Here is a 144,179-nt window from a genome sequence, read left to right as displayed (position 1 = left end):
GAGTCCTAACATCATCACTGGGCTTTTGGCAGCCTGAGTGAAACCTAGGAAGACAGCACTGAGACCCATTTGGCAAAAACTGGCTTCCAACGAAAATATTTTCTTCACGTGCAAACTGTATCACAAGTGGTTGTGGCAAGGCAAAGAAAATGCCATACACTTATCTGGAAGAAACAACAGTGCCCAGGAACGGTCTGAGCCCTAACAGCATCATTGTGCTTTTGGTAGCATGAGTGAAACCCTAGGAACACAGCATTGAGTCACATTTGACAAAAATCCGCTTCCAACGAAAGATCCTTTCTGTATGTGCAAACCCTATCAAAAGTGGTTGCAACAAGGTAAAGAAAATGCCACACACTTATCTGTAAGAAACAACAGTACCCAGGAATGGTCTAAGCCCTAACATCATCACTGTTCTTTTGGTAGCATGAGTGATACCCGAGGAACACAGCACTGAGACCCATTTGGCAAAAACCGGCTTCCAACGAAAATATTTTCTTCACCTGCAAACCCTATCACAAGTGGTTGTGGCAAGGTACAGAAAATGCCATACACTCATCTGTAAGAAACAACAGTGCCCAGGAACTTTCTGAGCCCTTACATCATCTCAGCGGTTTTGGTAGCATGAGTTAAACCCGAGGAACACAGATTTGAGTCACATTTAACAAAAGCCTGCTTACAACGAAAGATCTTTTCTGTATGTGGAAAATCTATCAAAAGTGGTTGCAACAAGGTAAAGAAAATGCCACACACTTATCTGTAAGAAGCAACAGTACCCAGGAATGGTCTAAGCCCTCACATCATCACTGTGCTTTTGGTAGCATGAGTGAAACCCGAGGAAAACAGCACTGAGACACATTAGGTAAAAAGTGGCTTCCAATGAAAAAATTTTTCTTAAGGTGCAAACCCTATCACAAGTGGTTGTGGCAAGTTAAAGTAAATGCTGTACACTTATCTGTAAGAAACAACAGTGCCCAGGAACGGTCTGAGCCCTAACATCATCACTGTGCTTCTGGTAGCATGAGTGAAACCCGTGGAACACAACTCTGAGACACATTAGGCAAAAAGTGGCTTCCAATGAAAATATTTTTCGTAAGGTGCAAACCCTATCACAAGTGGTTGTGGCAAGGTAAAGGAAATGCCATACACTTATCTGTAATAAACAACAGTGCCCAGGAACGGTCTGAGCCCTAACATCATCACTGTGCTTTTGGTAGCATGAGTTAAACCCGAGGAACACAGCACTCAGGCACATTTGGGAAAAACCTGGTTCCAACGAAAAATATTCTCTTCTTCTGCAAACCCTATCCTAAGTGGTTGTGACAAGGTTAAGAAAATGCCATACACATATCTGTAAGAAACAACAGTGTCAGGGAAGGTCTGAGCCCTAATCATCACTGGGCTTTTGGCAGCATGAGTGAAACCCGAGCAACACAGCGCTGAGACACATTTGGCAAAAAACGGCTTCAAACGAAAATATTTTCTTCACGTGCAAAGCCTATCACAAGTGGTTGTGGCAAGGTAAAGAAAATGCCATACATTCATCTGTAAGAAACGACAGTGCCCAGGAGCTTTCTGAGCCCTTACATCATCCCGGCCGTTTTGGTAGCATGACTTAAACCCGAGGAACACAGCCCTGAGACACTTTTGGCAAATACGGTTTCCAACGAGAAATATTTTCTTGATGTGGAAACCCTATCGTAAGTTATTGTGGCAAGGTAAAGAAAATGCCATACACTTGTCTGGAGGAAACAACAGTGCCCAGGAACGGTCTGAGCCCTAACATCATCATTGTGCTTTTGATAGCATGAGTGATACCCGAAGAACACAGCATTGAGACACATTTGACAAAAACCCGCCTCAAACGAAAGATATTTTCTGTATGTGCAATCCGTATCAAAAGTGGTTGCAGTAAGGAAAAGAAAATGCCACACACTTATCTGTAAGAAACCACAGTACCCAGGAATGGTCTAAGCCCTAACATCATCACTGCACTTTTGGTAGCATGAGTGAAACCTGAGAAACACAGCACTCAGGCACATTTGGGAAAAACCAGGTTCCAATGAAAAATATTCTCTTCTTGAGCAAACTCTATCTTAATTGGTTCTGGCAAGGTAAAGAAAATTCTATACGCATATCTGTAAGAAACAATAGTGCCCAGGAACGGCCTGAGCCCTAACATCATCACTGGGCTTTTGGCAGCATGAGTGAAACCCGAGGAAGACAGCACTGAGACACATTTGGCAAAAACCAGCTTCCAACGAAAATAATTTTTTCATGGGCATACCCTATCACAAGTGGATGTGGCAAGGAAAAGAAATTGCCATACACATATCTATAAGAAACAACAGTGCCCAGGAACAGTCTGAGGCCTTACATCATCCCGGAGGTTTTGGTAGCATGAGTTAAACCCAAGGAACACAGCACTGAGATTCTTTGGCAAAAACGATTTTCAAGGAGAAAAATTTTTTGATGTTGAAACCCTATCATAAGTGGTTTTGGCAAGGTAAGGAAAATGCCATACACTTATCGGGAAGAAACAAGAGTGCCCAGCAACGGTCTGAGCCCTAACATCATCATTGTGCTTTTGGTAGCATGAGTGAAACCCGAGGAACACAGCCTTGAGACACATTTGACAAAAACCCGCTTCAACAAAAGATATTTTCTGTATGTGCAAACCCTATTAAACGTAGTTGCAGCAAGGTAAAGAAAATGCCACACACTTATCTGTAAGAAACAACAGTACCCAGGAATGGTCTAAGCCCTAACATCATCACCAGCGGTTTTGGTAGAATGAGTTAAACCTCAGGAACACAGCACTGAGACACTTTTGGTAATAACGGGTTCCGACGAGAAATATTTTCTTGATTTGGAAACCCTATCATAAGTGGTTGTGGCAGGTAAAGAAAATGCCATACACATATCTGTAAGAAACAACAATGCCCAGGAATGGTCTGAGCCCTAACATCATCATTGTGCTTTTTTGGTAGCATGATTGAAACCCGAGGCACACAGCACTGAGACATATTTGACAAAAACCTGCTTCCAAAGAAAGATATTTTCTGTATATGCAAACCCTATCAATAGTGGTTGCAGGAAGGTAAAGAAAATGCAACAGACATTATCTGTAAGAAACAAGAGTACCAAGGAATGCTCTAAGCCCTAACATCATCACTGTGCTTTTGGTAGCATGAGTGAAACCCGAGGAACACACAGTGAGACACATTTGGCAAAAACCGGCTTCCAACGAAAATATTTTCTTCACGTGGAAACCCTATCACAAATGGTTGTGGCAAGGTAAAGAAAATGCCATACTCTCATCTGTAAGAAACATCAGTGCCCAGGAATAGCCTGAGCCCTTACATCATCACGGCAGTTTTCGTAGCATGAGTTAAACCCGAGGAACACAGCACTTAGACACTTTTGGCAAAAACGGGTTCCAACGAGAAATATTTTCTTGATGTGGAAACCCTATCACAAGTGGCTGCGGCAAGGTAAAGATAATCCCCTAAATTCATCAGTAAGAAACAACAGTGCCCAAGAACAGTCTGAGCCCTTACATCATCCGGGCAGTTTTGGTAGCGTGAGTTAAATCCGAGGAACATAGCACAAAGACACTTTTGGCAAAAATGGATTTCAAGGAGAAATATTTTTTGATGTTGAAACCCTATCATAAGTGGTTGTCGCAAGGTAAAGAAAATGCCATACACTTATCTGGAAGAATCAAGAGTGCCCAGGAATGGTCTGAGCCCTAACATCATCATCGTGCTTTTGGTAGCATGAGTGAAACCCGAGGACAACAGTATTGAGACACATTTGAGAAAAACCCGCTTCCAACGAAAGATATTTTCTGGATGTGCAAACCCTATTAAAAGTAGTTGCAGCAAGGTAAGGAAAATGCAACACACTTATCTGTAAGAAACATCAGTACCCAGATATGCTCTAAGTTGTAACATCATCATCGGCGGTTTTGGTAGCATGAGTTAAACCTGAGGAACACAGCACTGAGACACATTTGGCAAAAACGGGTTCCAACGAGAAATATTTTCTTGATGTGGAAACCCTATCATAAGTGGTTGTGGCAAGGGAAAGAAAATGCCATACACTTATCTGGAAGAAACAACAGTGCCCAGGAATGGTCTGAGCCCTAACATCATCATAGTGTTTTTGGTAGCATGAGTGAAATCCGAGGAATACAGCATTGAGACACATTTGACAAAAAACCGCTTCCAACGAAAGATATTTTCTGTATGTGCAAACCCTATGAAAAGTGGTTGAAGCAAGGTAAAGAAAATGCCTAACACTTATCTGTAAGAAACAACAGTATCCTGGAATGGTCTAAGCCCTAACATCATCACTGTGCTTTTGGTAGCATGAGTGAAACCCGAGGAACACAGCACTGAGACACATTTGGCAAAAACTGGCTTCCAACGAAAAAATTTTTCTTAAGGTGCAAACCCTATCACAAGTGGTTGGGGCAAGGTAACGAAATTGTCATCCACATATCTGTAAGAAGCAACAGTGCTGAGGAACAGTGTGAGCCCTTACATCATTCCGGCGGTTTTGGTAGCATGAGTTAAACCCAAGGAACACAGCACTGAGACACTTTTGGCAAAAACGGGTTCCAACGAGAAATATTATCTTGATGTGGAAACCCTATCATGTGGTTGTGGCAAGGTAAAGAAAATGCCATACACTTACCTGGAAGAAACAACAGTGCCCAGGAACGGTCTGAGCCCTAACATATTGTGTTTTTGGTAGCATAAGTAAAACCCGAGGAATACAGCATTGAGACACATTTGACAAAAACCCGCATCCAACGAAAGATATTTTCTGTATGTGCAAACCCTATCGCAAGTGGTTGTGGCAAGGTAAAGTAAATGCCATACACATATCTGTAAGAAACAACAGTGCCCAGAAATGGTCTGAGCCCTAACATCATCAATGGGCTTTTGGCAGTATGAGTGAAACCCGAGGAACACAGCACTGAGACACATTTGGCAAAAACCGGCTTCTAACGAATGTATTTTCTTCACGTGCAAACCCCATCACAAGCGGCTGTGGCAAGGTAAGGAAAATGCCATACACTCATCTCTAAGAAACAACAGTGCCCAGTAACAGTTTGAGCCCTTACATCATGCCGTCAGTTTTGGTAGCATGAGTTAAACCCGAGGAACACAGCACTGAGACACTTTTGGCAAAAACGGGTTCGAACGAGAAATATTTTCTTGATGTGGAAACCCTATCATAAGTGGTTGTATCAAGGTCAAGAAAATGCCATACACTTATCTGGAAGAAAGAAGAGTGCCCAGGAACGGTCTGAGCCCTAATATATCATTGTGTTTTTGGTAGCATGAGTAAAACCCGAGGAATACAGCATTGGGACACATTTGACAAAAACCCGCTTCCAACGAAAGATATTTTCTGTATGTGCAAACCCTTTCAAAAGTGGTTGTGGCAAGGTAAAGTAAATGCCGTACTCTTATCTGTAAGAAACAACAGTGCCCAGGAACGGTCTGAGTCCTAACATCATCACTGTGCTTTTGGTAGCATGAGTTAAACTCGAAGAACACAGCACTCAGGCACATTTGGGAAAAAAACGGTTCCAATGAAAAATATTCTCTTCTTGTTCAAACCCTATCCTAAGTGGTTGTGGTAAGGTAAAGAAAATGCCATACACATATCTGTAAGAAACAACAGTGCTTAGGAACTTTCTGAGCCCTTACATCATCCCAATGGTTTTGGTAGCGTGAGTTAAACCTGAGGAAAACAGCACTGAGACCCTTTTGGCAAAAAACGGGTTCCAACGAGAAATATTTTCTTGATGTGGAAACCCTACCATAAGTGTTTGTTGCAAAGTAAAGAAAATGCCATACACTTATCTGGAAGAAACAACAGTGCCCAGTAACGGTCTGAGCCCTAACATCATCATTGTGATTTTGGTAGCATGAGTGAAACCCGAGCAACACAGCATTGAGACACATTTGACAAAAACACGCTTCCAACATAAGATATTTTCTGTATGTGCAAACCTTATCAAAAATGTTTGCAACAAGGTAAAGAAAATGCCACAGACTTATCTGTATGAAACAACAGTACCCAGGAATGGTCTAAGTCCTAAAATCATCACTGTGCTTTTGGTAGCATGTGTGAAACCCGAGGAACACAGCGGTGGGAGTCAGAGCTGATGGCGAGGATGAGGAACAGTTTTCCAAACACAGTGATCTAGTGCATGGAGAGGAAAAGCCCAAAAATGAGCGGATACACTTCTGGTTCCTCTGATAATCCCAGAAGAACAAACTCTGAAACCTGTGTATCATTACCTGGTACCATCTTGTTGACACGACTACCAAGGAAGAAAAAAAAAATGACATAGTAATTTTCAAAAAATGGACATCATTTATTTATTTTTACTTTTTTTTCATTATTTGGGTTTCTATTTAAATTTCAGTTAATTTTTTTTAAAGATTTTATGTATGTATTTGAGAAAGAGGGTAAGAAGGAGAGAATGATATGGCAGAGGGTCAGAGAGAGAAGCAGACTCCCCACTGAGAAGGGAGCCTGATATGGGACTGGATCCTGGGACTTGATCCTGGGACTCTGGGATCATGACCTTAGCTAAAGGCAGATGCTTAACCAACTGAGCCACCCAGGCGCCCTAAATTTCAGTTAGTTAACATGAAGTATAAAAGTAGTTTCAAGTGTGCAACATATAGTGATTCAGTACACCCATACGACACCTGGTGCTCAGCACAGGTGCTCTCCTCAATCCCCATCAACCATTTCCCCATCCCCCACCATCTCTCCTCTGGTAACCAGCAGTGTGTTCTCTGTAGTTAAGAGTCTGTTTCTTTCTTTACCTCCCCCTCTTTTTTCCACTTAGCTACTTCTCTTGTGTCTTAAATTCCTCATATGAGTTAAAACATATGGTTTTAATCTTTCTCTGAGTGACTTATTTCACTTAACATAATACTCTTTACCTCCATCTGTATCGTGCTAATGGCAAGAATCATGCTTTATGGCTGACTCTTATTCCATTATTATATAAAATATATCACATTCTCCTTATCCATATCAGTGGAAGGACACTTGGGCCGTTCCCATAGTTTGGCTACTGTAGATAATGCTCCTATAAACATTGGGGAGCATGTGTCCCTTTGAATTAGTATTTTCGTTCTTTGAGTAAATGCCTAGCAGTGCAATTGCTGGATCAAAGGGCCGTACTATTTAACTTTTTGAGGAACCTCCATACAGCTTTCCAGAATGGCTGCATCAGGTTGCATTCCCACCAACAATGTAAGAGGGTCCCCCTTTCTCTGCATCCTCGCCAACACCTGCTGTTGAATGTGTTGTTCATTTTAGCCATTCTGACAGGTGTAACGTGATATCTCATTGTAGCTTTGATGTGTGTTTCCCTGATGATGAGTGATGTTGAGCATCTTTCATATGTCTGTTAGCCCTCTGCATGTCTGTTTTGTAAAATTATCTACTCATGTCTTCTGTCCATTTCTTAACTGTATTATGTGCTTTTTGGGTGTTGAGTTTGGTAAGTTCTTTATAGATTTTGGATACTAACCCTTATAGATACGTCATTTGCAAATATCTTCCCCATTCTAGGTTGTATCACTAGGTATTTCCCCAAAGGACACAAAAAATACTAATTTGAAAAGTAAATTCACCTGGTGATTATAGCAACATGATCAACAATAGCCAAACTATGGAGAGAGCCTGAATGTCCACTGACTGATGAATGGATAAAGAAGTGATATATATATATATATATATTGGAATTTCAGGCCATCAAAAAGAATGAAATCTTGCCATTTACAATGGATGAAGCTACAGTGTATTATGCTAAGTGAAATAAGTCACTCAGAAAGACAAACACCATATGATTTCACTCATGAGTGGAATTTAGGGAAACAAAGCAAGCAAACATAGTGGGTTAAAAAAAGGGAGGCAAACCAGAAACAGACTCTTATCTGTAGAGAACAAACTGAGGGTTGCTGGAGGGAAGTGGGTGAGGGGATGAGAGAAATAGGTGAAGGGATGAAGGAGGGCACTTGTGATGAGCACTGGGTATTGTATGGAAGTGTCGAATCACCAAAGTTTCCACCTGAATCTTATTTGCCACTGTATGTTAACTAATTGGAATTTAAATAAAAACTTGGAGAAAAAAAAACTCCATACAATACAATGATGGAGAAAGAATATATATAAAAAATTAAAAAATCATATTCCATATAAGATGGTGACAGGTGCTATGAAGGGGGAAAAAAGTTGTTATAAAAAGAAGTATATGCGGAGGATGCTAGGTTTTAATAGGAGTTCAGGAAGACCTGCAAAGAAGGTGACGTTTTAACAGAGGTCCCAGAAAGACTGAGTAGGAGGCAGGAGGATATCTGGGGGGAGGTGGTTGCCCTGCAGGGAAAGCAGAGCAAAGGCCCTGCAGAAGGCACTTACTGCAGATCTGCAGATCTCAACATGCAGTCAGTGCGGTGAGGGAATGAGCAAGAGAAGAGAGATGAGAGGTGGTGGCAGAGAATGTTGAGGACCGAGGGGGCTTTCCTGCCACTGATGGGACTTCTAGACACAGGGAGTCCTTTCTTCACATGGTGTTCTTTGCATCTTATTACTTGTGTTCCAAGGTGTTCTGTGAATAGAGATGGATCCCTTCCTTATTTCCATCCATTTTTTAACAATCTGGCATTTAAAGGTCACATATTGGAGTATATGAACTTGGGTACCATTGCCCTGAGGACTGCTCATGCCCCACAACACACACACACACACACACACACACACACACATCACTGGCCCGCACATGAACACAGTGCAATACGGCCTCCCGCCGCTATGTTACTCTCATGCTTTTCCTGCCTTTAGCCACAATACTGTTGAAGGAAGCGGTAGAAGGCAAGCTGTCAACACGAGATTACCTTTACCCTGAAGACTGGGTAAACAGTACTCAAAATCTAGTTAGGAAGCCTCTACTGGACGTGGAAACATGGGCTCCATTTCAATATAATCATCACATGTTATGCATTTATTTTTTCTTTTTTTAATTTAAATTCAATTACCCAACTTACAGTACATCATTAGTTTCAGACCTAGTGCTCAATAAATTATCAGTTGCATATAACACCCAGTGCTCATCCCATCACATGCGCTCCATGATGCCCATCACCAGTTGTGTCCTGTATGTAAAGAAACATAAGAAAGCAGTTCCAAAATCACAGCGAGGAAACAAATGGACACATGGGGGAAAAGAGATGTAATAAACTCAGATTTTCCCTGAGAGACTGTTATAAGCAGAGAGCTTCCCTGGTTCTGGCAGCATTCCAGCCCCAGTCCACATCCCCTGACACCCAGAATAATTAACAAAGAAGGAAAATAACAATGTATCTAAACAATAAAGCAGTGGTATCTTTTTGCTGTCAAGATATTTTACTGACTGAATACCCCTCTAGAAAAAAATGTGCAAAGGGAATAAATTGTAATTTACAACAGAAAATATACAATGTACGACAATAGAAAGGGAATTTTAAAGATGAAATAATAAAATACTTTTCTGAATGATTTTAAAGGCAAGACTTTTGGAATCAGAAAACCAGGTTTTGAATGTCAGATCTACCACATATATGCTGTCTGAACTTGGGAGAGACAACCAATCCATTCCAAATGTGAATATCGTCACTCAAATAGTGGGGATAGCAGCACCCATCCTCCTGGGGTGGCGGACAGCGGTCATCAGTATGTGTAAAAAGCTTACACTACACTTTCTTCCTGTCCTAAGTGAGTGATTATCACCAGTGAAAAGATTTGGCTGAGTTTTTCTTCTGCCTCACAAATCTCTCCATCATTTTCACACCTCCTTGTAATGAAGCATTACAAAGTAAAGGTAGTTAGCATATCACTATTTGCATATTAAATACAATTTTTCATGTGACTACTCAGTGTGAGAGAAGATGCTGAGAAATGTATGTCTCAGGAACTGCTGTTGCAAGGGAACAGCTACCTGCATGGGTCTGGGGCTTTCTATAAATACGGTACATGCTCAAAACCACCACATTGTAAACAAATCACTGCACGTGCTTCAATCCTAATACTCTGTCTTCCTGCTCCCGTTACCTGCAAACTCCTTGCATATGTTCTAATTTCAATGGAACCACTTTATAATTTCAATGGAACCCCCTCTCATCCAACTGCATTCCATTCCCATCACGTATTGTCAACAATGATGCCTGCATGCTGAGTCCAACAGACACTGTTCTTTTGAACACATTAAATAAATTACTTATACATGAGTCTGTCTAGTCTCAGGTGACCTCAGGTCAAAGTTACCGGCTTCCATTCTCTCTGATCCGTTCCTGAAATTCCTGCTGAAATCTCAGACTCACCTGGTGAGTCTTTCATAAGATGAAAGTCTCCGTGTGGAGGTGCCGATTTCTCCCTTGGTGGTTGATGATGGAGACCAAAGCTCTGTTCCCAGACAGGATAGCAGGAAGCAGTGAAGCATGGGTCCCCCAGCCAGACTTAGGAACAGAAAAATAACGACCATGTCCCGGCCAGTCCAAGGATCCACAATGATGTTCTACAGCAGAGGAGATATTTACAGCTCCCTGTGTCTGCTCACTAGGCGCTGTTTCCATTGTTACTCCCACCTCGGAGCACTGCATTCCCTGTGGGCCACTGGTCTGGACACAAAGGAAAATGTTCTTGCTGATACTCTGTTCCCAAGAGACCAGATGAGAAGTCAAGTGAATCCAGTTTTGTATTCCTCAGTCTCATGAATTTGCCTGCCTTCCAAAGGTATAACCTCCTTGTACTTTACCTTAACCTTGAGTTGATATTGATTTTATTTAGTTGAAAGATTACATTGTGTTTAGTAGATTTGGGGAGATGTCAATAAATAAGCCATGTGGTCCTCTTCATGCGTGGTCTTGATAGAAAAGTCTCAATTCTCATGTAGAGTCTGAAATAAATTCTGTAGTTGATCCTTCAAAGGGAGGGCCCATGAGTTGACAGCAAATATACCTCTGACAAAGACTTTTAGTAGCAGAATAATGTCCCCAAAACATTTCCACATCTTAATCTACAGAATCTGTGGATATGTCTTGTGTCATGACAAGGGAAAATTAAAGTTACAAATGGTATTAACCTTGCTAGTCAGCTGACACTAAGGTAAAGTTATTCTGATTATCCAGGTGAGCTCAATAGCTCACAAGGGTCCTCCAGCTGTGGAAGGGGGAGGCAGAAGACTTGGAGTCACAGAGAGATTTTGAGATGCTATGTTGCTGGCTTTTAGGATAAATGGAGGGCACATGAGGCAGGGAGTACAGGTGGCTCTAAAGCTGGAATAGGCAAGAATACCTATTCTCCCCAGACCTCCAGAATGAACTCTTCTCTGCAGACAGTGATGTTAGCCCACAGAAACCTATTTCAGACTTCAGACTTCCAGAGCTATCAGAAAATAAATGTATTTGTTTGAAGGCAGCAGCATGGTCATTTGTTACAACCACAATAATAACCTAATCCAGGGGCATCCGGGTGGCTCAGTCGGTTAAGCATCTGCCTTCAGCTTGGGTCATGATCTCAGGGATTTAGGATCGAACCCTTCATCAGGGCTCTCTGCTCAGTGGTGATTCTCCTTCTCTCTCTCTCTCAAATAAATAAATAAAATATTTAAAAAATCTAATCCAGACCTTTATTTTTGTAATTTTTTTTATTATGTTATGTTAGTCACCATACTGTACATCATTAGTTTTTGATGTACTGCTCCATGATTCATTGTTTGCATATAACACCCAGTGCTCCATGCAATACGCGCCCTCCTTAATACCCATCACTGGGCTAGCCCATCCCCCCACCCCTCTCCCCTCTGAAGCCCTCAGTTTGTAGCAGTAGTATCCTTGGGTCTTCCTTCCCTTCTCTATTTTTCTTCAGGTTATGTCTTGGGTTCCCCTTTCCACTTTAAAACCAGTAATTTTCACTTGGTGTGAATACAAGATGGTATTTTCTTGGTCATCTTCAGTAATGGTTTGGATTTCTTAAAAAAAAAAAAAACAACAAGTCAGTTCTCATGCAATTAACATCTATCCTCAGAAGGATGAGATATGTGACTATTTTGGAAATCTCCCCAAAACTCATTTATGGAGATGTTTTCTTGTGTCATATGAATAAAATCAACTCAAAGAATTGCCCTCCCCTTCTCTCCTGATCTGATTCACTTTCCATCCAGTCACATCAACTTTACTAAATTTTTCTGCTCCTTCACAATACAAATTCCTTGGATTTCGGATCTGTCTCTTATCTTTGAATCTGCAGTGCCTCGTACAGTTCTCAGGGTGGTCCTTATGCTCAGTGAATGTTTGTTGAGTACAGGTAGGTAGGCAGGTGGTTAAAGACAGTCAGAATCAGAAAATAAAAATGTATTGATTGAATCAAAGCTTTTGAGCTAGAAAAGAAATTTTGTGGTTTTCTTGTTTGCTTTTTCTTAGCCGTCTCCACGCTCATCATGGAGCCCAAGGCGGGACTTGAATTCACAACCCTGAGATCAAGACCTGACCTGAGATCAAGGGTTTGGTGCTTAACAGACTGGCCACCCAGGCGCCCCAAGAAATTTGGTTATCAATATGGATCTTGATAACAAAAAGTAATGATAGCACTCTGCCGGCACTGTGTAAGTGTGAATACACATTCTCTCATGTAAGTTTTCCAATAGCATTCATGTGATTAGTATCATTCCCCATTTACTAGGGAGGAGGAGGCGGAGCTTATGGTAACCAATTGACTCAGTCAAGGTCCAGGCTGTGGTGAAAGGCTCACCCCTTGTGAGGTCTGTGCAGGGCTGCCTGATTCAGATGGTCTCTCAGGCATCACGTTATGTTGCCTCCAGCCAAATCTTATTATAATAACAGTTCAACCCCTAACACATAAATGCCCACTTCTAGAAGTCAGCCTCCCAGCTAAGAAATATTCTGTCTCTAGGGGCTGTAGCCTTAGACATAAATCAAACCCAAATAATGAATCATGGAACACTACACCAAAGACTAAGGATGTACTGTATGGTGGCTAACATAATATAATAAAAAATTATTATTAAAATAAATAAAATAAAATTTTATAACAATGAAAAAACAAGAAATAAATCAAACCCTACACTGAGATTAAGGTTTCCTTAATATGATAATTTCTCTTCATTTGATTGTTACAAACTAGCACATTTTCATGCTTATATACTTATTCCCATGTGTCCTTCCTATATTTTTGATTTGCATCCTTAAATCATTTCTCATCTTAAGTAGTTTTATTCACTTTTGTTTAAAACAACATTTTACATGTCTACACTTGACATTTTGCAATATCCAATATGTTCTAGGCATTGTCCCTAGCTTTACACTTATTTTTAAATATTCCTTATTGTTGGACCTATAGGTTTTCATGCACTGGAATCCATCAATTATGGTTCTCAGTTCTTTTACTACCATCTGGTTTATGTTCAGAGAATTGATCTAATCTGTTTTCTAGAAATCCGTGCTGTTTTTTTTTTTTAATTTTTTTTCGTGCTGTTTTATATTTTTCCTATAAGTTCATTTTAGACATTTCATTTTCCTACAAGTTCACTCACTTTAAGGCAACAAGTGGTAGGCGTTAAGGTAGAAATTTAATGTTATTTTGCTTCTGACTCACAACAAATTGTCCAAGCACCATTTATTTCCAGAACCTTCCTTTCCTCGTTGGTTTTGATTCCACTTTTATAACATAACAGCTTTTTTCTCTTATAGAATATGGGTTTTCTTATTGTCCTGTCTTGGCACCAATTTAGGCAGAAGCCATTTTCACAATGTTTTGATAAATGGAAGATTATTACACATTTTAATCATGAACAGAGGCTAGGCTGCCTTTCCAGTATGGATTCTCTGTTTTCCTAGTGGCAGGACACTGATTTGAGAGGGGTGGCCATATACTCTGATTAAAGCCTCAGTGTAGGGGTGATCATGTGTCTTGGTCCTGTTGCTATAGTAACCAGTGACCACAGACTTAGTGGCTTAAAAAGAGCACAAAAAAATTACCTTACAATTCAGAAGGTCAAAATGGGTCTCCCTGGAATAAAAGTCAATTTGTCTGCAGGGCTGCATTCCCCTGTAGAGACTCTAAGGGCTAAGCCACTTTCTTGGCTTCACCAGCTTCTAGAGACTGCCTGCATCCCTGTCCCATGGCCCCGCCCTCCATCTTCAATGCCTGCAGTGGCTGGTTGAGTCCTTCTCATGTCTCATGTCTCAGACTCTTCTTGCTGCCTCCTTTTCCCATTCACAGACCCTTGTGATTACAATGACTTTATCCAAATAATCCCAGATAAACTCTATTTTAAGGACGGGTTATTAGCAATCCTAATGCCTTCAATAACTGTAATTCCTCTTCTCTTATAATCTGTTTATTTTCACAGTTTCCAAGGATTGGGATGCAGACATTTTTGGAAGGCCATTATTCTGCCTAACATACAATGTGACACAGATTTGCCCAAAGACATGGAGCTGAAATCTGTTAGTGGAGCTTCTAGGAAAACATGTATTTTCCATATATATATATATATATATATATATATATATATATATATATATATATATATATAATATTCCTACTAATATACATTATATATAATGGTTTTATATATATATATATATATATATATATGGAAAAAATATATATATATGGAAAATACATATATTCCTATTATATATATAATATATCCCTACTAATATGCATAATATATATTCCTAGTATATATAATATATATATTATATATACCCTCAAAACGGAGAAATAAGAGTTTACTCACATCTTTTCCCCAAAGAGCACCACTTTGACAATAACTCATGGTTGAAAGCACCTTCATGGAAGTCCTGGGGTCTGACAAAGAAACTGAAGCCCACAATTGGACCAAAATGCAATTAACATTGACCACACTGAAGAGAGTCAGAGGAACAATTACACTTTACCCACATACCCTCTATCACAAGGCAGCACACTCAGTGCCACGGGAGATCTGCTCGGCCAGGGACTTCTCCCAGGGATGAACATGAGTTTGTGAGTGCCTGGCTTCCCCAGTTGTGCAGAATGCTGCCAGTGACACCCACTTCATTCCCAAAACACCCTGAACACTGTCCCAGAGGCAGAGGAATCCTGGATTCACTTCCTGTCCCAAAAGACCTTTTTTATTGTCATCATGAGCTTAGGCAATGTGGAACTTAGATGGTCACAGTAGTCCCCATGGATGGAGCACTGGCTCTGTGCCATGGAATTTCCTGTGAGCTCTAATGTATTACTAAGTTCCCAGACTGAATCCTTAGATGGAACTTCTCTAGTTCACATATTAGGTTCAGGTTTTTCTTGAAGGAAAAAAAAAGACACCTATAAACATTTTTGACCACCTAAGGTCAGATCTGAAATGGGTGGGGGGTTCTGGGCGAAGAACAGAGCTGACTCTGACACTGGACCACAGCCTGAACATGCAAAAGTGTCTAGAGACCAAGACAGGTGACATCAACGACAGGGAGCTGGTTACAGATGCAGACTCTCTGGGCCACCCTAGACATGCCAACTTAGTAATAGCACTTAGCACACTGTTACAGTGAAAATTTTCTCCAGATATTTTCAAGTGTCCTCTGGAGGCAAAATCATCCCTGGTTGAGAACCACTGACCTATCTTGTTGCATTCGAGTCAAAGCAAATCAGTTCATAATGACCCAGTTCATAATTCTGGGTCGATCGCTGAACCCTTCCAAGTCACATTTCTACAGACGTGGAATGAGGCTCATCATTTTATGGTCTTCATAGAATGGCTTTGGCATAAAATAAATGAAACAATCCATATAAGATTCTAAGCTCAGCCCATGGTGCATTAAAAGGTCTAAATACATCTCATAATTAGCAAAAGTTTATGTCAAGGACTAAATGTCACATTTTAACCTGTATTAAATACTCTAAACTCCTCTGAATGGAAAGAAATCAGAAAGGGAGACAAACCATATGAGACTCTTGACTCTGGGAAATAGACAGAGGGTTACAGAAAGGGAGGGGGTGAGGGGATGGGGTAACTGGGGGATGGGCATTAAAGAGGGCACATAATATGGGCACTGGGTTTTATCATTGAACATTATATCAAAAACTAATGATGTACTATAACTTGGCTAATCGATTTAAAATAAATACATCATTTTAAAAACCACACTAAACTCCTAATTGATTTCTCAAAAGAATTATGAATCCAAGGATTGTTGTGCCCATGGTTTTGTAGCAAAAGCACACACTCTTGCTTGTTGGAGAAGGAAGAAATTTTTCTAGAGCTGTCAGGACTTGTGCTCCCACTGTAAGTCAATATTTTGGAGATCCAAGGGATGTAGTCAACACGTTCCTCAGTCTTCAATATGGAAAAAACGTTCACTCAGGTGTGTGGAAAGTTTCAATGTTAGAGCTCCAGAAACCCAGCAAGTTCAGGGAGGAGTAATAAACACTGGATGCACCTGAATTCTAACCTGGTCTCTTGGGAACATAGAATCTACGGGAAAAAACTCTGTTCGGTCCAGATAAGTTCCCATGGGAAGATGTGCTCAAGGAGTAATAATGGTAAGTGTCTAAGGAGCAGGTATAGGGAACAGATACAGCAAACACAGGAGCTGTAAATATCTCATCTGCTGCAGCCCCTGGGCATGTTCAACCTTGAGCTGGGGGAGACATGGTTTTTAATTTGGATTCCTAGGTCTGCAGGGGGACCCATTCTTCACTCCTTCCTGCTGTCCTGTCTGGGGACAGAGCTTCAGTCTCCATCATCAACCATCCAGGGGGGATTTCAGACCTCCACATAGAGACCTTCCTCTCACAGACCCCATCCCGGTGAGTCTCAGAGCTCAGCAGGTATTTCAGGAAAGGATCAGAAAGAATGGGAGCTGAAAGCTTTTCCCTGAGGTCACCTGACCACCCATCCAGCCTAGCCTGGAGCCAAGTGATCACTGTGTCTGTTAGCCTGGTGAACTCATTCATTTACAGTCATTTATTTAATATGTTGAAAAAAGAAATGTCTGTGCACTTGGCAATACAAGGATTACTGTAGATCACTAAGTGTGGGAATAAAAGTCCGGTTGGATGAGACTAGAGAAGGAATGGGAGGCACTCTCTTTAAGAAAATGTGAACACTTCCAAGGAGATTTGCAGTGAAGGGAAATATGAAAATAAACTATTAGGGATGGAGGCAGGTGTGGGGCAGTGAGGGCATTTACAAGAGTTTTACTGGGTGCCTGGGTGACCCAGTCAGTAAGCCTCTGGCTCTTGGTTTTGGCTCAGGTCATGATCTCTGGTTCCAGGATCAAGTCCTGTGCCAGGTCTCTGCTCAGTGCGGGGGCGGGGGGGGGGGTCTTTGTCTGTTTGAGATTCTTTTTTTACTTTTCCCTCTACCCCTCTCCTTGCTCACACTCTCTTTCCCAAATAAGTGAATAAATCTTTAAAAAACTAAAACTAAAAATATTTAGGATGTGGTCTATTCAACCATATTCTGCATTCATGAGAGAGACCCTGACCGGTGGAGGGAGCCGCTACCTTGCAACTGCTGTTCCGGAGACACACATCTCACAGAATCCTCTCTCACATAGGTATTCGCTCCAGAAGTTTACTTACAGCACGTTCAGGCATATGCTAAAGGGCTTTAGTCTGCACTTATTTCATTACCCGGAGGCAGGATGTATTTGGGGGTTTATTAGCCATTTACTTTCTGCATCCCAAATCATCTGTGCAAGTTCTTTCCTTGTATACTGGGCTCTGAGCGGTCTTATTCTTGTTTAGTATGTGTGTTGTTCTTGCTGAATCATTTCTTCCTTGTTTTTGATTGCACTCTTTCAACCAAAGAATTACAAATATTTAAGCCAAGTTTGCTCTTTGCTGTGTAATTCTTGCGTGTATGTACAGATGTATTGGGTAGCTAGTGTGAGGGTTTATAAATTTGAGGGGTCAAATCTATCAGTCGGTCATATTTTGTCCCCCACCCACTGCTTTTATGTGAGTCTTAATAAACTGCCTTTTGTATGCATTGCTGTCTAACTTCACATCTGTGCCTGCTGCTTACTGCTGCCTTTTGCCTTTTGTGATTAGATCTATTTTCTAAACCAGACTCCTCTTCCGCCACCCTGTGCAACACATTCTTTCGCATTCAACTTACATCTTTTTCACAAGCAGGTTTGACTCCACTTACATTTATATAGGATGACATTATAATTTTATTTTATTTATTTTTTTTAAAGATTTTATTTATTTATTTGACAGAGAGAGACAGCCAGCGAGAGAGGGAACACAAGCAGGGGGAGTTGGAGAGGAAGAAGCAGGCTCATAGCGGAAGAGCCTGATGTGGGACTCGATCCCGTAACGCCAGGATCACGCCCTGAGCCGAAGGCAGACGATTGACCACTGTGCCACCCAGGCGCCCCAACATTATAATTTTAGACACTGCTCTCTGCATATTTTTAGAATCAATAATAATTATAAATTATATTTTCCTATATATTTTCGCCCATTCCATTTTTATTTAGATGCCTGTGTTAATGTGATGAAATTATTGTTGTTTTATATATTTTCTTGCAAAAGATAGTCTTTTATATTCAGTTTTGATGAATAAGGTTGTTTTGAATCCGTTGTGTTTATCCCGGTTTTCTTTTCCCCGCTATTCTTTTTATTTTATAAATTCTATCTTCTAAAAATGTGTTTCTGTCTAAATGCACACCTTTATGAAACTGTGAAAGTGAATGAAGGAGGTGAGGTCCCTGCTCCCTTGGATCTTTGTTAAATGAAGAAAGCAGAGTGGGTGACATAAATGTGAATGTGACTGATGTCCTCAGTGATATTCATATGAAGAAAGCAAAGAAATGGGTTTTTGTGGCATGTGTCAGATTTTATAGAGTATATTGTAGGGATGTCTACACATGTGGGACAAAATCAGAAACAGGAATAGAGTGCGCCCATAGTGTTTGTCAAGAAAGAGACTGAGGGTCGCCTGGGTGTGTCAGTCGGTTAAGCGCCCGGCTCTTGGTTTCGTCTCAGCTCATGATCTCGGGGTTGTGACATGAGCCCTGTGCCAGGCTCTGCGCTCAGTGCAGTGTCTGCTTGAGAGTCTCTCCCCTTCTCCCTCTGCCCCTCCTCTCCATGCTCCCGTGCTCGCTCTCTCTCTCTGAAATACATCAATGTTCTTGTTTTTGTTTTAAAGAGATCAAAACCCAAAGCCCAGGAATTACAGAGAAAAGATGAGACAGAGGAACCTGAGAGAAGGGCCAGCCTCGTCTCTTACTGGGCCATAGGAGAACAAGGGTTGGCCAAACACATAGGAATAAATACAGAATAACAACCAGACCAAGGGCCTGATGTGGGTACCGTAATGAGGCGATTGGGGAAATAAAAGTACAGTCAGTGTGCGGTCCCTGAATCTGGAGGAACCCCAGCACCCACGCTGGCTGCCCACTCCCTCTGCATCCAGGACGTTCTAACGGGCTCTTCATTCACACTGCTTTTCCCTCATCAGCAGGAAATGCCTTTCTTTTACAAATATTCTCACAGGGTTGCCTGGGTGGCTCACTGGGTTAAGTGTCTGCCTTTGGCTCAGGTCATGATCCTGGGGTCCTGGGATCAAGCTCCAAGACAGGCTCCAGGCTCAGCAGGGAGTCTGCTTCTGCCTCTCCCCCACTCATGCTCATGCTCTCTCTCTCTGTATCTCTCTGTCTCAAATGAATAAGTAATATATTTTTAAATTTTTTTAAAAACTCTTTTTTTTATAATAATATTTTTATTATATTATGTTAGTCACCATACAGTACATCCCTGGTTTCTGATGCAAAGTTCGATGATTCATAACTTGCGTATAACACCCAGTGCACCATGCAATACGTGCCCTCCTTACTACCCATCACCAGCCTATCCCATTCCCCCACCCCTCCCCTCTGAAGCCCTCAGTTTGTTTCCCAGAGTCCATAGTCTCTCATGCTTCATTCCCCCTTCTGATTACCCCCCCTTTCTTTATTCATTTCTTTTCGTACCAATCTTCCTAGTTCTTATGTTCCATAGATGAGAGAAACCATGTGATAATCGTCTTTCTCTGCTTGACTTATTTCACTTGGCATTATCTCCTCCAGTGCCGTCCATGTGGCAACAAATGTTGAGAACTCGTTCTTTCTGATAGCTGAGTAATATTCCATTGTATATAAAAAATAAAAAATAAAAATATTTTTTTCTTTCTGTATTTTTTATTATGTTAGTCACGGTGCAGTACCTCATTTGTTGTCAATGCAGTGTTCCATGATTCATCATTTGTGCATGACACCCTTGTCATACTTGTCCTCCTTACTACCCATCACCAGGCTAGACCATCCCCTCGCCCCCCTACCCTCTGAAAACTTCAGTTTGTTTCCCAGAATCCAGAGTCTTTGTTTTTTTGTTTCTCTATTTTTAGCAAATAATCTTTTAAAATCCCCCACTTTTGTTGCTCTGTGTGCATTTCCTTTAGTGAATTGTGGGTGTCTTCCCTTTACTTGTTATTCTGGTGGGGTGTTCAGTGGGTCAGATGACTTGGTAAAGTAAAATCCTCTCTACATTTTCTTTTGGATAAATTGTCTTTTGCTTCTCTATTATTCTGGGCATCAAGACACTGCAACTGGGGTTGGAGTGTTGCCAGAACCAAGGACGTTTGCTCCTTCTCACCATCTCTGGGGGCCCCCTGAGCTTATTAGATCTTTCTCCCCACTTTTCTTCCTCAAAGTTTTTGGAACTGATTTTTTTGTTTCATTAAATACTGGACACAAAATGACCCTCTTAAAAGGGAGACCCATGATTACATGCTCACAGGAGACTTAACTCCTGGAATTTGGATGAGGTTTGACATTTTTAGGGGAAAGACAATCTGATATCGGCAGCTTGCCCTGTATCCCTGTTTGCCTAATTATTGTTCCTGGAGGTGAGAACAGCCTGATAGTGATTTTTAAACTGATAAATGAACAAAGGAAAGGCAGAATGGTGAAGGGGAGTGGGAGATACAGGCTTCCATTTAAGGAATGAATGGGTCATGGGAATAAAAGGCACAGTGTGGGGAATATACTCAGTGATATCGTCAGAGCGTTGTGTGGTGACAGATGGCAGCTCCACACGTGTGAGCACGGCGTAATGTTTAAACCGTTGTCACTGTGTTGTACACCCAAAATTAATGTAACATTGTGTGTTAACCACACTCAAGCTTAAAAATTAATTTTGAAAAATGCAAGTCTGTTCTGAGAGCCTTTGCAGCGTTATTCTCTCTGATGGGCACACACTTCCCTGGATAACCTTGGGTCTCCTGCTGTCTCCTCCTGAGGCCTCTGTGTAAATGTGTGTAGCCTACCCCAGCACCCCGTAAAAAATAACACCTCATCCACTCTTCCCTTTTAACCCACTTTGTATTTCTTCATAGCACCGGTCACCTTCTGATATTCTATCTGACCTTTTATTTGCTTATCTTCTCCATCACTGAATGTGCAGACACTTGTTTCCTGACACCTGTACTCTTTGCCTGGAGGTTAGCTGTTACTCAAGTTTATTCCTCAAATGTGTGACAGAATTTCTCACTTTCTCAGAAAGTATGGAATACATGAGTACTTGAGGAAAAGGCCTACTGTGGGATGCATATTTTATTCAGAGCTGGCTTGGGGCATCTGGAAAGGGGACAAGTTCCATACAAAACTAGGGATATTGACTTTGTGATCGAAAAACGAAGATTGTAGAATTTCACTGATATTTGTAGTGTTCATTATTGAAAAAAATAGCCACGTTAGTTTTTTGCTCCCTGGTAGTCACCTGCACCACATGGAACCAGGCAATGATACACAAATTTCAGAGTTTGTTCTTCTTGGCTTATCAAGGACCCAGAACTGCAGCCCCTCTTACTTGGGCTTTTCCTCTCCATGTACCTGATCACTGTGTTTGGAAACCTACTCATCATCCTGGCCGTCAGCTCAGACTCCCACCTCCACAACCCCATGTACTTCTTCCTGGCCAACCTGTCCTTTGCAGACATCTGTTTCACCTCCACTACCGTCCCCAAGATGCTGCTGAACATCCAGACTCAGAGCAAAGTCATAACCTACGTTGGCTACATCACACAGATGTGCTTTTACCTACTCTTTGCAGGCTGGGATGACTTTCTCCTGGCTGTGATGGCTTATGACCGGTTTGTGGCCATCTGTCACCCCCTGCACTACACGGTCATCGTGAACCCTTGGCTCTGTGCACTGCTGGTTCTGGTGGTCTGGGTGATGGGTGCCCCGAATTCCTTATTACAAAGTTTAATGGTGTGGCGGCTGTCCTTCTGCAGAGAAGTGGAAATCTCCAACTTTTTCTGTGATATGAAACAGGTGGTCCAACTTGCCTGTTCCAACACCTTTCTTAATGACATAGTGATGTATTTTTCAGCTCTGCTACTGGGTTCTGGTCCCCTCATTGGGGTCATTTACTCTTATTCTAAGATAGTTTCCTCCATACATAGGATCTCATCAGCTCAGGGCAAGTATAAAGCATTTTCCACCTGTGCATCTCACCTCTCCGTTGTCTCCTTATTTTATTGTACAAGCTTAGGAGTGTACCTTAGCTCTGCTGCACCCCAGAGCTCCCACGCAAGTGCAGTGGCCTCAGTGATGTACACGGTGGTCACCCCCATGCTGAACCCCTTCATCTACAGCCTGAGGAACACAGACATAAAGAGGGCTCTGAAAAGAATCTTTGGGGTTCCAGTGATGTGAGGGCCCATTGTCCTGGGCTGAAGAAGCACCCATGATTGCAGGGCTCACAGCCTCAGAGCCAGGAACTGCTATTCTTTTGATCAGACTAGGGAACTGGAATCTGCACCTCATATTTATTTCCTAGAATTTCCATTTTTTTGAATTCAATTTCTCCACACTTTTAAGTAACTCACTTATTAATCTTCTGTTCTGTCTGATATACAGACAGTATTCTACTTTGTCTGTTTCCATGTGTTCCAATGTTTTCCCCAAACTTGGATCACAAATGCCTGGAAATTTCTATATCTTACATGGGACATGTTGGATTTCTTAAAAATAATTTCTTTTTTTTTCTTTTTTTATATGATAATATTCTTTATTATATTATGTTAGTCACAGTACTTCTTATATTATACTTCTTATATTATTATATTATGTTAGTACACAGTAGTAGTACAGTACTTCCCTAGTTTTTGATGTAAAGTTCCATGATTCATTACTTGTGTATAACACCCAGTGCTCCATGCAATACGTGCCCTCCTTACTACCCAGCATCAGCCTATCCCAGTCCCCCACTCCCTCCCCTCTGAAGCCCTCAGTTTGTAATTTCATTTCAAATGACTTATACCATGCCAAGTAAATTTTCCCTAGATTTCCCAAAAGAAAACTCATGAGTTGTATTTTTCATATGGAAAACACTACATTGCTAAGGCCTTCATGTGACCTTATTGTAGAGGACAATACAAAACCACAGTTTTCACCTTGAATCTGTCAGTGTTTTTGTATCTCTACCTTCACTCCTCTTCCTGAAAATGTGAACTCTAACCTTGTTCTGTTTAAGTCTCAGGCTCCTGACAGGGATGCTCAGGCTAGGAAAGCCCGGGCACCCCCTGCGCCCTGTGCTTGTGGACATTCCCACAGATGCTTCCCTGACCAGAGCCTCTGCTGTGGCTGCACCAGCCCTTGGTTTCTTACTGTGACTGCAAGACAGGCCTCAGCAGCACCATCAGAGACTCTAACAAAACCAGTTTATTCCTCACAGGTCCTGGAGGACAGAGGCAGAAAGTGCAGAGAGTCAGAGATTCAGAGCAAGAGAGAGAACGCCCAAAACTGGGGCCCAGCCTTTATTGGAGTCCATGGGCAGAGTGGCTATGGGTTTCTAGGTTCACTCTTTATTGGCCAGTTTAAAACATACAAGTGAAATTCTGTTAGGGAAAGAGAAAGGAGGGTCACTACTGGTTCAGTATCGAGGTCACCCAGATCTTTCTGTAGAGTACTTCATGGCTGGAGACAGCCTAACTGTTGATCTGATAATAGTGTCACACACTGGACAATATGTTTATTCAGCATGGTTGTCCTTGAAATGCATGTTTCAGAAATAAAAGCTTCATGTGAGACACTTTCTTTACAAACATGCTACTGTGCTTTATAACTAGCTCTCTTGTTTTATTCTATGATTCACCTAGGTGTCCAGAAAGCCTAGCAGTCACCAGCACGTACTGGGTAGCAAACGTGCATCTCCACTGGAGTCTACAAGGAAAGACAAATTTGAATAAAGAGATTGAGCTGATATGTTCTTAGTGTCAGAGATGACCACAAATATGACGATGAATTTTCTTTGGGTAAATACTCAGTACTGTGATCCCTGGATCACAGGGTAGTTCTACTTTTAATTTTTTAAGGAACCTCCGACTGTTTTCCGAGTGGCTTCACCAATTTTCATTCCCAGCAATAGTGCAAGAGAGTTCCCCTTTCCCCACATCCTCTCCAACATCTGTTGTTTCCTGTGTTGTTGATTTTAGCCATGCTGATAGCTGTGAGGTGGTATCTCATGATTTTGGATGGCATTTCCCTGATGATGAGTGACGTTGAGCATCTTTTCCCATGTCTGTTGGCCATCTGTATGTCTTCTTTGGAGAAATGTCTGTTCATGTATTCTGACAATTTTTTAATGGAATTGTTATTAATTTTTTGCTGTTAACTTGTATAAGGTCTTTATGTATTTTGGAAATTAACCCCTTATTGAATATAACATTTGAAAACATCCTCTCCCATTATGTAGGTTGTCTTTTTGTTTTGTTGACTGTTTCTTTTGCTGTGCATAAATGTTTTATTAGTTTATTTTACGCCAGCTAGAATGGCAAAAATAGACAAGGCAAGAGACAATAATTGTTGGAGAGGATGTGGAGAAAGGGGATCCCTCCTACATTGTTGGTGGGAATGCAAGTTGGTATAGCCACTCTGGAAAACAGTGTGGAGGTCCCTTAAAAAGTTAAAAATTGAGCTACCCTATGATCCAGCCATTGCACTACTGGGTATTTACCCCAAAGATACAGACGTAGTGAAGAGAAGGGCCATATGCACCCCAATGTTCATAGCAGCAATGTCCACAATAGCTAAATCGTGGAAGGAGCCAAGATGCTCTTCAACAGATGACTGGATTAAGAAGTTGTGGTCCATATATACAATGGAATATTACTCAGCTATCAAAAAGAACAAGTTCTCAACATTTGCTACAACATGGACGGCACTGGAGGAGATAATGCTAAGTGAAATAAGTCAAGCAGAGAAAGACAACTATCATATGATTTCTCTCATCTATGGAACATAAGAACTAGGATGATCAGTAGGGGAAGAAAGGGATAAAGAAAGGGGGGGTAATCAGAAACGGGAATGAAGCATGAGAGACTATGGACTCTGAGAAACAAACTGAGGGCCTCAGAGGGGAGGGGGTGGGGGAATGGGATAGGCTGGTGATGGGTAGTAAGGAGGGCACGTATTGCATGGTGCACTGGGTGTTATACGCAACTAATGAATCATCGAGCCTTACATCGGAAACTGGGGATGTACTGTATGGTGACTAACATAATAAAAAATATTATAACAAAAAAGAAACAAAAAATGAATAACATGCACACACACACACACACACACACACACATACAGAAGACACAACCACGCTGGAATGTTTTCTTTGAAGCAAAAAATTAATGTCCACCCATTTCATTCTTTTCAAACAAGTTTCATATAGAGTTATGTTTAACATTCCACACTGCCTTCAGAAATAAGGAAATCGCGTCTCAGGGAGCTAAAATGTTTAACAATTCCCTAACAAAACAGTTCAAGCTGATGTAAAGTCTTGAATTACGCACAGATGGAAACATGCACTGTGTACTCTTCACTTTTGTGATGGTTCTTTAATTCATCAAATGGTGCTCTCTGAATATGCAGCTATTGTGTGTCATTATACTCCAATGATGTAATTATGTGGGGAATTATCTCTGGTGCAAGGCAAAGAGTAAGATGGAGAGCACAGTGAATCTCCATGAAGGTTTGGGTGAGCTCTTCTAACAGGGAAGGAAAGCAAGTGTTATATGGATGTAGGAACAGTGGGATGAAATACAAATAATTCACGTAAGTTCATTTAATTCACAAATAGAAGAATAACTTACATATGGAAATGTAGTAATAAGACCATAAGTTGACGGGTACAGAGAAGCACTACAACCAGGTACAACACCGTGAATGAGCCTTAGAAATACATGCAGATTCACTCCTGACTCCAGACCCAGGAGGAGCCCTGCAGAGATCAGAAATGCCTCCCAGAACATAATGCTAATTGATAGTAAAGGGATTACTGATGAGGAGAACAAAGGCAAGAGAAATGTAGCTAGAAGTCAATCTCCTTACAACCTGCAGCCCTTGATGAATCCCTGAGACATGCAGAGTGTGACGCTCCTCCAGGAGCTCATGGCTGCCTCAATGTTGATGCTTTATCAGAGACTAAAAGGAAGCCTATCTTGACAATAGCCAGACCTCCAAGGTCTTGTAAACTTCACATTCAGCATATAAAATTTCTTTTGAAGCTACCATTATCTGCACCTCCTCCCTCGATAAACTCAAAAGTATATAACCAGTCATCCTCACAGTCCCATGCCACTCTTTTTGTCTATGCTTCCTGACCTATAATAAAAGCACAGTTTGCATCATAAAATGGATCAAGAATTCTCTCTTAACCTTTGCACATGACAACCACACATCAGTATGACATCCCATTTGACAAGGACAGCCTGTTACACAGCGAGAGCTGACTGACACAATCACCCAAGTGAGCAGACCTGAGGCAGTTAGATCATGTGCTGCCTTTGCCTGTGGCACAGGACCAAACAAATGAGGAGACCAGTCCTGGTCATTGTTACTGACATCTATATCTGATGGCTTTATGAACAAGTGACTACATGTGGGCTCCTTCCGGGTCACTGGGAGAGTTTGAAGGACATGCATGTTTGTGCAGAAGAACTGGTGACCCTGAACCACACGAGCAGCAGGACATCCAGCTCTCCTGTGAAGTGTCCTCTGATCACACAGGTGGAAGAGACTTCTGAGCAGGAAGGAGGCAGGAAATGGATGATTCTGATATTGTTCATTCATCATCCCTTAGCATTTGTGGCAAATATTAAGAAGAGGGAGTCATTTTCTGTACCAATAGAGAGAGTCGTATTATCAGGTAGCACTGGAACTTTTCAAGTAGAAACAGAAGATAATTCAGTGATAAATATATATGACACTAACTGACCCTTCACCTCAAGGAATAAACCCCCTCAGTTGTGGACACCGATGATCAATATTTCCACAAATACATTCACTGCATGAATAAGAAATATTTTGCACAGTAAGAAGATGAGTGCAATGAAATTTTGCTTCCTCATATTTATAGTCGTCTCTGATGCTTAGAATGTATTAGATCGATCTATTTATTCGTATTTGTCTTTCCATGTAGACTCCACTGGGAGACATACACATGCTGACAGTGTCTGCAGTGGCTATGGTGGGCTTCCTGGACACTGAGCTGAACCACAGCGTAAGACCAGGAGACCAGTTAGGAAACACAGGAGCATGTTTGTAGAGTAAGTGCCTGACATTAAGCTTTTGATTTCTGAAGCCTCCATTTCAAAGACAGACATTCAGATAAACATATTGCCAGTTGCGTGTATGACACAATTACTATATTAGCACGCAGGCCACCCACCAAGTACCGATTTAGAAAGTCCTGGTGATCTAGATAACCACCATGAGTGACTCTACTTTCCCCTTTCTGTGCCGAATTCTAGTAGGGTGCTCTTTGTATGGTTTTGTTGTTATTTTTAAGCACTGTAGGAAAATATTTTATTATATTCTCTTTAATTTTTTATTTGAGTATATAGACACACAATGTTACATCAGATTCAGACATACAACAGAGTGATTCATTGTCTCTCTGTTTTGCTGTGTTCACCTCAAGTGTACCTGCCCTCTGTCCTGTTACATCACTGTTACAATGTCATCGACTGTATTCCATATGCTGTGCCTTCCCATTCCCATGATTTATTCATCGCATATCTCCATTTCCACTCTCCTTCACCAATTTTTCCCACCCTCCAACTCCACCCGTGTTTTAAATTCACCAATAAAAAAATGAGCACAAGCCCCTAACCACCCACCCATGGACCCCAATGAAGACAGATCCCTCAGCAGTGCTCAGTCTCTCTCCCTCTCAATGCCTCTCTCCCCCTCTGAGACCTCCCCCAATGGCCTTTGGGTCCCATGTGACCTACAGGACCTGTGAGGAATAAACCTGGTTTTGTTAGAGTTCTCTGATGGTGCTGCTGAGGCCTGTCTTGCAGTCACAGTGAGAACCCAAGGGCTGGTACAGCCACAGCAGAGGCTGTGGTCAGGGAAGCATCTGTGGGAATGTTCGCGAGCACAGGGGTGCAGGGGGTGCCTGGGCTTTCCTAGCCTGAGCATCCCTGTCAGGAGCCTGAGACTTAAGGGGACCAAGTTTAGAGTCCACATTATCAGGAAGAGGAGTGAAGGTGGTGATGTAACACCATTGACAGACTCAAGGTGAAAACTGGAGTTTTGTTTTTTCATTTACAATAAAGTTATGTGAAGGGCTTAGGACCAAGCATAGTTTCTTCCATATGAAGAATAAAACTCATGATTAGTCTTTTTGGGGAATCTAGAGAGAATTAAATGGCATGATAGAAATCATTGAAATGAAATTACATTTAAGAAATCCAAGATGTCCCATGTAAGATACAGAAATTTCCAGGCATTTGTGATCCAAGTTTGGGGAAAACATTAGGAATATATGAAATTGGACAAGGGGGAGCCTCTCCATATATCAGAAAGAGCAGAAGTTTAATGTAATGAATTACTTAACTGTATGAAGAAGTTGAATTCAAACAAATGGAAATTCCAGGAAATATATGGGAGGAGCAGGTTGTAGTCCCACAGCCTGATCTAAGAATGGCAGCATTTGGCTCCAAGGCTGTGAGCCTGGCAATCATGGGCAATTCTTCAACCTCAGGACCATTGGCTCTTACATCATTGGAACCCCAATGATTCTTTTCAGAGCCCCTTTTATGTCTCTGTTCCTCAGGCTGTAGATGAAGGGGTTCAGCATGGGGGTGGCCACCGTGTACATCACCGAGGCCACTGCACCTGCGTGGGAGCTCTGGGTAGCAGCAGAGCTAAGGTACACTCCTAGGATCGTACAATAGAATAAGGAGACGACTGAGAGGTGAGATGCACAGGTGGAAAAAGCTTTATACTTGCCCTGAGCTGATGAGATTCTAAGTATGGAGGAAACGATCTTAGAATAAGAGTAAAGGATCCCAGCAAGGGGACCACCAGCCAGCAGGACATCTGCAAAATACATCACCATGTCATTAAGGAATGTGTCAGAACAGGCAAGTCGGACCACTTGATTAATTTCACAGAAAAAGTGGGAGATTTCCACCTCTCTGCAGAAGGTCAGCTGCAACATCATTAAGCTTTCTAACAAGGAATGGAGGGCACTCATCATCCAGGACACCAGAACCAGCAGTCCACAGTGCTGGGGGTTCATGATGACCATGTAGTGCAGTGGGTGACAGATGGCCACAAAGCGGTCATAAGCCATTCCAGTCAGGAGAAAGTCATCCAATCCAGCGAAAAGTAGGAAAAAGTATATCTGAGTGAAGCAGCCATCATATGTTATGACTTGGCTCTGTGTCTGGATGTTCAGCAGCATCTTAGGGATGGTGGTGGAGGTAAGGCAGATGTCTACAAAAGACAGGTTGGCCAGGAAGAAGTACATGGGAGTGTGAAGGTGGGAGTCAGAGCTGACGGCCAGGATGATGAGTAGGTTTCCACACACAGTGGTTAGGTACATGGAGAGGAAAAGCCCAAAGATGAGAGGCTGCAGTTCTGGTTCCTCTGATAATCCCAGAAGAACAAACTCGAATTTGTGTGTCATTGTTTGGTTCCATGTGATGGTGGTGACTAAAAGGAGAGAAAAAAAAATACCATAGTTATTTTCAAGCAAATGGGCTTCTTACATTTATTTCTTACCTTTTTTTTTCATTTTTGAAGTTTTTATTTAAATTTCAGGTAGTTAACCAACAGAGTAATATTCATATCAAACTTTGGTACAACAGGTGGTCCTTCCCACAAGTGCCCTCCTTCATCCCCATCATCTTTCACCCATCCCTCCCACCTGGTAGCCAGCAGGGTGTTTTCTATAGTTAAGAGTCTGTTTCTTGGTTTTCTCTCTCTTTCTCTCCCTCTCTCTCTCTCTCACTTTCCCTTTGTTCATTTGTTTTATTTCTTAAATTCCACATATAAGTGAAATCATATAGTACTTGTCTTTCTCCGAATTTTTTTACTTAGCATAATACTCTAGCTCCATTCAGGTCATTTCAAATGGCAAGATTTCATTCTGTTTTATGAATGAGTAGCATTCCATTGTATATATATCACAACTTCTTCATCCATTCATCTATTGGTGGACCTTGGTTTGTTTCCATAGTTTGGCTATTGTGGATAATGCTGCTAAAACATTGGAATACATGTATCGCTTTGAATTAGTATTATTGTATTTATTGGGTAAATACCATAGCATTGCAATTGCTGGATCATAGGGTCATTCTATTTTTAACTTTTTTTTATGTTATGTTAGTCACCATACAATACATCATTAGTTTTTGATGTAGTGTTCCATGATTCGTTATTTGCATATCACACCCAGTGCTCATTACAACACATGCCCTCCTTATACCCGTCACCGAGCTCCTCCATACTGTTTACCAGAGTGACTGCTCAAGTTTGCATTACCACCAACAGGGCAAGAGGGTTTCTCTTTCTCCACATCCACACCAATAACGATTGTTTCTTGTTTTGTTGATTTTAGCCATTCTGACAGGTGTGAAGTAATATCTTTGTAATTTTAATGTATATTTCCCTGATGATGAGTGATATTGGACACATTTTCATGTGTCTGTTATCCATCTGTATGCCTTCATTGGAAAAGTGTCTATTTAAGTCTTCTGGCCATTTCTTGACTGGATTATATGTTATTTGGGTGTTTGATAAGTTCTTTGTAGATTTTGGATATTAACCCTTTATCAGATATGTCATTTGCAAATATCTTCTCCCATTCTGTAGGTTGCACTACTCGGTATTGGCCCAAAGTGCACAAAAACACTAATTCAAAGGGGTACATGCACCCTGATCTTTATAGTAGCATTATCAACAATAGCCATACTATTGGCATATTGTATGTTCAAATGTCCATTGAATGATGAATGGATAGAGAAGATGTGGTGTACATATATGCAATAGAATATTACTCAGCCATCTAAAGGTATTGAAATCTTGCCATTTTCAATGACCGGGATGGAGGTAGGGTGTATTATGCTAAGTGAATAAGTCAGTCAGACAAAGACAAACACCATATGATCTCACTCATGTGTGGAAATTAAGAAACAACAAACAAACAACAACAACAAAAACCCAAACATAGTGAGGGAAAGAAAAAAAGAGAGGATTATGCTAAGTGAAATAAGTCAAGCAGAGAAAGACAATTATCATATGGTTTCACTCCTGGTGGAACATAAGGAATAGCCCTGAGGACCATAGGGGAAGGGAGGGAAAAGTGAAGGGGGAGAAATCAGAGAGGGAGAAGAACCATGAGAAACTATGGACTCTGGGAAACAAACTGAGCATTTCAGAGGGGAGGAGGTGGGGAGATGGGGTAATCAGGTGGGTATTAGGAGGGCACATGTCTTGATGAGCACTGGGTGTTATATGCAACTAATGAATCATTGAAAACTACATTAAAACTAATTTTGTACTATACAGTGGCTAACCGAACATAAAAATAAATAAATAAATAAATAAATAAATAACTACATACCCAGTAAAAAATTTGAAAAAATAAAAAATAAAAATAACAAGAAAGTTAAAAAAGAGAGGCAAACCAGGAACCAGACCCTTAACTATAGAGAACAAACTGAGGGTTGCTGGAGGGAGGTGTGTGGGGGATGGGAAGAAAGGATGATGGGGATGAAGGAGGGCACTTGTGGTGATGAGCGCCAGGTGTTGTACGGAAGAGTTGAATCACTGAATTCTATACATGACGCTCATATTGTACTATGTTCTAACTTATTTTTTCACAAAAAACATATTTTATGATTCCATTTATATGAAATGTCCTGAAGACGCAAATCTCTAGAAACAAAAAGTAGCTTAGTGGCTGCCTAAGGCTGAAAGTAGGAGCTTGAGGTGGAGTGACTTTTTTTGTTTGTTTGTTTTATGTTCAGTTAGCTGGCATATAGTACATCATTAGTTGTGATGTACAGTTCAAGAATTCATTAGTGCGTATAACACCCAGTGCTCATCACATCACGTGCTCTTCTTAACTAACTTAAATTTAAATAAAAACTTGGAGAAGAAAATAAGTAAATAGAAAGAAGAAAATAAGAAAATCCAAACATGGAGAAAGAATCTATATTTGGTTATACTTATTTAGTTATATATGTCTATATAACTGAAAATTATACACTGTGTCTGACGGTGACAGGTGCCATGAAGGAAAAAATGAAAGTGCGAAAATACAATTCCAATAAAATTACTTTGAAGATGCGGTATTAAATTGTCCTTGCCACTGGAATCTGAAAAATGCAAGCTCAACCTGCAAGGTGATAAGCCAAAATATATTTACTTCAATGGCTGGACCAGTGTATCTGTAATGATTCCAAGACAATTAATACTAACACTAGCCGGTATGAAAAAAGCAGAGGATGGTGAGGGTGCTAAGTTTTAATAGGAGTTCAGGAACACCTGCAAAGCAGGTGACACTTGAACAGAAGCTTCCGGAAAGACTGAACAGGAGGCAGGAGGATATCTGGGGGGGGGGAGGGTGTGCCCTGCAGGGAAAGCAGAGCAAGGACCCTGCAGAAGGCACTTACTGCAGATCTGCAGATCTCCACATGCAGTCAGTGCGGTGAGGGAATGAGCAAGAGGGAGAGAGATGAGAGGTGCTGGCAGAGAATGTTGAGGACCCAGGTGGCTTTCCTGCCACTGATGGGACTTCAAGACATAGGGAATCCTTCTTTCACATGGTGTTCTTTGCATCTTATTAATTGTGTTCCAAGGTGTTCTGTGAATAGAGATGGATTCCTTCCTTATTTCCAACCATTTTTTAACATTCTGGCATTGAAGGGTCCCATACTGGAGTATATGAACTCAGATACCATTGCCCTGAGGATTGCTCATGCCCCACAACACACACACACACACACACACACACACACACACACACACGGCACTCTGGCCTCGTGACACTGCATTTCTATCATGTTTTTCTTGCCCTCAGAAATTTTGAAAGAATGATACAAGGCAAGCTGTCAACGTCAAACTCTGCAGATTATACTTAAATTCTAGTTAGTAAGCCTCCCACCATCATGGAAACAAGGTTCTATTTTAATATGATCATCATGTGTCCTGTATGTAAAGAAACATAAGAAGGCAGTTCCAAAATCACAGAGAGGAAAGAATGGACACAAGCGGTAAAGGAGATCTAATAAGCTCAGGGGGCCCCTGAGAGACTGAGGAGTAGAAATCTTCCCTGGTTCTGGCAGCATTCCAGCCCCAGTCCACATCCGCTTGCCGCCCAGAATGATGAACAAAGTAGGAAAATAACAGTGTACCTAAACAAGAAAGGAGTGGGATTTTTATGATGTCAACACATTTTACTGATGGATATCCCTCTAGAAAAATGTGCAAAAGGAATAAACAGCAATTGATAACAGAAAATATACAAGGTACAATAGAAGGGGATTTTTTAAATGTTTTTTTTATTATATTATGTTAGTCACCATACGAAGGGGATTTTTAAAGATGAAATAATAAAAGACTTTTTGAATGATTTTAAAGGCAAAACTTTTGGAATGAGACAACCAGGTTTTGAATGTCAGATCTACCACGTATATGCTGTTGGAATTTGGAGAGACATACAGTCCATCCAAATGGCAATATCTGTACTCAAATAGTGGGGATCGCATTATCTGATCTCCTAGGGTGTCAGACAGCCTTCGTCAGTGTATGTAAAAAGCTTACCATATAGTTTCTTCCTGTAAGTAAACGAGTGATTATCACCAGTGAGGAGATTTGGCTGAGTTTTTTCTTCTACCTCACAAATGTCTTCATAGTTTCCACATACTTTGGTCATGAAGTATTACAAAGTAAATCTAGTTAGCATACTCCTTTTTGCATATGAAATACAACTTTTCATGTGAATACTCAATGTGAGAGAAAATGCTGAGGAATGAACCATGAGAGACTATGGACTCTGGGAAACAGACTGAGGGCTTCAGAGGGGAGGGGGTGGGGGAATGGGATAGGCTGGTGATGGGTAGTAAGGAGGGCACGTATTGCATGGTGCACTGGGTGTTATATGCAAGTAATGAATCATGGAACTTTACATCAAAAACTAGGGATGTACTGTGTGGTGACTAACATAATATAATAAAAATATTATTATAAAAAAAAGAAAAGAAATGTAGGTCTCAAGGGGCTTTCTATAAATAGAGAACACGCCCAAAAACTCATCTTAAAAAGCTCACCACACATGCCTCCAAACTAATACTCTGTTTTCCTGCTCCCCTTAGCTGCAAACTCCTTGGATATGTTCTAATTTCACTGGAACCACTTCAGGTCCCCCAATCCTTCCTCAGTCATGTCCAACTGCACTTCCATTTCCACCACATATTGTCAACAAAGATGCCTGTGTTGCTGAGTCGAAAGGACACTTCTCTTTTGAACACATTACATAAATTAATTATAAATGAGTCTATCTCATCTCAGGTGAGTTCAGGACATGTTCTCAGCTTCCATTCTCTCTGACCCTTTCCTGAAATACCTGCTGAGCTCTCAGACTCACCTGGTGGGGTCTATAAGATGAAAGTCTCCGTGTGGAGGTGCCGATTCCTCCCTTGGTGGTTGATGATGGAGACCGAAGCTCTGTTCACAGACGGGACAGCAGGAAGCAGTGAAGCATGGGTCCCCCAGCCAGACTTCGGAACCCAAAAATAGCAACCATGTTCCGGCCAGTCCAAGGATTCACATGCTGACGTTCTGAAGCAGAGGATATATTTACAGCTCCCTGTGTCTGCTCACTAGGCACTGTTTCCATTGTTACTCTCACAGCAGAGCACTCCATTCCCCGTGGGCCACTGGTCTGGACAGAAAGGAAATTTTTCCTGCTGAGACTCTGTCTCTGGGAGACCAGACTAGAAGTCAGGTGAATCCACTTTTGTATTCCTCATTCTCATGAACTAGCCTGCCTTCCAGAGGTCTAACCTCCTTGCACTGTCCCTTAACCTTGAGATGATATCGTATTTATTTAGTTAAGGGTTTACTTTGCCATTTATAGTTTTGGCGTAGACATAATTAATAAGCCATGAGATCTTTTTCATGTGTGGTTTTGAAAGAAAAGTCTAAGTGCCCACCTTAGAGTCGGAAATAAATTCTGTGTGTGATTCTTCAAAGGGAGGGCCTCTGAATTGACATCAAAAACACCTCTGACAAAGACTTTTAGTAGCAGAATAATGTCCCCAAGATATTTCCACATCTTAATCTACAGAATCTGTGGATATGTCTTGTATCATGACAAGGGAAAATTAAGGTTGCAAATGGTATTAACAATGCTAGTCAGCTGACACTAGGGTAAAGTTATTCTGATTATCAGGTGAGCTCAATAGATCACAAGGGTCTTCCAACTGTGGAAGAGGGAGACAGAAGACTTGGGGTCAGAGAGATTTTGAGATGCTATGTTGCTGACTTTGAAAAAAAAGGGAGGGCAAATGAGGCAGGGAGTACAGGTGGCTCTAAAGCTGGAATAGGCAAGAAAACCTATTCTCCCCAGACTTCCAGAATGAACTCTTCTCTGCAGACAGAGTGATTTTAGCCCAGGGAGACCTCTTTCTGATACCTCCGACTTCCAGAGCTATCAAAAATAAATTGATTTGTTCTAAGCCAGCATCATGGTAATTTGTTACAACCATAGTAAAGATCTAATCCAGACATTAATCCAATAAGACTTTGTTCAAGGGAAATGAATTCAGCCTCGGATCTTATTCATTTATATTTCCTGGATAAGGATATCTGGTCTTGAAATCCCACTTGAATTAGAAAAAGAAATCTGAAGTCACTTTGTGGTTGTTCAACCCCAATTGCTGGTACAGAAAATCTCTCATGCCATGAGCCGTAGTGACTTGCTGACACTAAGGTAGAAAAACTGAATCATTACGGCCACTTGTTCTATCTTAAATCTTTGTGTTCAAATTTGTATATACTTTTCCTTTCCTTTTTTTTTTTTTTTTGAAGGGGCACATGCATGGCCATCTTTTTTTAAAATAATAATTTATTATTATATTATGTTAGTCACCATAGAGTACATCCCTGGTTTCTGATGTAAAGTTCCATGATTCATTACTTGCGTATAACACCCAGTGCACCATGCAATACGTGCCCTCCTTACTACCCATCCTAGCCTATCCCAATCCCCCACCCTCCTCCCCTCTAAAGCCCTCAGTTTGTTTCCCAGAGACCATAGTCTCTCATTGTTCATTCCCCCTTCTTTTTACCCCCCCTTCCTTCTTCCCTGTCTACTCCTACCGATCTTCCTAATCCTTATGTTCCATAAATGAGTGAAACCATATGATAATTGTCTTTCTCTGCTTGGCTTATTTCGCTTAGCATTATCTCCTCCAGTCCCATCCATGTTGCTGCAAATGTTGTGAAATCATTCTTTTTGATGGCTACGTAATTTGCCATTGTATATATGGACCACATCTTCTTAATTCAGTCAACTGTTGAAGGGCATCTCGGCTCCTTCCACAAATTAGCTATTGTGGACAATGTTGCTATGAACATTGGGGTGCATATGGCTCTTCTCTTCACTACATCTGTATCTTTGGGGTAAATACCCAGTAGTGCAATGGCTGGATCATAGGGTAGCTCAATTTTTAACTTTTTAAGGGACCTCCACACTGTTTTCCAAAGTGGCTGTACCAACTTGCATTCCCACGAACAATGTAAGAGGGATCCCCTTTCTCCACATCCTCTCCAACATTTGTTGTTTCCTACCTTGTCAATTTTTGCCATTCTAACTGGTGTAAGGTGGTATCTTAGTGTGGTTTTCATTTGAATTTCCCTGATGGCTAATGATGTTGAACATTTTTTCATGTGTCTGTTAGCCATTTGTATGTCTTCATTGGAAAAGTGTCTGTTCATATCTTCTGCCCATTTTTTGATTCATTTATTTGTTTCACATGTATTGAGTTTGAGAAGTTCTTTGTAGATCTTGGATACCAGTCTTTTATCTGTAGCATCATTTGCAAATATATTCTCCTATTCCATGGGCTGCCTCTTAGTTTTTTTGACTGTTTCCTTCGCTGTGCAGGAAGTTTTTATCTTGATGAAGTCCCACATGTTCATTTTTTCTTTTGTTTCTCATGCTTATGGAGATGTGTCATGAAAAAGGTTGCTGTGGCCGATGTCAAAGAGGTTGCTGCCTATGTTCTCCTCTAGGATTTTTATGGATTCCTTTCTCACATCGAGGTCTTTTATCCATTTGGAGTTTATCTTTGTGTATGGTGTGAGAGAGTGGTCAAGTTTCATTCTTTTGCATGTAGCTGTCCAAAGCCATCCAAGCCTCACTCAAAGGAATAGAAAAATCTAAAATGCAGTTTTTATATTCTCACCTCAATTAGGTAGAGCTAGAACAGAAGAACAGGCCTAACCCACGAACCAGAAAGCAGTTGATCAAGATTAGAGCAGAGATCAATTAATTAGAAACCAGAAGCACAGTAGAGCAGATCAACAGAACTAGAAGCTGGTTCTTTGAAAGAATAAATAAGATCGATAAGCCACTGGCCAGACTTATTCAAAAGAATAGAGAAATAGAGAAAGGACCCAAATTAATAAAATTATGGATGAAAGGGGAGAGGTTTCAACCTCTCCCAACGTCTACCAACACCAATGAAATAGGAAGGATCATTAGAAACTTTTATCAACAGCTTTATGCCAATAAATTAAACAACCTGGAAGAGATGGATGCCTTCCTGGAAACCTATAAACTACCAAGACTGAAACTGGAAGAAATTGATTATCTGAACAGACTGATTAATTATGAAGAGATTGAAGCAGTGATCAAAAACCTCCCCAAAAACAAGAGTCCAGGGCCTGACGGATTCCCCAGGGAATTCTACCAAACATTCAAAGAAGAAATAATACCTATTCTCCTGAAGCCGTTTCAAAAAATAGAAACAGAAGGACAACTACCAAATTCATTCTATGAGGCCAGTATCACCTTGATCTCCAAAGCAGGCAAAGACCCCATCAAAAAGGAGAATTACAGACAGATTTTCCTGATGAATAAAATTTTGATATTTTATCCCTCATTTATTTTTTTGGATTGAATTATTTTTATTTATTATTTTTTCTTTTTATTTCTATTTATTTATTTATTTGTTTATTTATTTATTTATTTATTTTAGTTTCAGATGTGGAGTTCAGATTTCATCCATTGCATATAACACCCATTGTTCATTACATCAGGTATCCTCTTTAATGGCCTCACCTAGTAACCACATCCCCACACCTACCTCCCCTCCAACAACCCTCGGTTTGTTTCCTAGAGTTAAGAGTCTGTTATGCTTTGTCTCCCTCTCTGATTTTGTGTTACTTTATTTTTCCTCCCTTCCCCTATCATCCTCTGTTCTGTTTCTTTTTTGTTCGTTTTGGGGTTTTTTTGGTGTTTTTTTTTTTTTGGTTGTTTTTTTTGTTTTGTTTTGTTTTGTTTTATTTTGTTTTTGTAATGTGGGATTCTGAACATAAATTTATATGAACATGTTGGGAATGAATAAAATGTGTGGACATTCTTTTTTAACTCAAAGAAAACATTTAAGGGTAATAGTTGTTTCTTGTATATGTGTGTGTTTACATACATTTACTTTCTTTATTTTTTATTTAAATTCAGAGAGGGAGATAAACCATGAGAGAGACTCTTAACTATAGGAAACAAATGAGGGCTGTCAGAAGGGAGGTGGATCAGGGGGATGGGATAATTGGGTGATGTGATGAGTATGTTTACTTTCAAATAAACTCACTCCTGTATGTACATGCACAGACACATTTATGATTTCATTTTTATGTTGATGGGGATGTTGAGAGAGCTGGAGAGGATAGCACTAAAAAAAGAATGAAGCTTTGAATTTATGTGAAATAAAAGGATGCAGAAATACAAACATAGATTTAAACTACAGTGGGTGATCTTGTACTGATCATGAGTTCCTTTCCTATGTCACTGCCTAAAACGCCTCAGAGTCAGACCACACTCATATTATTGCCACGAGGAATTCACTACACCAGCTGATGGGGCAAAATACAACCACATCGATTTAAAATTTCCTTTCTTGTGGGCTAGTTGAATTTAAATTTTAAAAAATTCCTTTCTACCTACTGTGGGTTTTTAATATAAATTGCCTTATCCAAGGGAAGCTGACAGGTGAATTGAGAGGCTTAAACTCAGTTTCCTCATACAATTTCATTGACTGTGTCCATGTGAGATTTCTCCTGATGCTGTTAAATATCCCCCCACTAGTTGTTTAAAACAAACACTTACGTGCTCTTATAGTTCTGGAGTCAGAGCCTTGAAAGGAGTCTCATCGGGCTAATAGCAAGATGTCTGCAGGGTTGAGCTCCTTCTGGAGGCTCAACGGAGGCTCTGTGCCCTTTCCAATTCCAGTTGATTACTGGTCACCTGCATTCCTGGGTTCACAGCCCTTTCTCCACCTTCAGAACCAGCAGGGCAGCATTTTCAAAGTCTCTCCGACACTAACTCTTTTGTCTCCCTTGTCAACATTTGACTGTTGTGATTACCTTAATCTCACCTGGACAATTAGAGGTAATCTTTTTATCCTTTTGTCTTTTTTTTTAATTTATTATTTATTTTTTTTTCTTTAAAGATTTTTCAATTAAAGTAAAATTAACATACAGTGCTTTACTAGTTTGGGGGGTACAATACAACGGTTCCACAATTCATACATTTCCTAGTACTTATTATGTATATATTTTTTAAAGCTTTTATTTAAATTCCATTTAGTTAACATACAGCATAATAGTAGTTTCAGGTGTACAATTTAGTGATTCAACACTTCCATACATTACCCTGTGCTCATCAGGGCAAGTGCACTCCTCAATTTCAATGACCTCTTTCACCACTGCTTAACAATTTTTATTTTTATCATTTTATTAAGTAGGCTCGATGCCCAGCAGGGAGTCCAGCATCGGTCTTGAACTCAAGACACTGAAATCAAGACCTGAGCTGAGATTTCGAGTCAGAGGCTGGATTGACTGAGCCACCCAGATGTCCCTTAACCATTTTTAGATGCACAGCTCAGCGGGATGAAGCACATTCCCATTGCTTTGCAGTTGGCACCACCATCCATCTCCAGAACTCTTTTCATCTTGTGAACCTGAAGCTCCATACCTAAGTACTTAGCTTTTAATTACCAAAATATTTTATAAATTTGGAAGAAACAACAGCTCTTAATTTATCTTAAAGCATTGAACTCTTAACTGATTTGGCAAAAGTGTCGTGGAAGCCAAGGACTATAGTACCCGTGGTTTTATGTCAAAGGAATACAGTCCTTCACCTTGTTGAAGGGGAAATAGCAATCTTTTGGAGATATCAGTGCTGTGTCCCACCATAAGTCAATATATGGGGGACCCAAGGAGCTTAGTAGGAAAAGATTCTTCATTCTTAGATTTGGAGAAATCTCTAACTCAGGGTTGGGATAAGGTGCTAGGAGGTTAGCTCTGTGGGAGGCAGGTGAGTTCAGGGAAGAATAATAACTGGATTCACCTGACTCATAAGCTGATCTCTTGGGAACGGGCAATTACAGGAAAAAAAATAGCCCATCTGTCCAGAGCAATGTCTCATGGGGGATAATGTGCCCAGGGGTTAGAGGACCAGGAGGGAAATATGCTTAAGGAGCAAAGGGACATGTAAATATCTCTTCTGCTGTTGTCCCTCAGCAGGTGCAACCTTGGGCTGAGTGAGACATGGTTATTTCTTTTTGAAGTCCTAAGTCTGGCTAGGTGAGACTCCTGCTATGTTGTTTGAGAACAGAACTTCAGTGTCCATCATTAACCATTGAGGGAGGAATTCGGACTTCCATACAGAGAACACCATGCAGGTGAGTCTGAATATCCAGCAGGTGCTGCAGGAAAGGGCCAGCGAGAATAGAAGGGTGGGAATATTTACCTGAAGCCACCTGAGAGCCAACCCAGCCCTACCCAGCACCAGGCATCACTGCGGTTTTTGGCTTCCTTGAATAACTGGTGAATATATTTATTTATGATCCTAAAAAAGAAAACATTGAAATCAGCATGCAGAGGAGATAGTTGAAGATTAACTAGTGGTGATGGTTGTGTGATGATGGATGGTGAAAACTGGTCCCAATAAGACTGGAACACAAGTCCAAGAGTCTTTGCAATCAAGAGGAATAGAGATATAAGGTATTAGCTACGAGGGATACCAGTCAAGTGAGGGCATTCTTTTTACTCTCTTAAGCCAGGGAAAATTTGAGTGTGTCACCATACAGTAGTTCATTAGTTTTTCGTGTAGTGTTCCATGATTCATTGTTTGCGTATAACACCCAGTGCTCATTGCAATACATGCCCTCCTTACTACCCATCACCCAGGCTAACCCATCCAATTGCTCTGGCTAGAACTTCCAGTGTTCTGTTGAGTAGAAGTTCTGAAATCAGGCTTCCATGCCTTGTTCCTGATCAAAGAGGAAAAATGTTCACTGAATCCCCATGGAGTATCATGCTTGCTGTGGGTTTTTCATAAATGGTTTTATGTGCAGATAGTTTCCTTTTATTTCTAGTTCTTAGTATTTTTATCATGTCCCATACACAAATATAAACATTAAATTTCTTGATGCAGAATACAAACAACAATTTTTCTGCCATGTTAGTAATGCATGATTATGTCATGTTATTTTCTCTTATTTTGCTAGTCATATTGACTACATGGAATGAGAGAATGATACACAAATTTCTAGAGAATGATACACGAATTTCAGAATTTGCTCTTCTGGGATTTTTGGAAGAACTGGAATTGCAACCCTTCCTGTTTGGGTTCTTCCTGTCCATGTACCTGATCACTGTGCTTGGAAACCTGCTCATCATCCTGGCCGTCAGCTCAGACTCCCACCTCCACACCCCCATGTACTTCTTCCTCTCCAACCTGTCCTTTGCAGACATCTGTTTCACCTCCACCACCATCCCCAAAATGCTGGTAAATATACAAACACAGAAAAAAACCATAACTTATGAAAGCTGCATCACGCAGATGTACTTTTTCATACTTCTTGCAGGTTTGGACAACTTCCTCCTGACTGTGATGGCTTATGACCGCTTTGTGGCCATCTGTCACCCCCTGCACTACACAGTCACCATGAACCCCCAGCTCTGTTCACTATTGCTTCTGGTGTCCTGGATCATGAGTGCCCTGCATTCTTTGTTACAAACCCTAACAGTGTTGCGGCTGTCCTTCTGTACAGAGGTGGAAATCCCCCACTTCTTCTGTGAACTTCGTCAGATGATTCAGCTTGCATGTTCCAATACCTTTCTTAATAACATGGTGCTGTATTTTGCAGCACTGCTGCTGGGTGGTGCTCCCCTGGCTGGGATCCTTTACTCTTACTCTAAGATCGTTTCCTCCATACTTAGGATCTCATCAGCTCAGGGCAACTACAAAGCATTTTCCACCTGTGCATCTCACCTCTCAGTTGTCTCCTTATTTTATTGTACAAGCCTAGGAGTGTACCTTAGCTCTGCTGCTCCCCAGAACTCCCACACAAGTGCAGTGGCCTTGGTGATGTACACGGTGGTCACCCCCATGCTGAACCCCTTCATCTACAGCCTGAGGAACACAGACATAAAGGGGGCTCTAAGTGTATTTTTCAGAGGGAAGCTATAAAAGGGCCATTTTTCAACTACTACCTGTGATTGCAGGCTTAATGCCTAACAGCCAGACATTGTGATTCTTTAACCAGATCGTGAAAGAACTTCATCCCTCTATGTATATCCTGGAGATTCAATTTTCCTAAAGTTCATCTGCTCTATAGAATTTAAATAAGTCCCTTTGTTAAACTTTCTGCTCCTTCTGATAGCCAACAATCTTCCTTTTGTCTTCTTAACTTCCGAAGTTAATCCCAACCTTGAATCAGAAACATTTCAGAGATTCCCATTTGCCTCATATAGTGATGACCTGTACTAGTTTTTGAAATAAACTACATTGGCAACTGAGGCCACTTTTAATAATTTTGTTGTAGAGGAAATTCTGAGATCACACTTTTTCACTCTATGTCTACCATTTCTTTCTATGTTAATAGAATGCTCTTCTTGATAATAGAGACTTTAAACTATGAGTTTGTTTTGTAGCTAGTCATGGGGTTTCATTATCCTCATTAGGATTCTGTTCCCTTATCAGCTCAGCAGCCACAGTATCCCTGTCACAGAATTGTGAGGCAAAAAATAGCTTATGCATTAGTTACGCAACTAATGAATCATCAAACATTACATCAGAAACTAAGGATGTACTGTATGGTGACTAACATAATATAATAAAAAAATTTTTTTAAAATAGCTTATGCAAAACACCCTATTACCTATTACCCTGTTACCTATAGAAAGACAAATCTGCATAAACCAATTGACTTAACATGGGCTCAGGATCAGAGAAAATCTGAAATATGATGAAGTAAAATTTTCTATCACACCATATTTTATTGTGGAAAATATGTTTTTCACATGACGATGTGAAAATGATGATGAATATCAACGCACTGAGCTGTAGGGTATGTGGTGTCCCTGTTTAAATGGTTCTCTTAACTGGAGTGAAGAATTTAGTGCAGATTTTGTATTATTTAATTGGATGATTTTGCTGTTTCTAATTGAAAATTTCAAACCCTGCCTACAAATATTACTCCTTTCATTGCCCTAAACTTAAATTCCCCCCTTTAATAGGTTGTCATAAAACCTACAGTGTGAATGAGTGAACAATTGGTCATTAATTTCTTTTTTTAATAATAATTTTTATTATGCTATGTTAGTCACCATACAGGATACCCTTAGTTTTTGTTGATGTCATTAATTTCTTACCTTTTTTATGCTCTAAACTCTCTTCAATCCTATGATCAAAGGATGACTCAGACAAGAGCTGGAATTCCTGCCCAGTGAAGCTCTGGGAATGGAAACTTGTGACTGAGGGTCCCACAAGTTTCCTGCAAAAACATGCAGGTCGTTCCAACCTCTACCAGTTACCTGGAAGGGAATCTCAATGACAGTCACTTTTTAGTACAGTTATTTGGAATAAATGTGAATTACCAGGTCATTATGAATAGTCCTTTCAAATATCGGAACAAGTGTCAAAAATAAGAAGGAGTAGATTATTGTTAATATCCTCAGATCTGTTACACTGATTATTGTATCAGTCAGCTATTGCTGCATGACAACCCATGCCAAATGTAAAAGATATAAGATAATGCTTCTTTTAAAATCACATGGGGGACTACGTTGGGGAAGTCTTCTGGTCTCTGTTGCTCTCCTCATGAGGCTTCTGTCAGCTGTGGGTCAGCTGGAGGTGCTCTGCTAATCCTGGCTGTGTTCTCACATTTGGAATTGCTAATGGTAGGCTGGTCTGGATTGGCCATTGCTGGTGCACCTGGGCTCTGCTCCACATGTTTGCTCCTCCTACAGCAGGCTACCCTGGACTTGTATAGAGGAGTTACAGGAGAGGAGCAGAAACACAGCAAGGCCCCTTTAGGCACACTGTCATTCTCAGCATACACTATTAGTCAAGGCAAATGAAACACGAATTTCAGCCCAGATTCAGAGGTGAGAGGCTCCACCTCTCAATGGGAGGAGCTTCACAGTCACATTGCGGAACACCTGGATACAGAGATAAGTGGTGAAATGGGACCATCCTTGAAAAAGGTCTACCACAAGTGTCATTTTCAATTCACTGCAGTTGTATTGGTGTAGGGCATGAAATCGACATACAGAACACTATAGTACAGTACAATGTAGTGATTCAACAATTCTACACGTGACTCAGTGCTCATGATGGTCAGTGTGCTCTTAAGGGTTGAGTTTGCAGGATTTTCAATATTTAGTTCATATCATCGGTAAATAAATAAATAATTTTACCTCTTTCTGATGTGGATGTCTTTTATTTCTTTATCTTGCTTGACTGGTCTAGCTAGGACCTGCAGTATTATGTTGGATAAGAAGGGTGGGAGTAGACACCCTTGTCTTGCTCCTGATCACAAAGGAAAGTTTTCTAACCTTTCACCATTGAGTATGATGTTATTGCGAGTTTGTCATACATGGTCTTATTTTACATTGAGGTATATTCCTCCTACACCCAGTTTGTTGAAGTTTTTTATTCTTTTAATCATGAAAGTATGTTGCATTGTGTCTAAAACTTTTTCTGCATGTATTGAGACGAGCATATGGTTGTTATATTTCATTCTATTAATGTGATTGTATCACTTTTATGGATTTGCTCATGCTGAACGATCCTTGTATCCTGGGGATAAATTTCACTTGATGATGGAATATAGATCTTCAATGTGCTGTTTAATCCAGTTTGCTTATATTTTTTGAAAAAAAAATTGTGTCTATGTTCATCAAATATATTGGTCTATAGTTTTCTTTTCTTGTACTGACCGTTTCTGGCTTTGGTATCAGGGTAATGCTGGCCTTGTAAAATGAAGTTGAGAATGTGTCCTCCTCTTTAGGTTTCTGGAAAGGTTTGAAAAGGATTGTCACTCATTCTTCTTTAAGTGATTAGTAGAAGTCACCTGTGAAGCTCGCTCGTCCTGGGCTTTTCTTTGCTGGGAGATACTTGATTACTGATTTAATAGGCTTACTCATTATTGGTCTGTTCCTATTTCCTATTTCTTCCTGATTATTCATGGTAGTTTGTATGTTTCTAGGATTTATCCATTTCTTCTAGGTTGTCCAATAGGTTGGAGTGAAATTGTTCGTAGAGGTCTCCTATGAGTCTCTGTATTTCTACAGTATTCCTTGTATCTTTTGCTGCTGATTTTATTTATTTACATCTTCATTTCCCCCTTTTTTTTGGTCTAACTAAAGCTTTGTCAATTTTGCTTAGCTTTTCAAATTATTGACTCTTTCTTAATCTTTCTATTGGTTTTCTTGTCTATATATCCTTCTTAATTCAATTTTATGGTTTATATATTCTTAAGTGATTAATGGAATTCACCTCTGAAGCTCTCTGGCCCTGGGCTTTACTTTCCTGGGAGACTTTTGATTACTCATTATTGGTTTGTTCATATTTCCTATTTCTTTCTAATTTAGTCCTGGTGGCTTATACCTTTCTAGGGATATATCCATGTCTTCTAGGTTGCCCAATTTGTGGGAAGGAAATTGTTCATAGCATTCTCCTATGATTCTTTGCATTTCTATGAAATTGGTTGTAAGTAACAAAGTTTCTGATAATTTTATATTTTTATTTTAAAAAGTTTTAAAACGATTATTTACTTATTTATTTATTTATTATTTATTTATTTATTTATCTGAGAAAGAGAGAGTGAGAGAGAGGCATCTAAAGAGGGGGTGGTGAGAAGTAGAGGGAGAGAGACAAATTGACTCCTTGCTGAGCATGGACCCTGAGGTGGGGTCCTGAGATCATGACCTGAGCTAAAACTAAGGGTCAGATACTTAACTGACAGAGCCACCCAGGTGTCCTATTACTGATTCTTTTTTTTCCCCTAACATCTTCTTTCATGATGATAGAAGTGTTTCCTTTTTTATTATTATTTAAATTCAATTGGCCAACATATAGCACATCATTAGTTTCTGATGTAAAGTTCAATAATTCATCAGTTTCCTATAACACCCAGTGCTCATCCCATCATGTGCCCTCCTGCTACTGATTTCTAATTCTTTGCATTTCTCCCCTACAATTTCCTTTGGTATAACTAAAGGTTTGTCAGTTTTGTTTAGCTTTTCAAGAAATTGGCTCCTAGCATCGTTAATCTTTCCTACTCATTTTCTGGTCTATATTTCATTTAGGTATGCTCTGATATTTGTTATTTCTTTTCCTCTGCTGCTTGGGACTTAGTTTGTTCTTTTTCTAGGTCTTTGAATCATAATCTGAGGTTATGTACTTAAGGTTTTTAATTTTCCTTAATGTAGGCATTTACTGCTATAAACTTCCCTCTTAGAGCTGCTTTTGCAACATCCCATAAATGTTGGTAGGCGGTGTTTTCACTGTCATTTGATTCAAGATTTTTTAATTTCCTTTTTGTTTTTTTCTTTCACCCATACATGAGTGCATGGTTTAATTCCCGCATATTTGTAAATATCTCAGATAACTGTACCCTTACATTCATGCAGCATTATTTACAATAGCCAAGACACGGAAACAGCCCAGGATCCATTGTAAGGTGAATTAATAATATTGGCATATTCATACAATAGAATTCAACAAATAAAAAAAGGAAGACATCCTTTCATTTCCTAACATGGATCAGGGGCGCCTGGGTGGCACAGTCATTAAGCCTCTGCCTTTAGCTCAGGGCGTGATCCCAGCATTCTGGGATCCAGCCCCACATCAGGTTTCTCCGCCAGGAGCCTGCTTCTTCCTCTCCCACTCCCCCTGCTTGTGTTCCCTCTCTCGCTGGCTGTCTCTCTCTGTCAAATAAATAAATAAAATCTTTTAAATAAATAAATAAATAAATAAATAATAAATAAATAAATAAATAATAAATAAATAAATAATAAAACATGGATCAATCCCAAGGGCATTACACTAAATGAAATAATCAGACAGAGAAAGACAACTAGTGTATGATATCACTTATACGTGAAATACAAAAATCTGAATTCATAGAAAGAGAGAGTAGTTTGCTGTTTGTGTGTGGCTGGGGTTTGGGGAAATGAGCAGATGCTGATATCAGCCCACAAACATTCAGTTATAAGACGAATGAGTCCTGAACATAATGTACAGCATTTTCATGATGGTTAACTATATTGTGTTGTAGACTTGCATGCTGCCAACAGAGTACATAGTAAATGTTCTTACAACAAAAAGAAATGGTAATATGCGAAGAGATGGATGTATTCACTAACCTATCGTGGTGATCATTTCACAATGTATATGTAAATGAAATGGCCAATTGCAATTTTATATGTCAATTATATCTCAATAAAACTGCATAAATGGGGGCGCCTGGGTGGCACAGTGGTTGAGCGTCTGCCTTCGGCTCAGGGCGTGATCCTGGCGTTGTGGGATCGAGCCCCACATCAGGCTCCTCGGCTATGAGCCTGCTTCTTCCTCTCCCACTCCCCCGGCTTGTGTTCCCTCTCTCGCTGGCAGTCTCTATCTCTGTCAAATAAATAAAAATAAAATCTTTAAAAAAATACTGCATAAATGAAGAAAAATATTCCTATGTCTCTGTATTCTATTTGAATTTCAAATGTCACCTCATTCCAGTGGAACTCTCCCCATAAAAAATAAATAAAACACAGTACCAGGATGAAAACCATCAGGAATATGTCACTGGGGAGGTCAATCAATAGGAAAACAGTATCTACATAAGGATGCCATGAAGATAGCATCAGTGATACAACAGTTCTTAGTTCCATCAATCAGTGAGTTAGATACAAGTGTCCTGGTCTCTCTGAGTCATCTGGAAAGAATATTGTTTCTTTCTTTATTCTTTAATTCTTAAACTAGGATGGTGATCTACAGGCAAGTGGTGGAGAGAAAATATTTCCATTTGGAGGAAAGCCTGACACTGTGGAGTAGAATTTCCATAGCTGCCCCATAGACACATAACTCAATCTCTCTGTTAGTTCTGAGATCATTCCACCTTTGAAGGTGGAAATGGAAAGGAATCTTTCCAAGTTGAAATTTGTACTAGTGTAGACTGTTTGCAGAGATCGTCCCACATCCCCATCTTTCTCTGTAGTCATGTCTTTGAAAATGTGTGCAGTACCTTCTGGGCTGGATTAGGATATTTTATGTGCTGTGGCCAGCAGGATATTATGGGAGCGGCAGTGGACTTGAGAGCCTTGGTACATTTCTGCTGCTCTGTCTTTGAACTCTGCCTCCAAAAAATGAATTCAACCAGGGGGGCTGCCAGAGGAAGCAAGGACATGTGGAGCAGAGCCCAGTTGTCCAAGCCAAAAGTTGTCCACCCTGGATCAGCCACAGGTAGCTAACCAACCCCCAATTATATTAGAATACCCTGGCAAGATCATCAGAGCTCCCAGCTGACACACAACTGACTCAAGACTCTTGAGGAGATCAACAGAGATTAGAACAACTCATCACCATACAAGTCCACCTGATACTGGAGACATTATAGCAGGCCATTTGCTTTTAAGATGGCCTGTTATGCAGCAACATTCTTTTTTTTTTTTTACTTTAAAACAAATTTTTTATTTATTTTTGTTTTTATCAAAGCATTAAATGCAAATGACTAAAATAACATTTTTAAACACTCTTTCCTATATCTAGACTAATTCCCCAAAAGCAACTCTTTAGGCCAATGTTTTTTTTTTTGTTTTTTTTTTTAATAATTTTTATTATATTATGTTAGTCACCATACAGTACATCCCCGGTTTCCGATGTAAGGCTCGATGATTCATTAGTTGTGTATAACACCCAGTGCACCATGCAATACGTGCCCTCCTTACTACCCATCACCGGTCTATCCCATTCCCCCACCCCCCTCCCCTCTGAAGTCCTCAGTTTGTTTCTCATAGTCCATAGTCTCTCATGTTTCATTCCCCCTTGATTACCTCCCCCTTTCTTTATCCCTTTCTTCCCCTACCGATCATCCTAGTTCTTATGTTCCATAGATGAGAGAAATCATATGATAGTTGTCTTTCTCTGCTTGACTTATTTCACTTAGCATTATCTCCTCCAGTGCTGTCCATGTTGTAGCAAATGTTGAGAACTCGTTCTTTCTGATAGCTGAGTAATATTCCATTGTATATATGGACCACAACTTCTTAATCCAGTCATCTGTTGAAGGGCATCTCGGCTCCTTCCACGATTTAGCTATTGTGGACATTGCTGCTATGAACATTGGGGTGCATATGGCCCTTCTCTTCACTACGTCTGTATCTTTGGGGTAAATACCCAGTAGTGCAATGGCTGGATCATAGGGTAGCTCAATTTTTAACTTTTTAAGGGACCTCCACACTGTTTTCCAGAGTGGCTGTACCAACTTGCATTCCCACCAACAATGTAGGAGGGATCCCCTTTCTCCACATCCTCTCCAACAATTGTTGTTTCTTGCCTTGTCTATTTTTGCCATTCTAACTGGCGTAAGGTGGTATCTCAGTGTGGTTTTGATTTGAATTTCCTTGATGGCTAATGATTTTGAACATTTTTTCATGTGTCTGTTAGCCATTTGTATGTCTTCATTGGAAAAGTGTCTGTTCATATCTTCTGCCCATTTTTTGATTTGTTTATTTGTTTCTCGTGTATTGAGTTTGAGAAGTTCTTTGTAGATCTTGGATACCAGTCCTTTATCTGTAGTGTCATTTGCAAATATACTCTCCCATTCCGTGGGCTGCCTCTTAGTTTTTCTGACTGTTTCCTTGGCTGTGCAGAAACTTTTAATCTTGATGAAGTCCCATAAATTCATTTTATCTTTTGTTTCTCTTGCCTTTGGGGATGTGTCATGAAAAAGGTTGCTTTGGCCGATGTCGTAGAGTTTGTTGCCTATGTTCTCCTCTAGAATTTTGATGGATTCCTGTCTCACATTGAGGTCTTTCATCCATTTGGAGTTTATTTTTGTGTATGGTGTGAGATAGTGGTCAAGTTTCATTCTTTTGCATGTAGCTGTCCAATTTTCCCAGCACCATTTATTGAAGAGACTGTCTTTTTCCCACCGGATGTTTTTTCCTGCTTTATCAAAGATTAGTTGCCCAAAGAGCCGAGGGTCCATTTCTGGGCTCTCTATTCTGTTCCATTGGTCTATGTGTCTGTTTTTGTGCCAGTACCACGCTGTCTTTGTGATCACAGCTTTGTAGTACAGCTCGAAATCCGGCATTGTGATGCTCCCAGCTTTGTTTTTCCTTTTCAACAGTTCCTTGGAGATTCGGGGTCTTTTCTGGTTCCATACAAATTTAAGGACTATTTGTTCCAGTTCTTTGAAAAACGTTCTCGGTATTTTGATCGGGATAGCATTGAAAGTGTAGATTGCTCTGGGTAGCATGGACATTTTAACTATGTTAATTCTTCCGATCCATGAGCATGGAATATCTTTCCATCTTTTTATGTCTTCCTCAATGTCTTTTAAGAGTGATTTATAGTTTCTAGAATAAAGGTCCTTTACGTCTCTGGTTAAGTTAATTCCAAGGTAACGTATGGTTTTTGGTGCTATTGTAAATGGGATGGATTCCCTAATTTCTCTTTCTTCGGTCTCGTTATTCGTGTATAGAAATGCAACTGATTTCTGAGCATTTATTTTGTATCCTGCCACGTTAATGAATTGCTCTATAACTTCTAATAATTTGGGAATGGCTTCTTTTGGGTTTTCCATATAGAGTATCATGTCATCTGCAAAGAGAGACATTTTGACTTCTTCTTTGCCAATTTGAATACCTTTGATCCCTTTTTGTCGTCTGATTGCTGTTGCAAGGACTTCTAGTACTATGTTGAATAATAGTGGCGAGAGTGGGCATCCTTGTCGAGTTCCTGATCTTAAGGGAAAGGCTTCCAGCTTTTCTCCATTGAGAATAATATTTGCAGTAGGCTTTTCATAGATGGCTTTTATGAGATTGAGAAATGTACCTTCTATTCCTACACTCTGAAGGGTTTTAATCAGGAAAGGATGCTGTATTTTGTCAAATGCTTTTTCGGCATCGATTGAGAGGATCATATGGTTCCTGAGTCTTTTCTTGTTGATATGATGTATCACGCTGATTGATTTGCGAATATTGAACCACGCTTGCATCCCAGGTATGAATCCCACTTGATCGTGATGGATAATCCTTTTAATGTACTGTTGGATTCTATTAGCAAGTATCTTGTTGAGGATTTTGGCGTCCATATTCATTAGGGACATCGTTCTGTAATTCTCCTTTTTGAGGGGGTCTTTGCCTGGTTTGGGGATCAAGGTAATATTGGCCTCATAGAATGAGTTTGGTAGCTTTCCTTCTGTTTCTATTTTTTGAAATAGCTTTAGGAGAATAGGTATTATTTCTTCTTTGAATGTTTGGTAGAATTCCCCAGGAAAACCATCCGGGCCTGGAGTTTTGTTGTTTGGAAGGTTGTTTATCACTGACTCAATTTCTTCATAATTAATTGGCCTGTTTAAGGAATCAATTTCTTCCAGTTTCAATCTTGGTAGTTTATAGGTTTCCAGGAAGGATTCCATCTCTTCCAGATTGCTTAGTTTATTGGCATATAGCTATTGATAAAAATTTCTAATAATCCTTCCAATTTCAATGGTGCTCATCGTGACCTCTCCTTTTTCATTCATAATTTTAATAATCTGGGTCCTTTCTCTTTTCTTTTGGATAAGTCTTGCCAGTGGTCTGTCAATTTTATTGATTCTCTCAAAGAACCAGCTTCTAGTCATGTTGATCTGCTCTACTGTACTTCTGGTTTCTGCTTGATTGATTTCAGCTCTAATTTTGGTCAACTGCTTCCTCGTGCGTGGATTAGGCCTGTCCCTCTGTTGCTGTTCCAGCTTCTTGAGGTGAGAATATAAAAACTGCATTTTAGATTTTTCTATTCTTTTGAGTGAGGCTTGGATGGCTATGTATTTCCCCGTTAGGACTGCCTTTGCAGTATCCCATAGGTTTTGGACTGTTGTATTTTCATTCTCATTGGTCTCCATAAATTGTTTAATTTGATTTTTGATTTCCTGGTTTATCGAGTCATTCCTGAGCAGTATGGCTCTTAGTCTCCAAGTGTTTGAGTTTCTTCCAAATTTTTCCTTGTGGTTGAGTTCCAATTTCAGAGTGTTGTGGTCTGAGAATATGCAGGGGATAATTTCAATCTTTTGGTATCGGTTGAGACCTGTTTTGTGTCCCAGAACATGGTCTATTCTTGAGAATGTTCCATGGGCATTAGAATAGAATGAGTATTCTTTGGTTCTGGGGTGTAGTGTTCTATATATATCTATGAGGTCCAACTCGTCGAGTATGGCATTCAAAGCCTTTGATTCTTTGCTTAGTTTTTGCCAGGGTGTTCTGTCTATTTCTGATAGTGGAGTGTTGAGGTCCCCTACTATTAATGTATTTTCATTTATATGTCTCTTTATTCTGGATAAGAGTTGGCTTGTGTATCTTGCTGCTCCCCTGTTGGGGGCATATATATTTATAATTGTCATATCCACTTGTTGAATACTTCCCTTAAGAATAATATAGTGCCCTTCTGCGTCTCTAACTATAGTCTGTAGTTTAAAATCCAATTTATCTGATATGAGAATTGCTACCCCAGCTTTCTTTTGAGGACCATTTGCGTGAAAGATGGTACTCCATCCCCTTACTCTCAGTCTGAATGCATCTTTGGGTTTGAAATGAGTCTCTTGTAGACAGCAAATGGATGGGTCATTTCTTTTTATCCAATCTGCAACCCTGTGGCGTTTTATGGGATGGTTCAAACCATTTACATTAAGACTGATTACTGAGAGATATGATTTTAATGTTGCCATGTTGCCAGTAAAGTCTTTTTTTGTATTGGCTGTGACTTTCTGTTCTGTATCACTCTTGGGGCCTTTTTACTTTTATAGAACCCCCCGTAATATCTCCTGTAGGGCTGGTTTCGTGGTTACGAAATTGGTTAGTGACTGGCGATTCTGAAATGTCTTTATTTCTCCATCAATTCTGAATGACAGCCTTGCTGGATAAAGGATCCTTGGCTGCATGTTTTTCTCTGAAAGAGCTTTAAATATGCTCCCCCAACCCTTTCTCTCATTCCAGGTCTGTGTAGACAGGTCTGACGTAATTCTGATGCTTTTGCCTTGGTACGTGAGAAATTTCTTTGCCCTGGCCACTTTCAATACTGTATCCTTGCATCTAATATTTGCGAAATGCACTATGACGTGACATGGCGTAGGTTTGTCGTGGTTGAGCTTGGGAGGGGTCCTCTCTGCCTCTTGGACACGAATGTTTGTTTCCCTTGCTAGATTAGGGAAGTTTTCAGCTACAATTTGTTCAAATATCTCTTCTAGACCTCTGTTTTTCTCCACCCCCTCGGGGATGCCGATGATTCTAACATTGGATCGTTTCATTGAGTCAGTAATCTCCCGTAGCCAACATTCGTGGGCGTGGATTTTTTTAAGACCATCTTCTATTTTCATTTTTTCCTCTATTAACCCATCCTCCAATTCACTAACCCTTTCCTCTGCTTCTGCGACCCTGGCTGTCAGAGCCTCTAGTTTTGCCTGCATTTGGCTCATAGAATTTTTAATTTCTGTCAGATTCGCTCTCATTTCTGTCCTTAGGGATTCTATATTCTCAGTAACCTTTTCGTTTATACTTTTTTCAATGCTACTCATCATTTTGACCATCGTTACTCTGAATTCCATTTCTGATAATTTGGTTACATCCATATCCATTAATTCTGTGGCAGAGGCCACAGTCTCACTGTCTTTTCTTTGCTGGGGGGGACTTCTCCTTCTTTTCATTCTGATGAAGAGAGGTTGCGGGGTTTCCAGAGCCCAAATTATTGACTGGGTCCCAGGCCGTGCCCCTTGTTTTATAGGGATCTTAGGGATGTGGGCTTCTTCTTTAAAGATTTTATTTATTTATTTATGTGGCAGCCAACCAGCAAGAGAGGGAACAGAAGCAGGGGAGTGGGAGAGGAAGAAGCAGGCTCCCAGCGGAGGAGCCCGATGAGGGAATCCTTTCCGGAACGCTGGGATCACGCCCTAAGCCGAAGGCAGGCGCTCAATGACTGCGCCACCCCGGTGCCTCGGGTTGTGGGCTTCTTGATTTTTCAGCCTGCCTTCTGGGGGAGGGGCCTGCCGCGCCGATACTCAGGCAGCCCTGTTTGGGTAGAGTCTCCGTGTCCCCTGCGAGGGGGGATGGGGATGGGCACTCCCTGAGCTGGTATTTCCAGGCTTTTGTTCTCTGGCGGCTTTCCCTGGTGGTTTGCTGTGCCTCTTCTGAGAGTCAGAGCAGCAGCGGCCAAATTTCAGCCTCTGTCACGGAACAGAAGGATTGCGGCCCATTCTCTACTAATGTTCTGGCCACTTTAACTCTGTTTCTGTTGGTGCTGGTCAACCCTGCAGCGTCCTGGGATGTGCGCCCCACACCCGGCGTCCCAGGCCTCACTTCCAGGGCCGGCGCGTCTCTGTCCTTTGTGTTTCTAATGCCACCAGCTGCCAGCCGCCCCGCGCGCGCTCCCGGATCTCCCGGTCTCAGTCTGGATCCAGTGAGTGCACCAGGATTCTGGGGTTCCGCGAGATGCCTGGTGGCGCGCGCACCCGGCTCACGGTCTCAGTCTGCTGTTTTGCGGGTGCCGACCGTGAGCCCCGCCCGCTCTCCCGTGCAAGTGGCTACCACTTCCCGGCGCCTGAACGCGGCGGCTCCCTCCCCCTTCCGTTTATCTTCCGATATCTGTGCACAGTTTCATGGCTCCCCGCTTCGTACCTCAATACTCAGCGCTGGAGATGTTCATTTGTAGAGATCCAGATGCGTCTTCCTGCGTCTCAGGCTGGTTCCGTGGTTGTTTAGGCTGGTCTGGTACCTATCCAGCTCGACTCGGAGGACCGGCTGAAAACGGTGTCTCCTACTCCTCCGCCATCTTAACTCCTCCCCGAGGTTCAGTCTGAGACGTGGCTTGGGCGACTGCAAGACAAGATGAGCAGGTCTCTGCCCCTGCCAGCCCGAATCTTCCCAGTTGATAAAGATGTCTTGACCGGGTGTGGTCACGTTTGCAGACCGGAGAGCCTCGACAACACCTTACTCTCTCAAGGCTCTGTCATTGAAACTATGCAGCAACATTCTTGATCATTCTGTTCTTAAAGTTTATTTTGGATACCTGCTAAAAAGAGATTCTAGGGGAGCCAGGGTGCCTCAGTTGGTTGAGTGTCCAACTCTTGGTTTCAACTCAGGTCATGATCTCAGGGTCATGGGATGAAGCTCTGCTTAAGGCTCCATGCTCTGCTGGAAGTCTGTTCAAGATTCACTCCTGCTCTCTCCACCCCTCTCCCCCCACTCCTCTCCCTCTCTTAAATAAATAAATAAATCTTAAACCAAAAAAGTGACTCTAATGAGGATCCTGTTCAGGTATTAAGTAGAGTTTGGAAGGACATGCATTGTTGTGGAGAAAAATGGTGACCCCCAAATCACAGAACTAGGCAGGAATTCAGGGTCTCAGTGTCCTGAAGAGACATCTTGATTTTAGCCCAATCAGACTCATTTTTGGCTTTGACCTCCATGACTGGAAGAGTGTAAATTAGTTTCTCTTAAACCCTCCGTGTGGTAACTGATGAAAGCAGCAATAGAAAAGTGACAAAGACATTTCTCCAATAAAATTTTCTTTGACGTAACTGAATTTAAGCTTCTCAATTCAGTCACTTAGCTTCCTTGGTTAAGGGCATTCTGGGTTGAAATCCTACCTTAAGAAGAAGGAAGATCTAAAGTCAGTTTGGAGATATTCGTCTCTTTAGCTGGTGCAGAGAATTTCTCCTTGCATGTGGTTCTGTCCTTGAGGCCTCTGGGTATTAAGATAGGAAAAGTGATGCATTGTGAACATTAAGGCCACCTGTTCTACTCTAAATTTGTCTAAATTTCTAAATTCTTAGAATTTCATGTGACTGCAAATGTTCATTCTTTTCATTTCCTAACCCTCCAAGTTTCTCTCAAGCTTGCTTTCAAACAATAGATAGGTTACAATGAGTGATAATGATAGTTTGAGCCTTGCGCATGTACATAGATGAATGTGAGTGTGTTTTCTTGAAATAAATGAGCACATGAATACACATACATTTACATACACACAACCCTTAGTCTTGAACATTCTTTGGACCCAACAAATTATTTCCACACATTTCATCTTTCTCACAACATCCTTTGAAGTTATCTTTATGATTCTGACATTGCGTTCAGAAAGAAATGAAAGCTGGAGAGATTACACCGTAACAATTGCATAATGAAGTAGTTAGAACTTACTGTGGGCCTTCTGGAGTTCTTTGGAAATGAACCATGTAGTGTGTTCCCATGAGTTTTCAATGACTCTTTCAATGCCTGAAGTTGTATGCTCTAAGTATGTACAGTAAGTATATCACATGTAACAGTGCTCCAATAAAATACTTAGAATTAAGTGTGTTTTATTTACTTTATTTACTTTAAATATGTTTAGTATATTGTATGTCATTGTATTTCAAGAAAGTGTTTAAGAGAAGAAATTCTGTTAAAACTACCGAAGGAATTCAGTAGGATATAAAGTCAATATACAAAACAATTGGTTGCATTTGTATACTCAAATCACAAGCTCTTAGAAAGAGAAATTAAGAAAACAATCCCATTTACAACTGCATCAACAACAATAAAATATCTATGATTAAATTCAAACAACAAGGCCCCCCTACAACCCAGCAATTGCACTACTGAGTATTTACCCCAAAGATACAGGTGTAGTGAAAAGAAGGGTCATACGCACCCCAATGTTCATAGCAGCATTGTCCACAATAGCCAAACTGTGGAAGGAGACATTTAAGGTATTTCAACAAATGAGTGGATAAAGAAGATGTGATCCATAGATACAGTGGAATATTACTCACCCATCAGAAAGGATGATTACCCAACATTTGCAGCAACATGGATGGGACTGGAGGAGATTATGCTAAGTGCAATAAGTCAAGCAGAGAAAGACAATTATCATATGGTTTCACTCATTTATGGAACATAAGAAATAGGAAGATCAGCAGGAGAAGAAAGGGAAGAGTAAAGGGGGGATAAACAGAAGGGGGAATGAACCATGAGACACTATGGACTCTGGGAAACAAACTGAGGGCTTCAGAGGGGAAGGGGGTGGGGGATTGGGATAGGCCGGTGATGGGTATTAAGGAGGGCATATTTTGCATGGTGCACTGGGTGTTATACACAAATAATGAATCATGGAACATTGCATCAAAAACTGGGGATGTACTGTATGGTGACAAATATAACAAAATAAAAATTATAAAAAATTTAAAAAAATAAAAAAGATCCCAGAACATGAAAGCAAGGTGCTTGCAAATACAATTTGCATATTGGAAGTAAATGGCTAACAAGTCAAAAATCTATTCAGCCTCTGGTAATAAAATCGTTGCAAAGTGATGTTCCTTGCATATCTTTCATTTTTTTTGTTTTGTCATTTCGTTTCCTTGCATATCCTTGCCTTTTTTCCCCCAGTGAATAGCAATGGGAGAGCGGATACTGTGAAATGTATGCCTCAGAAACTGCTGTCATGGGGTAGTATTTACCTCCACAGACCAGGATCCTTCTAATAAATACAGGACAAGCTAAATGCACCCCTTTTGGAAAATTTTGAAAACGCTCTCGCTCCACTGCTCACATCTCTAATTCTAATACTCTGTTTTCCTTCTCCCTTAGCTGCAAACTCCTTGAATATGTTCTGATTTCACAGGAAACACTTTATGCTCCCCATTCCTACCTCTGTCTCATCCAACTGTACTTCCTTTTTGACCACATATTGTCGGCAATGATCACTGTATTGCTGGGTCCAACAAACACTTGTTTTTAAAATATATTAAATAAATTATTTTTAACCTTAGTAGACAACCCAGCAAACAAACATGCAAACTCTTGGCTCTGTATTAGGCTGGTTAGGTTCTTAGGTGACCTCAGGCAAAGGTTCTCGGGTTCCTTCTCCCTGATCCTTTCCTGAAATACCAGCTGAGCTCTTAGACAACACTGGGTGGGGTCTATAAGATGAAAGCCTCCAGGTGGAGGTCCCAATTCCTCCCTGGGGGGTGATGATGGAGATTGGAGCTCGAATCCCAGACAGGACTGCAGGAAACAGTGGAGCATGGGTCCCCCAACCAGACTTAGGAACCCAAATGCAACAACCATGTCCTGCCTCCACAAGGATGCACCATGATAAGGGACTGCAGTGGAGGATATATTTACAACTCCCTGAGTCTGGTCACTAGGCACTGTTTCCATTGTTACTGTCACCTCTGAGCATATTATTTCCCCATGGGCCATTGGTCTGGACAGAAAGGAAGTTTTTTCCTGCTAATTCTCTGTTCCCAGGAGACCAGATTAGAAGTCAGTTGAATCCAGTTTTTCATACTTTATCTCTGGCCTTCCAGAGTATTTTTCTTTTTTAAAATTATGTTCAATTAGCCATCATATAGTACACCATTAGTTTTTCATGTAGTGATCAAGAATTCATTAGTTGTGTATAACACCCAGTGCACATCACATATGTGCCCTCTTTAATGCCCATCACCCACTTATCCCATCCCCCACCCCTCTCCCTTCTACAACCCTCTATTTGTTTCCTGGAGTCCAGAGTCTCTCATGGTTTCTCTCCCTCTCTGATATCTTTCCGTTCCATTTTCCCTCCCTTCCCCTATGGTCCTCACCCTATTCCTTATATTCCACATATGAGTGAAATCATTTGATAATTGTCTTTCTCCGATTGACTTATTTCACTTAGCATAATCCCCTCCAGTTCCACCCAGTTAGATGCAAATGGTAGGTATTCATCCTTGTTGATGGCCCAGTAATATTCCATTATATATATGAACCACATCTTCTTTATCTGTTCATCTATTGAAGGACATTTAAGGTACTTCCACAGTTTGACTATTGAGTACATTGCTGCTATGAACATCGGGGTGCATGTGCTCCTTCTTTTCCCTACATCTGTATCTTTGGGTAAATATCCAGCAGTGCAATTATTGGGTCAGAAGGTAGCTCTATTTTTAACATTTTGAGGAAACTCCGTACTGTTTTCCAGAGTGGCTGCACCAGCTTGCATTCCCAACAACAGTGTAAAACGGTTCCCCTTTCTCCACATACGCACCAACATTTGTCATTTCCTGTCTTGTTGATTTGGGCCATTTAAACTGGTGTGAGGTGGTATCTCATCGTGGTAATGATTTGCACTTCCCTGATGGCAAGTGATGTGCAGCATTTTTTCATGGGTCTGTTAAGCACTTGTATCTCTTTTTTGGAGAAGTATCTGTTCATGTCTTCTGCTCATTTCTTGACTGGATTACTTATTTTTTGAGTGTTGAGTTTGAGAAGTTCTTTATAGGTCTTGGATATCAGCCCCTTATCTGTTATGTAGTTTACAAATATCTTCTCCCATTCCTTGGGTTGCCTTTTAGTTTTGTTGACTGTTTCCTTTGCTGTGAAGAAGCTTTCAATCTTGAAGTCCCAATAGTTCATTTTTGCTTTTGTTTCCCTAGCCTTTAGAGATGTGTCTTGCAAGTTGCTGTGGCCTAGGTTGAAGAGGTTAATGCCTGTTTTCTCCTCTAGGATTTTTATGGATTTGTGCCTCACATTGAGGTCTTTCATCCATTTTGAGTTTATCTTTGTGGATGGTGTAAAAGAATGGTCCAGGTTCATTCTTCTGCATGTGACTGTCCAATTTTCCCAGCACGATTTATTGAAGGACTGTCTTTTTTTTCATTGGATACTCTTTCCTGATTTGTAGAAGATTAGTTGACCATAGAGTTGAGGGTCCATTTCTGGGGTCTTTCTTCTGTTCCATTGATCTATGCTTCTGTTTTTGTGCCAGTACCATGCTTTCTTGATGATCAGGGCTTTGTAATGAAGCTTGAAGTCAGGTATTGTGATGCCCCAGCTTTAGTTTTCTTTTTCAATATTCCCCTGGCAATTAGGGGTCTTCCAGACCTTTAACGTCATTGCATCTTATCCCCATTTGAGTTCATGTTTTCTCCAAATCTAAGACTGAGGAACCTGCTTCACCAGGTCTCCTGGACTTCCAAAGTATGGTCTTTGGCAGAGAAGATCTCCCGATATAAATAGAAAATGGCTATTCCCCATTTTAACAAGAGAGAGTGGTACCTTAATTTGCTATAAATATATAGGAACTATGTCCTTGTCTTCCTTTTTTTATTATTATTTTTTATTTTTACTTTTTTATTATATTATGTTAGTCACCATACAGTACATCTCTAGTTTTTGATGTAAAGTTCCATGATTCATTACTTGCATATAACACCCAGTGCACCATACAATATGTGCCCTCCTTAATACCATCACCAGCCTATCCCATTCCCCCACCTCCCTCCCCTCTGAAGCCCTCAGTTTGTTTCCCAGAGTCCATAATCTCTCATGGTTCATTCCCCCTTCTGTTTACCCCCCCTTTCTTCTTCCCTTTCTTCTCCTACCGATCTTCCTACTTCTTATGAGGAACTATGTCCTTGTCTTCCTGATGGTTTTGACTAATCAATCAGGTGATTCATGCTGATAACAAAAATTCAGAGCTGCCATTTACTGGTCCATTTTTAAAAGTTTGTTAATTATGAGAATTTAGTTCATTTTATGCACCATACAATGAGTGAGAATCCTATATGGATAATTTTATTTCATTTTCCCAGACATCCACTCTGTAATATTTGCACTACAATGAACCTTATGTGACTTGTAAAAGTGGGGCTCAGAGGTGTGAAATGAGCTATCCTGAGTTCTGAGCTGAGGGAGGGATGATGTTTGACTTGCTCTCCACCAGATATTTTCAGTTTTCATGCTCTAGGTCATGGTTCTCAACAGGGGCTTTTTTGCCTCCAGACAGCACTTGACAAGATATGGAGAAACCTCTGGTTGTCATAACTAGGGATCTGCTACTGGCACCTCCCTAGTGAGCTGAGCTCAGGGATGTTGCCCCATATTCCACAATGCACAGGATGGCCCCCACCACAAAGAATTATCTAGCACAGATGTCAACAGTGGAGAGGCTGAGAACACTAATCTAGACCCAGAACTTCTCCAACATTACTGTGCATAGGAATCGCTTGAGGATCCTGTTCAATATCAGATTCTAATTTGAAGATCTGAGATCCTATAATTGTAACTATTTCCCAGATGCTACTGATGCCATCAGTCCTGGTCTGTGGAACAGTCTTTGAGTACTAAGGCTGTGGTTCAGTGTTTAAGTCAGGGATAGTTGTTTCTACACTTTCTCAACCAAGAATCCTTGTGCTCACCTCAGGTCTGACCTTAGGTGGTCATATGATGGACTCAGTAGGTAAGCTTGCACATGTTCAAGTTTATGTGTGCTTCTTGAGGATTTCCCTCTTGAGCTGTGCTGCCTTAGGGGCAGGAAGATGCCAGATGGAAGACATGCATAGGACAAGGTATGGGGAAATGGCGTGGAGCTTCCATGTCTTCTCCAGGTATGCCACCAACCTGGAAGCATTCTGAACCATCCTTATGGGTTTCATGGAAGCTTCATAAAAGACATGAAGGATTAAATCATTGGTCACTGGTGATTAGACTCCATCTCCAGCCCCTCTCCCATCCCACGAAGTCAGGGGGTGGGACCTAAAGTTCCTGTCCTTTAACCATATGGTTGGTCCTCCTGGCAAGCAGCCCCACTCCTTAGGTGCTTCCCAAAGTCACTTCATTAAGTTGATGAAAGACAACTTTACAGCTCTTATCACTTAGGAAATTCTAACTTGAGAAGCTCTGTGCCAGAAATGGAGATGAAGACCAAATGGATGTTTTTTGTTATAACTCATATTATCATTGTTATAAATGTAGTACTGGATGAAGCCTTGATTGTAATTTTGTCACAATGCTACCAGTTCTCAAACTCTGGCACAGTGATTTTCAACCAGACATGGTTTTGCCCATGGGGATACTTGGGCCATGTCTAAAGGGATGCTGCCCAATGTTTATAATCCATGAGATAGCAGCCAACACAAATTGCTATCCAGCCCCAAATATCAACAGTGAGAAGGTGAGAAATACGACTCTAGGCCATAATTTCTCTACCTTCATTGTGCATACAAATCACTAAAGTGATAGGGAACTAATGAATCATTGAACACTACATTGGAAACTAAGTTAATTGAATTTAAATTAAAGAAAATTTTCAAATTCTAATTCATTAGGTGTCCAGTGCTCCCAGTGACTCTGTATTTCTAATAAGCTCCCAGGTAGTGTGGATGCTGCAGGTCCTGGTCTGTGGGGGCACAGTTTCAGAGCAAAGCTGAGGTCTTGTGTTAGAGTCACGTGTAGGTAGTAGTTAGGTCTTCTCCACCAGGAATCTTCCTTGAACGTGTTTTTGAAAGAATAGTTTTTCACTCACTCTTTTGGTGGTGACAAATTATGTGCTCAATTTTTTATATTGAAAAGCTATTGAGTGATATGAAAAATATCTATAAAAAAGATTTTGTAGCAGGCCCGGGAGGGCCTCCAAAAGACGTTATCCTGAATAACATCTGAAAATATTAGCTTACTTAGTAGGGTAATTAAGACAGCAGAAGGAATAAAACTACTGGTCATTATCTTACAATAAGAAGATAAGCCTGACTGACTCATTTCACTTAGCATAATAGCCTCCAGTTCCATCCACGTCAATGTAAATGGTAGGTATTTATCCTTTCTGATGGCTGAGTAATATTCCATTGTATATATGAACCACATCTTCTTTATCCATTCATCAGTTGAAGAAAATCTCGGCTTCTTCCACTATTTCACTCATATGTGGAATATAAGGAATAGTGCAGAGGACCATAGGGACAGGGACATAAACTGAATGGGAAGAAGTCAGAGAGGGAGACAAACTGTGAGAGACTTCCGACTCTGAAAACAAACTGAGGGTTACAGAGGAGAGGGGTGTGAGGGGATGGGGTAACTGGGTGATGGGCATTAAGAAGCTCACATGATGTGATGAGTACTGGGTGTTATATGCAACTAATGAATCATTGAACGTTACATCAAAAACTGGTGATGTATTATATGTTGGTTAATTGAATTTAAATTTAAAAAGAAGATAAGCCTGGATTATCCACATTGCACCAGTGCAATAACAATGGTCCTCTAAATGTGGAAGAGGGAGGAAGAAGAGTGCAGTCAGAGAGACACTTGAAACTACTGTTATGCTGGTTTTGCAGGTGGAGGAAAGGCCATGAGCCAAGGAATGTGGGGGCCACTGGACAGTGGAGCAGGAAAGGGGACGTTCTCCCCTGGAGCATCCAGAAGGGTCACAACCCACATAATTATTTTAGCCCAGTGAGACCCCTTTCATGCTACTGATTTCTAAACCCATCAGAGAATCATTTGTTTTGAGACACGAGTGTGGATATTTGTGACAACAGTGAAAGGAATCTAATGCAGATATTTGTCCAATAAGATAGTGTTTGCAGGAACTGAGTTTGGGCCTCTCAAATCATTCAGTTAGCTTCCCTTGGGCCAAGGCATTTTGTGCTGAAATCCCACATTAAGTAGAGAAATTGGAGTCAATTTGGAGAGATTTGTCCCCATTAGATGGTACAGAGAATTCCCCACTGCATAAATGTAAACTTGGTTCTGATTTTGGGCCTTTGAGGCATTAAGATAGGAAAAGTAATTCATTATTAAAATTAAGTCACCCTAATTTTTTAAAGATTTATTTATTTATTTGAGGGGGAGGGGAGGGGAAGAGACAGGGAGAGAGAAACTCAAGCAGACTCCACACTGAGCACAGAGCTTGACAGAAGGTTGGATCCCATGACCCCGAGATCATGACCTGAGCCAAAACATAGAGTCTGGCACTCAATGGACAGTGCCACCCAGGCACCCCACCCTAGATTACTCATTCTACTTTAAATCTTTTTTTTTTAATTATGTTCAATTAACTTGTGTCAAAATTTCTCGATTCTTCTTATTTCACATTCATGCAAACATTCTTTTTCATTTCAATATTCTGAAAATTTCTCTCAAGTTTTCTTTCAGCACAATAGATGGGATTATAAACCAGTGTGTGTGTGTTTGCACACATTTGTGTGAGCATATTTATTTAAAAGATGTGCATGAGTGCACACACTTACGTCCATACACACACTCCTCACTCTCAAATGTTTTCTTTGCACATGACAAAGTGTATTCAACACTTTATTTATTCCTCACAACATGCATTTCAAGTTCCACATTACCTTCAGAAATAAGGAAACAGATGTCCAGGTGAATTACATTTTTAACAATAACATAAAAATGCAGATCAAACTTCCAGTGCATCTTCTTGAGTTCTTACAAATGAACCCATACAGTATATATGCTTAATTCAAGTATAGTGCCCTTAATTCAGAAATTCGTGCGTTTAATATATCTGTAGCTTATTGTATGTAAACTGCAATAGGTGTATGACTTACATCGGATCAAAAGCACCTGTGGCTGTCACACCTGACAGGGGTGGGAGAAATGTATTATAACCATAAAGAAGGCAAAGTGGCACATAAGGATATAGAAATAGCAAAATTCAATAAGGCAATTTACATTTAGTAAATTAATTTTTGCATAAATTGTAAGATTAACCTATGTATTTAAATGGGGTAAATATCATGTGCTAGTTGAAGAAAGAAACAAACTACAGCTCCGCACAACATAGCAGATGAGCTTTAGAAATACAATGTAGAGATGGTTAATTAGAACACAATACATCAGAACAACTCCCCACCAGACGATCTCATCCAATTATAAAGGCATCATATGAAGACACGTGTTTTCAGAATAGCTGTTTATGCAGTTTTAGCGAACAGATACACTTATAAAAGCAACCAGGACTGAGAGATTATAAAAACCTGCTTCTTCCCATTCTGGGCATTTGCACTGATATTTGGGGACAGAATTCATGATTACGCTGCTATTGAAGTTTCTCAGAGCAGAAGATAAATAAAGTGAGTTACTTAAATGCATGCAGAATTTGAATTCAAACAAGTGGAAATTCTAGGGAATAAATAGAAGGAGCCAATTCTACTTCCATAACCTGATCAACGAATAGCAGTTCCTGACTCTAAGGCTGTGAGTCCTGCAATCATGGGCACTTCTTCTACTCCAGGAACATAGGCCCTTACATCACTGGAAGCCAAATGATTCCCTTCAGAGCGCTGTTTATGTCTCTGTTCCTCAGGCTGTAGATGAAGGGGTTCAGCATGGGGGTGACCACCGTGTACATCACTGAGGCCACTGCACTTGCGTGGGAGCTCTGGGTAGCAGCAGAGCTAAGGTACACTCCTAGGCATGTACAATAGAATAAGGAGACAACTGAGAGGTGAGATGCACAGGTGGAAAATGCTTTATACTTGCCCTGAGCTGAGGAGATCCCAAGTATGGAGGAAACTATCTTAGAATAAGAGTAAAGGATCCCAGCAAAAGGACCACCACCCAACAAGACAGCTGCAAAATACATCACCAAGTTATTTAGAAAGGTGTCAGAACAGGCAAGTTGGATCATCTGATGGAGTTCACAAAAAAAGTGGGGGATTTGGAAGTGGGTACAGAACGAAAACCGCAACATCATTAAACTTTGTAACAAGGAATTCAGGACACACATGATCCAGGACACCAGAACCAGCAGTCCACACAGCCATGGGTTCATGATGACCGTGTAGTGCAGGGGGTGACAGATGGCCACAAAGTGATCATAGGCCATCACACTCAGGAGAAAGACGTCCAACACGGCAAAGAGTATGAGGAAATAAATCTGAGTAACGCATCCTGCATAGGTTATGACTTTGCTCTGAGTCTGATTGTTCCACAGCATCTTGGGGACAGTGGTGGAGGTGAAGCAGATGTCTACAAAGGACAGGTTGGCCAGGAAGAAGTACATGGGGGTGTGGAGGTGGGAGTCTGAGCAGACGGCCAGGATGAGGAGCAGGTTTCCAAACACAGTGATCAGGTACATGGAGAGGAAAAGCCCGAATATGAGGGGCTGCAGTTCTGGTCCCTCTGAAAATCCCAGAAGAAGAAAGTTTGAAATTTGTGTTTCATTGCTCGGTCCCATGTGGTGGAGGTGACTTCTGGGAAAGAGGGAAATAACATGACTGATTTTCACACAAACTTGCACTACTCACAGATTTGAAATGTTACTCGTTCTTCTTTCTAATCTAGAAATTCATTTTAATACATTGTGCATACCTCTGGTCCCCTTCAGGGAATCCCATGTGCCACCATAGTGATGGCATTTTTGTTCCAATCATTTTTTCCCAAAAGGCCATGTGTTCTATAATTTTAATTAAAAAATGCTTCCAAATTTCAGAAATATACAGTGAGTGTTGGCCATGATTTAGGCATTGTCTAGGCAAGGAGTACAGGGTGCTAAGGAACAAAAGTCCCCATCACTCAATGATGGAGAAAGAATACATTCATAAATAAGGTAATTAAATAACATTTCAAATGGGGGCAGGTGGTATGAAGAAAAGGGGTCATCACAAATATGAAGTTTGCTAAAACTGAGATATCAAAAACTAATGATGGAACACCACATCAAAATCTAATGAGGTACTATAGGGTGACTAACATAACATAATAATAAAAAAACTGAGGTACTATATAATAGTACATCATAACATAATAAAAAACGTTTTTAAAAAACTTAGATATAGTTTAAGAAAAAAAAAAAAGAAATGCCTGTTTCACCCAGCAGCCTCAAGTACAGACTTACAGTGCTGTTGGATAAGGGACAGGCGGGGTTAGACAGGGGACACAAGACTAGGGTCACCCAGGGGGCTACATAACCAGTCTCACAAAAATCTCAGATGTGGAAAAAGAGACATGATATTTACAAGAAAACCTGAGTTACAAGTTACAAGTTACAAGTTACCCTGTTTGTTCTAAATAGATAGTTACAAGTCCACCCTGTTTGTTCTAAATAGAGACATGATATTCTCAAATCCACCATGATATTAACAAGAAATGTACCAAGTTCCCTGGTCAGTTTCCATACATCAGAGAGGGAGGCCAACCATGAGCCATAGGAAACAAACTGAAGGTTGCTGGAGGGGAGGTGGGTGGGGGGATGGAGTAACTGGGTGATGGGCATTAAGGAGGGCATGTGATGTGATGAGCACTGGGTGTTATATGCAACTGATGAACTGTTGAACTCTAGGTCTGAAAGGAATGATGTACTATATGTTGGCTAATGGAATCTAAATTTAAAAAATAAACTAAAAATAAAATCTTTATCAATTTAATAGGCCCCAAACAGATATTGTATTGCTATTCTAATTTTCAATTCTTTGTTTACTAATGAGGTTAAACATTTTTATTAAATGTTAGTGGCCATATAGATAACATATAAAATACTTTAAACTGGAGATCGTTAGGAAGAAGTGACCTAAAAAAAATGCATCAGATTCGTTTTCATTTTGCTTTCTGAAATGAGATTGTAACTACATTGCCAGGGAAAATGAGGGAGAGCATCCTGATTTTCCCACTCATTGCATGGACCCTCAGCTTCTGTCTTCCTTTGACTGGGAACAGCTGGCCTTTGAAAATTGGCCACAAGGTGATGCTCTCTGCACAGCCCCTTCAAGCCTTATCTTAGGCTCCTTGAAACTTGACCTCCTCTCCTTCCAGCTCTTTGAAGCCTCATTAAAATTTATTCTTCCCTGGAGGCATGTTTCCTATTTTGCTTCAAATAGATACTTATCTTTCCCTTCAACCAGATTGTAAGTTTCATTGAAAGCCACTTATTTTGTCACACTCCTGTTAGCAACCACAAGGCCAGCTGCCTCCAATGTTTTTCAATGGAAATAAATGTAAAGGTTTAAAAGGTAAAAAGAAAAAAAAGAAAGAAAGAAAAAAAAAAGAACAACCATAAAACCCTCAGTGGCAACCCATTCAGAGCCCTTTCATTCCTTGGGCACCTGGGTGGCTCAGTCCTTAAGCAACTGCCTTCAGCTCATGGCCTGATCCCAGGGTCCTGGGATTAAGCCCCACATCAGGCTCCCTGCTCCACTGGGAGCCTGCTTCTTCCTCTCCCACTCTCCCTGCTTGTGTTCCCTCTCTCACTGGCTGTCTCTCCTGTCAAATAAATAAAATCTTAAAAAAAAAAAAACAAACAACCCTTTCCATTCCTGATAGCTCTTTCCTTTCCCTTCTTAGACTCCATGAGACAAGAGCCCTGCAACAATGCTACATTCTTTGTGGATGGAACTTGTAAACTGATAGCCAAGGGGTTACTGTGAATTTGCTGCAGGAAGTAAGTGTTACAAGGGTGAAGGCAGAAGCTGAAGGCAGCTGTGTTCCAAATACTGATGTTCTTCACCCCAGGACTTCTCTGTCTCTGCTCCATGGACATTCTGGCCAGAGCCTGCCCTGGGGTCGGGGGTGTCCCATGCATTCTGGGGTGTTTAGACATTCCTGTCCCCCACATACCCCTCTCAGTGTGACAAGCAAAGCTGGTTCCAGACAGTGATCAGTGATCCCCTGGGGGACAACCTCACACCCGATTAGAACCACACATTCAGTGTAACAATCTCAACATACTTTGCTAGCACCGTTATAATAGCGGTTTAATAATAAAGAATATGAAAGACCTTCAAAAGTGTGAGTAGCAGTCACTCTGTGAAATTGGTATTAGCACTGAATAAATACATTAATTATTTAATCAAGCAAAGAAACAGTGGTCACTCACTCTGACCTAGGTGGAATTGTGCCTCAGGTGGTGATGGGTCAATGTTCTTGGCTTCCATTCTCTCTGACCCTGTCATCCATGCTCCACTGGGGTGTTGGACTCACCTGGCTGGGTGTGTGACAGGAAGGTGTCCTTGTGGAAGTCTGAATTCCTCCCTGGACAGCAGATGACAGAGACTAAAGCTCTGACTTCAACCGAGAGAGTAGGAAGGAGTGAAGCATCGGCCCCCAGCCAGAATTAGGACTCGGAACAAACAGACAAGGAGCATAGCCCTTCCCGTCCAAGGTTGCACAGGCTGATGGACTGGGGTCCAGGAGGTGTTTAGAGCTCCTCTGTCTGCTCATGAGCACATTTCCCTCTTGTGACTCCAGAGTCTATGCACATGATTCCCAAGTGGAAAAGTCCTCTGGGAAAAAAGGATGTTTCGCCTAATCAATCTCGGTCCCCAGAAGACAGGGTTAGAGGTCAATTGAATCCAGTTCTTTTGTTTCTTTTACTCCCTTTCCCTGAACCTGCCCCCTTCCTGATGTGTGAATTCTCCAGCACCTTATTTCAGCTGCGAGTTATAATTTTCTCCAAGGCTAAGACTAAGGGCCACACCTGGATTAGGGCTTTTATCTTCAAAGCGTTGACATGTGGTGGGGCCCAGCCCTGCTGTCACCAGACAGGGTCTACTTTTCTTTTCAATAAAGCAGAGAAGGGGGTTCTTCTGATAATAAACCTTGGCCACTACACACACTGGCTTCAAGACACGTTGGTCATTACAATTAGGAATTTCTTACTTTATACAGGTTAAGAGCTGTCATTTACTCCCTTATTATAAAATGGTTAGTAATTATAACAGACATGTTGAGACCTTTTTATGTACTATACAGCGTGAGATTCATGTGTCATATGGTTTGTTTGATTTAATGTTTCTAAGCATCTTATCCCTGAGGACGTACATTTATGAACTCCATTCTACATTGTAGGGACTGTGCTTGGCGCTGCCTTGGGTTCTGTTCATATTAAATATCCGAGTATTTGGTGGCCTTGGTTGTCATTCTGTCAGGAGCTTCTAGTTCTCAAGCTCTGAGTCAGTGGTTCTCAACCAGAAATGAATTTTCCTCCTGGGATGTCTAGGGTCTGACGGGATGCTGCTGAACACCTGCCATCCAAAGGAAAGCACCCCCACCACATTATCATCCTGTCACACATGCCAACCGTAAACGCTGAGAGATGCATCTAGACCAGCATCTCTCCAACGTCGGCGTGCCTGTGCGTGCACACGGATCCCACTGCAAATGCAGGATCTGATCACAGGTCCTGGGCGGCCCAGAGAGTCTGCATCTCTGGCAAGCTCCCGGGGAATGTTGATGTGCGGGTCCTGGTCTGTGGATGATGCCTCAGTGAGCAAGGCTGTGTTCCTGTGGAAGAGATAGCTGTAGGTGGTTTCACGTGTTCTGCACCAAATACTGTCTTTGTGTGGAATTTTGAAGGAAGAGTGTCTGACGAGGGATCATCAAGCCCAGAGGTCAAGAGAGAATTCTTGCAAGTTTGACAGTGCACAAAAGGAGATTTTATTATGGCATGGGGACAGGGCCGGTGGGCAGAAAGAGCTGCACTGGGATTGTGAGGAGTGACTGATGACATACTTTGAAGTTAGTGAATGGTAGGGATTGTGTAAGTCACTCAGGAATTTGCAAGCAAGGCTTTCAGCATCTTGAGGGTCTTGCTGCTGTTAGATAAGTTGACATTGGTCTTTAATAAAACAAAACATTAGGCATTGAGGCAGCCACGAGTTCCTTGAGGAATGTCATGCTCTGCATGTTTTGGGTATCTATCTGTTGGCTGCAAGCTGTAAGGAGATTTCATTTAAGCTACATTTCCCTTGCCTTTGTTTCCCTCACCAGTGTATTCATTCCTTCCTGAAGCTGTGTAAATTCCATGTGTATTGCTTTTATGAGCGACACAAAATAATACATTTCTGAAAAAGACGTTGAAGAAGGCAGAAGAAAGCCCTCCCAGATATGCCCACATCTTAATCCCCAGGACCTTCAATGTGTTACTTCTTATAGCAAAGAAGGAATAAGACTGCAGATTGAACAGGGATGCTATCGGCTAACATTAGAGATGCTCATACCAAATCTCTAACCGAGATTAGCTATGAATGTCCAGGTGGACCTAAGGTAGTCACAACGGTCCTCCAAATTTTGACGAGGGAGGCAAAGGAGTTGGTGTTTGAGAGACATTCATAATGGTACCCTGTTGGCTCTGAAGGTGGAGGAAGAGCAAGGCGCCCAGGAATCAGGGGGTCAGCCAGAGGGACTGGAGTTGGAAAGAATACAGCTTCTCGCCTGAGCCTCTAGAAGGAGCTCAACCCCACATGGGACTCCTTCCGAGCTTCTGACTCCAGAACTGTAAGAGCACATGTGTGTTTGTTTTAAGCAAGTAGTGTGGGGATATTTTACAGCAGCCAGAGGCATCTCATGTGGACATCGTCAATAACATTATTTGAGGGAACTGAATATACTCTTCTCAATTCATTCATCAGCTCCCATGGGGAATGGGGATTTTAAGTTGAAACCCACAGTAGGTAGAAAAGAAATTTTAATTTGATTTAGAGATATTCTACCCCATCAGTTGGTACAATGAGTTCATCGTTGCATAAATGTGAATGTTGCCTGACTCTGAGACCTCTGAGGCAGTGGTATAGGAAAAGAACTCATGATCAAGTTAAAGTCACAGTGTAATTTGCAATTCTGTGCCCATATTTTGCATCCATTTATTTCATGTTGATCAACCATTCATCCTTTTCAGTGCTATCCTCTCCACTGTCTCTCAGGATTCCTTTCAACACAAAAGACAAAATAATAGATTGACTGTGTGTGTACAGAAGTTGGGACTGTGCTTCTTTGAAAGAAAAATGTGTAACATGCACACACACACATAGAGAAGACACAACCACGCTGGACTGTTCTCTTTGAAACAAAAAAATAATGTCCACCCATTTCATTTGTTTCTAACAAGGTTCATATATGGAAACATGCACTGTGTACTCTTCACTTTTGTGATGCTTCCTTAATTCATCAAATGGAGCACTCTGAATATGCAGCTATTGTGTGTCATTATCCTCCAATGATGTAATTATGTGGGAAAATACCTTCGGTACAATGCAAAGGGTAGGATTAGAGCACAATGACTCTCCATGGAGGTTTGGGAGAGAGCTCTTCTGTCAGAGAAGGAAAGCAAGAGTTATATGGATGTAGGAACAGTGGGATGAAATACAAATAATTCACATAAGTTAATTTAATTCACAAATAGAAGAATAACTTACATATGGAAATGTAGTAATAAGACCATAAGTTGACTGGTACAGAGAAGCACTACAACCACGTAAACACCATGAATGAGCCTTAGAAATACATGCAGATTCACTCCTGACTCCAGACCCAGGAGGAGCCCTGCAGAGATCAGAAAAGCCTCCCAGAAATAACGCTAATTGATCATAAAGGGATTACTGATGAGGAGAACAAAGGCAAGAGAAATGTAGATAGAAGTCAATTTCCTTACAACCTACAGCCCTTGCTTGATGAATCCCTGAGACACGCAGAGTGTGACACTCCTCCAGGAGCTCATGGCTGCCTCAATGTTGATGCTTTATCAGAGACTAAAAGGAAGCCTATCTTGACAATAGTCAGACCTCTAAGGTCTTGTAAACCTCACGTCCAACATATACAAATTCTTTAGAAACTTCCATTATGTGCACCCCCTCCCTCCATTAACTCAAAAATATATAACCAGTCATCCTCACAGTCCCATGCCACTCTTTCTGTCTATGCTTCCTGACCTATAATAAAAGCCCAGTTTGCATCATAAAATGGATCAAGAATTCTCTCTTAACCTTTGCACCTGACAACCACACATCAGTATGACATCCCATTTGTCAAGGACAGCCTGTTACACAGTGAGAGCTGACTGACACAATCACCCAAGTGAGCAGACCTGAGGCAGTTAGATCATGTGCTGCCTTTACCTGTGGCACAGGACCTGACAAATGAGGAGACCAGTCATGGTCATTGTTACTCACGTCTATTTCTGATGGCTTTATGAACAAGTGACTACATGTGGGCTCCTTCCGGGTCACTGGGGGAGTTTGAAGGACATGCATGTTTGTGCAGAAGAACTGGTGACCCTGAACCACACGAGCAGCAGGACAGCCAGCTCTCCCGTGAAGTGTCTTCTGATCACACAGGTGGAAGAGACTTCTGAGCAGGAAGGGGGTAAAAATGAGTGATGCTGATACTGTTCATTCACCATCCCTTAGCATCTGTGGCAAATCTCAGGAAAAGGGAGTCATTTCCTGTGCCAATAGAAGAGTCCTATTAGCAGGTAGCAGTGGAAGTTTTAAAGTAGAAACAAGAAGATAATTCAGTGATGGAACATACAAGGCACGAACCAATGCTTCATCTCAATGAATAAATAAACCTACTCAGTTGTGGACACACATCTTCCAGCTTCAATAAATAGATGCACAGCATGAACTGTGATGGAAAAAAGAAGAAGAGAAGGAGAAGGAGAAGAAGAAAAAGAACAAGAACAAGAACAAGAAGAAGGACAGGAAGGAAGGAAGGAAGGAAGGAAGGAAGGAAGGAAGGAAGGAAGGAAGGAAGGAAGACAATTTGTGTAGTAACAAAATGAGTGTTTTGAAATGTTGCTTCATCTTATTTACAGTCACCCTGACACAAGGAACACACCAGGTTCATCAATTTATTCAAATTTGCCTTTCCATGTAGACGCCACTGGGAGAGAGATGTTTGCTAATCAGTGCTTCCCAGAGACTCTGGTAGGCTTTCTGGACACTGACCAAATCACAGAATAAAAGCAGGGGACTGGTTCGTAAACACAGCAGCATGATTGTAGAGAAAGTGCCCGACAGTAAGCTTTTGATTTCTGAGGCATCCATTTCAAAGACAGCCATGCTGAGTAAGCACACTGCCAGGTGTGGGACACTATTACCAGATAAGCCCTCAGGCGGTCCCAGCCATGAAGTACCTCTTCAGAAAGCCCTGGGTCACCTCCATACGGACACCATAGTGACCCCCCTTTCCCCTTCAACACCCAATTTCTAGTCATATAAAATTCTACAAAGGGATAAACCCACAAACCCTTCACCACTCTGGCCATGGACCCTAATAAAGGTAGATCCCTCAGAGGAGCTCACTCTCTCCCTCCCTCTCACTGTGTCTCTCCCCTCTGAAACCTCTGGAAAAGCCTTTGGGATCCCCTGTCCCCTCCAGGACCTGTGAGGAGTAGACCTGGTTTTGTTAGAGTCTCTGATGGTGCTGCTGAGGCCTGTCTTGCAGTCACAGTGAGAACCCAAGGGCTGGTGCAGCCACAGCAGAGGCTCTGGTCAGGGAAGCATCTGTGGGAATGTCCACAAGCACAGGGTGCAGGGGGTGCCTAGGATTTACTAGCCTGAGCATCTCTGTCAGGAGCCTGAGACTTAAAGGGAACAGTGATGAGGAAGAGGAATGAAGGTAGAGATGTAAGAAGATGGACAGACACAAGGTCAATACTGGGTTTTGTATTTTCCTCTACAATAAAGTTTCTTGAGGGGCTCAGAGGCCAAGTGTACTTTCTTCTATATGAAGCATACAAGTCATGATTATTATTTTAGAAAAGCTAGGGAAAATTTACTTGACATGGTATAAGTCACTTGAAATGAAATTATTTTTAAGAAATCCAACATGTCCTGTGTAAGATACAGAAATTTAAAGACTGTTGTGACACAAAATTGGAAGAAACGTTGGGACCCTTTGAAAATGGGGAAAGAGGATACCGTCTGTATATCAGAAACATCAGAGGCTTAAAAAGTGAGTACTTCACTATATGAAGACTGTTGAATTCAAACAAATGGAAAATCCAGGAAATACATAGAAGGATCAGATCTATGTCCAGAGTCTGATCAAAGAATAGCAGTTCCTGGCTCTGAGGCTGTGAGCCCTGCAATCATGGACACTCCTTCAGCCCCAGGACCCTTGGCCCTCACATCACTGGAACCCCAATGATTCTTTTCAAACCCCTCTTTATGTCTCTATTCCTCAGGCTGTAGATGAAGGGGTTCAGCATGGGGGTGACCACCGTGTACATCACCGAGGCCACAGCACTTGCATGGGAGCTCTGGGTGGCAGCAGAGCTCAGGTACACACCGAGCATCGTGCAGTAAAATAAGGAGACAACGGAGAGGTGAGACACACAGGTGGAAAATGCTTTATACTTTCCCTGAGCAGATGATATTCTACGTATGGAAGAAACTATCTTAGAATAAGAGTAAAGGATCCCAGCAAAAGGACCCCCACACAGCAGGACAGCTGCAAAATACATCACCAAGTTATTAAGAAAGGTGTCAGAACAGGCAAGTTGGATCATCTGATTGAGTTCACAGAAAAAGTGGGGGATTTGGAAGTGTGAACAGAAGGAAAGTCTCAACATCATTAAACTTTGTAACAAGGAATTCAGGACACAGATGATCCAGGACACTAGAACCAGCAGTCCACAGAGCCGTGGGTTCATGATGACTGTGTAGTGTAGGGGGTGGCAGATGGCCACAAACCGGTCATAGGCCATCACACTCAGGAGAAAGACGTCCAACACGACCAAGAGTATGAGGAAATAAATCTGTGTGACACAGCCTGCATATGTTATGACTTTGCTCTGAGTCTGGATGTTCCACAGCATCTTGGGGATAGCGGCGGAGGTGAAGCAGATGTCTACAAAGGACAGGTTGGCCAGGAAGAAGTACATGGGAGTGTGGAGGTTGGGGTCCATGCTAATGGCCAAGATGATGAGCAGGTTTCCAAACACAGTGATCAGGTACGTGGAGAGGAAAATCCCAAATATGAGGGGCTGCAGTTCTGGTTTCTCTGAAAATCCCAGAAGAACAAATTCAGAAATTTGTGTATAATTTTTTGGTTCCATAAGGTAGATGTGTCTTCTGGAAAAGAGGGAAATAACATGACTGATATTCAGACAAACATGCATTACTCACAGATTTGAAATGCTATATTTTATATTTTGCAGTCCAGACATACTTTGTATTTTGTTTATTGCTTATTGTTTTTGTTTTTAAGTGGGTTCCATGCTGGGCATGGAGCCCAACGTGGGGCTTGTACTCAGGACCCTAGAGGAAAGCTGAGCTGGGAGCACCTGGGTGGCTTACTCAAGCTTTTGCCTTCAGCTCTGGGCATTATCCCAGCGTTCTGGGATCCAGCCCCGCTTCTGACTCCCTGCTAAGCGAGGAGTCTGCTTTTTCCTCTCCAGCCCTTGCCTCTTGCTGTCTCTTGCTCTCTCTCTCAAATAAATTAATAAAATCTTTAAAAACAAAACCTAGCTGAGATCAAGACTCAGACGCTCATTGGATCTAGCCAACCAGATGTTCTCTGAAATAATTTTTAATAAGTTGTATATGGATATGATCTCCTTTAGAGGATCTCCTCTGCCACATCTGGTATTTTTCTTTTTAATTAGCTTCTTCCCTAAGAAATTATGTATTTTGTAGCTTTACTAAGAAATTCTTCATATATTTCAGGAATATAAATTGACTGCTGATGGTGTTTCAGGCACTACATGAGCAATGAGCATCAGCTACGTGAGAACAAAAGTCCCTATAGTGATGGAAAAAAAAAAAAAACGACATATAAGCAGATAAGAGAATTACACTTTTGTAGATGGTGAGGGGTGCTAGGAAGAAAAGGAAAATAGGGATAAAGCAGATATCAAATAGAACATTCTATTTTCATTGTTGTGTGGAAGTGTGTGCCTCACAGAGGGAATGGCCATTGCAAAGGCTCCGAGGCAGGTACTTGTTTCCAATGTTCAAGTCAAAGAAGCAAAGCCAGTGCTTCAGGGGAATGAGCCAGAGGGAGACTGAGGAGAGATGCTGTCAGACATGCTGAGGAGGGACGTGGCCTCTCTGCTACCTCTGAACCCTTGAGGCACAGGGACTCCCTTGTCCACACTGTGTCTCCCACTGCATTCATTGTGTTGCAAAGATATCCCAGGAGGTGAACAAGATGCCCTTCTTGTGGCCTCTCTTGATCGAGTTCTGGCCCCTGTGTTGTGTCACCTTGGGACTTATGAGTCCTGGCTCCCTCTTGTGGGGACAGCTCACACTCTACAGTCACACACACACAGGACCCCATGGCCTCCTGGGTTGTGTTATTCCCCTGTCTTTCTCTGCCCCACCATCCTGGTGACGCCAGGAATGGATTCAACCCAAGAAGGCCAGGTCAGTGGTCCTTCCTCTACAAAATGCAGAAATGGTTCACAGAAGCGCCAATTCTTACTCTGCCCATGGACAAATAGATTTGGAACTCCATGTTGGGATGGGTATTTTCTGCTGTGTATTTCACAAACATTAAAAAAAAGAATCTGTTTAAGAAGTGGAAAGACAAAGAGTGAGGGAGAAGGGGGAACAATATGAATGAGGGAGAGGAATAAGCCAGGTATCCCTGAGAGACTGTGAGGAAGACTCATCTCCCTTGTTTCGGGAAGCATTGCACCCCTGCTTACATGCCCTGACACCCAGCAAAACTAACGTGAGAACACATTAAACTCACCCAAAAGACAAAAGAAGAGATATATTTATAAAATCAAAATCTTACATATGAGAGACCCAAGGGGGAAAAAATGAGCAAAGAGAAAACTAACACTTCACAAAGGAAGCGTACACAATATGACAAAAGGTGGGTGAACACAAACAGAAGAATATCATATATAATGTTCCTAGATGCTCACTTTTTATTTGTTAAATGAGTCAGGAATTGGGTGTCAGTCTTACCACATGGCAAGGTTGTATTTCATTTTGGTGGGAAAGTTTGAATTGCTAAATAAATGCAGGCATAAAGGGATATCTGTCTGGAAGAACATGGAATCAATCCCCTCCCTCAGATCCTACCAAAAACCAGAGGGATTATGACCTCAGTGTCCGTGTAACTACACCATGTATTAGGACAGCGAGAAAACTGCATATAGGGCGTCTGGGGGGCGCAGTCAGTTAAGGGTCTGCCTTTCACTCAGTTCATGATCTCAGGGTCCTGGGATCCAGCCCAGCATCTGGCTCCCTGCTCATGGGGGAGTCTGCTTCTCCCTCTCCCTCTGCCTGCCCTTCCCCCTGCTCATGCTCTCTCTCTCTAATAAATACTTAAAATCTAAAAAAGAAGAAAGAAAGAAAGAAAGAAAGAAAGAAAGAAAGAAAGAAAGAAAGAAAGGAAGAAAACTGCATATAAAACTTACAGGTGGACAGCACTACTTAAATAAGCCAAGAAACTCTGAAGAAAGACAGTAGATATACATAGATACATATATAGATATATAGAGATATATATATTTTTCCATTCGTTTCACATTTTATTCTTCGAGATGATGGATTTCCTTTTGGAGATAGGAACAGAAGTGTTTATGGAAGAAATGCTAAGATACATTGAATTTGCTTCCAAACAATCCTGCGGTGGAAGTGGGGAGAAGTGGGTGGATAAACGTTGGGATATGGTGGTAATTGTTTGCAGAAGAATGATGGGTGCATAGGGTTTTATTAAACTCTTCGTTCCACTTTTTTGGAAGCTTTCCACAATAACGATTCATTGTGGATTTTTTTTCTGCCTCCTGTGAATTAAGATAAATGGTATTACCCACTTACTGAGAACTGTATTATAAAAAAAAGAAGAAGGTAGATATATTTAAATCAAACTTACAGCTTTTATGGTCAACGTATGTTCCAAACATCATTTGAGAAGCAATGATCGGAGGACATCATTGGAAATGCTGATCATGTTTTAAAAATAAGAAGAGAATAACCTATGGGTATAGAATAGAAAAGGCGATCAGAATGGTCATCAAATATCTGAAGTTTACTGAAACTGAGGGATAGTTTAAGAAAACTACAAACATTCTATCACCCAGCAGCTTTCGGGTGCAAACTGACAGAGCTGTTACATTGTTGTGGCTAGAACTTTTAAACTAACACCCAAAGGGTGCCTCTGAATTTGCTGCAGGAAGTAGGTGTTAGAAGGGAGAAAGCAGAACTGAAGGCAGCTGTGTTCCAAGTACTGATGCTCTTTACCCCAGGGGCTCTCCAGGCACCCCTCTCAGTGTGACAGGCGAAGCTGGTTCCAGTGATCACTGACCCCGCGGGGGACGACCTCACACCCGATTAGAACCACACATTCAGTGTAAGAATCTCAACATACATTTTCTAGCATCTCTATAATAGCAGTTTAATCATAAAGATTATGAAAGACCTTCAAAAGGTGAGTAGCAGTTCACTCTGTGAAATTGGTATCAGTACTGAATAATTACATTAATTACTTCATCAAGCAAACAAACACAGTGATCCCTCACTCTGAGCTAGGTGGAATTGGGCCTCAGGTGGTGATGGGTCAATGTTCTTGGCTTCCATTCTCTCTGACCCTGTCATCCATGGTCCACTGGGGTGTTGGACTCACCTGGCTGGGTGTGTGACAGGAAGGTGTCCTTGTGGGAGTCTGAATTCCTCTCTGGATAGCAGATGACAGAGACTAAAGCTCTGACCTCAGCCGAGACAGCAGGATGGAGTGAAGCACTGGACTCCAGCCAGAATTAGGACTCGGGACAAACAGACAAGAAGCATGGCCCTTCCCATTCAAGGTTGCACAGGCTGATGGACTCGGGACGAGGAGGTATTTACATCGCCCTGTGTCTGGTCATTAGACCAATTTCCTTCTCGTGATTCCAGCCTGGTTCCCAAGTGGAAACCTGTTTTGCACACAAAGAAATTTCTCTAATGAATCTTTGTTCCCAAGGGACCCGTTTGGAAGAAGTGAATCGATGGGGCCCCTGGGTGGTTCAGTCTATTGAGTGTCTGCCTTTGGCTTGGGTCGTGGTCCTGGGGTTCTGGGGTCCAGCCCCATGTCAGGCTCCTTGCTCCATGGGGAGCCTGCTTCTCCCTCTCCCTCTTCTGCGCCCCCTGTTTGTGCACTCCCACTCTCTCTCTCAAATAAATAAATAAAAATCTAAAAAAAAGAGAAGTAGTGAATCTAGGGTTTTTTTTCTAAGCTTTTATTTAAATTCTGGTTGTTTTCTTTACTCCCTTTCTCTGAACTTGCTGCCTTCCTTGTACGTAACTCTCCTAGCATCTTATCTCTGCTCCAGGTTATAATTTTCTCCAAGTCTAAACCAGAGTAACCTGCCTGGGTTAAGTCTCTTTATCTTCAAAGCATTGACATGTGGTGGGGATCCAGCCCTGCTGTCTCTGACAGGTTTTATTATTATTATTGTTATTATTATTATTAATATTATTATTATTATTTTAATAAGTTTGAGAAGCTGGTTTGTTATTGAATACTGACCCCCAAGTGTCAGAGTCAAAGTGTAATGGGAAAGCAGACTTTGGGATAAAAAACACTAGCTTTACTGCTTTGCCAGGCAAAGGGGGCTGCCCCAGGCTAGACCCTTCAAAACCTGCAAGCCCAGTCAGGAGGAAGGGGCTGGGGTTTGACAGGGAAATACAGGATCTAACTGGTTTTGACAGGAACTGGGTACTTGCTACCAGCTCCTTTGTCCTGTCTTTGGGGTAGTCCCGGGTTCTTAGGACAAAAGGCTGAGAAGGAAGTGGAGAAAAGGGCTACTTTAAAATTGAGCTTTGCTGAAGCATTGGTGCAGCCATTTGGACTTTTGTTCATCTTTTTGCTGGTAATTGGTTTCAGATTCTTGAAAATAAATGTTGGGCACGACACACATCGACATCAAGACAGTTTTGCCCTTACAAGTGGCAAGTGGGTGGCTCAGTGTGTTAAACATCCAACCCTTAATATCAGAGTTGTGAGTTCAAGCCTGTGATGGGCTCTGAGCTGGGAGTGAAGCCTACTTAAGAAATAAAAAAAAAAAGAGGGTTCTTTTGCCATTACAATTAGAATTTCTTACCTTATCGCAAGTATAGAGCTGTCATTTAGTCCTTCATTATAAAACGTTTGTTGGCTATAAATGAAATAACTAGGTCTTTGTGCGAGCATCACCTGTACTGAACACCTTTTGCAGATTGGTTATATTTTTGCAAACGTGTTATCCCTGTGGAAGTACATTTCCCAGCTCCATTCTCCGCGTAGGAATGGCGCTTGGTGGCGTCTAGTGATCTGCCCCAAGTTCATGTTCAAGTACGTGGTGGGTCTTGAGTGTGATTCTCTCAGGATGCTTCTAGTTCTCAAGCTCCAGGACAGTGGTTCTCAACCAGAAATGAATTTTCCCCTGAGGATGTCTGGTAACGTCTGATGCTCTGAACACCTACATCCACAAGAAAGGAGCCTCCAAAAATAGAATTACGCTCTCCCAAGTGTCAAAGGGAAGAAGTGAGAAAACCTTTTCTAGAACAGCTTTTCTCCAACTTCAAATTGTCTACAAGGTGTCCATGAATCCACACAGATCCCGCTACAAATGCAGAATCTGATTGCAGTTCTGAGTGGCCCAGAGATTCTGCCTTTATGGCAAGCTTGCAGTTGCTGTTGATGTTCGGGTCCTGGTCTGTGGACCACTCTTTGCTTAGCAAGGCTGTGATCCTGCGTTAGTTAGCGTAGGTAGTTTTAGGTCTTCTGCACCAAAAATTGCCATTGCATGTAATTTTGAAGGAAAAGGGTATTCACTCATTCTAGAAGCTGTGCAAATTCTATGTTTCTTTTATATACAGGCCCTAGAGTGACATAAAACACGTTTTTTTTGTTATATATATATTTTATATATTTATATTTTTTGTTCAATCTCTCTCTATATATATTATGTAGTTTCTAGTAGAGTTGACACACAGGTTACATTAATTTCTGGAGTACAGCAATGGGAGACAGAGGCTTTCAGTTATGGAATGAATAGGTCACAGGAATAAAAGTCACAGCATAAGGACTACAGTCAATACATTGTAATAGTGTTGTATGGGGACAGATGGTAGCTACACTTAGGGTGAGCAGAGCGTAATGTATAAACTCTTCAAATCATGATGTGTACACCTGAAAGCAATATACTTCTGAAAAAGACTTTTGAAAAAGAACTTCTCAAACTCAACACCCAAAAAACAAATAATCCAATCAAGATCTGGGCAGAAGACATGAACAGACATTTCTCCGAAGAAGACATACAAATGGCCACCAGACACATGAAAACATACTCCACATCAGGGAAATACAAATCAAAACCATCTCACACAGGTCACAATGACTAAAGTTAACAAGTCAGGAAGCAACAGATGTTGGCAAGGTTGTGGAGAAGGGGAACCCTCTTCCACTGTTGGTGAGAATGCAGGCTGGTCCAGCCACTCTGGAAAACAATACAGAGGTTCCTCAAAGAGTTAAAAATAGAGCTACCCTATGACCCAGCAATTGCACTACTGGGTATTTACCCCAAAGGATACAAACATAGTGATCCAAAGGGCACCTGCACCCCAATGTTTATAGCAGCAGCGTCCACAATAACCAAACTATGCAAAGGGCCCAGATGTCCATTGACAGGTAAATGGATAAAGAAGATGTGTTATGCTAAACAAAATAAGTTAATCAGAGAAAGACAACTATCATATGAACTCACTCATATGTGGAATTTAAGAAACAAAAGAGAGGATCATAGGGGAAGAGAGGAGAAAATAAAAGAAGATGAAATCAGAGAGGGAGACAAACCATAAGAGATTCTTAATCATAGGAAACAAACTGAGGGTTGCTAGAGGGGAGAGGGGTGAGGAGAATGGGGTAACTGTGTGATGGGCATTAAGGAGGGCATGTGATGTAATGAGCACTGGGTGTTATTATAAGACTGATGAAACACTGACCTCTTCCTCTGAAACTAATAATACATGATATGTTAATTGAATTTAAATAAAATTTTTTTAAAAAAGATTTTTAGAAGAGAGAAGAAGGGTCTCCCAAATATGTGCACATCCTAATGAGTACTTACGAAAATGTTATTTTGTAGAGCACAAGGAAATTAAGGCAGCAGATTGAACAGGGCTGCTAATTAGCTGCCATCAAGATAAAAAGATAAGCTTTGATTGTCTGGGTGGGAGGAAGGTAATCACGAAGGTTCTCCAAATGTTGATGAGGGAGACAAAGGAGTTGGTGTTGGAGAGACATTCAAAATGCTGCCTTGTAGGCTCTGAAGGTGGAGGAAGAGCCAGGAGCCCAGGAATCAGGGGCCAGCAATAAAGACTGGAATTGGAAAGCAAACAGATTCTCTCCCGAGCCCCTAGAAGGAACTCAGCCCTGCAGACATGTTGCTATTAGCCCGATTGGGACTCCTTCCGAGCTTCTGACTCCAGAACTGTAAGAGCACATGTGTGTTTGTTTTAGGAAACCAGTGTGGGGATACTTTACAGCAGCCGGAGGAATCTCATATGGACAAAGTCAATAACATTACGTGAGAAAACTGAGTGTAATCTTCTCAATTCATTCATCAGCTTCCCTGGGGAATGGGCATTTTAAGTTGAAACTCACAGTAGGTAGAAAGGAAATTTTAATTTGATTTGGAGATATTCTGTCCCATCAGCTGGTGCAGTGAGTTCCTCGTGGCATCTGACTATGGGACCTTTGAGACAGTGACATAGGAAAGGAGCTCGTGATCAAAATTAAGGTCACTCATTGAAACTTACATCTCTGTGTCTATATTTCTGCATCCTTTTACGTCATGTTGATTCAAATGTCCATTCTCTTCATGGTACCCTTTCCAGTTCCTGTAGTTTCCTTTCAATGTAAGTGATGAAATCATAAATGTGTGTGTATCTGTGTGAGTGAGCTTATGGGAAAGAAAATGTATACAAACACACACATACACATTTCACCCTGAAATGTTTCTTTGAGACAAAAAGGAAATTCCATACATGTCATTCATCCTCACGATATCCACATGGAGTAATGTTCAATATACAACAGTGACTTGAGAAATCAGGAGACCAAGGCTCAGATGCTTGAAGTTTTAGAAATTACCTAATAAAGTAGCAGGGCACCTGGATGGCTCAGTCAGTTAAGTGTCCAATTCTTGATCTCAGCTCAGACAGTGATGTCAGCGTTGTGAGTTCAAGCCCCACATTGGGCTCTATGGTGGGTATGGAGCCTACTTAAAAATATTACCTAACAAAGCAGTTAAAACTTATGTGGCATTCTTCAATTATACACAAATAGAAACTTGCACTATATGCTCTTCATTTTTGTGGAGCTCCTTTAGTTCACTAAAGTGTACGCTTTACATATGCAGGTTATTGTGGGTAATTTTACTCCAATGATTGATTCAGTGGAACTGATCTAATGGTGCATGGCTACAGGTAGGATCTAGAACACAGGCAGCTGACTCTCACTTAAGAGGGGTGGGAGATAGCACTTCTAATGGGGAAGAAAGCAGGTGTTAATATGGATGTTGAACAACAAATTAAATTTAAGTAATTCACATGATAAACTAATTTTTATGTATAAATAGAAGATTAACTAACAAACGGAAATGTAATAATAAGAGCCCATAAAGTGGCTGGGACAGGAGAGCATTACAGCCACACACGACACCATGGTTCAGCCTTAGAAAAAATATGTAGAGATTCACACCTGACTCCAGACCCATGAGGACCCAGCAGAGATCAGAAATGCTCCCCAGCATATAATTCCAGTTGATTGTAAAGTTGTCATGAGATCCCATTTCACAAGGACAGCCTGTTACACAGCAAGAGCTGACTGACACAACAATCCAAGTGAACAGACACGAAGCGATCAGAACAGGCTCCTTCCGGGTCACTGGGAGGGTTTGAAGGACCTGCACATCTATGCACAAGAACTGGTGACCCTGAACCACACGACCAGCAGGACATCCAGCTCTCCCGTGAAGCACCCTCTGATCACGCAGGTGGAAGAGATTTCTGAGCAGGAAGGAGGCAGGAAATGGATGATGCTGATATTGTTCATTCATCATCCCTTAGCATTTGTGGCAAATATTAGGAAAGGGGCTTACTAGTGTGACAATAGAGAGAGTCGTATTATCAGGTAGCATTGGAACTTTTCAAGTAGAAACAGAAGACAATTCAGTGATAAATATATATGACACTAACTGACCCTTCACCTCAAGGAATAAACCCCCTCAGTTGTGGACACCGATGGTCAATATTTCCACAAATACATTCACTGTGTGAATAAGAAATATTTTGCACAGTAAGAAGATGAGTACAATGAAATTTTGCTTCCTCGTATTTATGGTCGTCTCTGATGCTAAGAATGTATTAGATCGATCTATTTATTCAAATTTGTCTTTCCATGCAGACTCCACTGGGAGACATACACATGCTGACAGTGTCTGCAGTGGCTACGATGGGCTTCCTGGACACTGAGCTGAACCACAGCGTAAGACCAGGAGACCAGTTAGGAAACACAGGAGCATGTTTGTAGAGTAAGTGCCTGACATTAAGCTTTTGATTTCTGAAGCCTCCATTTCAAAGACAGACATTCAGATAAACATATTGCCAGTTGTGTGTATGACACAATTACTATATTAGCACGCAGGCCACCCACCATGTACCGATTTAGAAAGCCCTGGTGACCTAGATAACCACCATGAGTGACCCTACTTTCCCCTTTCTGTGCCAAATTCTAGTAGGGTGCTCTTTGTATGGTTTTGTTGTTATTTTTTTTTTAAGATTTTATTTATTTATTCGACAGAGATAGAGACAGCCAGCGAGAGAGGGAACACAGCAGGGGGAGTGGGAGAGGAAGAAGCAGGCTCATAGCAGAAGAGCCTGATGTGGGGCTCGATCCCAGATCGCCGGGATCACGCCCTGAGCTGAAGGCAGACGCTCAACCGCTGTGCCACCCAGGCGCCCCTGGTTTTGTTGTTATTTTTAAGCACTGTAGGAAAATATTTTATTATATTCTCTTTAATTTTTTATTTGAGTATATAGACACACAATGTTACATCAAATTCAGACATACAACAGAGTGATTCATTGTCTCTCTGTTTTGCTGTGTTCACCTCAAGTGTAGCTGCCCTCTGTCCCGTTACATCACTGTTACAATGTCATTGACTGTATTCCATATGCTGTGCCTTCCCATTCCCATGATTTATTCATCGCATATCTCCATTTCCACTCTCCTTCACCAATTTTTCCCACCCTCCAACTCCACCCGTGTTTTAAATTCACCAGTAAAAAAATGAGCACAAGTCCCTAACCACCCACCCATGGACCCCAATGAAGACAGATCCCTCAGCGGTGCTCAGTCTCTCTCCCTCTCAATGCCTCTCTCCCCCTCTGAGACCTTCCAGAATGGTGTTTGGGATCCCCTGTGCCCTCCAGAACTTGTGAGGAATAAACCTGGTTTTGTCAGAGTCTCTGATGGGTGTTGCTGAAGCCTGTCTTGCAGTCACAGTAAGAACCCAAGGGCTGGTGCAGCCACAGCAGAGGCTCTGGTTGGGGAAGCATCTGTGGGAATGTCCACAAGCACAGGGGTGCAGGGGCTGCCCGGGCTTTCCTAGCCTAAGCATCCCCATCAGGAGCCTGAGATGTAAAGGGAACAAGGTAAGAATCCACATTATCAGGAAGAGGAGTGAAGGTGGTGATGTAACAAGATTGACAGACTCAAGGTGAAAACTGGAGTTTTATATTTTCACCTACAATAAAATTATATAAAGGGCTTGTTGACCAAATATAGTTCTCTTTCCACAAGAATATACAACCCATGATTATTATTTTAGGAAAGCTGGGGAAAATTTACTTGGCATGATTTAAGTTCTTTGAAATGAGATTATTTTTAAGGAATCTAACCTGCCCCATGTAAGATACAGAAATTTCTAGGCATCTGTGATTCAAGCTTGGGGAAACATTGAGGACATATGAAAATGGAGAAAGGGGAAAACTATGTATCAGACAAGGCAGAAGCTTAGAAAGTAAATACTTAAATGCATGGAGAAGTTGAATTCAAATAAATGGAAATTCTAGGAAATAAATAGAAGGAGCAGATTCTACTTCCACAATCTGATCAACAAATAGCAGTTGCTGGCTCTGAGGCTGGGAGCCCTGCACTTCCTCAGCCCCAAGATGATGGGCCCTCACATCACTGGAACCCCAATGATTCTTTTTAGAGCCCTCTTTATGTCTCTGTTCCTCAGGCTGTAGATGAAGGGGTTCAGCATGGGGGTGACCACCGTGTACATCACCGAGGCCACTGCACTTGCGTGGGAGCTCTGGGGAGCAGCAGAGCTAAGGTACACACCGAGCATCGTGCAATAAAATAAACAGACAATGGAGAGGTGAGATGCACAGGTGGAAAATGCTTTATACTTGCCCTGAGCTGATGATATTCTAAGTATGGAGGAAACTATCTTAGAGTAAGAGTAAAGGATCCCAACAAAAGCACCACCACCCAGCAGGACAGCTGCAAAATACATCACCAAGTTATTAAGAAAGGTGTCAGAACAGGCGAGTTGAACCATCTCATTGAGTTCACAAAAAAAGTGGGAGATTTGGAAGTGTGAACAGAAGGACAGCCGCAACATCATTAAACATTGTAACAAGGAATTCAGGATACACATGATCCAGGACACCAGAACCAGCAGTGCACAGAGCTGGGGGTTCATGATGACCGTGTAGTGCAGGGGGTGACCAATGGCCACAAACCGGTCATAAGCCATCACACTCAGGAGAAAGACGTCCAACACAGCAAAAAGTGTGAAAAAGTACATCTGGGTGATGCAGCCTGCATAGGTTATGACTTTGCTCTGAGTCTGGAGGTTCAGCAGCATCTTGGGGACGGTGGTGGAGGTGAAACAGATGTCTACAAAGGACAGGTTGGCCAGGAAGAAGTACATGGGGGTGTGGAGGTGGGAGTCTGAGCTGACGGCCAGGATGATGAGCAGGTTTCCACACACAGTGATCAGGTACATGGAGAGGAAAAGCCCGAATATGAGGGGCTGCAGTTCTGGTTCCTCTGAAAGTCCTAGAAGAAGAAATTCTGAAATTTGTGTATCATTTTCTGGTTCCATGTAGTGGAGGTGACTTCCAGGAAAGAAGGAAATAGCATGACCGATTTTTATACAATTGTGCATTACTTACATATTTGAAATGGTACATTTTATATTTTGCAATCCAGAAATTTATTTTAATATATATATAAAACATAGTCAAAATTTCTAGGGATTGGAATGTGGATGACTTCAGGAGGCTCTTATTCTTTTGCCGGGTACCTTGGTGGCCTAGACAGTTAAACATCTGCCTCTTGATTTGGGCTCGGGTCATGATCTCAGTGTCCTGAGATTGAGCCCCTGCATCAGACATCATACTGGACGTGGAGCCTGCTTACTCCCCCTGGCTCCCACAAACTCTCTCTCTTTAAAATAAAAAAAAGTCTTTTCCAAAAGTATATCATTTCAGGCCACTCAAGGGTCCTTATATAAAATAAATAAACACACTCCAATGTTTATTACAGCATTATCCTCAATAGCTAAAATATGGGAAGAGCCCAAACATCCATCAACTGATGAATGGATAAAGAAGATGTGGTATACATCACAATGGAATATTACTCAGACATTAACGAATGAAATCTTGCCATCTGCAACAACGTGGATGGAACTAGAGGGTATTATACTAAGTGAAATAAGTCAGTCATAGAAAAAAAATACCATATTTCGCTTGTATGTGGAATTTTAGAAACAAAACAGATGAACACAGGGGAAGGGAAGGAAAAATAAAATAGATAAAAACAGAGAGGAGAAAAACCACAAAAGACTCTTAACTCTAGGAAACAAACTGAGGGTTGCTGGAGGAGAGGTGGGTGGGGGGATGGGGTAACTGAGTGATGGGCATTAAGGAGGGCACTTGATGTAATAAGCCCTATGTGCTGTACAAAACTGATGAATCACTAAATTCTACCTCTGAAACTAATAATACACTATATGTTAACTACTTAAAATTAAATTTAAAAAAATCTTGAAAGAAAAAAATAAATACAAATAAAATACTTTTTTTTTGCTCAGGACATTTTATTTATTATTATTATTATTATTATTAATTATTAATTCAAAGGCAAAGCTAATTAGTGGCGGAAGTGGAACTTCAGAATGAGAACTTTCTCTCCCCAAGGAGAGAATTTATTTATTCCCCTTCTATACCATGCATGTTTATGCACTTTGAATTCAATAGCCAAGAACGTCTAAGGGTGGTGGTTTTTTCTGAGCTGCCCTGTGGTGCCCTGTGGTTAGAAGCAATACATGGCTACTGGATCGTCTTTTTTCACATAGCCAGATAGACCTGACTTCTAGGCTATGAAAGGAGCTAAGTTATAAAGCAAGTCCTAATTGCCTTCTGGTCTCCATAACGTTGAAGATGGTGGGTGTAGTATCAGCATTCAAAAAACACTTCTATCTTTGTGAAACAAACAAACACACACACACACACACAGAATTTCTCACAGCCCCTAGAATGACTGGATATACTAGTCATTCAACATTTTATGCAAACACGATTTTTTTTTGTGAAGAGCACCTACAACCACCTGCACCTTACTCTATCACAGGACGACAGCCTTGCTACTCAAAGAGTGGTGCACAGACCATAACCTGCAGCATCAACGTCACTCAGGATCTTCTTAGAAACACTGAACTCCTGGGCCCACCAGCACCTGCTAAAGCAGAATCTGCATTTAAACCAGAATCCTAGGTGATCCACATGCACTTTGATGTTGGAGAAGTGCTGGCCTAGAGTGCATCATCTCACACTCTCAATATGACCTATGAGGCAGAGTCTCTACTTGTTTTGGGAGCTGTCCTGCTCATTGGAGGTGTTTAACAACATCTCTTAGATAGTGCCAGATATGCCCAGGGGAAAGGACCACCTCTAGTTGGGACCACTGGCACAGAGGTTGAAAACTGGGAGCATCCTGAGAGAATACAATTAGCAGCCATCCCTTTCTGCAGTGATAACTTTGAGAAGCTCACTAAATTCTTCAAGCCCCATTTCTTCATAGGGAATGGAGTTCACTCTAGTGCTTCCTCACAGAATGAACTTTTATAAAAATTAAATAAGGCAACTCCTATAAGGTGCTAAACTTGGACCATAGGGCATAAAATATCTCTTACATTGAACAAATATTTTATTTTATTTTTTATTTTTTAAAGATTTATTTATTTATTTTTATTTATTTATTTATTTATTTATTTATTTATTTATTTGACAGAGATAGAGACAGCCAGTGAGAGAGGGAACACAAGCAGGCGGAGTGGGAGAGGAAGAAGCAGGCTCATAGCGGAGTAGCCTGATGTGGGGCTCGATCCCATAATGCCAGGATCACGCCCTGAGCCGGAGGCAGACACTTAACTGCTGTGCCACCCGGGCGCCCCTGAACAAGTATTTTATAGTGATATTTTAAGTCATAGCCCTGAATTTGTGACAGAAGTCTGAAATTCCTAATTGTTTTGGCAAAATTGTCATGAAGCTAAGGAGTGTAGAGTCCAGGGTTTTATATTAAAGGAATAAACATCATTTTTTTTTGAGAAAGGGAAAAGTAACTTTTTAGAGATATCAGGGGTTGTGTCTCCATCACAAGTCAATGCTCTGAAGAACCCAAGGGATTTAGTCAAGACAGATTCCTCAGCCTTAAAAAGGAGATGTTCATTGAACATTACATCAAAAACAAATGATGTGCTATGTGTTGGCTAATTGAATTTAAATTTAAAAATTAAAACAAAAAAAAAAGAGAGAGAAAATGTTCACTCGGGAGTGGGATAAAGGGCTGGGAGTTGAGATCTCTGAAAGGCAGATGGAGTCATAGAAAAAGAGTAAGAAAAACTGACTTCACCTGGTTTGTCACCTGGTCTTCTGGGAAGAAATTCAACAGGAAAAATTTTCTTTCTGTCCACACTAGTGTCCCACAGGGAACTCATGTGCCTACAGGTGGGAGGAACAAGAGTTAAATTATCCTAATGAGCAGACTGAACCAGCTGTAAATACTCCTCTGTTGCAGTCCCACAGCACAGGCAACCTCGGGCTGGACAAGACCTGGTCATCTCTTGTGCAGTCCTCAGTCTGGATGGCGCACTGAAGTCTGACCCATTCCTGCTCTCTTGTCTGGGGACAGAGCTCCGTCCTCCATCATGTACCAACCAGACAGGTATTTTAATGTCCATGTAAAGACCTTCCTCTCAGAGACCCCATCTAGATGAGTTTTACTGCCCAGCAGGGACTGCAGGAGAAGGTCAAGAGAATGAAAGTCAAGAGCATTTACCTGAGGTCACCTGAGGGCCAGTCCAGCCCAATCCAGAGCTGAGAGTTTGCTGTGGCTGTTTGCTGGCTTGATTACGAAATGTATTGATTGAATCATTTATGTATGTATGATGGTAAAAATAGACGTGAATTTTGAACTCAGAAATGCAAGGTTCAAACTTACCTACTAAATGATAATAATAGAAACCCGATTAGACAGGGGATGGGAAGCATGAAAGAAGAACATGAGAGCAAGGATTTTTTCACTTAACCAGAGTAGAAAAGTCAAGTATTAGCTCTGCAGGGATATGCAGTCAAGTGAGGACAAGCCTTTTCTCTTTTAAGATGGGACATATTAGACTATATTTCCATACCGAGGAAAAAATCCAGACAAAAGAATTCTCGCAGGTACTTCCCTGCAAGAGCAGTACATGAAACCTACGTATCACAGTGCCTCCTCTCCTTGAGTGTTCACATGAAATTTTTAAAATATGTTATGTGAAAAGGGTGTGCTAATGAGCTTCCTTTCCTACTACCTCAGTACCTGTGAGCCTGAACATGGTCAGGGTTAGCTAGCCACACACTCTCTGTTGAAAATTGTCTGTGGGAGTCCTTGTGGTTTGCATAGTGGGTTTTATTCCTGTTTTTTATTATGTTCTTCCAAAGAATTGCTGTTTATTTCACGAATTTAGCTACTTGCTATTTTGCTTTTTTATGTATGTGTAGAGAGAATGTGCGAGAGTGTATGAATTTTGTGGTAAAATCTGTGAGATAGTCATAATATATTTCCTCCATTGATTTTCTAGAACTGAATGTCATCTTAATACCCTTTACTTGTGAATACCTGCTTTCCGAAACATAAAGTGAATGTCCTTCTTCATCCTTATTGTTCACAAATTGCCCATTATACATATTTCCAACTAGTGTTCACATCTCTGTAGTCCTTATTGTTCCTGTGGACTTTTATGATTGGATCTATTTCTAAAATAAAATGCCATCACTTGGAAAGGATTGTTCTTTATGTTTCACCAAGAATCACCTTTACCTTCCATAAACACACTGGTCCCATATCTCTTTATGTGACACGACACTAAAACTTTAGATACTACTTCTCTCCACATTAAAAGACTTTTCAAATTCTTTTATTCCTAAGTCCTTGGCAATCTTATTTGTATTTGGACCATGTCAATTTCATTAATTTATTACTCTTTTAAATCTTTTTGTTCAGAATTTGGTTTTGGGTCTTCTTTCAAGTTCTTTTCAGATAGTCATTTTGAGCCACTCTGCTTAACTTCAGTGCATTTTCACTGTTCTTTCTTCAAAAGGCTCCATTACTTTTAAAACTATTCTGTGTTATACACACTTACACATTCACACACCTCCAATGGACTGTACGAAAAGACACCTGTGCATATCATAAGTTCTCTTTACGTTCTGACACAATCTTTTATTCTAGCTTTTCTCCCCCCTCCCAGTCCTTCTGACTCAAGAACACCTTCTACATGTCCCTTGACTCCACCAGTGTAATGCTGACTCATTATTTCAGCACCTGCATGACATTACAGGGTGTTGCTGTGCCATTTACACTTCTGATAATCTTTCTTTTTTTCTTATTAAATTATGATTTTATCAATGCTACAAAAATCTTCAAATAGTTAAACCTATGTTTCACAACCAGAGGTGATATTGTCTCCAGGGAACATTGAGCAATGAAGACATTTTGGGCTGTCACTCCGGGAGGGGTGCGTGGAGGCCGGGGATGTTCCAAACATCCTACAATACACAGGACACAGCCCAGCACAGAGAAGGTTCTGGCCCAGAACATTCGTAGTTCAGAGACTGAGAAATTGGGAGTTAAAGAATATCTGTATTTTTTAAATATTTTTTTTAAAGTAGTCTCTACACCCAACATGGGGCTTGAATTTGACACCAAGCTCAAGAGTCCCATGCTTTACTGACTGAGCCAACGGGGTGCCCCAAAGATTATCTGTATTTTTAATATTTGTAATTGTCTTCAGAGCCTCCCCAAGACATTTTAACACTTCACAATTCTGACAACAAAATTAGAAAGTACCCCTCTGCCATTTGTTGAAAAGTTCCAACCCCAGTCGATGTGACAGCCCTGTGAATGTTTTCTGAGTGATGGGTGTGATAGAGATTTTTTGCTGAGTTTTTAAACTATTAGTGGGCTCAAACGAAGATTCCTACATTTGATCACCATGTTTATTTGCCTATTATTATTATATGTTCACATATTATCTGTCTATATACCTATAATTATCAGCATTTCAAATAATTTTTATGAGTCACAGTTTCTCTAATGACTTTTAGCTAAATATTTTTTTACTATCAACTACTTTTAAATTTTCATTAGTTAAATATATCTATCTTCTTACTTTTAAGATTTCTGCCTTAATTATGATGGTTTGCACACCTGTGGGCTTTATATGTAGGTTTCTAGATGTTCATCCAAAATGGAATGGTTACTCCAAAACTGAGGGATTACTCCTGATTTTTGTGAGATGTGTGAGATACAGAACCACTGCACTTACTTCCACATAGAAAGCTATTTGTGCCAAGTCCCATCAACATTCCAGTCTTTTCCAACTGAATTGAAATGCAAATTTGTCTTGTATTAAATACCCACATATTCACTGTTGCTGGGAATGCAAGCTGGTACTGCCACTCTGGAAAACCGTACAGAGGTTCCTCAAGATGTTAAAAATAGAGTTACCCTATGATCCAGCAATTGCACTACTGGGTATTTACATCAAAGATACAGATGTAGTGAAAAGAAGGGGGACCTGGACCCTTATGTTCATATCAGCAATGTCCACAATAGCCAAAGTGTGGAAAGAGCTGAGATGTTCTTCAACGGATGAATGGATAAAGAAAATGTGGTTTACATATAAAATGGAATATTACTCAGCCATCAGAAAAGATGAATATCTACCATTTACATTGACATGGACAGAACTAGAGGGTATTATGCTGAGTAAAATAAGTCAAGCAAAGAAAGACAATTATCACATGGTTTCACTCATATGTGGAACATAAGGAATAGTGCAGAGGACAATAGGGGAAGGGAGGAAAAGCTGAGGGGGAAGAAATCAGAGAGGGAGACAAACTATATGAGACTCTGGACTCCAGGAAACAAACTGAGGGTTGTGGAAGGGGAAGTGGGTGGGGGAATGGGGTAACCTGGTGATGGGCATCAAGGAGGGCACATGATGTAATGAGCACTAAGTGTTATAAGCAACTAATGAATCATTGAACATTATATCAAAAACTAATTTGATACATTGGCTAATTGAATTTAAATAAAAAAGAAAATATTTTTTTTAAAAAAGTAAAATCATGGAGCACTACATCAAAAACTAATGATGTACTGTATGGACTATCATAACCTAATAATAAAAAAAAGAGTAAAATATAAATAAATAAACATAAATATCCATATATAATAAGACCTAATTCCCAATTCATTCAACAAATACTAAAAGGACATCTGTTGTGTTCCAGAAATTTCTAAGAACATTCTATGTTTTACTCTTCTATTTCAAATTCTTGGGGAATTTTATCATTCATCCATGTTGATTTTGTGAAATTACTACTCCTGTAGATCCCGTTTCAGTTAGTTCTCTAAACTCCCTTCAATGTTGTTGAATATAATTGTACTGAAACTGCTTTCTTTAACCTGTTTTTACTTCCTCTGTCATTCTATGCATTTCATAATGTCTCATTTTCTTAAATTTGTTTCTATATAAGTGCATATACAGCCACACCCATAAAGAAAAAGATGAACAACACAGGTGAAGTCCCTGCTCCTTTGGTCCTTGTGTCAGAGTGACAGACAAGAGAGCAGTGAGATAAATGTGAGTACAAGATAATGACTTGGATAAGTCACATGAAGAATATTCAGAGTAAAAAGGTGATTGACATGGGGTGTTTAGGATTTCACAGAGTCTGTGGGGGGAGGCTTTCACATGTTGGACAAGGACCAGACCGTGAGTACTTGAGTTTGTCAGACTTGTCAAGAAAGTGACTAAAATACAAAGCCCATCCCATTACCCCTGGTGATGGGTATTAAGGAGGGCACGGAATGGAATAGACTGGTGATGGGTAGTAAGGAGGGCACGTATTGCATGGTGCACTGGGTGTTATACGCAAGTAATGAATCATGGAACTTTACATCAAAAACTAGGGATGTACCGTATGGTGACTAACACAATATTAAAAAAAAAAAAAAAACCCAAGCCCAAGAATGTCAAATAAACAAAAAAAACAAAAAAAGATGTCACATAAGAAAAATAATAAAAGTGTTCACCTCATCCTCTATTGGACCAAATAAAAACCAATTGGTCAAATAAATATGGAATAGGCACAGAAAAAAACAGGTCTTCTGCTATCTGCTCTCTGGTAATAAAAACACCTAATTTTGTGAAGTGTTGATTGATTCTCTTTACTCATTTTTCTCTTGTGATGTTCAGTGAAGTCTGTAAGGTGTTTTACGTCATAGAGATGTCACTACTTTTGTCTTTTGGACAATTTATGTTTGCTCTTTTATTATTATGGGTGGGTATAAATGGGATAAAGCCAGGATTGGATGTCACCAGCGGCATGGAAGCTTTCCTTCCTTGCAGTCTCCAGGACAACTGAGCTTATTAGATCATTTTACTCTTTATGTCCATGTCATTTCTACCTCCCTCCATCTCTCTTTCCCTCTCTCTTTCTCTCCATTTATTGAACACAATTATTTGTGTTTCCTTATGTGCAGATTGGAAAGTGGCCACCCCAAAATGGATCCCTAAGATAATTTGTCCCTGGGAAGCTATGAATAGGAATTTCTGGGTACTATTTCTACATTCCTTATGGGAAAGTTAATTTGATGTATATGCATTCATATCTTATACAGTGTGTTGGAGCAGATGGGGGAGAGGTGAGAAGGACATAGAAGTAACACACACAAGGAGGACATGGTGTGCTGTGTTCTGTGTATGTGACAGTGTGTGTGTGTGTGTGTGTGTGTGTGTGTGTGTGTGTGTGTGCACATGCATGCATGCACCTTGACGAGTGAAAGCAGTCCTCAGAGTAGGGATACACAGGATCCTCTATTCTAAGATACCCTTATAATACACCGTCCAGACTTAATCAACAGATGATACTAAGGCAGGATGTTCAATTGACAGGACATTATTGCAACCAGAGTCATAAAGTGCAAGAGGAACATAGTGTGGACGAGGAAGTCCCTGTGTCTTGAACGTTAAGCAGCTATGAGGTCACACGGTTCTACGAAATTCACTGCCACCACCTCCCATCACTCTCCTTCTTGTCCATTTACCTCAACACACTGGCTTCCTTCTGAGCCTTGATTTTCTGACAGAAGCTCTTCCTCATGGCCTTTGAACCAGTGTTTCCCTCTGCCAGGAAGACCTCCTGTCTTCCACCCTCTCTTGCTTGAGGTCTCAGTTCAAATGTCACCTTCTTAGCCAGTCTTGACTGAACACCCAACCTAACACACTACCCACTCTCTCTTTTAACCTGCTTCAGCTTTCTTCATAGTATCTGTCCAGGGGACAGATATCTATATCCACTTCTATCCTATGATCATCATTGAATTATAGGGACTTTTGCTCTTTAGCACCCTCTAATTTATGACTAGGAATTTCCAAAACAGGTCGACACTCTATATATTCCTCAAATGCTTCAAATAACTTCTTATTCAAACTGTACAATGACTGAACTTTTGGGGATATATCTGATGTTGGTATGGAAATTGCTAAACAGAGAGGACATCGAGATCTCCTCAAGGGGCTCAGATCCATTCACAAAATACTGAAATGAGTTTCTTGACTGGAAAATATACATTGTAGCATTTTCAGAATCTGAGTAATGTGCATTTGTGTGAAAATTTGTCCTATTATTTTCCCCTGTGCTGGTAGTCACCTCCACCATATGGACACAGGAAACTATACAAGAATTTCAGAGTTTCTTCTTCTGGGATTTTCAGAGGAACCAGAACTGCAGCCCCTCATATTTGGGCTTTTCCTCTCCATGTACCTGATCACTGTGTTTGGAAACCTGCTCCTCATCCTGGCCGTCAGCTCTGACTCCCACCTCCACACCCCCATGTACTTCTTCCTGGCCAAACTGTCCTTTGTAGACATCTGTGTCACCTCTACCATCATCCCCAAAATGCTGTGGAACATCCAGACTCAAAGCAAAGTGATCACTTATGAAGACTGTGTCAGCCAGATGTATTTTTTCATACTGTTTACAGTATTAGACAACTTCCTTCTGGCTGTGATGGCTTATGACCGCTTTGTGGCCATCTGTCACCCCCTAAACTATATAGCCATCATGAATCCACAGATCTGTGGACTGCTGGTTCTGGTGTCCTGGATCATGAGTGTTCTGCATTCCTTGTTACACACCTCAATGGTGCTACGGCTGTCCTTCTGTACAGTCATAAAAATCCCCCATTTTTTCTGTGAACTCAATCAGATGATACAACTCACATGTTCTGACAATTTTCTTAAGAACATGGTGATATATTTTGCAGCTATGTTGCTGGTTGGTGGTCCCTTCCTTGGGATCCTTTACTCTTACTCTAAGATAGTTTCCTCCATACTTGGGATCTCATCAGCTCAGGGCAAGTATAAAGCTTTTTCCACCTGTGCATCTCACCTCTCAGTTGTCCTCTTATTTTATTGTACCAGCCTAGGAGTGTACCTTAGCTCTGCTGCTACCCAGACCTCCCACTCAAGTGCAGTGACCTCGGTAATGTACACGGTGGTCATGCCCATGCTGAACCCCTTCATCTACAGCCTGAGGAACACAGACATAAAGAGGGCTCTGATGAGATTCTCTGGGAGGGCATCTCTAAAAGGGCCAATTGTCCTGGGGCTGAAGATGTGCACAGGATTACAGAGCCCATAGCTTGAGCCAAATATTGACTTTTTTTATCAGATTCTGGAAGTGGAACATGACTTTTCTATTTTTTCTGGGAATTTCTATTTTTTTATTATTTTTCCCTCTCTGTATAATTTATGTAACTTACTTTATTAAGCTTTGTGATATCTCTGATATCCAAGAGGTTTTCCCTTTCCCATTTTCCTACTCTCAATGGTATTCCTAACCTCACATGTGAAATATTTGGAAATTCTCACTTATTCAAAGGACTACATGATCTGTTAAAAGTTATTTCTTCTTAAATAAAATACATTGTAGTATTTTTTCTTATGTTTGACTGGATATTACTCCTGTGGAAAATACACTCTTGGTCACCACAACTATTTTATAACAGAGAAAAATCTGAGGCTGTGCTTCACTTTTCTGAAGATCATTCCTCTGTCTATCGCTACCTTCACTGCTCTTCCTGAGAATGCAGGCTTTGACGTACTGGTGGTTCTAGCTGCTCATGGGGATTTTTCTACACATTAGGATCCTGTTGTTACACAGCTTGTGTCCACCATGCCTGCCATAGTCACTGGCAAAAGAAATAATAATAAAATACATGTCTCCAAGTGGAATCTACACAGAAAGACAAATATGGAAAATATTGATTGACATAATAAGCCCTTAGAATCACACTTGACTTTAAGGATGATGAAGCAGAATATTAAATCATACATTTATTTCTATGCAGAATATTTCTTTCTTAGCCACTTCATCTACTCATTGACTTATGGAATATCAGGATCCATTTGTAAGGTATATTCATTAAGATGAATGACTGGTGGCATGTTTGGGGTTTAGTTAAATTATTTTCTGGTTTCTGATTGAAAATTTCTAGTGCTACATACAAATATGATTCCTTCCATTTCTTTAAGCAAGATATCTCCAATTCTCCAAAAGTTTGCCATAACCACTAAAGGGGCAGCAAACAAACAAAATCAGTATCATCCACTGTATATGATCCTTATAATCACAGGATGACCCACCAACAAGCTTGGTATCCTGTTCAGGTGTGACTCAGACTCACAAGTTGTGGACACAGATATATGTCTTTCCCAACTTTGCGTGTTACGTCAAAGGGGCCTCAATGCAGCCATTATTTTTAAAGATTTTATTTATTCATTTGACAGAGACAGAGGGCACAAGCAGGGGGATAGGCATAGGAAGAGGGAGAAGCAGACTCCCCACTGAGTGGGGAGCCTGATGCAGGGCTTGATCCCAGGACCTGGAGAATATGTGCTGAGTCGAAGAAAGATACTTAACCATCTGAGCCACCCAGGCACCCCCAATGGAGTCATTTTTAATACCGTTACATGAAATAAACTTCAAGGACAGAGTAATGATGAAGGATACCTTCAATTATCAGAATGAACGCCTAGAATAAAAAAAATCAGATTATTACAAATGCTGTCAGTTCTGCCTGATTTGATTATTACATCAGTTAGCTATTGCTGCATACAAAGCATCTTAAAATAAAATGGCTTAGTATAATCTCTTTATTACCAAAGGGGATCGCAGGGTAAGTATGGCAGGGGATTGTAGGATAGACAGTTGTTCTGATCTCTGCAGAGAGATGTGCAAATCTCTACATTATGTTTGTAAGGCTCATTCACGAGGTGTGTGGTTGTAGCGCTTTTTTGTCTTGAACCAATTTATGTCATTTTACTTCTTTTATGTATGTAGGCTAATCTTTTAGTAAATGAAAAAAATGATTTTATCAAATGTGAATTGTCTCAATTTAATTCCACTCTTTTAAAATCCACATGTGAATCTTTGCTTTTTCACAATTGGAAGAGATCTTTCCCAAATCTTTATGTGTGACTCAGCTAACTGTGCTTGGGATCTGACCCTGAGTCATGCACCACTAGAATTTTTAAATTCTATTTATTTTAATGGAGGGACTGTTACATGCGATATACTGTACATATTTAAAGTATACAACTTTAGGACTTGAGTCATTGAAAAATCATGGGTACTGCCAGGTTCCATTTCCATAGAACTCCAGAAGGCTCACGGTTAAGTTCTAAGTGCTTCTTTATACAAATGTTAGGAAGAAAACCCTCCAGCCTTCTTTTCCTTCTGAAGGAAATGTGGAATCATAAATATAACTTCAGTGATGTTGTGAAGAAAGATGAAATGTGTGGAAATACTTTTTTGGGTCCAAAGAATGTTCAAGGGTTGTGTATATGCAGATGTATATGTACTTATATACTTTTTCTTTTGAACAAAAACACTCATGTGCATATATGTACATGCACAAGACTCATAACCCTCATTGTAACTCATTATAAACTATCTATGTGTTGAAAGAAAGCTTGAGAGAAACTTGGAGGGTAAAGAAATGAAAAGAATGAATATTTCAATTCACATGAAATTCAGGGAATGTAGAAATTTAGATTAAAAAAAATTAGAGTAGAACAGGTGGCCTTAATTTTAACAATGAATTGGTTTGCCCATCTCAATGCCCAGAGGCCTCAAAGACAGAACCACATTGACATTTATGCAAGAAGAAATTCTCTGTACGAGCTAAACGGGCTGAATATCCTCAAACTGACTTTAGATTTTTCTTCTACTTAAGGTAGTGTTTCAATACAAAATGCCCTTACTCAAGGAAGCTAAGTGAATGATTTGACAATAAAATAATAAATAAAAGTTTCTCCTTCCGGATACCTCAGAGAGCAGTTTCCTTCTTTGTAACTAAATGATTGATGGAGCTAAGAACTGTTGTATCACTGATGCTGTCTTCATGACATCCTTATGTAGATCCTGTTTTCCTATCGATTGACCTTTCCGGTGATATATTCATAATGATTTTCATCCTAGTACTGCATTTCTAATTTTTTGATGGGGACAGTTATTCTGGAAGGAGGTGACATTTGAAATGCAAATAGAAGACAGAGACATAGGAATATTTTTCTTCTTTTTTTTCAGTTTTATTGGAATGTAATTGACACATAAAACTGTGGAAGTTTAAGCATACAACTTGGTGATTTCATATACATATACATTGTGAAATGATCACCATGATAGTTTTTGAATACATCCGTCACTTCACATAGTTACCATTTCTTTTTGTTGTAAAAACATTTACTGGGTACTGTTAGCAACACTGAAGTCCATAACACAATAGTAAACATAATGACCATATTGTACCTTACGTTCCCAGAACTCATTCATCTTATAATGGAAGTTTTGTAGGCTTTCACCAATATCTTCTCATTTCTCCAAATCCCAGCCACAGGCAAACATCAAACTACTCTCTGTTTTTATTAGCTCAGATTTTTGTATTTCACATATAAGTGAGATCATACACTATTTGTTTCTCTCTGTTTGATTACTTCACTGAGTGTAATGCCCTTGGGGTCCATCCATATTTTAGCACTGGAAAAGATGTCTTCCCTTTTTATTGCTGAATTTCATTGTACAGATATGCCATCATTATTAATTCATCTGTCAATGGATACTGGGCTGTTTCCATGTCTTGGCTATTGTGAATAATGCTGCACAAATGCAAGGGCACAGATATCTGAGATATTCACAAATACGTGAGAATTAAACCACACACTCATAAACAGCCAAGGGGGCAAGAAGAAACCAAAAAGGAAATTTAAAAACATTGAATCAAATGAAAACAGAAATACAGCCTATCAAAACTTATGGGATGTTGCAAAAGCAGCTCTAAGAGGATGTTTATAGCAATAAATGCCTACATTAAGAAAAATAAAAGGCCTCCACAACCTCACTCTATGATTCAAAGACCTAGAAAAAGAAGAACAAACTAAGTACAAATCAGCCTAGAAAAAGAAATAACAAATATCAGAGCATCCATAAATGATATATGTACCAGAAAACCATGAGAAAAGATTAACAAAGCTCAGGGCCATTTTTTTTAAAGCTAAGCAAAATTGACAATGCTTTTGTTAGAGTAAAGGAAAGGAGTGGGGAAGAAGACACAAATAAAATCAGCAGAAAAAGATGATACCTGACAACCAATACCATAAAAATACAAAGAATCATAGGAGACCACTATGGAGATTTTCACCCCAACAAATTGGACAACCTCGAAGACAATGTTAAATCCATAGAAACATAAAACCCACCATGACTAAATCAGGAAGAAATAGGAAATATGAACAAACCCATAGTGAGTAAGGCTATTAAATCAGTAGTCAAATTCTCCTAGGAAAGAAAAGCTGAGGACCAGAGAACTTCACAGGTGAATTCTACTAATCATTTAAAGAAGAATTAATGACAATCCTTCTCAAAAACTTCCAGAAATTTACAGAGGAGGACACATTCTCAACCTCATTTTACAAGGCCAGCATTACCCTGACACCAAAGCCAGAAAAGGTCGGTACAAAAAAACAAAACCATACAACAATATCTTGGATGAACAGGGACACAATATCTTTTCAGAAAATATTAGTAAACTGAATTGGCCAGCACATTGAAGGAATTATATGCTATAACCAAGTAGGATTTATCCCTAGAAGACAAGGATGAGCAAAAGCAAATCAGTAAATGTGATACATCCCATTAACAGAACAAAATTTAACAAACATATGATCGTCCCAATACATGCAGAAAAAGCTTCTGACAAAATACAACATCTTTTCATGATTAAAAAAAAAACACTTCAACCAACTGGGTATAGGAAGAACATACCTCATCATAAAAGAAGACCCTATATGACAAAACCACAATAACATCATACTTAATAGTGAAAGGTTAGAAAACTTTTCCTCTGAGATCAGGAGCAAGACAAGGGGTTTCCACTCTCACCAGTCCTATTCAACATAATACTGTAGGTCTTGGCTAGAGCAATTCTGATGGGAGTGGCTGGGGCATGTCTTGCAGTCACAGCAAGAACCCAAGGGCTGGTGCAGCCACAGCAGAGGCTCTGGTCAGGGAAGCATCTGTGGGAATATCCACAAGCACAGGTGTGCAGGGGGTGCCCGGGCTTTCCTAGCCTGAGCATCCCTGTCAGGAGCCTGAGACTTAAACGGAACAGTGTTAGAGTCCACATTCTCAGGAAGAGGAGTGACAGTAGTGATGTAAAAAGATTGACAGTTTCTAGGTGAAAACTGGGATTTTGAATTCTCACCTACAATAAAGTAATGTGATGGGCTTAGTGGCCAAGTGTAATTTCTTCCACATGAAGAATACAACTCATGATTTCTTTGGAAAATCGGGGAAAATTTTCCATGGCATGGAATAAGTCATATGAACCGAAATTAGTTTGTGTGTGTGTGTGTGTGTGTGTGTGTGTTATGTTAGTCACCATACAGTACATCATTAGTTTTTGATGTAGTGTTCCATGATTCATTATTTGCATATAACACCCAGTGCTCATCACAACATGTGCCCTACTTAATACCCATCACTGGGCTAACCCAACCCCCTCCCCTCCCCTCTGAAACCCTCAGATTGCTTCCCAGAGTCTCTCATGATTTGTCTCCCCCTCAGATTCGCCCCCCTTCATTTGTCCTCTTTCCCTTAATGTTCTCTGTGCTATTCCTTATGTTCCACATAAGAGTGAAACCATATAATAATTGTCTTTCTCTGAAATGAAATTAGTTTAAGAAATCCAACATGTTCCATGTAAGATACAGAAATTTTCAGGCATTTGTGATCCAAAGTTGGGGAAAACATTGAGAACAGATGAAAATGGACAAAGGGGAAACTGTCTATTTTTCAGACAGAGCAAAAAGTTATTAAAGTGAGTTACTTAAATATATGGAGATGTTGAATTCAAGCAAATGGAACTTCTAGGAAATAAATAGAAGAAGCAGATTCTACTTTCATAGTCTGGTTAAAGAATAGCAGTTCCTGGCTCTGAGGTTATGAGCCCTGCAATCATGGGCATTTCTTCTGTCCCAGGAAAATGGGCCCTTACATCACTGGAACCCCAACGATTCTTTTCAGAGCCCTCTTTATGTCTCTGTTCCTCAGGCTGTAGATGAAGGGGTTCAGCATGGGGGTGACCACCGTGTACATCACCGAGGCCACTGCACCTGCGTGGGAGCTCTGGGGAGCAGCAGAACAAAGGTACACTCCTAAGCTTGTACAAAAAAATAAGGAGACAACTGAGAGGTGAGATGCACAGGTGGAAAATGCTTTATACTTGCCCTGAGCTGATGATATTCCACATATGGTGGAAACTATCTTAGAATAAGAATAAAGGACCCCAGCAAAAGCACCACCACCCAGCACTACAATTACAAAATACATTAACAAGTTATTAAGAAAGTTATTGGAACAGGCAAGTTGGACTATTTCATTGAGTTCACAAAAATAGTGGGGGATGTGCAATTGTATACAGAAGGAAAGCCACAACATCATTAAGCTTTGTAAGAAGGAATTCGGGATACATGTGATCCAGGACAGAAGAACAAGCAGTCGACAGAGCTGAGGGCTCATTATTACCGGGTAGTTGAGGGGGTGGCAGATGGCTACGAATTGGTCATAGGCCATCACAGCCAGGAGAAAGATGTCCAATACAGCAAAGAGTGTGAAAAAATACATCTGGGTGAGGCAGCCTTCAAAAGTTATGACTTTGGTCTCTGTCTGGATGTTCCACAGCATCTTGGGGACAGTGGTGGAGGTGAAACAGATGTCTACAAAGGACAGGTTGGCCAGGAAGAAGTACATGGGGGTGTGGAGGTGGGAGTCAGAGCTGACAGCCAGGATGATGAAGAGGTTTCCAAACACAATGATCAGATACATGGAGAGAAAAAGCCAAAAAATGAGGGGCTGCAGTCCTGGCTCCTCTGATAATCCCAGAAGAAGAAATTCTGAAATTCGTATATAATTTCCTGGGTCCATGTGGTGGAGGTGACTATCAGGGAACAAAAAATAACATGACTGATTTTCTCAATAATGAAAATTACAAATATCATTGAAATTCTATAACTTTTATTTTATATTCAAAACTTCAATATCCATAGTTTTTATGTGGAATGTGTCCTCTTTTGGACCCCACATTCTAGCATGAAAAGGAATGCCATCCCACATTTGGCCTTTTCCCCAAATATTCATGTATTCTATACTTTTAATGAGAAATTCTGGCACATGTTTAAGCAAATATCTTGAGTACTGACTAACTACCAGGCAAAGATAATAGGTGTCAGAAAAGAGTGTCTGCACAGTTCAGTGATAGATAAGATAAGCAAATAAAAGATCAGATAGAATATCTGTGTTGACGGGTGCTATGAAGAAAAACAAAACCAGTAAAAGGAAAGAGTGAATGGAGGTGTTATTTTTATCCTGGTTGCTCAGGTAAGCCACCACACATTTAAACAGAGTTCTCAAGGAGGAGACAGTAAGAGACAAAAAGTTATCCAGGGAAATGTGTGCCCATCAGTGAGAACAACCAATGCAAAGGCTCTGAGGAAAAAATAAAAAACAAAAACAAAACAAAACAAAACAAAACAAACCTCTTTGTTTTTTTAATTAATTTTTAAAACTCGAGTGTTGTTGGAAGGGAAGGCAAGATGGTGGAAGGGTAGGGGACCTTGTTTCATTTGATAACTGTCAAATTATGAACACCTATGAACTCAACCTGAGATGTAAGAAAAGAATTGAGGGTTTACTGAAGAGAAGGGCCTGCAATCTTTCAGCTCTGGAGCTGGAGACTGGGCACAGCCATTTTTTTTTTTTCGTCCTCTAAAGGGGCACGGAAAACCTTCAGGGAACGAAAGCCACATAGAGTAACAAGAAGCAGCTTACACTGAGCCTGGCCCCCTGGCAAGGGGCAGTGCAACTTCGCCCAGGAAAAGACACCTGAGAAATGGTGCAGTAGGCCCCTCCCCCAGAATATCAGCTGAAACAACAGGCAAATATTAAGTTTACAGAGCACACAGGACTGCAAAACTCCAGCATAAGGGGAAAATAGTACATAGAATTCAAGGTTTTTTCTCCTTTCCTTTTTTTCTTTTTAAACTAGTTCCTTATTTTATCCACTCTTTTTTTAAGTCTTTTTATACTTTCATTTTTTACATTCACATTTTATAGATATATTCATTTTTGGCTTCCTTTCACTGTATTCAATTTTATTCTTTGTGTATATATAAGTTTTGCTTTCTTTAGAATTTGGGGATTTGGTGTCTTCTAGCACACAAACCAAAATGCACCCAGGACCACGTGGATCACCCTGTTTTATCCACCTGGGAGATTATATTCTCTACCCCACCTTTTTGTTCCTTTTTCTGTCTTTTATTTATTTTCAGACCTCTTTGGATTTGTCTAGTGTGTTTTGTTCGGGTCGTGGTTGAAATTTTTTATTTAGTTCTCTCATTTATCCATTTTTCTCTGGGCAAAATGACTAGAAGGAGTAAGTCACAACAAAAGAAAGAACCAGAGGTAATCCTCTCTGCAATGGATCTAATCAATATGGATATAAGTAAAATGACAGAGTTGGAATTCAGGATAACGATTATATAAAGTTCCTAGCTGGGCTTGAACAAAGCATAAAAGACACTACAGAATCTCTTAGTGCAGAAAGGAGATCTAATCAGAATGAAATTAAAAATGCTCTAACTGATATCGGGTCTAAATTGGGTGCTCTAACAGCTAGGGTAAATGAGACAGAAGAGAGAGTAAGTGACAAGTTGATGGAAAGGAAGGAAGCTGAGGAAAGGGAGAAAAACACCTAACAGACCATGAAGGGAGGCTTTGAGAAATCACCAATACCATAAAGTGAAACAATATTAGAATTGTTGGGGCCCCTAGGAAGAAGAAGGGGGTGCAAAAGGTATATTTGAACAAATCATAGCTGAGAACTTCCTTAATCTGGGGAATGAAACAGGCGTTCAAGTCAAAGAAGTAGAGTGGACCCCTCTCAAAATCAATAAGAATAAATCAACATCCCAACATTTAATAGTGAAGATTGCAAATTTCAGAGATAAAGAGAAAATCCTGAAAGCAGCTCAAGACGATAGGTTCTTAACCAACAGGGGTAGAAACATTAGGCTGCCAAAAGACCTAAACAGAAAATTGGCAAGCCTGAAAGGGTGGGTGCGATATATTCAAGATACTAAATGAGAAAAACATGCAGCCAAGAATACTTTATCCGGCAAGGCTGTCATTCAGAATGGAAGGAGAGATAAAGAGCTTCCAGGAAAAACAGAAGCTAAAAGAATTTGTGGTCACTAAAGCAGCCCTGAAGGAATATTAAAGGAGATCCTATAAATGAAGAGGGAACCCCAAAGGTACAAAGACCAGAAAGAAACAGAGACAATCTATAGAAACAGAGCCTTCAAGGTAATACAATGGCACTAAATTCATATATTTCAATAATTATCCTGGCTGTAAATGGGATAAATGCTCCAATCAAAAGACACAAGGTATCAGATTGGATTTAAAAGCAAGAACCATGAGAGACCATGGACTCTGGGAAACAAACTGAAGGCTTTAAAGGGGAGGGGGTGGGGGATCGGGATAGGCTAGTGATGGGTATTAAGGAGGGCATGTATTGCATGGTGCATTGGGTATTATACGCAAGTTATGAATCATGGAACTTTACATCAAAAACTTGGGATGTACTGTATGGTGACTAACATAATCATAATAAAAATTATTATTAAAAAAAAGCAAGAACCATTAATTGGCTGTCTACAAGAGACTCATATTAGACCTAAATACACACCCACATTGAAAGTGAGGGGGTGAAGAATCATTTATAATGTTAATGGACTTCAAGAGAAAGCTGAGGTAGCAATTTTTATATCAGACAAATTAGATTTTAAACCAAGGTCTGTAATAAGAGATTAAGAGGAACACTATATCATACTTAAAGGGTCTACCCAACAGGCAGATCTAACAGTTGTATGTATTTATGCTCTGAACTTGGGAGAAGCCAGTTATATCAACCAATTAATAACAAAATTAAAGAAAAACATTGATAATAACACAATAATAGTAGGAGACATTAACACCCCACTCACAGCAATGGACGAACCATCTAAGCAGAAGATCAACAAGGAAACAAAGGCTTTGAATGACACACTGGACCAGATGGACTTCACAGATATATCCAAAGCATTCCATCCTAAAGCAAAAGAATACACATTCTTCTCAAGTGCACATAGAATATTCTTCAGAATAGATGAATACCAGGTCACAAATTAGGTCTCAACTAGTACCAAAAGATTGGGATTATTCCCTGCATATTTTCAGACCACAGTGCTTGACACTTGAACTCAATCACAAGAGGAAATTTGGAAGGTACTCAAACACTTAGAGGATAAAGAGCATCCTACCAAAGAATGAATGGGTCAACCAGGAAATTGAAGAATAATTTTAAAAATTAATGAAAACAAATAAAAATGAAAACACAGCTGTTTCCCTGTCTGATTTCTTCCCATTCAGTTTTCCCTCCCTTCCCCTATGGTCCTCTGCACTATTCCTTATGTTCCACATATGAGTGAAACCATATGATAATTGACCATAATAATAATAAAAGAAAAGAAAAGATAACTGTTCAAAACCTTTGGGATACAGCAAAGGTGGTCCTAAGAGGGAACTACATAGCAATAAAAGCCTTTCTCAAAGAATTAGAAAAGTCTCAAGTACACAAGCCAAACATACATGTAAAGGACCTGGCGAAAGAACAGGAAATAAAGCCTAAACCTAGGAGGAGAAGAGAAATCGTAAACATGAGAGCAGGGACACCTGGGGGGGCTAAGGTCATGATCTCAGGGTCCTGGGAATGAGTCTGGCATTGGGCTCCCTGCTCAGCAGGTAGTCTGCTTCTCCCTCTTCCTATGACCCTCCCCCTGCTCATCATCTCTCTCTCTCTCTCTCTCTCTCTCTCTCTCTCTCTCTCAAATAATTAAATAAAATCTTTATTTAAAAAAGTTTAGAACCAAAATCACTGAAATAGAAATCAGAGGAACAGTAGAACAGATCAATGAAACTAGAAGCTGATTCTTTAAAAGAATTAATAAGATCGATAAGCCCTTAGCCAGAATTATCAAGAAGAAAAGAGAAAGGACCCAACTTCATAAAATAATGAATGAAAGAAGATAGATCATGACCAACAGCAATGAAATACAATTTTAAGAACATATGAGCAAGTATATGCAAATTAGACTCTCTGGAAGAAATGGATGCATTCCTAGAGACATATAAACTACCAAAATTTAAACAGGAAGAAACAGAAAACCTGAACAGACCCATAACCAGCAAGGAAATGGAAACAGTAATAAAAAATCACCCAACAACAAGAGTCCAGGGCCAGAGAGCTTCACAGGGGAATTTGGCAAAACATCTAAAGAACTAACACCTATTCTTCTGAAGCTGTTTCAAAAATAGAAATGGAAGGAAAACTTCCAGACTCTTTCTATGAGGCCAGAATTACCTTGATCCCAAAACCAGAGAAATGCTTCACCAAAAAGAATTACAGACCAATAGCCCTGATGAACATGGACACAAAAATTCTCACCAAGATACTAGCCAATAGGATCCAACAGTACATTAAAATGATTATTCACCACGACCAAGTGGGATTTATTCCTGGGATGCAAGGGTGGTTCAACATTTGCCAATCAATCAACATGATACATCACATTAATAAAAGAAAGCACAAGAACCACATGATCCTCTCAATTGATGCAGAAAATGCATTTGACAAAATGCAGCATTCTTTCTTGATTAAAACTCTTCACAGTGTAGAAATAGAGGGACCATATCTCAATATCATAAAAGCCATCTATGAAAATCCCACAAAGAATATCATTCCCAATGGGGAAAACCAAGAGCTTTTCCCCTAAGGTCAGGAACATGACAAGGGTGCCCATGTTCACCACTGTTGTCCAACATAGTACTAGAAGTCTAGCCTCAGCAATAAGACAACAAAAAGAAGTAAAGGGCATTCAAACTGGCAAAGAAGAAGTCAAACCCTCACTCTTTGCAAATGACATGATACTTTATGTGGAAAACCCAGAAGGCTTCACCCCAAAATTTCTAGAACTCATACAGGAATTCAGCACATGACAGGATATAAAATCGATGCACAGCAATGAGTTGCGTTTCTACACACTAACAATGTAACTGAAGAAAGAGAAATTAAGGAATCAATTCTACTTACAATTGCACCAAAAACCATAAGATACCTAGGAAAAAAGCCTACCAAAATGGTAAAGGATCTGTACTCTAAAAACTGCAGAACACTTATGAAAGAAATTGAGGAAGAGACAAAGAAATGGAAAAACATTCCTTGTTCATGTTTTGGAAGAAAAAAATATTGTTAAAATGTCTAGGCTACCCAGAGCAATGTACACATTCAATGCAATCCCTATCAAAATAGCATTGACGTTTTTCACAGAGCTGGAACAAGTGATCCTTAAACTAGTATGGAGTCAAAGACCAGAATAACCAGAGGAATTTGAAAAAGAAAACCAAAGCTGGGGGGCATTGTAATGCCAGACTTCAAGCTATATTACAAAACTGTAATTATCAAGACAGTATGGGACTGGCAGAAAAACAGACACATAGATCAATGGAACAGAATAGAGAGCCCAGCAAGGGACCTTCAACTCTATAGTCAACTAATCTTCAACAAAGCAAGAAAGAATATCCAATTAAAAATGACAGTTTCTTCAATAAATGGTGTTGAGAAAATTGGACAGCCACATGTAGAAGAATGAAACTGGGCCATTCTCTTACACCACAGACAAAGATAAACTCTAAATGAATGAAAGACCTCAATGTGAGACAGGAATCCATCAAAATCCTGGAGGCGGTAATCTCTTCGACCTCAGCCTCTGCAACCTTTTTCAAGACACATCTCTAAAGACAAGGGAAACAAAAGTAAAAATGAACTATTGGGACTTCACCAAGATAAAAAGCTTCTGCACAGCAAAGGAAACAGTCAATAAAACTAAGAGGCAACCCACAAAATGGGAGAAGATATTTGCAAATGACATAATATAAAAAGGGCTATCCATGTATAATATAATATAAAAAGGATATCCAAGATCTAGAAAGAACTTCTCAAACTCAACACCGCAAAAACAAATAATCCAGTCAAGAAATGAGCAGAAGACATGGACACTTCTCCAAAGGAAACATACAAATGCCTAACAGACACATGAAAAAATGCTCCATATCACTTGTCATTAAGGAAATACAGATCAAAACCACAATGAGATACCACCTTACACCAGTTAGAATGACTAAAATTAACAAGACAGGGAACAACAGTTGTTGGTGAGGATGTGGAGAAAGGGGAACCCTCTTACACTGTTGGTGGGAATGTAAGCTGGTGCAGACACACTGGAAAACAGTACGGAGATTCCTCAACAAGTTGAAAATAGAGCTACCTTATGATCCAGCAATTGCACCACTGGGTATTTTCCCCAAAGATACAGATGTAATGATCCGAAAGGGCACATGCACCCCAATGTTCACAGCAACAATGTCCACAATAGCCAAACTGTGGAAAGAGCCCAGATGTCCATTGACAGATGAATGGATAAAGAAGATGTGATATATATACATATATATATATATACACACACACACACACACACACACACACACACACATACACACACACACAACAGAATATTACTCAGCCATCAGAAATGATGAATACTAACCATTTACGTTGACATGGATGGGACTGGAAGGTATTATGCTGAACAAAATAAGTCAAGCAGAGAAAGACAATTATCATATAGTTTCACTCATGTGGAATATAAGAAACAGTGCAGAGAACCATAGGGGAAGAGAGGGAAAACAGAATGGGAAGCCATCAGAGCAAGAGAAAAACAATGAGAGACCCTTAAGTATAGGAAATAAACAGGGTTTCTGTAGGGGAGATGGTTGGGGGGAATGGGGTAATTTGGATGATGGGCATTAAGGACAGTACATAATGTGATGAGCACTGGGTGTTATATGCAACTGATTATTTATTGAACACTGTATCTGAAACTAATGATGAACTATATGTTGGCTAATTGAATTTAAAAAAATAAAAAGAAAGATCAGAGCACCTGGGTGGCTCAGTCAGTTAAACGTCTGCCTTTGGCTCAGGTCATGATCCCAGAGTCTTGGGTTCAAACAAAATGAATGAGTGTTCCATAGGAGAACTCTGAAGATACACGTGACAGAATTCCCCCTGACTAATCTTAGGCATCATCCAGGGAGTGCACATAAGGACTGGCCATCTGGTGCTCTGAGCCTGCCCTGGACATCAAAATGACCATGGTGTTTCTGAGACAGTAAAAGTATGGAGACAAGCCCTGGAGGTCACAGCCCAGGGAAGCCTCCTCCACAAGCAGCACGTACTTGCTCAAAAATCCCTAGATGCCAGTTTGTACCCTTGACTATGGTTGAGCTACCTGCAAGATTATTGCATGTTCTATTCAGGGCTAGTCCAGAGGAGGGGGACAGTTGGGTGCCAGGTGTGGGTCAGAGTGGCTATTCTTGGCAGCCTGACTTTCTGACCTCTGAGGCTGTTAGGCCACTCTCTCACCCTAGGATGGGTCACCAAGGGACACCTTGGCTAAGGGACAGGGAGGTGATATGTCAGGATGCCCTTATAGGCACGATTTTCTAACATGTCCAGGAACATACCAGAATCGCGAGATGGGAAAGAGCACATCCTTTGTGGGGACTCCTCTGGACTGTGTACTGCGAAACTGAGTAACTACCCCTTGTAAAAGTTTTCTAGTGTTTTCCATGAGTTAAAAACAGCAGGTTCTTCAAGTCAAGGTAAAATCAGGTGTGACCTTTGCACTGTGACCTCCCAGGCATGGTCTCATCTTTATTCCCTAGGACTCTCCCTTGGGGCGCCTTTTAACCCATTGGAAACAATTTGGATTGCAAAATTGAGGAAAGGACCGTGCTGCAGTAACACTGCATGGCCTCAGTGGGATCTGTCAGTCAGAGCTCTTCTGCAGAAAACAGGGCTCTACATCAGGACCCTTACCTAAGGACCTTTTCTAGAATATGTTTGCCAGAGCATGTCTGGTGAGTAAACTCCCTCCCGACATTTTGGGTGATAATTATCCAAATAGGCCTCCTCAGAATAAACCCAGTTTTCTGGAGGAAACACAGGCCCTCCCTAGCAAAGGGGACACTAACTCTTTCTCACTGCTCTTCCAAGTAGATGTGGGGGCTTCTCCCTCATTTGTTTCTGTGATTAATGGCTATAATTGGAACCCATTGTCTCTGGTTAGTCTACCTTGGGACAGGGACTTTTCAGTCTATTCCCGAGCAGCGGCTGAAACTCCCTTTGTTTCCCCGTCTTTTCTGGCTCAACATGGACTCCCTAATTCCACTTTGGTGGAAACACAAATGAACAAAAATCTGCATCTCCTCATCTGTCCAAGCTGACAGGCTTTAGAACTTGGAATCTTCTTTCTCTGCTTTCTAGCAGCACTCTGCCTCTTCTGCCTCCCCTTCCTCCTCCTCCTGTTTCTGCACCAACTTGGGCGGGACCTGTCGACACCACTCACTTCAAGTTTCCCCACCAGTGTTGCAGGTAAAAATTGGCAGTGGGGAACAAAACTGATTGACTTCTAAAAGGAATGAACCATGAGAGATGATGGACTCTGGGAAACAAACTGAGGACTTCAGAGGGGAGGGAGGTGAGGGATTGGGATAGGCTGGTGATGGGTTAAGGAGGGCACGTATTGCATGGTGCACTGGGTGTTCTACACAAGTAATGAATCATGGAACTTTACATCAAAAACTAGGGATGTACTCTATGGTGACTAACATAATATAATAAAAAGTTATTATAAAAAAATAAAATAAAATATATAAGAGAATCCAGGTGGAATATAATTCAGCATTTATGTGAATTTAAGTTTGTTGGTTTAAGTAAGATAGAGACGTCTTTAAAATTATCAGCATTAAATGTGAAACTTTTATTCTACCAAGATTTAGTGAAGGTAAAATAAGCACATGATCTCTGCTGCAATTTGTCAGCAAAAAGATGGCTTAAAATGATGGTTAATTTTCTGTCTCAAAGTCATGGTAATTGTTAATATAGCTTTCATTCAAAGTCTCTAGTGACCTGAAACTTTAAAGTTTTGCTTGGATGATAAATTGGGATTAAATTCATTGGACATCTAGGTCTTCTACAAATAATATAAAGTGCTAAAGCATTGATTATTGGATATAGGTTTCTGCTTTTGCTTCTTACTGCAAATAAACTAAGAATATTTGGGTCTGTTGGTGAACATACTTTGACTAATGAATCATGGAACTTTACATCAAAAACCAGGGATGTACTGTATGGTGACTAACATAATACAATAAAAAATATTATTATAAAAAATAATAATATGGAAGACCTTAAAAATGTGAATAGCAGTCACTCTGTGAAATTGACATTAGCATTGAATAGATTAATTAGTTAATTAATCAAATACAAATAAAGTGATCACTCGTTCTAGGCTGTGTTGAATTGGCTCTCAGGTGGTGATGGGTCAATGTTCTTGGCTTCCATTCTCTCTGACCCTATCATCCATGGTCCACTGGGGTGTTGGACTCACCTGGCTGGGGTGTCTGACAGGAAGCTGTCCTTGTGGAAGTCTGAATTCCTCCCTGGACAACAGATGATACTGAAGCTCTGTCCTTAGCCGAGGCAGCAGGAAGAAGTGAAGCTTCGGCCCCAGCCAGAATTAGGAGTTAGAACAAACAGATGAAAAGCATGGACCTTCCCATCCAAGGTTGCACAGGCTGAGAGACTGGAGGACGTATTGACAGCTCTCTGTATCTGCTCATTAGGTATATTTCCCTCTTGTGACTCCAGCATTATTCCCGGTGGAAAACTGGCACACAAAGGACATTTCTCTAATCAATTTCTGTTTCCAAAAGACCCGTTTAAAAACAGTGAATCCAGGGGCACCTGGGTGGCTCAGTCATTAAGCGTCTGCCTTCGGCCCAGGGCCTGATCCCAGGGTCCTGGGATTGAGCCCCACATCAGGGAGCCTGCTTCTTCCTCTCCCACTCCCCCTGCTTGTGTTCCCTCTCTCGCTGGCTGTCTCTCTCTCTGTCAAATAAATACATAAAATCTTAAAAAAAAACAAAAAACAAAACAGTGAAACCAGTTGGGGGTTTTCATTCCCTTCCCCTGACCTTGCCCCCTTTTTGATATGTGGATCTCCTAGCATTTTATCTCAGCTCCAAGTTACACTTTTCTCCAAGTCTATGACCAAGGAACCTACCTGGATTAGGTTTCTTTATCTTCAAAGCATTGACACGTGGTGGGGACTCACCCTGCTATCTCCAGATGGGGTCTATTCTTCTTTTCAGTATGGTGGAGAAGTGGGTTTTTCTGATAATAAACCTCTTTGTCTGCAAGAGACTTGTGCAATTACAATTAATATTTCTTACATCAGGGGTGCCTGAGTCCCTCAGTTGGTTAGGCAGCTAGCTCTTGATTTTGACTCAGGTCATGGTCTCACGGTCCTGGGATTGAGCCCAGCACTGGGCTCTGTGCTTATCTGGGAGTCATCTTAAGGGTTCTCTCTCTCCCTGTCCCTCTGTCCCTTCCCCACTCATGTGAGCTCTGTCTCTCTAAAATAAATAAATAAATCTTAAAAAAAGAATCACTTCATTTCAAATTAAAAGCTGTCACTTAGTCACTTGTTATAAAACATTTGCTAATTATAAGACATATACTTAGGTGTTTGTATGTACTATCACTTGTCCTGAGCACCCTAGATGGATTGTTGGATTTAATTTTTGTAAACATGTTATTCCTGAGAAGTACATTGCCTGACTCCATTCTCTATGCAGAAATGATTCTTGGTGGTGTCTAGTGATCTGCCTGAAGTTAATCGCTGAGTATGTGGTAGGGATTGAGTGTGATTCTCTCAGGAAGCTTCTAGTTCTCAAGCTCTGGGGCAGTGGTTCTCAACCAGGAATGAATTTTACTCTGCAGATGTCTGGTAAGGTCTCATGCTCTGAACACCTACATCCACAAGAAAGCACCCTCCCAAAATAGAATTACACTGTCCCATATGTCAAAGGAAACAAGTGAGAAGACCTATTCTAGACCAGCACTTCTCCAACTTCAAATTGTCTACAAGGTGTCCATGAATCCACACGGATCCCACTACAAATGCAGAATCTGACCACAGGTCTGAGTAGCACAGAGATTCTGCGTTTCTAGCAAGCTCGCAGTTGCTGTTGATGTTCAGGTCCTGGTCTGTGGACCACTCTTTGCTTAGCAAGGCTGTGATCCTGCGTTAGAGTTAGGTGTAGGGTGTTTTAGGTCTTCTGCACCAAAAATTATCGCTGCATGTAATTTTGAAGAAATCATGTATTCACTCATTATAGAGGCTATGTAAATTCTGTGTTTGTTTCTTTTATGTACAGGTCCTTGAGTGACACAAATTAATACACTTCTGAAAAGAACTTTTAGAAAGCAGAATAAGGGCCTCCCAAATACATGCCCATCCTCATCCCCAGTACTTACGCAAATGTTATTGTTTGTAGCAAGGGAGAATTAAGTTTACAGATTGAACAGGGTTGTCAATCAACTTACCTTCAGATAAAAAGATTAGTGAGGGTTGGAAAAATTGGGACCCTTGTGTACTGTTGGTGAAAATGCATATTGGTGAAGCCACTGTGGAACACGGTATTAATTAAAAATAGAATTAACATATGATTCTGTAATTGTGCTACTGGATGTTTACCCAAAGAAAACAAAAACATTAATTGGAAAAGATATATGCACCCTTATGTTTATTCATAGCATTATTTACAATATCCTAGATATTGTAAGTGTCCATCAATAGATGAATGGATAAAGAAGATGTGGTACATATATATACAATGGGATATATATATTCAGTCACCAAAAAGAATAAGTTCTTCCCATGTGCATCAACATGGATGGACCTAGAGGGTATAATGCTAAGTGAAATAAATCAGTCAGAGAAAGACAAATACCATAGGATTTCACTGATAACTAGTATTTAAGAAACAAAACAAACAAGCAGGGGAAAAAAGAGAAAAACAAAAGAAAGAAATTCTTAAATATAGAGAACAAATGATGGTTGCCAGAGAAGAGATGTGCAGGGGGACGGGGAAAATAGACAAAGTGGATTAAGGGGACATTTATCTTTGTTTCTTTTATGAAGTCCAAACAGGTTATTTTTACTTTTGTCTTCTTTGCCTCAGAAGACATATCTAGTAAGAAGCTGCTAGGGTCGATGTTGAAGTGGTTGCTGCCTGTGTTCTCTAGGATTTTGATGCGATTCCTGTCTCACATTTAGGTCTTTCATCCATTTTGAGTTTATTTTTGTGTATGCTGTCAGAAAGTGGTCGAGTTTCATTCTTCTGCATGTGGTTCTCCAGTTTCCCCAACATTATGTGTTGAAGAGATTGTCTTTTTTTCCTTTGGATATTCTTCCTGCTTTGACAAAGATTAGTTGACCATGTAGTTGTGGGTCCATTTTTGGTTTCCTATTCTGTTCCATTGATCAATGTGTCTATTTTTGCGCCAGGACCATACTGTTTTGATCACTACGGCTTTGTAATATAACTTGAAGTCTGTAATTGTGATACCTCTAGCCTCATTCCAACACAAGAAACAACAGGTATTGGCAAGGATGTGGGGAAAGGGAAACCCTCGAGCACTGTTGGTGGGAATGCAAACTGGTACAGCCACTCTGAAAAACAACATGGAGTTTCCTCAAAAAGTTAAAAATAGAAGTGTCCTATGATCCAGCAATTGCACTACTAGGTATTTACCCAAAGAATACAAAAATACTGTTCAGTCATCTTATCTTATTTTTTAAAGAAAGAAAATTCTTTAATTAGTAACTTAAAAAATTTAACAGCATTTTATTATTTAGGAACCTGCCTCAAGTTTTGCCCATGCACACATATCGTGGGTACCTTATTCACAGTTCCGTTTCTGTGGGTAGAGTTGCTTCACTTCATATTGTGGTCCCAGGTCTCAGTGTTTGAATTCCCTCAGAATGCACCTTAAAATTTCAGTAGATGTAAGCATGCAGGAGTTTATTTATGAAAGGCCCTAGGAATTCAAACACATGCATCTATGCTTCTTTATCTTCTGTGTAGCTAATGACCAGAGAAGTCTTGGCTTTGACATAGTTTGTAAATGAATATATAAAATTATACTATTTAAAGAAAACAATTGTCATTTTCGACAGAGGCTCACTCTTAGGTAATCTGCACTCCTTGGTACATGAAAGTCTGGCTTATATAGATTATTATTTAACATTTGCTTTTCGTACCCTTTGCAACTTTAGATTTAGTTGTTTATATTTTGCGAGACTAACATATTGTGTGTTGTAGCTCTGAATGCTTTCTTCTGATCCTCTTTGACAGCATTAAATTGTTGGCAATTGCATACTTGCTTTCAAGTTAGTAATTAAATAACATTTGTTGATACTTAAAAATAATAAAATAAAGATGTAAATGCAGAAAAAAAGAATACTTCCCTACAAAACATGTATCAGCTAATATTCTTCATGAAATAATTTTCTAAGTATTAATGAATGTTATTTAATTACTAACTTGAAAGTTATCTTATCTTTTTGACATTTTAATTTTTTTAATTGTTTCTTTAAAAAAATTTTTTAAATTGTTTATTATGTTGTGTTAGTCACCATACAGTACATCCCTGGTTTTTGATGTAAAGTTTGATGATTCATTAGTTGAGCATAACACCCAGTGCACCATGCAATATGTGCCCTCCTTACTACCCATCACCAACCTATCCCACACCCCCACCCCCCTCCATGAGAGACTATGGACTCTGAGAATTAATTAATTTTAAAAAAGATAAAATGCTTACTTATGATTGTCCAGGTGGGATGAAGGTAATCACAACAGTCCTGCAAATGTTGGCGAGAGCAACAAAAGAGTTTGTGTCAGAGAGACTTTGAAAATGCGGCCCTGATGTCTCTGAAGGTGGAAGAAGGGCCATGCGCCCAGAAATGCAGGCGGCCAGCAAGAGAGACTGGAATTGAAGAGCAAACAACAGATCCTCCCTTAAGCCTGTAGAAGGAGCTCAGCCTGCAGACATCTTGCTATTAGCCCGATGAGACTCCTTCCAAGCTTCTGACTCCGGAACTGTAAGAGCACATGTGTGTTTGTTTTTAGCAACGAGTGTGGGGATATTTTACTGCGGCAGGCGGATTCTCATATGGGCATAGTCAACACAATTATTTGAGGTAACGGAGTTTAAGCCTCTCAATTCACTCATCAGCTTACCTTGGATAAGGACAACTTACATTAAAAACTCATAGTAGGTAGAAAAGAAATTTTAAATTGATTTGGAGATATTCTGCCCCATCACTTGGTGCAGTGAGTTCCTTGTGGCACCTGACTATGGGACCTCTGAGACAGTGACATAGGAAAGAAACTCATGATCAAAATTAAGGTCAGCCATCATAGGTTAAATCTTTGTCTGTATTTCTGCATCGTTTTATTTCACATAAATTTAAAAGTTCATTCTTTTTTAGTGCTATCCTCTCCAGCTTTCTCAAGATTCCTTTCAACATAAAAGACGAGATCATAAATGCGTCTGTGTGTGAACACATGTGATGAGCTTATTTGAAAGAAAATGTATGGAAACACACACGTATCCAAGACACAACCATTACCCTCAAATGTTTTCTTTGAAGTAAAAAAGGAAGTTCCACACATTGTATTCATTCCCCACAATGGCCTTATGAAGTCATGTTTAGAATCCCACGTTACCTTCAGAAATAGGGAATATGATGCTCAAGATGCTTAAGTGTTTAGTAATTACCTCCCAAAGCAGATAAAACTTATGTACAGTCTTATATCATAGACAAATGGAAACTTGCAGCATGTACTTTTCATTTTTGTGGAGCTCCTTTAATTCACCAATGTGTACATTTCACATATGCAGGTATTTGTTGTAATTGTACACCAATGATTGATTCAGTGGAACAAGCCTAATGGTGCATGGCTGCGGGTACGATCTAGAGCACAGGTAGCTGACACTCACTTAGGAGGGGTAGAAAAATACGTTTCTAATGGGGAAGAAAGCCAGGTGTTCACTATGGATATATGAACAACGGAATTAAATTTAAGTAATTCACATTATAAACTAATTTTTCTATGAATACAAGATTAACCTACATATGGAAATGTAGTAATAAGAGGCAATATTACCTGAAGACAGAAGAACACCACAACCAAAAACAACATCACGGATGAGTCTTAGAAACCAATGTAGATGGGCACCTAGGTGGCTCATTCAGTTGAGCATCTGACTTTTGATTTCAGCTCAGGTCATGATCCTAAGGTCCTGGGATTGACCCTGTGTCAGGCTCCCTGCTCAGTGGAGAGCCTGGTTCTCCTCCTCCCTCTGCACCTCCCCTACTCATGCTCTCTCTCTCTCTCTCTCTCACTTGCTCTTACTCTCTCTATCTCAAATAAATAAATATTAAAAAAAAATAAACACAACACAGAGATTCACTCCTGACTCCAGACCCATGAGGACCCAGCAGAGATCAGAAACGCTCCCCAGCACATAATTCCATTTGATTGTTAAGGTATTATGCTATCCCATTTGACAAAGACAGCCTGTTACACAGCAAGAGCTGACTGACACAATCATCCAAGTGAAAAGATCTGAAGCAATTAGAACATGTACTGCTTTTTACTTGTGGCACATGATCTGACATTAAGGAGAAGAGTCATGATCTTTCTGTTACTCACGTTCATTTCCGATGACTTGATGAACAAGTGACTATATGTGGGCTCCCTTCCAGGTCACTTCGAGAGTACAAAAGACATGCATGTTTGTGCAGAAGAACCGGTGACTCTGAACCACAGGACTAGCAGGACATCCAGCTCTTGTGTGAAGCATCCTCTGGACATGCAGGGGGAAGAGATTTCTGAGGAGGAAGAAGGTGCACAATGGACACTACTGATATTGCTCATTCTCTATCCCTTAGCATTTGTTAGAAATACTAGGAATAGGGTGTTATTTCATGGAACAATAGAGAGAGTCATCTTAGCAGGTAGCAGTGGAAGTTTTCAAGTAGAAACAGTAAGATAACTGTGATAAAACATAGAAGAAACTAAGCAATCCTTCACCTCAATGAATAAACCCCTTCAGGTGTGGACACTAATCTTCCATGCTTCCCCATACATGCACAGCATGAAAAAGAAATATTTTGGATCGTAATAAAATGGGTGGTGTGAAATGTTGCATGCTTTTATTTCTTAAGTTTTTTATTATTTTAATTCCAGTGTAATTAACATACAGTTTTATATTAGCTTCAGGTGTGCAATACAGTGATTCAGCAATTCTCTACATTACTCAGTGCTCAACACGATAAGTGTACTCTTAATCGCCATCACCTATGCCACCCATTCTCCCACCCATCTCCCCTCTGGCAACCACCACTTTCTTCTCCATATTAAAGAGTCTGTTCTTTTGTTTGTCTCTTTTTTCTTTGTTTGTTTTGCTTCCTAAATCCTACATATGAGTGAAATCACACAGTATTTGTTTTTCTGTGACTGACCGATTTTACCTAGCATTATACCCTCTATAACCAACTATGTTACAAATGGCTACATCAAAATAAAAGCTTTTCCACAGTGAAGGAAGCAATCAACAAACAAAAAGATAACCTACTGAATGAGAGAAGGTATTTGTGAGTGATATAGCCAACAAGGGGTTAATATCCAAAATATATAAAGAACTTATACAACTCAACACTAAAAATGTAAATACATAATAATTAAATTTAAAAGTGGCCAGAAGACATGAAAACATTTCTCCCAAGAAGACACACAAATGGCCAACAGACACGTGAAAAGATGTTCAAAATCACTCATCATCAGGGAAATGGATTCAAAAACACAACGAGATATCACCTCACATCTGTCAGAATGGCTAAAGTGAAAGCCACAAGGAACAATAAGTGTTGCTGGGGATGTGGAGTAAGAGAAACCTTTGCACACTGTTGGTGGGAATGCAAACTGGAGCAGCCAATGTGGAAAACAGAATAGAAGTTCCTCAAAAAACTGAAAATAGAAGTACCATATGATCCAGTAATTACACTACTGGGCATTAACCCAAATAAAATGCATCCTCATGTTTACGGTCATCTCTGACACTGACACATATGAGGTCACGCTATTTATTCACATTTGTATTTCCATGTAGACTGCACTGGGAGACACATACTTGCTAACAGGTTTTGCCAGTGGCTATGGTGGGCATTCTGGACACACAGGACATAGAATAAAACAAGATGAGTTAGAAACACGGTACCATGTTTGTAGAGTAAGTGCCTGACAATAAGCTTGAGTTCTGAGGCATCCATTTCAAGGACGACCATGGCGAATAAACATATTGTCATGTGTGGGACACTATCAGCCAGGCAGCTCCAGCCATGAAGCACCTCCTCAGAAAGCCCCGGGTAACCTCAATACTGACATATGAGTGACCCCGCTTTCCCTTTCCGTGCCAGAATTTCACTCCTATGTTTTAAAATCATAAATAGAGAGGGAACCTGCAAACTTCCAGCCACCCTCCCATGGACCCCAGTAAAGGCAGGACCCCAGGTCTGGCCTTCATCTCTCTCTGAAACTCTGCACTCCCTCTCCCCCCAGACTTTTCTGCCTCTGCCCTCCAGGACCTGTGAGTACTAAACCTGGTTTTGTTAGAGTCTCTGATGGGTGCTGCAGAAGCCTGTCTTGCAGTCACAGTAAGAACCCAAGGGCTGGTGCAGCCACAGCAGAGGCTCTGGTCAGGGAAGCATCTGTGGGAATGACCACAAGCACAGGGGTGCAGGGGGTGCCCGGGCTTTCCTAACCTGACCATCCCTGTGAGGAGACTGAGACTTAAAGGGGACAGTATTAGAGTCCACGTTATCAGGAAGAGGAATGATGGTAGGGATGTAACAAGATTGACAAACCCTAGGTGAAAACTGGGGTTTTTTATTCTCCTCTACAATGAAGTTATATAAAGGGCTTAGTGGCCAAGTGTAGATTCTTCCATATGGAGAATGCAACTCATGATTATTATTAGGGGAAATCTAGGGAAAATGTACTTGGCATGATATAAGTCATTTGAAGTGAAATTACTTTAAGAAATCCAACATGTCCCATGTAAGTAAGATACAGAAAGTTCCAGGCATTTGTGACACAAAGTTGGGGACAATATTGGGAACAGCCGAAAATGGACAAAGGGGAAACTGTGTATTAGACAGAGTGAAACCTTAATAAAGTGAGTTACCTAAGTGTGTGGAGAAAATGAATTCAAGCAAATGGAAATTCCAGGAAATAAATAGAAGGAACAGATTCTATTTCCATAGTCTGATAAAAAAATAATAGTTACTGCCTCCAAGTCTGTAAGCCCTGCAATCATGGGCACTTATTACAACATTGGAACCCCAACGATTCTTTTCAGAGCCCCATTTATGTCTCTGTTCCTCAGGCTGTAGATGAAGGGGTTCAGCATGGGTGTGACCACCGTGTACATCACTGAGGCCAATGCACTTGCGTGGGAGCTCTGGGGAGCAGCAGAGCTCAGGTACACTCCTAGGATTGTACAATAGAATAAGGAGACAAGTGAGAGGTGAAATGCACAGGTGGAAAATGCTTTATACTTGCCCTGAATTGATGATATTCGACATATAGAGGAAACGATCTTAGAGTAAGAATAAAGAATCCCAGCCAGGGAAGCACCACCCAACAATGCAACTGCAAAATGCATCACCGTGTCATTAAGAAACTTGTCAGAACAAGCAAGTTGGACCACCTGATTGATTTCACAGAAAAAGTGGGAGATTTCCACCAATCTACAGAAAGACAGCCATGACACCATTAAACTTTGTATTAAGGAATTCAGGGCACTCATCGTCCAGGACACCAGAACCAACAGTACACAGTAGGTGGGTTTCATGATGACCGTGTAGTGCAGGGGGTGACAGATGGCCACAAAGCGATCATAGGCCATCACAGCCAGAAGGAAGTTGTCCAATCCAGCCAAGAGCAGGAAAAAGTATATCTGAGTGATGCAACCTTCATAGGTTATGACTTGTCTCTGAGTCTGGATGTTCCACAGCATCTTGGGGACGGTGGTGGAGGTGAAACAGATGTCTACAAAGGACAGGTTGGCCAGGAAGAAGTACATGGGGGTGTGGAGGTGGGAGTCAGAACTGACGGCCAGGATGAGGAGCAGGTTTCCAAACACAGTGATCAGGTACATGGAGAGGAAAAGCCCAAATATGAGGGGCTGCAGTTCTGGTTCCCCTGATAATCCCAGAAGAAGAAACACTGACATTTGTGTATCATTTCCTGGTTCCATGTGGTGGAGGTCACTACCGGGGAACAAAAAATAACATGACTAATTTTCTCTATAATGAACATTACAAATATCATTGAAATTCCACAATTTTTATTTTACATTCACAAAGTCAATTTCCATAGGTTTTATATGAAATCTGTCCCCTCTCAAGACCTTCCCAGCTCTGAATAGGAACGTGCATCCCACCCTTGGCCTTTCCCCCAAGTACTCATATATTTTATACTTTCAATGAGAAATTCTGCCACACGCTTGAGGGATAAACTTGAGTACTGACTGACCTCCAGGCAAAGAGTACAGGTGTCAGGAAACAAGTGTCTGCACATTCAGTGGTGGAGAAGATAAGCAGATAAAGATCAGATAGAATATCAGAAGGTGACAGGTGCTATGAAGAAATACAAAGTGGGATAAAAGGAAAGAGTGGATGGAGGTGTTAGTTTCCACAGGTTGCTCGGGCAGGCCAGCCCATGTTTACACAAGGCCTCCTTCACGGAGGAGACAGCAGGAGACACCAAGTTACCTGGGGAAATGTGTGCCCATCAGAGAGAACAACCAGTACAAAGGCTCTGAGAAAATACTTGAGTTTTTTAAGTTAATTTTTAAATCCTGTGTGGTTGACATACAATGTTACATTGGTTTTGGGTGTACAACACAGTGACTCAACAATTTAAACGTTACACCCTGCTCAACACATGTGGAGCTGCCATCTGTCACCACACAACACTATGACAATATTACTGACTATAGTCCCTAGGCTGTGCCTTTTATTCCCATGACTCATTCATTCTTTAACTGGAAGCCTGTATCTCTCACTACCCTTCACCATTCTGCTTTACATTTGTTCATTTATTGGTTTAAAAATCACTACCAGGCTATTGTCACCTCCACCACAATAATTAGGCAAACAGGACACATGGCAAGCTGAAGATATCCAATTGTCTTTCTCCTAAAAATGTCAAACTTCCTACAAATTCCAGGAGTTTAATCTCCCATGAGCCTGTGATCATGGGTCTCCATTTTAATAGGATCATTTTGTGTCCAGTATTTAAAGAAACATAAAAGGGGCACCTGTGTGCCTCAGTTGGTTAAACATCTGCATTCAGCTCAGGTCATGATCCTTGGGTCCTGGGTTCAAGCCACACATTAGCAGGGAGTCTGATTCTCCCTCTCCCACTCCCCCTGCTTGTGATCTCTTCTATCTCCCCCTCTTCTTCTCTCTTAAATAAATAAATAAATAAATAAATAAATAAATAGAAACAAAAAAATCAGTTGCAAAAATTTTGAGGAAGGAAAGTGGGGAGAAAGATATAATAAGCTCAGGGGGCCCCTAGATATGGTGAGGAGGAGCAAAGGTCCTTGGTTCTGGCAACATTCCAACCCCAGTTACAGCTCCTAGATGGCCAGAACAATGAAGCAGCAAAAGGCGATTTATCCAAAAGAAAGAGTAGAGAGGATTTTACACTATCAGGTCATCTGACCCACTGAACATCCCACCAGAATAACAAGCAAGGGGAAGACACTCACAACACACAAAAGGAAATACACACAGTACAACAAAAATGGGGGATGTTGAAAGATTATTTGCTAAAAGAACTTTTCTAAATGATATAAAATGCAAAACTTTTATAATCAGAAACTCAGATTTTTATTTTAAATCTCTGCATATTTTCTATTTGAACTTGGAGGGCCAAACTGTTCTAAATGTTAATATCACCCCTCCAAAATAGTAGGGCTAGAGGTGTCCGTCATCTCAAGGTGGTTGGCAGAGTCAGGAAATATATGTAAAGAGCTTAGCATAGTTCCCTCTTGTTGATAATGAGTGCTTATCACTGGCGATGAGATTTGGCTGAGTTTTTTCTTCTCTCCAATGTCCCCATTGCTCCCTCACGTCTGGGTGTCCAGTTCCACAGCCTTCTTTCAGCTCCTTGTTGGCTCTCTACCTACCACAGACTGGCACCCTCTAGCCAATATTCACATTTACCCGGAGATATATTTCTATATTGCATTTAAGTTACTGTCTACCTCCCCACCTTAACCCCTTCCTCGTGACTCCCCGCTGGAGACTGAACCCCAAATTCCCACTCATGCTGCCTCGCCCGCATCCATGTCACAAACACCGAACTTGAGTTGTAGCTTCACCTGAAGCCCCAGTCTCCAGGCTCAGAGACTCCATGTACCTGTTGCCTTCTGCTTGGAGTCGCTCACTGGTCTCTTAGGGATTATTCACCTCCTCTCTATCTTCACAATCCCTTCACCTCTTTCAGACTGCAAGGAGTCATCTCCTTCACGAATGTTTGTTTTGTTTTCTTTTGTTTTGTTTTAACATTTCCACAAGAAAGGACACTTTCTCTTGCAGTAATTTACATGTGGGAGTTATCGTTGTGTAACTTTTATTTACTTCTATGTATGTTTCCCTGCTAAACTCTGAGTGCCCTGGGGTGTGTTATACAGACTCTTGACTACCCCCTGACATAGTTTGGTTGGGAACAGTAGGAATAAATACATATTGCATGAAGGAATGAGAGAATCTGTGCTCACAGAAGTTGCCAGTGATGAGAGAACAGAAGCAGGGAGCCACTAGCACAGGGATGGAGGACATGGGAGAGAAATGTGGTTTGTATGAATAGGTAAATGGATAAAGAATATAAAGAATTATATATATATATATATATATATATATATATATATATATATATATGAATATTACTGAGCCATCAAGGAGAATGAAATCTTACCATTTGCAATGACATGGATGGAACTAGAAGGTATTATGCTAAGCGAAATAAATCAATCAGAGAAAGACAATTATCATATGATTTCAGTCATGTGGAATTTAAGAAACAAAACAGAAGGGGGAATGAACCATCAGAGACTATGGACGCTGAGAAACAAACTGAGGGCTTCAGAGGGGTGGGGGGTGGGGGATGGGATAGGCCAGTGATGGCTATTAAGGAGGGCACATATTGCATGGAGCACTGGGTGTTACACGCAAGTAATGAATCATGGAACTTTACATCAAAAACTAGGGTTGTACTGTATGGTGACTAACATAACGTAATAAAAATTATGGTAAAAAACAAGAACAACAGAGGATCATAGAGGGAGGGAGTGGAAAATGAAGTAAGAGGAAATCAGAGAGGTAGACAAACCATAAAAGATGGTGAACTCCAGGAAACAAACTGAGGGTTGCTGGGGGCAAGGACGGTAGGGGGATGGGGTAACTGGGTGAGGAGCATTAAGGAGGGCACTGAAGTAATGAGCACTGGGTGTTGTATGCAAATGATGAATCGCTAAACTCTACTCTGAAACTAACAATAGACTAGTTAATTAATTGAATTTAAATAAAAATTTTTTAAAAAGAATAGAATAGAATAAAGCACAATAGAAAATATCAGAGTGCATTGTACATAGTCAGGGTGCATAGCAAATCATTTTCATGCTAAGTTCAACAGACATTTTTTTTAATATATTAAATAAGTTGACTATAAATGAATGAGTTCACCACACCGAAAAAAAAAAATGAACAAACCACAAACACAATGGTCTCTTGGCCCCAGGCTTCACTGGTTAGACAGTCAGGTGACCTCAGGTAAAAGCTTTCAGCTTCTATTCTCTCTGACCCTTTCCTGACATAACTACTGAGCTCTGAGACTCACCTGGATGGGGTATCTGAGAGGGAGGCCTCCATGTGGAGGTCCAAATTCCTCCCTGGATGGTTGATGATGGAGAACAATGCTCTGTTCCCAGACAGGACAGCAGGAAGGAGTGAAGCATGGGTCCCCCAGCAGACTTAGGACTCCAAATGCAAAAACTATGTTTCCTCCAGCTCAAGGTTGAACATGCCCAGGGGCTGTAGCAGAGGGGATATTTACAGCTCCTGTGTTTGCTGTATCTGTTCCCTATACCTGCTCATTAGACACATTTACCATTATTACTCCAACCCCTGAGCACATCTCCCCATGGGAACTTATCTGGACAGAATGGAATTTTTTCCTATAGATTCTCTGTTCCCAAGAGACCAGGTTAGAATTCAGGTGCATCCAATGTTTACTACTCCTTCCTGAACTTCCCTAGCTTCCAGAGCTCCAACACTGAAACCTTCCACAGACCTGAGTGAAAGTTTTTTTCCAAATCTAAGACTGAGGAACTTTTCTTGACCATGTTTCTGGGTCTGTAAAACATTGACTTCTGGTGGGAGAACACCTCCTCATAGCCTTAGAAAATTGGTCTTCCTTCTCCAACAAGCAAAAGTGAGTTCTTTTGATATAAAACCATGGGCACAACAACCCTTGGATTCATAATTCTTTTGACAAATCAATTAAGAGTTTGCTGTTTTTCATACAGATTAAAATATGACATTTAGTCCTTCACTTATAAAACATTTGATGTTATAAAAGATCTCTTTAGACCGTTTAATGCACTGGGTTGAGCTCATAATCATATATGGATTGTCTCATTTATATTTTGCAAAAGGCATTCTATGAGGACCATAAAATGATGAGCCTCATTCCTCATTTGTAGAAATGTGACTTGAAAGGGTTGAGTGAACAACCCAGAATTATGAACTGGGTCATTATGAATGGATGTGCTTTGACTTGAATGCAATGAGATGGGCCAGTTGTTCTCAACCAGGGATGATTTTGCCTCCAGATGACTTGAAAATGTCTGGATAAATTATTGACTGTCATAACGTGGGAAGTGCTGTTACTAATTTGGCATGTCAAGTGTGACCCAGAGAGTCTGCGTTTGTAACTAGCTCCCAGTCATTGATGCTGCCTGTCTTGGTCTGTACACATGTTTGTGTGTTAAGGCTGTGGTCCAGTGTCAGAGTCAGGTGCGTTCTTCTTCCCCCAGAATCCGCCCACCCACCTCAGATCTGACCTTAGGTGGTCAGACAAGTTTGCATGTGTCTCTTTTCCCTCAGGAAAGGAAATGAACCTTGGAAGCCTTTGTTCCCTAACCTGTAAACTGGAGGTTTACATCTAAAGATTTGGTCTGAGAACTTAGTAAAATTTTAGAGCTCACGGGAAATTCCCTGGCACAGAGCAGGCTCTCCCTCAGGAACTACTGTGACCATCTTTCCTAAGCTCATGATGACACCATTTATTTTCTGATAGTTCTGGAAGTCAGAAGTCTGAAATAAGTCTCCCTACACTAAAATCACTCTGTCTGCAGAGAAGAGCTCAGTCTGAAGGTCTGGGGGAGAACAGGTTTTCTTGCCTATTTCATCTTTAGAGCCACCTGTACTCCCTGACTCCTGTGCCCTCCCTTTATCTTCAAAGCCAGCAACATAGCATCTCGAGATCTCTCTCCGACTCCAAGTCTTCTGCCTCCCTCTTCCACATTTGAAGTCCCTTCTGATCTATTGAGCTCACCTGGATCATCAGAATAACTTTATCCTAGGTCAGCTGACCAGTAATGTTAATACTATTTGCAACCTTAATTCTCCCTTGAATACACAAGACATACCCAGAGATTCTGTCGATTAAGATGTGGAAATATCTTGCGGACATTATTCTGCCTACTAAAGTCTTTGTCAGAGGCATTTTTGATATCAGTTCAGGGGCCCTCCCTTTGAGGGAACAAACACAGAATTTATTTCAGACTTTAAGGTGGATACTTGGAATTTTCTTTCAAAACCAAACATGAAAAAGATCACATGGCTTATTTATTAACATCACCCCAAAGCTATAACTAGTAAAGCAAACCCTCAACTAAAACAATTAAATATCATCTCAAGGTTAAGGGAAAGTGCAAGGAGGTTAGATCTCTGGAAGGCAGGCAAGTTCATGAGAAGGAGGAATGCAAACTGGATTCACCTGACTTCTACTCTGGTCTCCCAGGAACAGAGTCTCAGCAGGAAAAGTTTCCTTTCTATCCAGACCAGTGGCCCACAGGGAATGCAGTGCTCTGAGGAGGGAGTAACAATGGAAACAGCGCCTAGTGAGCAGACACAGGGAGCTGTAAATATCTCCTCTGCTTCAGAACTTCAGCATGTGAATCCTTGGACTGGCCGGGACATGGTTGTTGCTTTTGGGTTCCTAAGTCTGGCTGGGGGACCCGCGCTTCACTGCTTCCTGCTGTCCTGTCTGGGAACAGAACTTTGGTCTCCATTATCAACCATCAAGGGAGAAATTGGGACCTTGAGATGGAGACCTTCATCTTATAGACCCCACCCAGGTGAGTCTGAGAGCTCAGCAGGTATTTCAGGAAAGGATTGGAGAGAATGGAATCTGAGAAGTTTTACATGAGGTCACCTGAGACTAGGTAGGCTCATTAATTAATTTATGTAATGTGTTCAAAAGAGAAGTGTCCACTGGTCTCAGCAATACAGGCATCACTGTTGACAACACGTGGTGGGAATGGAAACACAGTTGGATGAGGAGGGGGAAGGAACTGGAAGACCTCAAGTGGTTCCAGGGAAATTAGAACATATCCAAGGAGTTTGCAGCTAAGGGAAGCAGGAAAACAGAGTATTGGAATGGAGATGTGAGCTGTGAATTTTCTAAGATGTGTGTTTTTGAGCGTGTTCCGTATTTATGGAAAGCCCCAGACCCATGCAGGCAGCTATTTCCTTGCAACAGCAGTTCTCTATTTACATCCACTTCTCAGCATCTTCTGTCAAGGTGAGTATTCCCATAAAATTGTGTTTCATATGCAAAAAGGGGTAAGCTAACTAGCTTCACTTTGTAATGCTTCATTACCAAGAGGTGTGGAAACTATGGGAATATGTATGAGGTGAAAGAAAAAACTCAGCCAAATCTCTTCACTTGTGTGATAATCACTCATTTACTTACAGGAAGGAACTATATGGTAAGCTTTTTACACATACTAACGACCGCTGTCTGTCACCCTAGGAGACAGGTGCTGCTATCCCCACTAGTTCAGTAAAGACATTCACATTTGGAATGGATTGCTTGTCTCTCCCAAGTTCAAACAGCTTATATGTGGTAGATCTGACATTCAAAACCTGGTTGTCTGATTCCAAAAGTTTTGCATTTAAAATCATTTGGAAAATCTCTTATTATTTCATCTTTTTAAAAAACCCTTCTATTATCCTATATTGTGTACTTTCTGTTGTAAATTGCAGGTTTATTCCCTTTGCACATTTTTCTACAGGGATATTCAATGACTAAAATATCTTGATATCATAAAAATACCACTCCTTTCTTGTTTGATGCATTTTTTTTTCTTCTTTGTTAATTATTCTGGGCATCAGGGGATGTGAAATGGGGCTGGAATGCTGCCAGAACCAGGGAAGATTTCTGCTGATCACCCTCTCTCAGGGACCCCCTGAGCTTATTAGATCTCTGCCCTCTTGTGTCCTTTTCTTTCCTCTCTGTGTTTCTGGAATTGCTTTTTTATGTTTCTTTAATATAGGACACAAGATTATTGTATTAAAGTGGAGTGCATGTTTCCATGTTCTTGGGAGGCTTACTAACTAGAATTTAAGTGCTATTTACACTGTCTTCAGAGTAAAGGTAATCTGATGTTGACTGCTTGCCTTCTTCTTTTTTTTAATAATAATTTTTTTTATTTTATTATGTTAGTCACCATACAGTACATCCCTAGTTTTTGATGTAAAGTTCCATGATTCATTACTTGCGTATTGCACCATGCAATACGTGCCCTCCTTACTACCCATCACCAGCCTATCACATTCCCCCACCCCCTCCCCTCTGAAGCCCTCAGTTGTTTCCCAGAGTCCATAGTCTCTCATGTTTCATTCCCCCTTCTGTTTTCTTGACTGCTTGCCTTCTATCATTCTTTCAACATTATTGTGGCTGGGGTGAGAAAAGCATGATAGTAACACAGTGCCAGGAGATCAGAATGCACTCTGTGCATCTGTGTGTGAGTGTGTGTGTGAGTGTGTGTGTGTGTGTGTGTGTGTGTGCGTGTGTGTTGTGGGGCATGAGCAGTCTTCAGGGCAATGATACCCGAGTTCATATATTCCAATATGTGACCCTTAAGTGCCAGAATGTTCACCAACAATGGAAATTAGGAAGGGACCTATCTCCATTCCCACAACTCCCAGGAATACAAGTAATAGAATGCAAAGAACACCATGTGAAGGAAGGACTCCCTGTGTCTTGAAGTTCCATCAGTGGCAGGAAAGCCACCTCGGTCCTCAACATTCTCTGCCACCACCTCTCATCTCTCTCCCTCTTGCTCATTCCCTCACCACACTGACTGCATGTTGAGATCTGCAGATCTGCAGTAAGTGCCTTCTGCAGGGCCTTTGCCCTGTAATGAAGCATTACAAAGTGAAGCTAGTTAGCTTACCCCTTTTTGCATATGAAACACAATTTTATGGGAATACTCACCTTGACAGATATCCTCCTGCTTCCTGCTTCATCTTTCTTGAAGCCTCTGTTAAAATGTCACCTTCTTTGCAGGTCTTCCTGAACTCCTATTAAAACTTAGCACCCTCCCCATCCAGTCGTTTTTATACCGACTTTTTTTTTCCTTTATACCACCTGTCACCGTCTGACATGGCACATGATTTTATTTTTATAAAAATTATATCTATCTTCTTTCTTCATCATTGGATTGTATAGACTTCTTTTTTCTCCATGTTTTTCTTTAAATTCCAGTTAGTAAACATACAGAGCAATATTAGTGTGAGATGCAGAATTTAGTGATTCGACACTTCCATACAACACCTGGTGCTCATCACCACAAGTGCCCTCCTTCACCCCCATCAACTATTTCACCTATCCCCCCCCCACCTCTCTCCAACACCCCTAAGTTTGTTCTCTATAGTTAAGGGTCGGCTTCCTAGTTTGTCTTTCCTTTTTCCCTCTCTATGTTCATTTGCTTTGTTTCTAAAATTCCACACACAAGTGAAATTATATAGTATTTGTCTTTCTCTGGCTGACTAATTTAACTTACCATGATACTTTCTAACTCCATCCAGGTCATTGTAAATGGCAAGATTTCATTCCTTTAGGTGGCTGAGTATTATTCCTTTATATATATGCACCACATCTCCTTTATCCATTCATCAGTTGATAGACATTTGGGCTCTCTCCATAGATGGGCTATTGTTGATACCACTGCTATAAACATCAGGGTGCATGAACCCCTTTGATTAGTACTTTTGTATCCTTTGGGTAAATACCTAGTAGTGCAACCTGCAGTAATGGGAAAAGATATTTGCAAATGATATTTCTGATAAAGGGTTAGTATCCAAAATCTATAAAGAAGTTTCAAAACTCAACACCCAAAGCACAAATAATCCAGTTAAGAAATGTGCAGAAGACATGAATAGACACTTTTCCAAAGAAGACATACAGATGGACAACAGACACGTGAAAAGATGCTCAAAATCTCTCATCATCAGGGAAACACAAATCAGAACTGCAATGACGTAACACCTCACACCTGTCACCATGGCTGAAATTAACAGCACAGGAAACAAGAGGTGTTGGATTGGATGTGGACAAGAGGAACCCTCTTGCACTGTTGGTAGGAATTCAGACTAGGGCAGGTGCTCCAGAAAACAGTATGGAATTTCCTCAGAAAGTTAAAAATAGAACAACCCTATGATCCAGCAATTGCACTGCTAGGTATTTACCCAAGAATACAAAAACACTAATTCAAATGGGTTGCATGCTCCCCAATGTTTATAGCAGCATTCTCTGTAATAGCCAAACCATGGAAGCAACCCAGGTGTCCAGGATAGAGGAATGGATAAAGAATAAGTGGTATATACATAGAAAATGGAATAGTATTCAGCCTAAAAGAGAATGAAATTTTGCCATTTGCAATGACACAGATGGCGCTAGAGAGTAGTGTGCTAAGTGAAATAAGTCAGTCAGAGAAAGACAAGTGACACATGATTTCAGTCATCTGTGGAATTTAAGAAACAAAGCAAATAAGCAAAGGGAAAAAGAAAGAGAGAGAGGCAAACCAAGAAACAGACTCTCAATCACAGAGATACACTCCTGGTTACCAGAGGAGAGATGGTGGAGGACGGGGGGAAATAGGTGATGGAGATCGAGGAGGGCACTTGTAGTGAGTGCCGGGTGTTATATGGTTGTATTGAATCACTGTTTTGTGCACCTAAAACTAATAGTACACTTTCTGCTAACTAACTGGAATTTAAATAAAAACCTAAAAAATGAAAAAAATAAATGTAATAAATAAGTAAATGAAGCCTATTTGCGAAAATTATTGTGTGTGTGTTTTTTTTTTTTTTCCTGGTAGTCACCTCCATGGAACCAGGAAATGATACACAAATTTCAGAGTTTCTTCTTCTGGGATTTTCAGAGAAACCAGAACTGCAGCCCCTCCTATTTGGGCTTTTCCTCTCCATGTACCTGATCACTGTGTTTGGAAACCTGCTCCTCATCCTGGCCGTCGGCTCAGACTCCCACCTCCACACCCCCATGTACTTCTTCCTGGCCAACCTGTCCTTTGTAGATATCTGTTTCACCTCCACCACCATCCCCAAGATGCTGTGGAACATCCAGACTCAGAGCAAGGTCATAACCTATGAAGGCTGCATCATGCAGATTTTTTTTTTCGTTGTGTTTGGATGCCTGGACAATTTACTCCTGAGTGTGATAGCTTATGACCGCTGTGTGGCCATCTGTCACCCCCTGCACTACTTGGTCATCATGAACCCCCGGCTCTGTGGACTCCTGGTTCTGGTGTCCTGGATCATCAGTGTTCTGAATTCCTTGTTACAGAGCTCAATGCTGTTGCGGCTGTCCTTCCGTACAGAGGTGGAAATTCCCCATTTTTTCTGTGAACTCAATCAGATCATCCAACTTGCCTGTTCAGACCCCTTTCTTAATGACATGTTGATGTATTTTCTAATTGTGCTTCTGGGTGGTGCTCCCCTGGCTGGGATCCTTTACACTTACTCTAAGATTGTTTCCACCATACATGGAATATCATCAGCCCTGGGCAAGTATAAAGCATTTTCCACCTGTGCCTCTCACCTCTCAGTTGTCTCCTTATTTTATTGTACAGGCCTAGGAGTGTACCTTAGCTCTGCTGCTCCCCAGAGCTCCTACGCAAGTGCAGTGGCCTCGGTGATGTACACGGTGGTCACGCCCATGCTGAACCCCTTCATCTACAGCCTGAGGAACACAGACATAAAGAGGGCTCTGAAAAGAATCATTGGGGTTCCAGTGATGTAAAGGTCAATGGTCCTGTGGCTGAAGAAGTGCCCATGATTGCAGGGGTCACAGCCTCAAAGCTGGAACTGCTATTCATCAACCAGCCTATGGAAGTAGAATCTGCTCCTTCTATTTATTTCCTGGAAATTCCATTTGTTTGAATTCAACTTCTCCATACATTTAAGTAATTCACTTAATTAAGCTTATGCTCTGTCTGATACACACACAGTTTCCCCTTTGTCCAGTTTCATATATTCCTAATGTTTTCCCCAATCTTGAATCACAAATGCCTGGAAATCTCTGTATGTTACATGGGACATCTTGGATTTCTTAAAAATACTTTCATTCCAAATGACTTACATCATGCAAGTAAGTTTTCCCTAGATTTCCCAAAAGAACATCATGAGTTGTATGCTTCATATGGAAGAATCTACAGTTGGCCACGAAGCCCTTCACATGACTTTATTGTAGATGAAAACACAAAACCCCCGTTTTCACCTAGAGTCTCTCAATCTTGTTATCACCGCCTCATTCCTCTTCCTGAATGTGGACTCTAACCTTGTTCTGTTTAAGTCTCAGGCTCCTGACAGGGATGCTTGCACTAGTAAAGCCTGGGCACCCCCCGCACCCCTGTGCTTGTGGACATTCCCACTGATGCTTCCCTGACCAGAGCCTCTGCTGTGGCTGCACCAGCCCTTGGGTTCTTACTGTGACTGCAAGACAGGCCCCAGCAGCACCCATCAGAGAACTCTAACAAAACCAGGTTTAGTACTAACAGGTCCTCGAAGTACAGGAGTTGCCCTAAGGCCTTCTGGAGAGGTTTCAGAGCGGGGGAGATGCATTGAGAGGGATGGAGAGAGTGAGCTCCCTGAAGGATCTGCCTTTATGAGGGTCCATAGTCAGAATGGTTAGGGGATTGTGGGTTCGGGATTTATTGGAGAATTTAAATGAGCAGAAATTGGGTGCTGAAGGGGAAAGCAGGGTCACTCATGTGTCCGCATGGACGTGACCTAGGGCTTTTTGAGGTCGTACTTCATGGCTTGAGCAGGCTGAATGCTTCCCTGGTAATTGTGTCCCTATTGACAATGTGTTTATTCACCATGGTTGTCTTTGAAATGGATGCCTCAGAAATCCAAAGCTTCATGTCAGGCACTTATTCCATAAACATCCTCCTGTGCTTCCTAACTGGTCTCCTGCTTTTACACTCTTGAGTCAGCTCCAGGAAAAAAGCCTCCACAGCCCCTGGCAAGGACTGATTAGCAAACATCGCTCTCCCAGTGGAGTCTCCATGGAAAGACAAATTTGAATAAACAGATCCACATGATATGGTCTTAGTGTCAAAATGACCATAAATATGACCAAGCAAAATTTCAAAACATGCATTTTATTACTACTCAAAATAGTTCTTTCTTTTTTTAAAAAAAGAATATTGTTCAAACAGAAGGGGGAATGAACCATGAGAGACTATGGATTCTGGGAAACAAACTGAGGGCTTCAGAGGGGAGGGGGGTGAGGGACTGGGATAGGCCCGTGATCTGTATTAAGGAGGGCACATATTGCATGGAGCACTGGGTGTTATACGCAACTAATGAATCATGGAACTTTACATCAAAAACTAGGGATGTACTGTATGGTGACTAACATAGTATAATAAAAAAATATTATTAAAAGAATAAATAAATAAATAAATAAATAAATAAGTGCTCTGATTGAGGGGAAAAAAATAAATGTACAGTTCATACTGTGCATCTACTTATTGAAATATGGAAGATTAGTGTCCACAACTTAGGGGCTTTATTCACCCATTGAGGTGAAGGGTTGGTTAGAGTCTTCTATGTTTTATCACTGAATTAGGTCTTTCATCCAATATGAATTTATTTGTGTATATGGTGTAAGAAAGTGGTCCAGTTTCTTTCTTCTGCAGGTTGCTGTTCAGTTTTCCAGACACAATTTCTTAAAGAGACTATCTTTTTTTTTTTTCCATTGGATATTCTTCCTGCTTTGCCAAAGATTAACCATGTAGTTGTATGTCCATTTTTGGGTTTTCTATTCTGTTCCATTGATCTATGTGTCTGTTTTTGTGTCGGTACCATTCTGTCTTAATTACTACATCTCTGAATCATGATGCCTCCAGCTTTGCTTTTCTTTTTCAGGATTGCTTTGGCTATTCAGGGCCTTTTGTGGTTCCAAACATATTTTGGGATAGTTTGTTCCTGCTTGATGAAAAATGTTGATGGTAATTTGATAAGGATTGCATTAAATGTGTAGATTTCTTTGGGTATATAGACCTTTTAACAAATGAAGCATGAGAGACTGTGGACTCTGGGAAACAAGCTGAGGGCTTCAGAGGGGAGGCGGTTGGGGGAATGGGATAGGCTGGTGATGGGTGTAAAGGAGGGCACATATTGCATGGTGCACTGGGTGTAATACGCAAGTAATGAATCATGGAACATTACATCAAAAACTAAAGATATACTATATGGTGACTAACACAACAAAATAAAAATTATTATAAAAAATAAATAAAATGTCTTCTCTTTACCACCACCACTTAAAACCACATTAAATAAATATTAACAAAAGTGAAATACTAAAACAGATATACAAAAAAGACAAAACAAAACAAAACAAAACAAAACAAAAACAATGTTTGTTCTTCCAATCCATAAGCGTGGAATGCTTTTCCATTTCTTTGTGTCCTCTTCGATTTCTTTCATAAGTGTTCTATAGTTTTCAGAGTACAGATCTTTTACCTCTTCAGTTAGGTTTATTTCCAGCTATCTTATGGTTTTGGTGCAATTATAAATGGGATCAATTCCTTGATTGTTCCTTCTGCTGCTTTGTTATTGATGTATAGAAATGCAACAGATTTCTGTGTTGATTTTTTTAAATTTTTCATTACATCAGTTAGCCAACATATAGTAAATTATAAGTCTTTGTTGTAGTGTTCAACAATTCATTAGTTGCATATAACACCCAGTACTCATCATATCTTGTGCCCTTGTTCTCTTTTTTTGAGGTTTTTCCGTCTTGTCATTCTGTCCAGAGAAGAATAGATGAACAAGAGAACAAAATACTAAAACGGCAACAATGACCCCAGAGAAATATACACTAAACAAATCAGAAAAGACCCGAACCCGAAAGAATAAAAATTTAAATTTAAAAAGAGAGAGAGAGTGAATATGATCAAACACATGAACAGAACAGAACAATACGCCAGATCCCGTGTGTATTATGGTCTGTTTGTTAGAAAACTAGATCCCAAAATTGTAAAGAAAGAAAAACTTATATAATAATAATAATAAAAACACACACAAAAATAAAATTAAATACAATGAAAGGTTAGAATGTAACAGTAAATGAAAATTAAAAGAAAAAAAAGAAAAAATATATAAACAAACAGGTGAACAGAATAGAGCAATACAGTCTATCCTGGGTGTATTTTGGTCTGTTTGTTAGAAGAAACTATATCCCAAAATTATAAAGAAAGAAATATATAGATATAGATATATAGTTTTGCATATATATATGCAAAAATAAAATTAAATACAATGAAAGGATAGAATGTAAAGATAAAAATTTAAAAAGACTTTAAAAAAAGAGAGTGAATATAATCAGACAGGTGGGGAGAAGAGAGCAATACACTAGATTCTGGGTGTAATTTGGTCTGTTTGGTAGAAGAAATTGCATCCTATAATTGTAAAAAAAGAAAAACTTATATACACACAAAAATAAAATTAAATACCCTGAAAGGATAGAATGTAGCTATAAAAATGAAAATTAAAAAAGACTAAAAAAGAGTTGATAAGAAATTGGTTGAAAAGGAAAGAGAAAAAAACATTAAAATCAAAAGAATAAAGAACCATGAAAAAAACCCATGAATTCTATATACTGTTTTCCCCCAGTGCTGGAGTTTTGCAGTGTTGTGTGATCTGTAAACTTGGTCTTAGCTGGATGTTCTTGCTGACCTTCTGGGGGAGGGGCCTGTTGTGCTGATTCTCAGGTGTCTTTGCCCAGAGGAGCTGTGCTGCCTTTGACCCTGGGCCAAGCTAAGTAATCTGCTCTGGATCGCTCCCTGTGGTTTTTGTTCCCCAAAGGCTTTCTGTGCAGTTTTAGGGGATGGGAATGAAAATGGCAGCCTCCCAATCTCCAGCCCCAGAGCCAGAAGCTTGTAGCACCCACTCCTCAGTGCACCCTCAGGAAAAAACAGTCAGTCACTCCTGTCTCCCTGGTCTCCATCTGCACTCCACACTCACCCAGCCTGTGACCGAGCATTTCTATCTCAGGCACTAGACCCCACTTGGAGTCTCCAAAGCCTGCAGACTCCTGGGGAGCACACCCGCACTGCTGCTGCCAGGGGGAAGGAGGGAGTTCTCGCTGTGGTTCTGCTGCTCACTGGTCCCCTGCTCCAAGTGCGGTCTCCGGATTCTGCTGCGGTTCCTAATTTATGGCGTGAGTAATCTGAAAGCCCAATCCTGGGCTCCCTGATTGCAGCCTGCTTCCCCTCTCAGATGCCTGGGAACTCTGCCTCCCTCAGGCTCCCCTGTTCTTTCTGTGACCTCGGGGATCCTGAGACCACTCTGTCCCACCTGGGATCCCACCCTACTTCACCACCTGAGCGCCTTTTAGGTAGGGACATCCCTCACAGGGGCAGACTTCTAAAGAACTGACTCTGCACTCGGCTGCTACTTCACTTTCTGGTAGCTGGTTTACAGAGGTCCTCCCCCCGCAGTTTATCTTCTGATAGATTACCTCGGATTCCCTTCTCGGCACCTCCTACCTTGCAGAAAGGGCTCGCTTCTCTATTTGTAGAATTGCCACAGTTCTTGTCTTAGATCTCTGGTGGAGTTTGCAGGTGTTCAGAATGACCGGATAGGTATCTAGCTGAATTCCCGGGACCAGACAAAGCTAAGGTCTCCTTCTCCTCTGCCATCTGGGAAAGTCCCAGGAGCGTATGGTTCTTACCCTTTATTTTGTTAATGTGGTGTATCACGTGGATGGATGTACAGATACTGAACCGCTCCTGCTGGCCTCACTCCTGCTCACTTTGATTATTGAGTCAGTTAGCTATTGCTACATAACCAGCCAACCTAAAAGAAAATGATTTAACATAACGCCTTCGTTATCAAGGGATACGTACACTGACGAGTTGTTCTGAGCTGCGCTCTTCTCCTTGTGGGTCTGCAGTCAGCTGTGGGTCTCTCCATTGTGTTTCTGCGGCTCCTTCATGATGTCGTGTGTGTAGCCTTGGTGCTTTTCTCTCCTGAGCCATATATGATCAGTCAACCCTATTTCTGCGTGGATTTTTATATTCTATTTTGCAGGGGAGAAAAGAGTATCAAAAATGAATTGTTTTAACTTACTTCTCCTGTTCCAGTGTCCATATATGACCATTTGCTTTCTTCCTAGTTGGAAGAGATTTCTCCTGCCCCTACTTCGTGTGAATCAGCTGCCTGTGCTCTACTCTCATGCTCATGCACCGTTAGACCTTTTTCCTTCTAACCAATTTATTGGAGTGTAATAATATACTATAAACTGCATCTATTTAGAATGTAAGATTTGATGAATTAAGGGAGACATACAAAAATTAGAGTACATACTGCATGTTTCTACTTGGTGTTTTCAAGAAAATGCACAATAAACTTTAATGGCTTTTTAATGTAATTGTTAAAATGTCATCTCCCTGAGTGTCAACTTCTTTATTTCTTTCTTTAAAGATTTTATTTGTTTATTTGAGAGAGAGTGAGAGAGATCAATCACGAGCAGGGAGGAAGGGTAGGGGAAGAAGCAGACTCCCCGCTGAGCAGGGAACCCAACATGAACTGGATCCCAGGAGCCTGGGATCAAGACCTGAGCCAAAGGCAGATGCTTAACTGACTGTGTCATCCAGGCGCCCCTCAGCTTCTTTATTTCTGAAAGTAATATGGGATAGTAAACATAACTTCAAACGAATGTTGCAAGAAGTAAATAAAATGGGTGGGCATATTTTGTTGACTCCAAAGGAAATGTTCAGTTACAAAGGTGTATGCATATCTATGCATGTATTTATTTGTATACATTTTTATTTCAAATAAACACACATGTGCATAAACCCAGACTCATTTTTACTTTTGGATTTTTTAATCTTTTTATTATTGAGTACAATATTTAATATTTTTACTAATAGACTATATTTTTTAGAACAGTTGTAGATTTCTAGAAAAACTGAGCCAATAGAACAGAGAATTTCCATATATTCCCACCTCCCCTTCCAGGTTCCTCTATTATTAATACTTTACCTTAATATAATAATTCTGTTACCATTAATAAGGAAATATTGATATGTTATTATTCACTAAAGCCCATCATTTATTTGGATTTCTTTTTTATTATTTTTTACCTAATGTCTCCAATTTTTGACATTAAAATTAAAGTAACGTTTTCAACCATTTCTTCTCCTGCAATTTTCCCACAACTTCATCATAAAGAAGGGAGCAGAAGGTATTTCTGAAGATAATAATGTCAACAGGACTTTTAATGTACTTGAAAATAGACCTATAATGAATGAAGTTTAAGCATTTTTTAATTTTTTAAAAATTTCTTACCTTTTGTTTTTTATTTAAATTCAATTAGCCAATATATAGTACAACATAGGTTTTTGATATAATGTTTAATGATTCATTACTTGCGTATAACACCCAGTGCTCGTCACATCATGTGCCCTCCTTAATGCCCAACACCTACTTACCCCATCCCCCCTACTTCCCTATCCGCAACCCTGTTTGTTTCCTGGAGTCAAGAGTCTCATATGGTTTGTCTTCCTCTCTGATTTCTCCCCCTTCAGGTTTCCCTCCCTTCCCCTATTGTCCTCTGTGCTATTCCTTATGTTCCACATATGAGCAAAACCATATGATAATTGTCTTTCTCTGATTGATTTATTTCACTTATCATAATAGTACAGACTCATTTTTTAAAATAATTTTCTTATTTGAGTATAGTTGGCACACGATGACACACTAGTTTCAAGTGTAGTTACTGTCTGTCACCATGCAACACTATTATAATATCATCGACAATATTCCACATGATGCACCTTTTACTCCCATGACTCATTCATTCCATAACTGGAAACTTGTAGTTCCCACTCCCCTTCACCCTTTCTGCCCATCCACCTACCTCCCTTCTGGCAACTATGAGTTTGTTCTCTATATTTATAGGACTGGTTCTGTTTTGTTTTGTTTTTTTAAAGATTTAATTTATTGGTGATAGAGTGCAGGGGGAGGGAGAGAAGCAGATTCTCCTTTGAGGGCAGAGCCCAACAAGGGGTTCGATCTCATGACCCTGAGGTCACGACCTGAGCCAAAATCAAGAGTTGGACATTCAACCAACTGAGCCACCCAGGCGCCCCTGCTTCTCCCTTTTTGTGTGTTTGTTGATTCGTTTTTTTTTTCATATTCATGATCCATGTTTCTTTGATGAAAACTTTATTTTTTATTATGTTTATTTAGCCACCATTTTGATTCATTTTAAACAGACTATTTTATAATCTCTTCCTTTATGTTGAAAGAAAGCTTGAGAGAAAGTTGAAGAGTGTAGATATAAAAAGAATAAATGTTTGAATTATGAAATTAAAAGAATGTAGTCATGCAGACACAAAGATTTAACGTAAATGATAGAATACATTTAAATGATGGATTACTTTTCCTATCTTAATGCCTCAAAGACATCAACATGTAAAGCACATTTGTATTTGTTCCCTGAGAAGTTCTCTACCAGCTAAAGAGGATGAATATCTCTAAGTCGATTTTAAAGTTCTTCCTCTACTTAAAGGTGT

General features: G+C 40.6%; 7 protein-coding genes and 1 pseudogene across 7 annotated transcripts; 3 read left to right on the top strand and 5 right to left on the bottom strand.

Moving 5' to 3' along the window:
* Positions 1–29,139: 29,139 nt before the first annotated feature.
* On the bottom strand, positions 29,140–30,070 carry LOC113249201 (olfactory receptor 7A10-like; annotated as a pseudogene).
* Positions 30,071–42,198: 12,128 nt separating this feature from the next.
* Positions 42,199–43,137, top strand: LOC113249388 (olfactory receptor-like protein OLF4). Its single transcript, XM_048211655.1, has one exon. The coding sequence runs from the start codon at positions 42,199–42,201 to the stop codon at positions 43,135–43,137; it is 939 nt and encodes a 312-aa protein (XP_048067612.1).
* Positions 43,138–66,204: 23,067 nt separating this feature from the next.
* LOC113249387 (olfactory receptor-like protein OLF4) lies at positions 66,205–67,137 on the bottom strand. The gene has a single exon (XM_026490905.2). The coding sequence runs from the start codon at positions 67,135–67,137 to the stop codon at positions 66,205–66,207; it is 933 nt and encodes a 310-aa protein (XP_026346690.1).
* Positions 67,138–75,798: 8,661 nt separating this feature from the next.
* Positions 75,799–76,731, bottom strand: LOC113249389 (olfactory receptor 7A17-like). Its single transcript, XM_026490907.2, has one exon. It carries the CDS (start codon positions 76,729–76,731, stop codon positions 75,799–75,801), a length of 933 nt encoding a protein of 310 aa, XP_026346692.2.
* Positions 76,732–87,837: 11,106 nt separating this feature from the next.
* On the bottom strand, positions 87,838–88,770 carry LOC113249246 (olfactory receptor-like protein OLF4). The gene has a single exon (XM_048227119.1). It carries the CDS (start codon positions 88,768–88,770, stop codon positions 87,838–87,840), a length of 933 nt encoding a protein of 310 aa, XP_048083076.1.
* Positions 88,771–98,137: 9,367 nt separating this feature from the next.
* Positions 98,138–120,113, top strand: LOC125280916 (olfactory receptor-like protein OLF4; the record flags this gene model as incomplete). Its single annotated transcript, XM_048211656.1, has 2 exons — positions 98,138–98,793; positions 120,044–120,113. Coding segments are annotated over 2 exons (726 nt in total), but the record flags the coding sequence as incomplete, so codon positions are not given.
* Positions 120,114–124,307: 4,194 nt separating this feature from the next.
* LOC125283729 (olfactory receptor 7A5-like) lies at positions 124,308–125,240 on the bottom strand. The gene has a single exon (XM_048226431.1). The coding sequence runs from the start codon at positions 125,238–125,240 to the stop codon at positions 124,308–124,310; it is 933 nt and encodes a 310-aa protein (XP_048082388.1).
* A 10,214-nt stretch (positions 125,241–135,454) lies between these two features.
* LOC123000616 (olfactory receptor-like protein OLF4) lies at positions 135,455–136,387 on the top strand. Its single transcript, XM_044381099.2, has one exon. The coding sequence runs from the start codon at positions 135,455–135,457 to the stop codon at positions 136,385–136,387; it is 933 nt and encodes a 310-aa protein (XP_044237034.2).
* Positions 136,388–144,179: the final 7,792 nt, after the last annotated feature.

Source organism: Ursus arctos, unplaced genomic scaffold, assembly GCF_023065955.2.
Source record: "Ursus arctos isolate Adak ecotype North America unplaced genomic scaffold, UrsArc2.0 scaffold_14, whole genome shotgun sequence".
Lineage (NCBI taxonomy): Eukaryota > Metazoa > Chordata > Mammalia > Carnivora > Ursidae > Ursus > Ursus arctos.
This window is presented reverse-complemented; position numbering and strand designations above follow the sequence as displayed.

What these genes read in the sequence shown, in the direction of transcription:
- LOC123000616 (XM_044381099.2), top strand. Translation starts at nt 135,455, where the DNA reads ATGGAACCAGGAAATGATACACAAATTTCAGAGTTTCTTCTTCTGGGA.
- LOC113249246 (XM_048227119.1), bottom strand. Translation starts at nt 88,770, where the DNA reads ATGGAACCAGAAAATGATACACAAATTTCAGAATTTCTTCTTCTAGGA.
- LOC113249388 (XM_048211655.1), top strand. Translation starts at nt 42,199, where the DNA reads ATGATACACAAATTTCTAGAGAATGATACACGAATTTCAGAATTTGCT.
- LOC113249387 (XM_026490905.2), bottom strand. Translation starts at nt 67,137, where the DNA reads ATGGGACCGAGCAATGAAACACAAATTTCAAACTTTCTTCTTCTGGGA.
- LOC125283729 (XM_048226431.1), bottom strand. Translation starts at nt 125,240, where the DNA reads ATGGAACCAGGAAATGATACACAAATGTCAGTGTTTCTTCTTCTGGGA.
- LOC113249389 (XM_026490907.2), bottom strand. Translation starts at nt 76,731, where the DNA reads ATGGAACCAAAAAATTATACACAAATTTCTGAATTTGTTCTTCTGGGA.